Here is a 144179-nt window from a genome sequence, read left to right as displayed (position 1 = left end):
TTTCCTCCCTTATCTTGAGCAGTACCCTGGGGATAAGAGGTAGGGGGAGGAAAGGCATAGACTGATAGATTGACCCAGGGGAAGGATAGGTCATCCACTTTCCAGGTCATGCAGTGATGCTCCATGGTGCAGAATTTGATGAGCTAATGGTTGGTATGGGAAGCAAAGAGGTCGACCTTTGGGATTCCCCATTTCTGAGTTATTAGGGTGAAGGTACTTCTGCGGAGTTGCCACTCGTGTGGGTCCAGAAGGTTTCTGTTTAATTGGTCTGCCATAGAGTTGAGAGAGCCTGGTAGGAATTGTGCTTACAGGTGTAGTTGCATGGAAGAGGCTGTGAGCCAAAGGGTCATGACCAGCCTGCATACAGGGTAGGAGTGCATCCCTCCCTGCTTATCGATGTAACACATGACAGTGGTGTTGTCCGTTTTGATCAGGATAACCCCTGAAGAGAGAAGGGGTTTGAAAGCTATCAAGGCATTTTGTACAGCCAATCAACTCTTTTTCACTGATGTGCAGAGGGATTTGCTGTGGGCTCCATTGGCCCTGTATGCATATGCCATCCAGGTGTGCACCCCAAGTGTAATCTGATGCTTCTGTGGTGAGGGTCTGGGTGGCGGGGGGTGGGGAGAAGGGCAGTCCCTTGTTGTGGGAGCATGCTGTTGCCCACCAAATAAATTCCATTCTGAGGCAAGGAATTCTAGGTAGAAAAGTTTCCAGGTCTTGAGTGTGTTGACACCAAAGGCTCTTTAGGTACCACCGAAGTTTCCTCATATGCAGTCTGGCATATGGAATGAGCAGTATGCAAGATGCCATGAACCCCAGAGCTTGCAGGACCTTCCTTGCAGATAGCTGGGGCCTGGTGGCTAGTTGAGAGAAGTAGGCCATCAGGAAAATTTGTTTCTCTAATGTAAGGCATGCCATCTAGGATGCTGTGTCCAGACTTGCTCCCAGGAAGACTATTATGTTTGGATTTCTTTTCGTTGATTGTGCACCCCAGGGAAGTTAGTATGGTCTTTACAAAGGCCAGGTGCTTGAGCAGCTTTTCCTAGCTGTCTGGCTGAATAAGCCAGTCATTTAAGTATGGGTAAATTTGAATATTTCTTTGTCTGCAAAAGGCAATGGCCAGCGCCAGACATTTTGTGAAAACTCTGGGAGAAGTAGATAAGCCAAAGGGAAGCGTAGAGAACTGAAAATGTTGAGATCCTGCCCTGAAACGGAGATATTTCCTGCATGACTCCCTGATACGAATGTGGAGATAGGCCTCTTTTAGATCTAGGGTGGCTAGCCAAGCGTTCTTGGAGATCATGGGTAGCAGCTACTGGAGCGTGAGCATTTTGAATTTTGGGATCACCAGGAAAGTGCTTAGAATGGATAGATCGAGGATGGGTGCCAGGTGCCCTCTTTTCTGGGCACCAGAAAAAATCTGGAGTAGAAGCCTTGGCCTATCTGTTCTGCAGGAACGTGCTCTACTGCCCTCATAGAGAGGAGGGAAATTATTTACTTTTGAGCCTCTGCCCACTGATTTGGTGGTAGATCTCAGAACCCTTTTGGGGTTGGAAGGGTGTGCAATTAAAATTTGTATCCCTGAGACACAATGTTCAGAACCCATTTGTCCTTGGTAATGGTGGCCCAGAAGTTTGAACAAAAGGAGAGTTTTCCTCCTAGGGGTAAGTGAAGGTGGGCAGGGGGGGTGGAGGAGGCGAGTCATTGTGAGTTCTTACCATAAGGGGGTGGCTTAGAACTCCCTGGTTTTGAAGTGGAGGCAGTCCAGTGCTTAGATCTCTGCATTCCCTGGGGCTGTTGTCTGGGGGGGGGGCTGTTTCCATGGGGCCAAGGCTGGGTCGGTTTACTCGGAGCAGGAAAAGACCAGCGCTTGGTGGGACAAGGCCTGCTGAACCTAGGGGGCTGAACCTGCAAAAAATCCTTAACTGCATAGATTTTGCTTTTTCTTCCATCTTTTTTTAAGATCTCTTCTGCCTTAGTGCCAAATAGGTTAGCTTTGTGCAAGGGGGCATCCAACAATTTAGATTTGACATGGTCTGGAAGGTGTTGTTCCTTAAGCCATGCAAGTCTTCTAATAACAGATCCAGTGACTGCTGCCCTGCAAGAAGCTTCTAGGGCATCAAAACCACAGTGCAAAGTGTGTTTAGTTACTTGACTTGCAGAATGCATTGTCATGTAAATCTTTAGATTCTGCCCAAGTAGGAAAGGAAGACATTTTTTGTTTAAGGAGTGCCAAGGTATGTTGCTGAAATTTCAGTATATGGAACTGACAATTTAATGCCCTGGATATCAAGAGTAGCTGAGGTGTATACTTTTTTACCCCATCTGTCCAATGCTCAGGAATCCCTGCCTGAGGGGGTGAGATTCTTAGCAAAGGTTGCTTTAATCCCTTTTGGCCCATGAGAAATTACTTCTGGGTCAGCTGTTGGATTTTTAAAAATATATTTGTGTGAGTTAGGGACTCTATAGTACTTGTCTGGTTTTCTGGGAACAGGAGGTAGGGCATCAGGAGTCAAGCTGGATTCAAGGAAAACATCCTCCACAACGTCCAGGACTGGAGTGGATGGCCAAGGGTCTGTGTTGCTGAAGATCTAGGAATTCCCTGAGTCTCTTTTTAGACTGAGGGTCGTCCTGACTCTCCCACTGGAAATGCTCCCTTAATGTATGCAGAGTTTCCCCAAAGGAAAAATCCTCTGGGGGAGAGGCTGAAGAAATTGAGTAGTCTGCATCAGATTCCTCATAAGTGGAGAGTGGTTGCATATCTTCATTAGTCAGATGCATCAGATTATTCTGACTCTTGTTCAGACAAAACTACAGGGGACAGATATCTTTTCCTTTATGAGGAGGTAGCTTGATTTCCCCTGATCAGCATGACAATGTCTTCTGTCATTTTAAGCATTTGAGACTGAGGCAAGGTAGCAGGCGCCTGAGAGTGGGTCGTAGGTTTCTTGGGTGTGGGTTCAAACCCTGGGCCTAAGAAACTCTATCGTTTTTGAAAGAATGGTAGTTGCGAAAGACATCGGTTTGTGTCAAAATTTGGTAGTTTGAAGGACTTCCTCGGAAGCCAGCACCAGCTCAACAGTTCCAGACCCATCCACGGTAGAGACGACCACAGAATCCTTAGTCGAGGAGTTTTGCGACATACCAGACTCTGAAAAGGTCTCGGTAGCGCCCTGCGAATCAAATGAAGCGAGAATCAGGGGGTGTGAAAGCACCTCACCGAGTACTGATGACTTGCTTAAAGGAAGCGTCATTGGTAGGTTTGGACCTGTGCAGTCTGTTTCTACCTTTATGTTTTTTCAGAAGATCTGTAGTCGGATGGCTTACCGAAGCCATATCAGAATTCAAGGACTGTAAACGAAAATATCTGGCTACAAAATAAGGGCCCAAAGATGTATAGTTCTGGCGTCGAACAAAGCACAGAAGTGACAATGGGGACATTGTGGTCTGGGCCTAAACAAGTGACGCAGTAAGAGTGGAAGTTTCAGTGTGGTATTTGCTTTCCACAGGCTAGACAATTCACTTTTTCTGACATCAGTTAGTGCAAGAAAAACGGATCCCCAATGGGGTACTTAGCTTTAGAAGACTTCAACTTCAATTTGGAGACAAAAACTCAGGTAGCGGCCAACCAGCACTCGTGCAAACTGCTTCTGGTTTGGGCTCCACGGCAAGAAAGAAATGGCGTCGTCTGCCTTACTTTATGCTACTGATGACCTGACGTCAGTCCTCAAGTGACCGCAACCAATGCAGAAATACTCGGTCTCTGGTATTCAGGCCGGCGGCTACCCTGGCAGGGATAACCCAAATGTGATGACTGCAACAGTGAAACATGAAGAACATTCATAACCTCATCGCCAGACAACTGTTCTGCATCCAAAGTAGTTTTGCATCCACCGGGAAAGAATATCCTTATGTTTGTATGACATAAAATCATGAACTTTACAGAGCTTCCTACATAACCTGATTACTGGGATAAACTTTTATTAATTTTTGCCTGGTGATTTCTGCACAATTACTGAAATCTTCATATATGAGCTTCTTGCCTTTTTTTTCAAAAGATTAAGTTTGTAATGTGACTAACAGTGATCTATGGGTCATCCTAGCTTGTCCTAGATGGCAAATGTTTCATGTGCTCTTTCTAGAAACATTTCTTCTCACACTATAACCGCTCCTTAGGCAATTTACTTTTTTATCAGGTCTATACATTTACACTATTCTGCTTTTTTTGAAATGTTCATAAAGTGAAGTCCACAGTTTCAAGCTCACTTGAGTGCCAAGTTTTTCCTCCATTTCTTCCATGCTCTCTTTTTCTTTGTTTTTATGCAATATGATAAAGTTCCATTTAATTTCATGACCCGTTCAACATCCAATTGATTTTTGTTGCGTTGTGGCCATACTTTTTTTGTATCTTCATATTTTTTTTGCTCTTCTCTCTTCATTCCTGGCATGAGTATCCGCTTTCTACTCAACAAGGAATTTTCTTGGGTGTGTAGAAATCTTTTTACTTCCTACTTCTTGATTTAGACAGCCAGGATTTCAAAATGTTCTACAGCCACTGAAAATTGAACTGTTCTTTTAATGTGCTGTTTTTTTCTCTGTAAATTATTAGTAACTATGCAGGAGGGACATTTAGCATTTTAGCGCCATACAGGAAGTCTTCAAGCATTTAAAATTTTAGAATTTTTATGGATGTTTAAAAACAAGTGTTATGTATGTCCCATAAAGTACAGTTTTGTACCTACCATAAATGTAGATGTTCGAGTGTACATCCTGCTGCAGTCATCACACTTGGGTTATCCTGTCGTCAGGCAGTCCCACAGTCGGCCGGAATTCCAAAGTCTTGGTCCGGTGTCGGTTGCCGTCGCTTCTTCCCTGATGTCAGTGCGCCAGGGGTATATATAATGCATCCGACGCCATTTTCTTTAGATTTCTTGCCACAGATGTCAGGTGCCCCCAAAAAGGTGGTCAGTAATTAGTACCAATTTATGAAGTTTTAGCACAAACACAAAATCCCTCTAGCTATAAGCAAATACATCAGTAAGGTTTTGTAGAGATTTAGTCAGTTAGATCAGAGGGGATGGAGGGGGGGTAACCTGGACTGCAGCAGGGTGTACACTCGAACATCTACATTTATGGTAGGTACAAAACTGTACTATGTTCGTGTTACCCTGCTGCAGTCATCACACTTGGGTAGAATCCCAAAGCTAAGGATGGGTGGAAAATTCATACAGGGTTAGATGAGGTTAGAAGGCCCTGCAGAACTGCAGTGGCGAAGCCAGCTCTAGTCTTAGAGTAAAGTGGTAAGTGGTAGTGTTTGGTAAAGGTGTGTACTGAACTCCAAGTTGCAGCTTCCAAAATATCCTTGGTTGGACCCCCCTGAAGAAGGCTGTAGATGTAGCCGTTGCCCTGGTAGAGTGGGGCCTAATGGTAGCAGGAAAGTACAGTTGTGTACACTTACCATAAATGTAGATGTTCCAAGTGTCTTCACTGTTGCAGTCATGACTGTAGGGTTCTCCCCTGCCGGCAGGCAGTCCTCGGTCAGCCAGAATCCCAAAGTCGGGGTCCGGCGTCGGCTGCTCAACCATGCTCCCTGACGTCACAGCGGCAGGAGTACAAAGCTGACAGCAGACGCCATGTTCTCCAGTTTTTCTTGCCCCAGATGTCAGGTGTTCCAAAATGAGTAAGATCCCATACCCTTTGCAAATACACCTCAGAAGAAGGGTGAAGAAGGGAACCACACAAAAGAAAGAATAAGAGGGGACAGGAGGGAGGGTAACCCAGACTGTAACAGTGAAGACACTCGAACATCTACATTTATGTTAAGTGTACACAACTGTACTATGTCCATCGTGTTTCACTGCTGCAGTCATGACTGTAGGGTTGAATCCCAAAGCAGAATAAAAGGGAGGTGGTCATAAAGTAGAGGGGGTGGCTAAAAGGCCCTGCAAGACTGTAGAAGCAAAGCCTGCCCTAGACTTAGAGTAGAAAGGTAGATTGTAGTGCTTAGAAAAAGTATGCACTGAACTCCAAGTTGCAGCTTCCAAAATGTCTTTGGTAGGAACTCCCCTGAGGAAGGCAGCTGAAGTGGCAGCAGCTCTGGTAGAGTGAGTCCTTATGCTCCCTGGGATTTGCTTTCCATGGTGTGAATAGCAAAATCTGATTCCATGAGCAATCCATTTAGAAATGGTCTGTTTTGAAATGGCTTTACCTTGGGAACTTGAAGCATAAGAAAAGTACAGTTTTGTACCTACCATAAATGTAGATGTCTGATAGGAATGCATCTGCAGTCCTTACAAATGGGTTGTCCTGTCGTCAGGCAGCCCTTCGGTCGGCCGGATTCCAAAGTCTGGGTCTGGCCTCAGCTGGTGTCGCACTTCACCCGGCCATAGCTGCAGTTATTCGGTATAAAGGCATCAGCCGACGCCATTTTCCTCAGTGTTTCTTGCCCCAGATGCCAGGTGCCCTCTTGGAAGGCTAAATTTGGATAAATGCCAATGATTCCAAATAGTAGAGAGCAAACACAAAAATAAGCATGTATGTACATATATACAAACAAATACACCATAATAGATTCCCCAGCTAGCTATAAGATGGGCAAATACCCTAGGAGCACCACAGAGGGGAAGGCGGGTGGGTAATCCTGACTGCAGATGCATTCCTATCGGACATCTACATTTATGGTAGGTACAAAACTGTACTATGTCCTTCAAGGATGCATCTGCAGTCCTTACAAATGGGTAGAATACCATAGCCAAACTGGGGGAGGTGGACAAAAAGTTATGGTGTAGTTAGGATCCCTTGCAAAACAGCAATGGCAAAGCCTGCTCGGGATCTAGAGTATAAAGGTAAATTATAATGCTTGGCAAATGTATGCACGGAGCTCCAAGTAGCAGCTTCTAAAATGTCCTTGGTAGCCACTCCTCGTAAGAAGGCTGTGGTAGTGGCTGTTGCCCTTGTAGAGTGAGGCCTGATGTTCTCTGGAGTTTTTTTTCCATGGTAGGAGTAACAAAATCTAATGCAATTTCCTATCCACTTGGAGATTGTCCGTTTTGAAATTGCTTTTCCTTCCCTTCCTGTTGCATATGCTACCAGGAGCTGGTCAGTTTTCCTATTGCCCTTGGTCCTGTCCAGGTAATAGCGTAATTGTCTATGTACATCCAAGGTATGTAGCAGTCTTTCTCCCCTGTTCTGTGGGTTAGGGAAGAATGTAGGTAGGTGGATAGCCTGATTTAAAGAAACTCTGGAAACCACCTTAGGCATAAAGGAAGGATTTGTTCTCATGGACACTATCTTGATGGAAGATCAGAAAGGGTTGCACTGCCATTAATGCCTGAAGTTCAGATACCCTTCTTGCTGAAGTGATTGCCAGCAGGAAAGCAGTCTTCCATGATAAGTATTGCAATTCTGCTGTTGCTGCTGGTTCAAAGGAGGAAGTGTCAATTTTTCTAGCACAAAGTTCAAGTCCCATGCTGGTAATGGTGGCTTCCTAGGAGGCTTTACATTTTTAATTCCTCTCAGAAACTGTCTGAGCAGAGGATGTGAGAAGACAGGAGGATCCAAGTCGTATTCTGCTGAAATAGCTGATGCATGAATCTTGATGGAGGAATAGGACAGGCCTGTGTGGAAGAGCTCTGCCAAGTATTCCAGAATGTTGGCTATGTTTACCAGTGACACATCTTCTCCTTTTTCAGTACTCCAAATGAGATATCTTTTCCATTTTGCTTAATAATTTTTTCTTGTTGAGGGTCTGCGAGCCTCAAGGATAATGTCTTTAACCCTTTGGGATAAATTTGGGTTAACTGGTCTTATGCAATGTTCCAGGCAGTCAGCTGCAGAGTTTTCAGGTTTGGATGCAGATTGTTGTAGTTATTCTGTGTTAACAGCAAGGGAACCAGGGGTAGTGGCCATATTTGTTCCCGAGACATGCTCCTCAGTAATGGGTACCAATGTTGCCTTGGCCAGTCTGGAGCTATCAGAATGATCCTTGGACGGTCCTCTTTGATCTTCAATAGCACTTTGTGCATCAAAGGAAGTGGTGGAAATGCATATGCTGTCAGGTTTTTCCAACTGAAGGATAGGGAGTCCACCTTCCAAGAAAGTGGGTGGTACGTCCTTGTGCAGAATTTCTTTAGTTGGTGATTGCGTGGGGATGCAAATAAGTCTATTTCTGGGAGTCCCCATTTTCTTGTAATGGTTTTGAAGATGTCCGGATGCAGCATCCATTCGTGGGCATCCGTGGTAGTCCTGCTTAAAATGTCTGCTAGGATGTTTTCTTTTCCTGGTACAAAAATTGCTTTTAACTGTATGTTATAGCTCAGGGCCACATTCCAGAGATCCAGTGCCATCTGGCAAAGAGGATACGAGTGTGTGCCTCCCTGTTTGTTGATGTACCACATAACTGTGGTGTTGTCTGTCCTTATCAATAGACCTTGCTGAAGGAATGGTCTGAATGCCTGAATTGCCAGTTTTACTGCCAGCATTTCCTTTAGATTTATGTGTAGGTGCAGCTGGTTTTGAGACCATAAGCCTTGTATGCACTTGTCCAGCATGTGTGCCCCCCAACCGAGGTCTGAGGCGTCTGTCGTGATGGTTTGGCTTGGTTGAGTACTGTGAAAAGGCAATCCTGTGTTTGACAAGCCTGAGCCCACCATAGGAATTCTTGCTTCAGGCATGGAATAATGGGAATCTGGGTTTCCAAGCTGTGCTTGTGTTGAGACCATAAATTCCTTAGGTACAACTGTAGTTTTCTCATATGCAGTCTGGCATGAGGAACCAATATTATGCAGGATGCCATGAAGCCCAAGGCTTGCAGAACTTTTCTTGCTGTCAGATGGTTCTGTTTTGTTAAGGCCAAAAAGTAGAGAGGTAGCTGCTCCTGTTTTTCTACTGTTAGGAATGCCATTTGCCTTGATGTGTCCAACTCTGCACCCAAAAAGGTTATTCTCTGGGATGGTATCAGTCTTGACTTTTTTAAATTGACTGTGTATCCCAGGGCTTGTAGCAGATAAATGACCCTTTGTAAATCTTCTGCTAGCTTGCTTTCGTTGTCCGCTTGTATCAGGCAGTCGTCCAGGTATGGGTATATTTGGATTCCCTGAAGCCTGCAATGAGCAATTACTGATGCCAGGCATTTCGTGAACACTCTGGGCGCAGTAGATAAGCCAAAGGGCAATGCTGAGAATTGATAATGCTCTGATCCTGCAAGAAATCTGAGGTATCTTCTGCAGTTTGGTCGTATGGGGACGTGCAGGTATGCCTCCTTGAGATCTAGAGTCACCAGCCAAGACTCCTTGCCCAGCATGGGAAGAAGCTGCTGTAGGGTCAGCATTTTGAATTTTGGAACAATGAGGAATGTGTTTAAAGCGGACAAGTCGAGAATAGGTCTCCATTTGCCTTCTTTTCTTGGTACCAGGAAGAGTCTGGAGTAAAATCCTTCCCTTGCTCCATAGATGGTACCTTTTCTACAGCTCTCATCCTTAATAATTGGGATATTTGTTTTAGTGCTTCTGTCTTTTGATTTGGAGGTAGGTTTGGCATTCCTCTCTTCCCTGGTAGAGTATGGAAGTGAAACCTGTAACCTTGGTCTATTATCTGTAAAATCCACTTGTCTCTTGTGATGTAATGCCAGTTTATCGTAAATAAGGCTAGCTTCCGCCTAAGGGTGCTTGCAGTTGTTCCCTGGTAGGCGGTGCCAGAGCCAAGTCACTGTGATTGACCTGTAGTTGTGGTGGTGGCTGTGTCTGTGGCTGTGCCTCTGGTTGTTGCCCTGCCACTGACGCCCTCTGTAAGCACCCCTGGATTGGCTTCTGCCTCTTGAACGCCTATTCCTGCCTCTCTGAGTTCTGGAGGAGTCTGGAAAGGACCAATTCTTGGAGGGCCAATTCCTGCTAAACCTCGGAGGTTGGACCTGTAAGAAATCTTTTACTGTTTGGACAGATTTTGCCTTCTCTTCCATCTTCTTCAGTACTTGTTGTGCAGGAGAGCCAAACAAATTGATCTTATCCATAGGAGCATCTAATAGTTTTGATTTGACATGGTCTGGTAAGGCCTGTTCTTTTAGCCATGCATGCCTTCTGACGACTGTGCCAGTCATGGCTGATCTAAAGGAAGCCTTCAAGTGCATCATAACCGCATTTTAGGGAATGGTTACTGACTTGTTGAATGTTATGTACCATTTCCTGCACATATTTTTTGTCTACTGTTTCATCTGAGGACACTTTTTTGGTTAACTGATCTAGCAAAAATTCTTGATACTGCATCATGTGAAATTGACAGTTCAAGGCCCTAGCTGAAAGAGTAGCAGAAGTGTAAACTTTTTTACCCCATCTCTAAGGATCTCGATTCCCTATCAGAGGGAGGGTTTTGGCAGAGGTGGCTGCTACAGCCTTAGGTTCCTGGGAGATAGTCTCTGGATCTGCAAGGGGAGCCTTATACAAGTGGTAATGTGTGTCCGGGACCCTGTAGTATCTATCGGGCTTAACTGGGGCCGGAGGCAGAGAATCAGGAGCAGTACAAGCATCATTAAATGCATCATCTACAACAGAAAGAACTGGAGGTATGGCTAAAGGCCTATGTTGTGGTATATGCAGAAAAGTTCTAAGCCTTTTTCTGGAATCTGAAAAATCCTGGCCCTGCCACTGAAATTGTTCCCTCATAGCATGCAGGGTTTCCCCAAAGGAAAATTCCTCAGGCGGAGAGGCAGAAGGAATGGACTCTTCACCATCAGAGTCTTCATAAGGGGAGTATGGGGCCTCTGGAGGGTCTGTATCATTTGAGTCATCAGAGGAATCATCTGTAGACACTGGCTCAGGGGCTCTGCTCTAGGCCTCTTCTCTGGAGGCGGGTGAGAGGCCCTGTCTGGTTGAGGTTGGGATCCTCGGATTAAAGAAATGAGATCCTCTGCTAAACTTAGCATTTGTGAACTAGAGCTAGGCCTGTGAGAGGGGCTTAGCAGGCACAGATTTAGTAGTTTTAGCTGCTTTAGCCCTGGCAAAGGCCTTAATGGACATGGCTGCAGGTGGCCTAGCAGCTCCACGTGCAGGGGTTGAAATATCCAAGGGAATAGTGTCTGATAATTCCTGAGAAACTGTAACAGTAGGTGGGATATCAGAAGCCGATTCCACGAGGTTAGAAGAGGCCTCGCAGGAGGAAAGTTTTCGCTGAAGGAGGAACCGCTTGCTCGGTTTCAGCCGAAACCGAGACACTCGGTTGGCTTAATCGCGGTTTCGCCGAAACCGCGGACCGCGAGTGTCAGTCCTTTTCCTGCGCTTTTAGATATTTGCGGTCGGAGGATCCGACGGCATAATATAAGCAAAATCGGAGCCGAAAAACTCCTCAGCAAACTCCGACCGACGTTTAAGCGTCCGCCGGTTAAAAGAAGCACAGGCTAGACAAGCTGCGACGTCGTGGTCTGGGCCTAGACAAGGTAAGCAGTAAGAGTGGAAATCTTTATGAGGTATTTGTTTCCCACAAGTTAAACAGTTATTCACTTTTTCTGACATCGGCTGAGGCAAGAAAGAGTCCCCAACGGGGTACTTAGCTTTTTAAGAAGTCCTCGAAGTAGTTTTCGGTAGTAGTAATCTCTGGTTCTGACTGACCGGCACTTGCGAACAGCTTCTGCTTTGGGCGCCACGTGGCAAGAAAGACTGGGGAAAATGGCGTCGGCTGATGCCTTTATACCCGAATAACTGCAGCTATGACGTCGGGTGAAGTGCGACACCAGCCGAGGCCAGACCCAGACTTTGGAATCCGGCCGACCGAAGGGCTGCCTGACGACAGGACAACCCATTTGTAAGGACTGCAGATGCATCCTTGAAGGACATCAAACAATTGTTCTGATTTCCTGATGTCCTTGGTTCTGTCCAGGTAAAAACGTAGTTGTCTGTGTACATCCAAGGAATGCAAGATCCTTTCCCCCTTATTTTGAGGACTGGGGAAAAAAGTTGGCAAGTGAATAGTTTGATTTAAAGCCACTTTGGAAACCACCTTAGGCATGAAAGTAGGATTAGTCCTTAAAGACACCCTGTCTTGATGAAAAATAATATAAGGTTTTACAGCCATGAGAGCTTGCAACTCCAAAACTCTCCTGGCAGAGGTCAGAGCTAACAGGATGGCTGTCTTCCAAAATAAAAACTTGATGTCAGATGTGGCAGCAGGCTCAAAAGGAGGTAAGGTGAGTTTTTCCAAAACATAGTTGAGATCCCAAGCAGGAATGGGTGGAGAACTAGGGGGCCTTAAGTTCTTCGCTCCTCTGAGAAACTGTCTCATGAGCTGGTGGGAAAAGATTGGAGGATCTGCGTTATAATGAGCAGAAATAGCAGAGGCATGTATCTTTATGGAAGAGAAATAAAGACCTTTATGTAAGAGGTCTGTCAGGTAAAGTAAAATCAGAGGAATGTTAGGAATAAGAGGATTCAAATCCTGAGCCTGCATCCAGGAGAAAAATCTTTTCCATTTTCCTGCATAAGATTTTCTAGTGCTAGGACGTCTGGCTTCTAAAATGACATCCATAACCTGCTTGGGTAGGAGAGAATGAATCATAGATCCTGGATTAACCAGGCCGCCAGGCTGAGAGTTTTGGCATGGGAGTGCAGAACCTGACCCTGGTGTTGGGACAGAAGGTTCGGAGTCTGTGATAAAACCCAAGGGGGCTCCAGAGAAAGGTTTTTCAGTGTTGGGTACCAAAACTGTCGAGGCCAATTTAGGGCCAGCAAAATTATCATCTTGGGCTTGTCCTGTTTGATCTTTAATAACACCCGTGGAAGAAGAGGCAGAGGCGGGAAGGCATACCCCAAGAGGTTTCTCCAACTGAATAATAGTGCATCCACTTTCCAAGCTAGTTCGTGGAATGTCCTGGTGCAAAACATCTGTAGTTGATGACTGAGGTGGGATGCAAAGAGGTCTATGTGAGGACATCCCCAGACTGCTGTAATCATCTTGAATATTTCGGTGTCCAGCATCCATTCATGTGGATCCGACAGATTTCTGCTCAGACTGTCTGCCAGGAAGTTTTGCTTCCCTGGTAGAAACTGAGCTTGAAGGTCCAGTTTGTAAGCTAAAGCTGTGTGCCATAGATTCATGGCTAGTCTGCAAAGGGGATAGGAATGTGATCCCCTTGCTTGTTTATGTACCACATAACTGTGGTGTTGTCTGTCCGTATCAGTAGTTGTCCTGAATGTAGAAGATTCCTGAAGGCCAATAGAGCATTCTGAATGGCTAACATTTCCTTTAAATTGATATGCAGGTGCTTCCGATCCTTTGTCCAAAGGCCCTGCAGACAGTTGCCCTGCAAATGGGCTCCCCATGCATAGTCTGAGGCGTCCGTGGTTAGTATCTGACTGGCTGGAGGCAGACTGAAGGGTTTTCCTTTGTTTAGAGTACATGCCCTGGACCACCAAAGGAATTCCTTTTGAAGACAAGGCAGGACGGTGATCTGTATGTCTAAACTGTGGCAATGCTGAGACCATACACTTTTTAGGTACCACTGTATTTTCCTCATATGTAGTCTTGCATATGGTACGAGAAGGATGCAGGAGGCCATGTAACCCAAAGCCTGCAGGAATTTCCTTGCAGATAGCGGAGTTAATGTTGCCAAGGTTTTGAAAGTTGAAGCCAGCTGTAATTGTTTTTCGGATGTCAGAAATGCCATCTGGGTTGTTGAGTTTAGAAGAGCACCCAGAAAAGTTATCTGTTGTGAGGGTGTCAAATTTGACTTTTTTATGTTTACAGTGAATCCCAGGAACTTGAGAAGATTCTGAACAAATTCTAGATGCTGGAGTAAGACATCCTTGCTGTCTGCCTGAATAAGACAGTCATCCAGATAAGGGTAAATTTGAATTCCCTTGAGTCTGCAATAAGCTACTATTGGAGCCAAGCATTTGGTGAAGACCCTGGGCACAGTAAATGATCCAAAGGGCAGCACAGAGAATTGATAGTGCCTCGATCCAGCCTTGAACCTGAGGTATTTTGTGCATTCGTGCCTGATGGGAATATGTAATTATGCCTCCTTTAAATCCAAAGTTACCATCCATGCATTTTTGGTCAGCATTGGAAGTAGCTGCTGTAGAGTAAGCATCTTGAACTTTGGTATCTCGAGAAAAGTGTTCAAGACTGACAGATCCAGAATGGGTCTCCAAGAATTTTGCTTTCTGGGGACTAGAAAGAGCCTTGAGTAAAAACCTTGTCCCATTTCTGAAAGTGGAACCAGTTCTATGGCTTTCATAGCCAAGAGACCTTCCACCTGGTTTAAGGCCTCTAACCATTGATGTTTTGGAAGATCTGGCCATCCGCTTGGTCTTGGTAGGGTATGAAAATGGAATTTGTAACCTCTTGAAACCACATCCAGAACCCACTTGTCTTGGGTTATAAGAGTCCAATTTAGGTGAAAAAGAGTAAGTTTTCCTCCTAGAGGGGCTTCCAGGCAAGAAGTTCCTGCAGCCCAACAGAGGGAGTCATTGAGCCTATTTTTTATGAGTTTGCGACCTGTCCTCTCCTCCCCTAGGGGTGGAAGAAGTCCACTGTCTTGGTCTGTAAGAGGCTTGCGTTTGAGGCCTTCCTCGGGAGCATCTGTATCTACCCCTCTGAGGCCTGTCTGAATTGGGAAAGGACCAATTTTTTGTAGGCCAATTCCTACTAAATCTGGGTGGCTGTACTTGTAAGAAATCTTTAACCGTTTGCATGGATTTTGCCTTATCCTCCATCTTCATCACCTCTTCAGCCTTAGATCCAAACAAAACATTATGCTGAACAGGGCATCCAATAACTTAGCTTTTACTTGATCTGGCAAGTTTTGTTCCTTTAACCAAGCATGCCTTCTAATGACTGTGCCAGAGGCAGCAGCCCTACAGGAAGCTTCCAAGGCATCAAATCCACAGTGTAAACCATGCTTCCCAACTTGTTCAGTGGCATGCATTAAGTCATGTAATTCCTTATCATCTGCACAGGCGGAAATGGAAGTTAGCTTTTGTTTCAAAACAGACAGAAGAAATTGCTGGTATTTCAGCGTATGAAATTGACAGTTTAAAGCCCTAATAGATAAAGTAGCAGAAGTGTACACTTTTTTGCCCCATCTTTCTAAAGATCTGGAATCCTTCTCAGTGGGAATGGGGTTTTTAGCAGTAGTGGCCTTAACCCCCCTTAGGGCCCTGAGAAATGGTTTCAGGATCAGCAGTAGGATTCTTGTATAAAAAAAGGTGGGAATCAGGAACCCTATAATATCTGTCTGGCTTAACAGGAGCTGGAGGAAGAGAGTCAGGAGTTAAGTTAGCCTCCAAAAAAGCATCATTCACAATATCCAAAATAGGAGGGATAGCCAGGGGTCTATGTTGGGGAAGAAGAAGAAAATCCTTAAGTCTCTTCTTAGATTCCGAGTACTCCTGTCCTTCCCAGTGAAAATGTTCCCTCATATCATGTAGTTTCCCCAAAAGAGAAATCCTCAGGGGGAGAAGCTGAAGGAATGGATTCCTCAGCATCAGAATCCTCATAAGCAGGGAAAGAATATTCCTGGTCAGAAAAAGAAACTGAAGAAACAGAAGCCTGATCAGAGGAGTCATAATACACTTCCTGCCTTGGCCTTTTATCTGGAGGGGGATGTGTACCCCTGATCATAGTAAGTAAGTCCTCCGCCATCTTAAGTAACTGTTTCTGAGACTTGGGTGCTGGATCAGAAGAGGCCTGGGCCGTAGTCCTTGACTTGGAAGGAGTCTTTGGCATTGCCGTTATTAGAAGCTGAGTAGGCCTGAAAACCCCTTCGGAAGCCGGTACCTGCACAGCGGCTCCAGACCCATCCAAAGGAGCATTGTCTGAAGGTCCTGCAACAGAAATATTCAAAGGCCTAGTTGGCTCCTTGTCGGAGTCCGTTTTGGCAATCTGTTCCAAAATGGCCGACGACAGGGGCTGCAAAAGCGCCTCACTGACGACGGCCGAACCAGAAGCTGGCTCTGCTTGTACAATATTGTCTGATTTGGACCTCGGAGGCCTGTCTTTATCCTTGCATCGTTTGTGAACTCCGGTAGCCAGAACCGTGTCCGACGACATTTTGTAATTGAAACGCCTACCGAAGTAATGAAATGCAAAATCGTACCTTCATTTAATCGTACGTTGATTAAATCTAGCACAAAACCGACAACTAGCTACGTCGTGGTCAGGGCCTAAGCAAAGAATACAGTAAGAATGAAAATCCTTATGAGGTATTTGCTTCCCACATGAAATACAATTATTAACTTTTTCTGACATCGGACTGGAGCAAGAAAAAAGTTTCCCCAACGGGGTACTTAGCTTTGAGTAGGAGAAGAAAGTCTTCGGACTGAAGTACGTTTAGAAAAAATTGTCAGGAGTCAGCCGACCGGCACTTGTGAACTATTACTGCACGGCAAGAAAGACTGGAGAACATGGTGTCGGCCGTCAGCTTTGTACTCCTGACGCTCTGACGTCAGGGAGCATGGCTGAGCAGCCTACGCCGGACCCAGACTTTGGGATTCTGGCCGACCGAGGACTGCCTACCGGCAGGGGAGAACCCTACAGTCATGACTGCAACAGAGAAACACGATGAACATCTGGTTTTCCATGATTTTTATAGCAAAAACGAATGCAATGTCCTATCCATTTGGAAATGGCTTGTTTTGATATAGCCTTCCCTTGTGAAGCTGTAGCATAGGATACAAAGAGCTGGTCAGAGTTTCTGAAAACCTTAGTTTTATCCAAGTAGTAATGAAGTTGCCTGTGAATGTCCAAGGAATGCAGGAGTCTTTCTCCTTTGTTCTGGTGGGTAAGTGGATGGTTTGATTTAAAGCCACACTGGAAACCACCTTAGGCATGAAGGAAGGATTAGTTCGTAGAGAAACTCTGTCTTGATGGAAAATGAGGAAAGGTTCCACTGCCATTAGTGTCTGCAGCTCTGAGACTCTTCTAACTGAAGTTATTGCTAGCAGCAGGGCAGTCTTCCATGATAGAAACTGTAGATCTGCAGAGAAAGCTGGTCAAAGGGAGGTAGTGTGAGTTTTTCCAGAACAAAATTGAGGTCCCATGTTGGTGTAGGTGCTCTCCTGGGGGGTCTAATGTGTTTTGCCCCTCTGAGGAACTGCCTTAGAAGTGGATGTGAAAATAAGGGTGGATCCATGTTGTAGTGGGCTGAAATAGCTGATGCATGGATTTTAATGGAAGAAAAAGAAAGTCCTTTGTGCAACATCTCAGTTAAATACTGTAGAATCTGAGGCATTTGAGGCTGAAGTGTGTTTTGGCCTTTAGCTTAGTTCCAGGTGCAAAATCTTTTCCATTTGTCCGAGTAGGCCTTCCTGGTGCTGGGCCTCCTAGCTGCCAGAACAACATCCATAACTGCTTGCGAAAGAGGAGCTGGCTGGATGCTTAGTTGATTTGCCATGCAGCCAGATTTAAGGTTTTGAGCTGGCTGTGTAGAATCTGATTGTTTTGCTGTGTGAGCAAATGAGCAATTTGTGGCAAAATCCAAGGTGGGCCCTGGGCCATATTCCTTAATAGTGGGTGCCAGTGCTGGCGTGGCCAGTTTGGGGCTATGAGTATCAGTCATGGTCACTCCTTTCTGATTTTCAGAAGCACCTTTGTGAGGAGAGGCAATGGAGGGAAGGCATATACTGTCAGGTTTTTCCAACTGAGTGATAGTGCATCCACTTTCCAGGCTTGATGGTGAAGTGTCCTTGTAAAAAAATTTGTTAGCTGATAGTTTTGGGGGCTGGCAAACAGGTCTATGTCTGGAAGGCCCCATTTTTGAGTGATCATTGCAAATACTTGTGGATCCAGTTTCCACTCGTGGGGATCCGTGATGTTTCTGCTGAGGTCGTCTGCCAATGTGTTCTTTTTTCCTGGCAGGAATTGAGCTTGTAACTGAACTTGGTAAGCCAGTGTTGTGTTCCACAAGGTCATTGCTTGCCTGCATAGAGGGTAGGAGTGTGTACCCCCTTGTTTGTTTATGTACCACATTACTGTGGTGTTGTCCATCCTTATTGTAAGTTGTCCTGGATGTAATAGGTTCTTGAAGGCTGTCAGAGCATTCTGTACAGCTAGCATCTCTTTTTGATTGATGTGCAGATTTCCTTGATCTGCAGTCCATACGTCTTGAATGCACTGTCCTGCCATGTGTGCCCCCCAGGCATAGTCTGATGCATCTGTTGCATAGTTTGCCTGGCTGGGGGCAAGGTGAAAGGCTGACCCTTGTTGAGGTGACATGCCTGTGACCACTATAGAAACTCCTGTTGTAGGCAAGGAATGAGAGATGATATTGTGTCCAAGCTGTGGCTGTGTTGAGACCATACACTTTTTAGGTACCACTGTAATTTCCTCATATGCAGCTTTGCAAATGGTATTAGTAGTATGCAAGATGCCATGAAGCCCAAGGCCTGCAGAATTTTTCTTGCAGGGAGTAGGGTCTTTGTTGCCATTGTTTTGAAATATTGAGTCAGTTGTAGTTGTTTGTCTAGCATCAGATAAGTCTTCTGGGCCATTGTATTCAAGCTGGCACCCAGGAATGTCGTATTTTGTGAGGGTACTAGTTGTGATTTCTTTTCGTTTACTGTGTACCCCAGGCAACTTAGAAGATGTTTTACAAAAGCCAGATGTTGTAAGAGGATGTCCTTGCTTTCTGCTTGGATAAGGCAGTCGTCCAGGTATGGGTATATTTGAATTCCTATTTGAAGTATGTAATTACTGGCGCCAGGCATTTTGTGAAGACCCTGGGTGCAGTAGATAAGCCAAAGGGCAGTGCAGAGAATTGGTAATGGGTTGAACCTGCAGTGAAACGGAGGTATCTTCTGCAACTTTGCCTGATAGGGACATGCAGGTATGCCTCCTTGAGGTCCAACGTTACTAGCCATGCTTTCTTGCCCAACATGGGAAGAAGCTGCTTTAGTGTTAGCATCTTGAATTTGGGTACTCGTAAGAAGGTGTTTAGAATTTAATGGTCCAGAATTGGTCTCCAGGCATTGTCCTTTCTGGGGACTAGAAAGAGTCTTGAGTCAAATCATTGGCCTTGCTCTCGTGTAGGTACCAGCTGAATGGCTGTCATATCCATGAGAGCTGTAATTTGTTTTTGTGGCTCTGCCCATTGATTTTGTGGCAGGTTTGGCATTCCTCTTTTCATTGGCAAGGTGTGGAAATGGAATCTGTATCCTCGTGAAATTATGTCTAGGACCCATTTGTCCTTTGTGACAATGTGCCAGTTGTCTGAAAAAAGTGAGAGTTTTCCTCCCAAGGGAGCTGCCAAGAGAGTGTTGCTTGGCCAGATGAGGTGCAAGTCATTGAGTTTGCCTTCTGGTAGATTAGGGCCTGTCTTCTCCTCCCTTCTGTGTTGCAGTGCCCCATTGTCGAGGTTTGCATTGGGCTTGTGGTTGGCCTCTGTCTCTTGGACGTCTGTATTTACCCCTCTGTGGTCTGTCAGTAGCTGGAAAGGACCAATTTTTTGTTGGCCAATTTCTGCTGAAGTGAGGGGGCTGTAACTGTAGAAAATCTTTGACTGTCTGCATAGATTTTGCCTTATCCCCCATTTTCTTCAAGACTTCTTCTGCTTTAACTCCAAATAGAACATCCTGCTGTAAGGGAGCATCTAGAAGCTTTGCTTTAGCATGATCAGGCAGAGTTTGTTCCTTTAACCAAGCATGTCTACGTATAACAGACCCAGTGACAGCTGCTCTGCAGGAAGCCTCCAAAGAATCAAAACCACATTGTAAAGTATGTTTGCCCACCTGTTCAGCTGCATGCAACAGATCCTGCATTTCTTTCAATTCAAACTGTTGACGGAGTGTGCTCATTTTTTGTTTTACCCGAGACATAAGAAATTGCTGATATTTTAGCATGTGAAATTGGCAATTTAGTGCTCTCATAGCTAGAGTGGCTGAGGTGTAAACCTTTTTCTCCCACCTGTCTAGTGCTCTGGAGTCGCTTTCAGAAGGTACAGGATTTTTTGCCATAGAAGCCTTAGCCCCTTTGGGACCCTGGGAGATAGACTCTGGATCAGCAACAGGGCTTTTATAAAGGAATTTGTGGGAATCAGGCACTCTAGAGTATCTGTCTGGTTTGGCTGGAGCAGGAGGCAGAGAATCTGGGTTCAAACTAGATTCTAAGTAAACATAATCCACAATGTCTAAAACTGGGGGGATAGCTAGTGGTCTGTGCTGGGTGAGTAAAATAAACTCTCTGAGCCTTTTCTTCGAGTCAGAGTAGTCCTGACCTTCCCAGTGAAAATGTTCCCTCATAGTGTGTAAAGTTTCCCCAAAGGTGTAGTCTTCAGGAGGAGAAGCTGAGGAAATAGAATCCTTAGCATCAGAATCTTCATAAGGGGAGGAGGAGTAATCTTGATCCTCAGAGGAGCCTGAGGAAATAGACACTTGATCAGAGGAGGCATAATCTTCCTCTTGTCTAGGCCTTTTGTCGGGTGGGGGTTGGGACCCCATGATTAGAGAGATCAAATCTTCAGCCATTTTAAGCATCTGTTTCTTAGGCATGGGGCCTTGAACTGGAGACTGAAGTGCAGTCTTTTTAGGTTTAATAGGAGTCTTAAGTTTAGGATACATTTTTATGGTGAGCGCTGTCAGTCTGAAGACGCCTTCAGAAACCGAAGGTGTTTCTGCAGCACCATCTCTTTCTGCAGTCTCGTCGGTAGGGGCTGAACAAAATGGCTGCGTCGGCCTAGCACTCTCCGCCAAAGGCTCCGAAGCGGTCTCGGGTTCCAAATCTGCGGTAGTCAGGGGCTGCGTCGGAGCTTCACTGAAGACCGGTCTGGCCGAGGCCTCGGAGTCTGGCTTGGGCTTAGACTGCCTGTCCTTATCCTTGTGTTTTTTGTGCACGCCGGTAGTTGGTTGCTCCGACCGCATTGTGTAGTTAAATTTTCTACCGAAGTAGTGTCGTGCGAAATCAAAGAGTCTTTTTTATAGTACGCTAATTAAACCTAGCACAAAAACGACAACCAGTGATGTCGTGGTCTGGGCCTAGGCAAGGTATGCAGTAAGAGTGAAAATCCTTATGAGGTATTTGCTTCCCACAAGAAATACAATTGTTAACTTTTTCTGACATTGGTCTGAGGCAAGAAAAGTTTCCCCAACGGGGTACTTAGCTTTATTGAAGACTTCGGATCTCAAATTCAACTTCGAAAATCTCAGGAGTCGGCCGACCGACACTTGCGAACTGCTTCTGCTTTGGGCACCGCGCGGCAAGAAAGACTGGAGAAAATGGCGTCGGATGCATTATATATACCCCTGGCACAATGACGTCAGGGAAAAGCGACAGCAACCAACACCGGACCAAGAGTTTGGAATTCCGGCCGACTGCGGGACCGCCTGACGACAGGATAACCCAAGTGTGATGACTGCAGCAGGGTAACACGATGATCATCACTAGATCTGTGTTGTCTTCTCCTGTCTGCCTCAAGTATTGGTATATTGGATTCGACCAGATCAGAATACAGCAACTTATAGACTAAAGACTCAGGCTCCTCACCTCTAACCATAACCCCCCCCCCCAGACTTCACATTTCCTTAGGCCAAGTTTGTATAACCATACCAAAGACTTCAACTTATACTATATAAAAGGAAAAAGGTACCAGACATAACACAGTGTCAGACTGTAAATAACACAAGGTTCCAGACAAGTCCAATATGTTTAGTCTAGAATCACACATGAGAATTTGGTAGGGGGACAAAAGGAGGAAAGAATGAGATGGCTGGAAGAAGATAACATGGATCTAGCATTATGGTTAGATACATAACCTTTGTATCAGATGCCTTTTCCGTCCTGCTCAACTAATGGGTAAGAGTTCCTAGCTACTAAAAGCTCAGCTGGGGGGGGGGGGGGTTCTCAGAGGAGCTAAAGGAAGCGTGGGACCTAGACTGCATGTCAAGCTTATAATAGTAAACAAAGGTATGAAAAGTACACTAAGTAGCCGCACACAAATATGATATATGCGAACTGTTATAAAAGGCAGCAGATGAGTCCCTTCGTTTTGTACACAAAGGCAATACAACTGGACAACCACCTGGACAGGGTGACCTTGGAAACCACATCTTCTAATTTAACATTGGAAATGGAAAGAAAAGGTGATCAAGTTTTTCTGAAACTCTTGGTGCAAAATAAATAAAATCCCACCTGATTATGAACAGCTAAAAAATGTAAGGCATTGTCTCCTTTGTTCGAAAAGTTAGAGAAGAAAACTAGCAAATTAATGACATGATTCAGGGCAGATTCTGAGACCACCTTAGGAAGAAAATTAGGACTGGCTCATAGAGAAACCCTTTCCTTGTGGAAAATCAAATAAGCTGGTTTAGCTAACCAGCCACAAGGAAACATTTTCAAAGACAAATACAAGGTTCATAGGTGTTTACTAGGCTAACAACCACAAGGGTCTTTTTAAGCCTAGCCATGCATCCCAAATCTCTGACAAGTTTTGAGATCCCTTGATAAGTGTAAGCATGGGCCTGGGAGACCAACCGTTTACAGGTTACCTGTTTGCATCAGAGACATACGTGCTAAACCAGGGATGAATTTCTGTTTTCCCATCCAATTGTCCCAGTTGCACTTGAATTGGATTGGGGAGAAACTCTGCTTCACATGGATGGGGAACCTGTTCCATAGACGGGGTAGTCTCTAGGATACATACCTATCTGCTGAAGCTGCTGGTTTAAAGGAAGGTCTAAGTCAGGACTTGCAGCAAAACAGTAATATCTCAAAAGCAAGACATAGTCTCTTAACTAATGGTGGTCTAAAAAGAAATGTCCTCCATAAAAAAGACTTAATTTAAATGAAGCAACAGGACTCTATTCCCTCCTACATGAAAACTGGAAATAACTGCCAGCTAAACCCAACTTGCATCCTCTTGAAATCAAACTTACCCAAAAAATTGGAGGGTAACCGAGCTGAAAAATGGTCTGATGCTTGTAGGACCCCAGGTTGCAAACCTTTCCACTAACTTCTGTAGACTTTTCTGGAGGCTGTATTTTTTTTGGGGGGGTGGGGTGGGGATAATGGAACAAAAAAGAAGTAAGCCTACAATTTCTGACCATCACCAGAAATAGAGAAATCTAATGGTCAGCTTTAAGGTTTTGATGTCTGGGTTGAAAGGATGAGAACAGGTCTGGAAGAGATTTCAGCACCCAAGGAGGGTATTTTCAGATGAGGCCAAAGGAAAGCTAACCATATCTGACAAGGTTAAAAGGGAGCAATGAGGATCCCTCTTGCCTTGCACTAAACTACTTTCTAAAGAAACATTGATATAAGGAGAAATGGCAAGGTGGCTTGCAGGAAACCTAAGGGCCAAGTGCTGGTCAGAGAAGTTCTTGGTGATTTGCCTTCCTGGGGAATCACGGCAAAGCCAAGTGGTGCACAAGGGGTAGCAAAAAACACTAGAGCAAGGCTGGCCCCAGTGGCTGAATATCTTGGCAGGGTGAGAGAGGCATGCAAGACAGGAAAATGGACCTGCTTAGCTTGTTCACTGAAACACTGGACTTCAGCAGAATACGCACAGCCACAAGACAGTGTTAGAAAGACATTGCCCACTACCCCACCCTCAAGGCTTGTAGACACAATGGAAATGATCGAGTTTCCCTTGTTAGCTAAGGTACCAGAGCACCTGCATATTGTATGTCTAAATCAAAATCGCAGCCTGTATGAGGGACCAAAGTTATGGAAACTGTTTTTGAGCCCAAGTGCAAAAAATGGATTTTGCTGGGGGTGTTGGCAGAAAGAGTAACTTGGCTGCCTGTAGACAGGGGGAGGGGGCAAAGACTCTGGAATCTGGGATTTGGGCAATCTGAGACGTGCTATCAGGGTGGCATTCTATTAGCACTCTCATCTGGGCTGGAGTCAACAGATTTCTTCAAGTTTATTGTGATTCCCGAGTGGTGGCATAAATGGAGCAAGGACTCTCTGGTGTGAAAAAGCTGATCTTTTGTGGAAGCAATTATGAGCCAGTCCAAACATGCCAACACCCGGAAACCCTGCAGACAAAAATTAATGTCTGACACTTGCAATCTGGCATCTAGCATAACTTGTGCCACTGTACAAAAATTTGCATGGTAAAAAAGTGGTGCACAAACCAAAACAAAACCTGTGACAAATTTCACCAACTAAGGAAAGAAGCAGCCATAAAGAATGACTAAGTGATGGGTCACCTGGTAGTCTAACGGAGGCAGTAAAATTAAAATTTCAACCTCTACTGGTAAACCGATGAACTACGAGTTGTACGTCAGTAGAAGAAAAGTAAAATTGTGTACACTTACCATAAATGTAGATGTCCGAGTGTATTCACTGTTGCAGTCCTTACAAAATGGGTTATCCGGCTCCCGGTACCCCACAGTCTGCCAGAATACCAAAGTCCTAGGTATATGTCCATCGGGTGCCCTTGGATTAGGCCTGACGTCAAGTACAAAAGAAGGCATTTCTTCAGTTTTTCTTGCCTTAACTATCAGGAGCCCCCCCAAAAAGATTAGCCCAGGAAAAGAAAATCCAGTCTGTGCCCTAGGAAAAAAAAAGGGAGGGGGGAAAGTACAGTTGTGTACACTTACCATAAATGTAGATGTTCGAGTGTATTCACTGTTGCAGTCATTACATTCGGGTAATCCTGCTGGCAGGTTGCCCTCAGCCGGCCTGAATTCCAAAGTCTTGGGTCCTGCATTGGCTGCCGTCGCCCCTTCCCTGACGTCAGGTAGTCGGGGGTAAAAAAGCAGCAGCCGACGCCATTTTCTTCAGTTTTTCTTGCCCCAGATAACTTTATATATATATCTATATATATAGATATATATATATAGATATAGATATATATATATTCAGTAGTACACCAATATAAAATTTACCTTCATCTATAAGCAAATACACCACATTGGTAGTATAAATCAGAGAAGGAAAGATAAGATCCAAAAGAAAAAAGGGGGAAGGTGGGTAAGTAACCTGGACTGCAACAGTGAATACACTCGAACATCTACATTTATGGTAAGTGTACACAACTGTACTATGTTCTTTGTGTTTCACTGTTGCAGTCATTACATTTGGGTAGAGTCCCAAAGCTATGGTTGGGGAGGCTGGAACTAGACAGCAGTAGGAGCGGTTATGACGCCCTGCAGGACTGCAGTGGCAAAGCCTGCCCTGGATTTAGAGTAGAGTGGCAGATGATAAAGCTTTGTGAAGGTGTGCACTGAACTCCAAGTAGCCGCCTCTAAAATGTCTCTGGTTGGTACTCCCCTGAGAAAGGCTGCTGAGGTGGCTGCAGCTCTGTTGGAATAAGGCCTAATGCCCTTAGGCACTGGGTTGCCATGATGTAAGTAGCAGAAACAAATGCAGTGGCCTAACCACTTAGAAATAGTCTGCTTTGAGATGGGCTTCCCTTGTGATCCTGCAGCATATGCCACTAGTAATTGCTCTGTCTTCCTGAAAGCTTTGGTTCTGTCCAAGTGGAATCTAAGCTGTCTGTGTAAGTCCAAAGAATGCAGAATTCTCTCCCCCTTATTCTGTGAATTTGGATAAAAGGTTGGCAGATGGATGGCTTGGTTAAGAGCCACACTGGACACTACTTTAGGCATAAATGTTGGGTTTGTCCTCAGGGAGATCCTGTCTGGATGAAAAATGATGAAAGGTTCCACAGCCATGAGCGCCTGTAGCTCTGAAACTCATCTTGCAGAAGTAATCGCTAAGAGCAGAGCTGTTTTCCATGATTAAAACTTCATATCAGCAGTAGCAGCTGGCTCAAAAGGAGGCAGTGTGAGCATTTTCCAAGACACAGTTGATGTCCCATGCAGGTATTGGTAGTTTCCTTGGGGGTCTTAAATTTTTGGCTATTCTGAGGTACTGCCTTAATAAAGGGCGAGAAAAAAGTGGTGGTTCTGTATTGTAATGAGCCGAAATGGCAGAGGCATGAATTTTAATTGATGAAAAAGATAGGCCTATGTCCAGCATCTCTTAAGTATTGCAAAATCTGAGGAATAATTGCTACCGCTGTATCAATTCCTTGTGCCTGGTTCCAGCCACAGAATCTCTTCCATTTTCCAGCACAAGATTTTCTAGTACTAGGCCTTCTGACTTCCAGAATGACAACCATCACAGATTTGAGTGGTGTTTTTTGTATGATTACATTATCCGCCATGCTGCCAAGTTTAATGTCCTGAGTTGGCTGTGCATGATCTGATTGTTTTGCTGGGACAGTAGTCGAAGTATTTGAGGTAAGGTCCAAGTTGGGTATAGAGATACGTTCCTTAGTATTGGATACCAGTACTGGGGTGGCCAGTCTGGGGCAATCAGTATCATCTTTGGCTTCTCCTGTGTGACCTTTAGGAGCACCTTGGGGAGGAGAGGCAGTGGAGGAAAGGCATATACTGATAGTTTTTTCCAGCTGAAAGATAGGGTGTCCCCTTTCCATGCTTGTCTGTGATAAGTCCTTGTGCAGAATCATTTTAGTTGGTAATTGAGAGGGGAGGCAAATAGATCCATGTCCGGGCATCCCCATTTCCTTGTTATCATGCTGAAGACTTGTGGATCCAGCTTCCACTCGTGGGGATCCATGAGGTTTCTGCTTAGTTCTTCTGCCAGAGTATTTTCCTTTCCTGGCAGGAATTGTGCCTGCAGATGTACTTGGTAAGTCAAAGCTGTGTCCCACAAGGTCATGGCTAGTCTGCAAAGGGGGTAAGAATTTGTGGCCCCCTGCCTGTTTATATACCACACGACTGTGGTGTTGTCTGTCTATCAGTAGTTCCGGTTGAAGTAGGTTCTTGAAAGCTGTCAGTGCATTTTGAACAGCTAACATCTCTTTTTGATTGATATGTAGATGCATTTGGTTTGAGGACCATGTGACCTGAATGCACCTTCCTGCCATGTGGGCTCCCCAGGCATAGTCTGATGCATCCACTGTTAGTGTCTGCCTGGCTGGAAGTAATGGGAATGGCTGTTCCTTGTTCTGGCGACAAGCCTTTGCCCACCATCGAAACTCCTGTTGCAGGCAGGGAATGAGAGTAATGACCGTTTCCAGGCTGTGGCAATGTTGAGTCCAAACACTTTTTAGGCACCACTGACGTTTCCTCATATGCAGTCTTGCATATGGAATTAGTAGGATGCAGGAGGCCATGAAGTCCAAAGTCTGCAGAATTTGTCTTGCAGATAGCTGGGCCTTTGTTGCCAACATTTTGAAATAGGTAGTCAGTTGCGTTTGTTTGTCTGGTGTGAGATAAGCCATCTGGGCAGTTGTATTCAAGCTTGCACCCAGGAAATATTATCTCTTGTGAGGGTACTAGTTTTGATTTCTTTTTGTTGACTGTGTTCCCTAGGCATGTTAAAAGTCTTTTCACAAAAGCCAGATGTTGAAGAAGAATGTCCTTGTTCTCTGCTTGAATGAGAGTGTCATCCAAGTAAGGATATATTTGTATTCCTCTGTCTGCAGAATGCAATTACTGGTGCCAGGCACTTTGTAAAGATCCTGTGTGCAGTAGATAAGCCAAAGGGTAGTGCAGAGAATTGGTAATGCATTGAACCAGCCTTGAAACTTGGGTATCTTCTGCATGATTGTCTGATTGGAACATGCAGGTATGCCTCTTTTAGGTCTAAAGTCACAAGCCAAGCATTCTTGCCCAGCATGGGCAGAAGCTGCTGCAATGTCAACATTTTGAATTTTGGAATATCCAGGAAAGTGTTCAGAATAGATAGGTCCAGTATCGGCTTCCAGGCCTTGTCCTTTCTGGGTACCAAGAACAGTCTCGAGTAAAATCCTTGTCCCTGCTCTTGCTCTGGTACTTGTTGAATAGCCCCCATGTCCATGAGGGATGAGACTTGTTTTTGTGCCTCTGCCCATTGATTTTTTGGCAGATCTGGCCAGCTGCTTGCCTTTGGCAGAGTATGGAAATGGAACTTGTAGCCTTGTGACACTATATTTAGAACCCACTTGTCCTGGGTTATGATGTGCCAATTTTGAGCAAAAAGTGCTAATTTTCCCCCTAAGGGTGCCGCCAGAAGATAAGTGCTTGGTGCAGGCAGGGGGGAGTCATTGGGAATGTTTTCTGTATGTTTGTGATCTATCTTCTCCAGCTTTGGAGGTAGAAGCTCCCCATTGCTTGGGCCTATAAGAACCTTGCGCCTGGGATCTGCGCCCTAGGGCGTCTGGATCTGCCCCTTTGAGGTCTGTCTGACACAGGAAAGGACCAATTTTTTGTAGGCCAGTGTCTACTAAACCTAGGTGGCTGTACTTGTAAAATATCCGACAGTTTGCATAGATTTAGCTTTGTCCTCCATTTTCTTTAACACCTCTTCTGCCTCAACACCAAACAAAGTATCAAGGTGCATCTAGTAATTTTACTTTAACATGATCAGGCAGATTTCCTTTAACCAAGCATGCCTCCTAATTACAGAACCTGTAAGTGCGACCCTGCAGGAGGCCTCCAAAGAATCAAAACCACATTGCAAAGTATGTTTTCCAAAGAATCAAAACCACATTGCAAAGTATGTTTTCCAACTTGTTCTGCTGCATACAACAAATCCTACATTTCCTTGTTTTCTGCACATTCAGAATTTAACATTTTCTGTTTAAGCAATCCCATGACATGTTGCTGATATTTAAGCATATGAAATTGACAGTTTAAGGCCCTTATAACCAAAGTTGCAGATGTGCAAACCTTTTTTCCCCATCTATCCAGTGCCCTTGAATCTCTGTCAGAGGGGGTTGGGGTTTTTTGCAGTGGAAGCCTTAACTCTCTTTGGACCCTGTGAAATTGTTTCTGGATCAGCAGCAGGGTTTCTAAAAAGAAATTTGGGTGTGTCAGGAGCCCTGTAATATCAGTCAGGCTTAACAGGAGCTGGGGGGTAAGGAGTCAGAGGTCAGACTAGACTCTGAAAATACATCATCTACAATGTCTAACAGGTGGAATGGCTAGGGGCCTGTGCTGAGATAGTAAAAGAAAATCCCTGAGCCTCTTTTTAGATTCTGAAAAATCTTGGCTCTCCCAGCGGAAATGCTCCCTCATGGTATGCAAGGTTTCCCCAAAGGAATAGTCCTCAGGAGGAGATGCTGAAAGTATAGACTCTTCAGCATCAGAATCCTCATAGGGGGAAGAAAATATTCCTGATCAGAAGAGGAATCAGAAGAAATAGAAACCTGATCTGAAGACTCATAGTCAGTGTCTTGCCTAAGACTCTTATCGGGAGGGGGATGGGAACCCCTGATCAAGGTAATCAAGTTTGCGGCCATTTTGAGCATCTGTTTTTTGGGCATAGAGGCCTGTCCACATGGCTCTTGCATTTGTTTCCTTGCTTTAGAAGGTGCTTTAGTCTTTGCCTTTGAAGCTGAAATCGTTTTAATGTAACGATGTTTAGGTCTAAATACACCCTCAGTAGCCGGTACCTGCTCAGCGGCTCCGGACCCATCTGAGGGATTAGCGTCCGAGGCTCCAATACCTTGAGTTTCCAGCAGCATGGCCGACTCCACGTGGGAGTCAGTAGCAGCCTGCGACTCTAAAGTAACGGACGTCAAGAGCTGCGAAAGCGCCTCACTGAGAACCAGTGAACGGCTTAGGAGAAGCTTCGTCGTCGGTTTTGGGCCTCAGTTGTTTTTCTCTATCCTTTTCTTTGTGTTTTTTGTAAACTCTGGTAGTCGGATGGCTATCCGATGACATTATTTCAGGATAATTAAATCGGCGTCCAAAAAAGTTTAAACCAAAATCATACCGACGCTTAATAGTGCGTTGGTTAAATCTAGCACAAAACCGACAATCAGTAACGTTGTGATCAAGGCCTTGGGAATGAATACAGTAAGAATGAAAATCCTTACGAGGTATTTGCTTTCCACAGGAAATACAATTAACTTTTTCTGACATCGGTCTGGAGCAAGAAAAATGTTTCCCCAACAGGGTACTTAACTTTATTGAAGACATCAGATCTGAAACTAGAATACGAAAATCTCAGGAGTCGGCCGACTGGCACTTGCGAACTGCTTCTGCTACGGGCACTGTGCGGCAAGAAAGACTGAAGAAAATGGTGTTGGCTGCTGCTTTTATACCCGACGACCTGAAGTCAGGGAAGGGGCGACGGCAGCAGACGCAGGTCACAAGACTTTGGAATTTAAGCCGGCTGAGGGCAACCTGCCAGCAGGATTACCCGAATGTAATGACTGCAACAGTGAAACACGAAGAACATCCAGGACTGCAACAGTGAATACACTTGAACATCTACCTTTATGGTAAGTGTACACAACCGTACTATGTTTATTGTGTTTCACTGTTGCAGTCCATACAAAATGGGTTGATTCCCAAAGCCCAGGAAAAAAAACAAAAGGGAGGAGGAACACCCACTGTTTAAGGGTTGGTAAGGATGCCCTGCAACACTCCAGTATGTCCCTAGTAGGTACACCTCTTAAAAAAAGCTGTTGAGGTAGAGGCTGCCCTAGTAAAATGGGTCCTAATACTCTGAGGAGGAACCTTGCCATGCTGTATGCAACAAAAGTGAATACAATGAGCAATCCACTTAGAAATGGTCTGTTTTGAAATATCTTTGCCCTGAGCTCCAGGAGCAAAACTGACCAACTGATAGAACTTTCGAATATATTTAGTCCTGTCCAGGTAAAATCTACACTATCTATGCACATCCAGGGAATGCAGTAACCTTTCACCTTTATTCTGAGGATTAGGAAAGAAAGTGGGCAGGTGGATAGACTGGGTGAGTCAGACTAGAAACCACCTTAGGCACAAAGGAGAGATTAGTACGAAGAGAAACCCAATCCACATGGAAGATGATAAAAGGCTCTACTGACATTAAGGCCTGCAGCTCAGAAACTCTTCTAGCTGAAGTAATAGTGAAAAGAAAGGCAGTTTTCCAGGAGAGAAACTTCAGGTCTGCTGAAGCAGCTGGTTTAAAAGGAGGCAGAGTAAGTTTCTCAAGTACAAAATTGAGATCCCAAGAAGGAGTAGGTGCTCTTCTGGGAAGCTTTAAATTGCTTGCTCCCCTGAGGAAAGTACAGTTGTGTACACTTACCATAAATGTAGATGTTTGAGCGTATTCACTGTTGCAGTCATTACATTTGGGTTATCTGCTTGCAGGTAGCCCTCAGTCAGCTTGATTAACAAAGTCTTGGGTTTTGCGTTGAAGAAGTTAGGGGGCTGGAGGGAGGGTAACCAGGACTGCAACAGTGAATACACTTGAACATCTACATTTATGGTAAGTGTACACAACTCTACTTTGTTCTTCGTGTTTCACTGTTTCAGTCATTACATTTGGGAAGATTCCCAAAGCTATGGTTGGGAGGAGGAATTTAGATAGTATTAGGACCAGCTATAAGGCCCTGCAAGACTGAAGTGGCAAAGCCAGCTCTGGATTTAGAGAAAATTGGCAAATGATAATGCTTGGTGAAAGTACGCACAGAACTCCAAGTAGCAGCTTCTAGGATGTCCCTGATAGGGACACCTCTGAGAAAAGCTGTAGAGGTAGATGCAGCCCTGGTGGAGTGAGGTCTGAACCCCTAGAGGATAGGTTTTACATGGTGCTTATAGCAGAAATGAATGCAATGGCCTATCCATTTACAAATGGTTTGCTTTGAAATAGCCTTCCCCTCTGACCCTGCAGCAAATGCCACCAGCAGTTGTTCAGATTTCCTTTGAGATTTAGTCCTGTACAAGTAGAATCTAAGTTGTCTGTGCATATCTAAGGAATGCAGTATCCGTTCCCCTTTGTTCTGTGGATTGGGAAAGAAGGTTGGCAAATTAATGAACTGATCAAGAGCCACACTGGATACCACCTTGGGCATGAAGGATGGATTGGCTCTGAGGGACACCCTGTCCGCGTGAAAAATGATGAAAGGCTCCACTGCCATAAGGGCCTGTAATTCAGATACCCTTCTAGCTGAAGTGATTGCTAAAAGGAATGCAGTTTTCCAAGAAAGAAATTTTAAGTCTGCAGTAGCAACTGGCTCGAAAGGAGGTAGAATGAGTTTCTCCAAGGCAAAGTTAAGGTCCCAGGCTGGGGTTGGAGCTCTCATGGATGTTCTCACATTTCTGGCCACTCAGAGTAACTGCTTGAGCAGTGGAGGAGAGAAGAGGGGAGGTTCTATGTTATAATGAGCTGAAATGACTGAGGCGTGGATTTTAATGGAGGAAAAAAGACAGGCCCGTGTGAAGCAACTCAGTTAAGTATTGTAAAATCTGAGGTAAATTGGGCGCTGCTGTGCTCATCCCTTGAGACTGGTTCCAGGCACAGAATCTTTTCCATTTTTCAGCATAAGATTTTCTAGTACTAGGCCTCCTTGCCTCTAAAACAATATCCATCACAGGTTTACTGAGGGATGGTAAAGGAGAGATTATGTAATTAGCTGGGCTGCAAAGGTTCAGTGTTAGAAGCTGAGGTTGCAGAATCTGGTTCTCCTGCTGAGACAACAGGGAAGGAGTCTGAGGCAGGTGCCATGGAGATAACTGTGACACACTGCGCAGGAGGGGGTACCAGTGTTAGCGTGGCCAGTCTGGAGCAATCAAAATCATCCTTGGTTTGTCCTGTTTGATTTTTAGTAGTATTTTGGAGAGCAGAGGCAGAGGGGGGAAGGCATAGACTGATGGGTTTTCCAGCTGAAGGAAAGAGTATTCACTTTCCAGGCTTGTTTGTGGGGAGCCTTGTGCAAAATTTGTCCAATTGGTAGTTCTGGGGAGATGCAAAAAGGTCTATATATGGGCTCCCCCATTTGCTTGTCAACATGTTGAAAATCCTTGGTTCCAGCTTCCACTCGTGTGGGTCCATGGGGTTTCTGCTTAGTCCGTCTGCCAGTGTATTTAATTTTCCTGGCAGGAATTGAGCTTGTAGGTGCACCTAGTAGCTCAAGGCTGTGTTCCACAATGCCATGGCTAGTCTGCAAAGGGGGTAATAATGTGTACCCCCCCCTGCTTGTTTATATACCACATAACAGTGGTGTTTGTCTGTCTTTACCCTTAGTTGTCCTGGAAGAATGTGGTCCTTGAAGGCTATCATATTCTGTACAGCTAACATTTGATATGCGGGTGCATTTGACTTGGGGTCCATTTGCTCTGAATGTACTTCCCTGCCAGGTGAGCCCCCCATGCATAGCCTGATGCGTCTGTTACGGTTTGGGTGGCAGGGGGTGGTGTGAAAGGCAGTCCCTTGTTTTGGTGGCAGAACTCTAGATGTAGACAAGGTATGATAAGAATCATTGCTCCTAGATCCTGGAAATGTTGACACCATAGGCTTTTTAGATAACACTATAGTTTCCTCATATGTGGTCTTGCATATGGAATTAGAAGAATGCAGGAGGCCATGAACCCTAAGGCTTGCAGTATCGGCCTTGCAGATAGCATGGTTTTTGTGGCCACTTGTATGAAGTAGGTTGTCAAATGAATGTGTTTCTCTGGCGTGAGGTAAGCCATCTGGGAAGTTGTATTCAAGCTTGCTCCCAAGGAATATAATTTGTTGAAAGGGTACCAGGTGTGATTTTTTTCATTTATGGTGTACCCCAGACAAGTTAGAACCCTTTCAACAAAGGCCAGATGATTCAAAAGTATGTCATGGCTTTCTGCCTAAATTAGACAATCGTCCAGGTATGGGTATATTTGAATATTTCTTTGCCTGTAAAATGCAATAACTGGAGCTAGGCACTTTGTGAACACCCTGGGTACAGTAGATAAGCCAAAGGGCAGTGCAGAGAACTGGTAGTGCGGCGTGTAGCCTGCTTTGAAGCGTAGGTATCTTCTGCAAGATTCCCTGATTGGGATGTGCAGGTATGCTTCTTTTAAATCTAGTGTTGCCAACGAGGCATCTTTGCCTAGCATAGGAAGTAATCGGTGAAGAGTCAGCATCTTGAATTTTGGAATCTCCAAAAAGGTGTTTAGAGTAGACAGGTCCAGGACAGGGCGCCATGAACTGTCTTTTCTGGGTACCAGGAAAAGTCTAGAGTAGAAACCTGGTCCCTTTTCCTCTTCTGGTACCAGCTGAATAGCCCCCATGCTTAAGAGAGAAAGTACTTATTTTTGGGCCTCTGCCCACTGATTTGGGGGTAGGTCCGGCCACCCGCTTGGTGTTGGCAACGTGTGGAAGTGAAATCTGTATCCTTGGGACACTATATTTAAAACCCATTTGTCCTGGGTAACGAGTTCCCAATTCATTGCATGAAGAGCAATCCTTTCTCCCCAAAGGGGCAGTCAGTTGATAACTGCTTGGACATTTTAAAAGGAAGTCATTGGGACAGTTTACCATGGGGGGGGGGGGTCTTATTACTCCCAGATTTGGAAGTGGAAGCCCACCACTGCTTAGTCCCGTGTGTCCCCTGGGACTGAAACCTGGGGTTTTTTGCTGTGTCTGGGCTTGGCTTGAAAAGACCTGGAAGGGGCTGGAAAGGACCAATTCTCAGAAGGCCAGTGCCTACTAAATCTAGGAGGCTAAACTTGTAAGAAATCTTTAACAGTTTGCATAGATTTAGCTTTATCTTCCATCTTTTTAAGAACTTCCTCAGCCTTGTTGCCAAACAGGCGGTCCTGATTTAAGGGAGCATCCAAAAATTCAGCTTTAACATGATCAGGCAAAGACTGCTCCTTAAGCCAAGCATGCCTTCTGAGCACAGACCCAGTAACAGCAGCCCTGCAAGAGGCCTCTAATGAATCAAAACCACATTGTTTTCCAACTTGTTCAGCAGAATGCATTAAATTCTGCAATTCTCTATTTTCCACAGTCAGGAATCAACATCATTTTCTGTTTAAGCAGTCCAATAACATGCTGCTGATACTTTAACATATGAAACTGGCAGTTTAAAGCCCTAATGGGCAAGGTTACAGAAGGGTAAACCTTCTTACCCCATCTATCCATCGCCCTTGGAGCCTCTATCAGAAGGGGTAGGATTTTTAGCAGTAGAAGCCTTAATGCCCTTGGGCCCCTGTGAAATAGTCTCTGGATCTGCAATAGGATTTTTAAAAAGGAACTTGTGGGTCTCAGGGACTTTTTGGTATCGGTCAGGTTTTCTTGGAGCAGGAGGCAAGGAATCAGGGGCCAAACTAGATTCTGAAAAAAGCATCAAGAATGTCTAGTATAGGAGGAATAGCTAAAGGCCTATGCTGAGGTAGGAGAAGGAAATCCCTAAGCCTCTTTTTTGAATATGAAATATCCTGGCTTTCCCAGTAGAAATGCTCCCTTAGGGTATGTAAGGTTTCCCCAAAAGAAAAATCCTCGGGAGGGGAAGCAGAGGGAATGGAGTCCTCTGCATCAGAATCTTCATAAGTAGATAAGGGCAAATCCAGATCATCAGAAAAAACAGACTCTTGACCAGAAGATTCATAATCAACTTCAGTCCTAGGCCTCTTAGAGGGGGGGGGGGGGTTGGCTACCCCTGATTAGGGTTATTAGATCTTCAGCCATTCTTTTTTTTTAGGCATAGAGGCCTGAGCATGTGGTCTGGGTGTAATATTTTTAGGCAAGGTTCGGGATTTAGGCCCAAGTAAAGAAGGAGGCGTTGGTTTAATATGCAAGTCCGTAGGCCTGAATACACTCTCACAAGCCGGTGCCTGCACAGCAGCTCCAGACCTATCCAAGGTAGAGACATCCGCAGGTTCCATTCCATCTCGTGGCATACCAGACTCTGAATGGGTCTCAGTAGAGGCCTGCAAATAACAAGTAGCGGGTATCAGGGGCTGTGAAAGCGCCTCACTGAGTACCGGCGAACTGACTACTGGCTTATGAGAAGTGTCGTCGGCAGTTTTGAACCTCGGCAGCCTGTCTCTGCCTTTATCTTTGCATTTTTTTCGGAATCCCGGTAGTCGGATGGTTAACCGACGACATTTCTGGATAATTAAACCAAGAAACAGAATATTTAGAGGCAGAAATAAACAGACGACAGATAGTGCGCTGATTAAATTAAGCACAAAACCAACAGCAAGGTACGTCGTGGTCAGGGCCTTGGCAAGGAATATAGTACGAATGAAAATCTTTGAGGTATTTGCTTTCCACAAGTAATATAAATATTAACTTTTACTGACATCGGTAAGGAGCAAGAAAAAGTTTCCCCAATGGGGTACTTAGCTTTAGTTGAAGACTTTGGTTCTGAAACTCGAAAAAAGAAAATTTCAGGAGTCGGACGACCGGCACTTGCGAACTGCTTATGCTTCGGGCACCACACGGCAAAAAAGACTGGGGTAATGACGTCGGCTGCATGTTTTATACCCCTGACGTCATGGAAGAAGGGACAGCAACCGATGCAGGACCCAAGACTTGTTAATCAGGCCGACTGAGGGCTACCTGCAAGCAGATAACACAAATGTAATGACTGCAACAGTGAAACACGAAGAACATCTGCTTCATCAAGGGACGAGAGAAAATGGGATGCTCAAAGGAACAATGAGCAGAAGTAGCTGAAGCATGGAATTTGATAGAAGAAAAGGAAAGTCCACCATTAAGCAAGCCTGCCAGATAGTCAAGAATAAGAGGAAGAGTAGGTTGAGAAGGGTCTTCCCCTCTAGTCTGCATCCAAATGGAGAAGCTTTTCCACTTATCTGCGTAAGATTTCCTAGTGCTAGGCCTCCTGGCCTCACGAAGGACCTCAACCACTTGTTGGAAAGGTTTAACTTATGAGCCAAGCTGCCAAATGCAGAGTCTGAAGATGAGGATGCAGTCCACCCCCGAACCAAGAGATCTGGTATCAGAGGAAGATGCCAAGGCCGAGACTGGGAGAGACTACGAAGTAGTGGATAGCAATGCTGTCTGGGCCAGTCTGGAGCTATTACGACGGTCCTTGTTTTTCATCCCTTATCTTTAAGAAGAGGCAGAGGAGGGAATGCATAGATCGAGAGCTGCGTCCAGGAGAAAGACAGAGCATCCATTTTCCAAGCTTTGTTGTGATGATCCCTGGTGCAAAAGGTTGGAAGAAGGTGGTTGGTTGAAGAGGAGAAGAGATCCACCTGGGGAGTGCCCCTACACTGAATGTGATCTTGTTTAGTTGCCACTCGTGAGGATCCACGATCTGCCTGCTCAACCGGTCTGCCAAGGTGTTGAGCCTTCCTGGAAGAAACTGAGCTATCAGATGAATGCCCATGGAAGCTGCTATGGACCATAGTATCATGCACTGCCTGCACAGGGGATAAGAGTGCGCCCCACCCTGCTTGTTGATGTACCATATGATGATTGTGGTGTCGTATGTCCTGACCAGAAGAGTATCAGGAGAGAGAGAAGATGTTTGAAAACCATTAAGACCTGCTCGACTGCCATCAATTCCTTCAGATTTATGTGCAAATGAACCTGTTGAGAATCCAAAGTCCCCTGCCCGCTAGATGTGCTCCCCAAGTGTAGTCCGAGGCATCTGTGGTAAGAGTCTGGCAGGAGGTGGACAGAAAGTCAGGCCTTTGTTCTGTGCACAGGCCGTTGCCTACCAAAGGAACTCAGTCTGCAGGCAGGGAATCAGAGGAAGTATCAAGTCTAACTCCTGAGTGTGTTAACACCAAAGTTTTTTGAGGTACCATTGTATTTTCCTCATATGCGGTCTGGCATATGGAATCATCAGAATACATGAAACCATGAATCCCAGGGCTTGCAGAGAGCTGGGTCATGCTTGCCAAATTTTTGAAATAATTCGAAAGATCCATTTGTTTCTCTTGAGGGAGGAATACCATCTGGGCGGCTGTGTTCAGGCTCGCTCCCAGGAACACAATCTCCCTGGTGCGTACCAATTTCGACTTCTTTTCATTAATGGTGTAGCCCAAAGAGGTGAGAAGGTTCTTTACAAAGTCCAAATCGTTTAGAAGTTGCTCTGAAGAGTTTGCCTGAATAAGACAATCGTCCAAGTAAGGGTAAATTTGAATGTTTCTTTGCCTGCAAAAAGCAATGACTGGAGCCAGGCATTTGGTAAAAACTCTGGGAGCAGTAGATAAGCCAAAGGGAAGTGCAGAGAACTGGAAATGCCTGTTCCCCACCCTGAAGCGAAGGAACTGCCTGCAGCTTTCCCTTATTGGGATGTGCAGATAAGCTTTTTTGAGATCCAAAGTCACCAGCCAGGAATCCTTGGCCAGCACTGGCAGCAACTGCTGAAGAGTGAGCATTTTGAATATGGGAATAACCAGAAAAGTGCTTGGAATGGACAAATCCAGAATAAGGTGCCAGGTGCCCCCTTTTTTGGGAACCAGGAAAAGCCTCAAGTAGAAACCCTGGCCTATCTGAAGTGCAGGAACTGGCTCTATTGCTCCCAGGTTTAGTAAAGAAGAAACTTGCTTTTCTGCTTCTGCCCTTTGATTTGCGGGGATATCTGGGTATCCTTTGTGGACAGAGAAGGTGTGAAAGGAGAACTTGTAGCCTTGGGATACTATTTTGAGCACCCATTTGTCGTCTGACATGGCGAACCAGACATTTCCAAACATGGCTAACCTTCCCCCCAAAGGAAACTCTGGGCCCGCAGAGTCAGGCAGTGTAAGGCCGAAGTGATTGGGAATGCTTACTTTGGGAAGTTAGCTTAGAACTCCCTGATTTTGAAGAGGAAGCCTGCCAGTGCTTAGCCTTTTGAGGGGTGGAAGTCTGTCCCCTAGAAGACCTGTAACCCCTAGACCTAGTGCGACTCTGTTTACTAGGGTCAGGAAAAGTCCAATTCTTAGAAGGTATACTTTCTACTAAAACGCAGAGGCTGAACTTGCAGAAAGTCCTTAACAGTTTGCATAGATCTGGCTTTATCCTCAAACTTTTTCAACACCTCTTCTGCTTTGCTACCAAAAGGATTGTCCTTGTGCAAAGGCACATCCAATAATTTAGACTTGACAGGTTCAGAAAGGGGCTGTTCCCTGGGCCAAGCATGTCATCTAATGACAGAACCAGTGGCTGCTGCCATGCAAGAAGCCTCCAAAGTGTTGAAACTACAATGTAGAGAATGTTTAGTGACAAGAGAGGCAGAAGTCAATAAATCACGCATGTCCTTAATCTCCCCATCAGGGAAGGAACACCAGCAATTTTAGCCTTAATAGCCTCCAAAGTATGCTGCTGATACTTAAGCATATGAAAAAGACAATTAACAGACCTAATAGCCAGGGTGGAAGAAGTATAAACCTTTTTACCCGATCTATCCAGGGCCCTAGATTCCCTATCAGAAGGAACAGGATATTTAGCAACCGTGGCTTTAACGCCCTTAGGGTCCTGAGAAATAATCACTGAATCAGGAACACTATAACATCTGTCAGGCTTTCTGGGAGCAGGAGGAACAGAATTAGGAGTCAAAGAACTCTCTATGAAAACATCAACAACTTCCAAAACTGGAGGGACAGCCAAAGGCTTATGTTGTGGCAAATCCAAGAATTCCCTAATCCGTTTCTTAGACTGAGGATAGTCCTGACTTTCCCATTTGAAATGCTTCCTAAGAGTATTCAGAGTATCTCCAAAAGAAAAATCTTCTGGAGAGAGGCAGAAGGGATGGAGTCTTCTGCATCAGAATCCTCAAAAACCAGAAAAAAGTGGAGAGTTTCCCTCTTCATCAGCAGAGTAAGAGGTCATTGTTCCCCTCTACTAGACACTCAAACCCATTATAGAGTACAATGCCCCTTTTGGAATGTACCTCACGACATCTGCAGCAGCTGGAAAGGCCACAGATGTACCTCACAAAGAGGATTACTGGCCTCAAACAAATGCCCTACACTGACCGCCTCAAAAAACTCCAGCTTTACTCCGTAGCATATCGCCTACTCTGAGGTGATCTCTGCCTAACATATAAAGCTATGTCAAACCCAGAGCTGTTGGACATGCGATACCTAAAGAAATCCCAATCCCTCTAAGCTACATGTTCGAGGGACCTAAACCTTGTCACCACAATAAACAGGACATGCTGGAGGGATAGATTACTGTCCCAGAGAGTTCCCATACTCTAGAACAGGCTACCCATCTACGTCAAGCAAAGTTCTTCATTAGCACTCTTCAAGAAAAACCTTGAGTGGATGGGAAATAGGAAAGTACAGTTTTGCACCTACCATAAATGTAGATGTTCGAGTGTACACCCTGCTGCAGTCATCTCACTTGGGTTATCCTGCCGTCAGGCAGTCCCGCAGTCGGCCGGAATTCCAAAGTCTTGGTCCGGCGTCGGTTGCTGTTGCTTCTTCCCTGACGTCAGTGCGCCAGGGGTATATATAATGCATCCAACGCCATTTTCTTCAGTTTTTCTTGCCCCAGATGTCAGGTGCCCCCAAAAAGGTGGTCAGTAATTAGTACCAATTTACGAAGATTTAGCACAAACACAAAATCCCTCTAGCTATAAGCAAATACATCAGGAAGGTTTTGTAATGATTTAGTCAGATCAGAAGGGATGGAGGGGGGGTAACCTGGACTGCAGCAGGGTGTACACTCGAACATCTACATTTATGGTAGGTACAAAACTGTACTATGTTCATCGTGTTACCCTGCTGCAGTCATCACACTTGGGTAGAATCCCAAAGCTACGGATGGGTGGAGGATTCATAGAGGGTAAGAGGAGGCTAGAAGGCCCTGCAGAACAACAGTGGCGAAGCCAGCTCTAGTCTTAAGAGTAAAGTGGTAAGTGGTAGTGTTTGGTAAAGGTGTGTACTGAACTCCAAGTTGCAGCTTCCAAAATCACCTTGGTTGGAACCCCCCTGAGGAAGGCTGTAGATGTAGCTGTTGCCCTGGTAGAGTGGGGCCTAATGGTAGCAGGAACTGGTTTTCCATGATGGGTACAGAAAAAACGAATGCAATGTCCTATCCATTTGGAAATGGTTTGTTTTGATGTAGCCTTCCCCTGTGAAGCTGTAGCATAGGATACAAAGAGCTGGTTAGATTTTCTAAAAACCTTAGTTTTATCCAAGTAGTAACGAAGTTGCCTGTGAATGTCCAAGGAATGCAGGAGTCTTTCTCCTTTGTTCTGTGGATTTGCGAAAAAGGTTAAGTGGGTGGTTTGATTTAAAGCCACACCGGAAACCGCCTTAGGCATGAAGGAAGGATTAGTACGTAGAGAAACTCTGTCTTGATGGAAAATGAGGAAAGGTTCCACTGCCATTAGTGCCTGCAGCTCTGAGACTCTTCTAGCTGAAATCATTGCTAGCAGCAGGGCAGTCTTCCATGATAGAAACTGTAGATCTGCAGAGAAAGCTGGTTCAAAAAGAGGTAGCGTAAGTTTTTCCAGAACAAAACTGAGGTCCCATGTTGGTGTAGGTGCTCTCCTGGAGGGTCTAATGTTTTTGCCCCTCTGAGGAACTGCCTTAGAAGTGGATGTGAAAATAAGGGTGGATCCGTGTTGTAGTGAGCTGAAATAGCTGATGCATGGATTTTAATGGAAGAAAAAAAGTCCTTTGTGCAACATCTCAGTTAAATACTGTAGAATCTGAGGCATGTGAGGCTGAAGTGTGTTTTGGCCTTTAGCTTGGTTCCAGGCGCAAAATCTTTTTCATTTGTCCGAGTAGGCCTTCTTGGTGCTGGGCCTCCTAGCTTCCAGAAGAGCCTCCATAAAGTACAGTTTTGTACCTACCATAAATGTAGATGTCCGATAGGTATGCAACTGCAGTCCTAACATATGGGTTGTCCTGCCTCAGGCAGCCCTTCGGTCGGCCGGATTCCAAAGTCTGGGTCCGGTGTCGGCTGATGTCGCCCTTTCCCCGACGTCAGAGCGCCTGGGGTATAAAAGTGTCAGCCGACGCCATCTTCTTCAGTGTTTCTTGCCCCAGATGCCAGGTGCCCTCTAAGGAAAGCTAAATTTTGAAAATAAAGAAAAAATTCCAGACAAGTACAACAACATAAAAACAAATACACTATAAAAGATTACCCCAGGTAGCTAAAATGAGGGGTAGAACCCAAAAGAAGACCACAGAGGGGTAGGTGGGAGGGAAAACCTGACTGCAGTTGCATACCTATTGGACATCTACATTTATGGTAGGTACAAAACTGTACTATGTCCTTCAAGGATGCAACTGCAGTCCTAACATATGGGTTGAATACCATGGCCAACCTGGTGGTGGTAGGCACTAAAACAAAGATGGTGTAGCTAAAATGCCCTGCAGGACTGCAGAAGCAAACCCTGCTCTGGATCTGGAATATAAAGGCAGGTTGTAATGTTTGGAAAATGTATGCACGGAGCTCCATGTAGCGGCTTCTAAAATGTCCTTTGTTGCCACTCCTCTTAAAAAGGCTGTGGAGGTGGCTGCAGCTCTGGTGGAATGTGGCCTGATGTAAGCTGGCACAGTTTTCCCATGAAAAGAGTAACAGAATCGAATGCAATTTCCAATCCATTTAGAAATTGTCTGTTTGGAAATTGCTTTTCCCTGCAATCCAGCAGCGCAAGCTACAAAAAGCTGGTCAGATTTTCTGAAAGACTTTGTTCTGTCCAAGTAATAGCGCAACTGTCTGTGTATGTCCAAAGTGTGCAGAAGTCTCTCTCCTTTATTTTGAGGATTGGGAAGGAAGGTAGGCAGGTGAATAGCTTGATTCAGGGACACCCTGGATACCACCTTTGGCATGAATGACGGATTAGTTCTCAGAGAAACTCTGTCCTGATGAAAAATGAGAAATGGTTGTATTGCCATAAGGGCCTGTAGCTCAGAGACTCTTCTTGCTGAGGTTACTGCCAGTAGGAAAGCTGTCTTCCAAGACAGAAATTTCAAGTCTGAAGATGCTGCTGGTTCAAAGGGAGGAAGAGTTAATTTTTCCAGCATGAAGTTGAGGTCCCATGCAGGCACTGGTGGTTTCCTTGGAGGGTTGATGTTCTTTATACCTCTTAGAAACTGTCTTAGCAATGGGTGAGAAAATACAGGTGGATCAGTGTTATATTTGGCAGATATTGCTGAAGCATGTATTTTTATGGAAGAATATGAAAGGCCATTGTGGAGCATTTCAGCCAAATATTCTAGGATCTGTGGAATGCTCATCACTGATGGGTCTTGACCCTTTTTGCTGTTCCAGATAAGAAATCTCTTCCATTTTGCTGAGTATGTTTTTCTAGTGGAAGGTCTGCGCGCCTCCAGGATGATATCTTTTACCCTTTGGGAAAGTGTATCCTGAGGAGTAGTCATGGAATCTTCCAAGCTGTCAGCTTCAATGTTTTCAAGCTGGGGTGTAGTGTCCTGTAATTGTGCTGTGTCAGAAGAAGTGGCCATTGAGGAAGGAGCCACGGATTGGCGTGTGTCAAGCTCCGTAGCAGTGGGTACCAGTGTTGTCTTGGCCAGTCTGGAGCTATCAGTATGACTTTCGGCTGCTCTGTCTTGATCTTTAATAACACCTTGGTCATCAAAGGAAGAGGTGGGAAGGCATATAGTGTTAGAGAGTTCCAAATGAAGGAGAGAGCGTCCACCTTCCATGCTTGAGGATGGTATGTCCTTGTGCAAAACTTTTTCAGATGATGGTTGAGGTGGGAGGCAAAAAGATCTATGTCAGGCCTTCCCCATGCTTGACTTATTTGTAAGAAAATGTCTGGATGCAACATCCATTCGTGTGGATCCATGATGTTTCTGCTTAGGCTGTCCACCAGAACATTGTCCTTCCCTGGTACAAACTGGGATTGTAGCTCTATTTTCAATTGAAGGGAAATATCCCAGAGATTCATTGCCAGTCTGCAAAGAGGGTAGGAATGGGTACCTCCTTGCTTGTTTATGTACCACATAACTGTGGTATTGTCTGTCTTTATTAGTAGATGGCCCTGATGCATGAACTTTTCGAAGGTTTGATTGCATGTATCACTGCCAGCATTTCTTTTTGGTTGATGTGCAGGTGCTTTTCTTTTTGTTTCCATTGTCCTTGAATGCATCTGCCCTCCATGTGCGCCCCCCCATCCATGGTCTGAGGAGTCTGTTGTTATGGTTTGACTTGTATGAGGCTTGCTGAAAGGCAGACCTTTGTTTACCTGGCTTGCTTGGGCCCACCACAGAAATTCCTTTTGAAGGCATGGAATGAGTGGGATCAAAGCTTCCAGGCTGTGGCTATGTCGAGACCATAGACTTTTTAGATACCATTGCAGTTTCCTCATATGCAACCTTGCATGTGGAATCAGAAGAATGCAAGATGCCATGAAACCCAGGGCCTGCAGGATTTTCCTTGCAGTCATCTGGGTATGTGTTGCTCATTTTCTGAAGTATTCTGGGTAATTGTTTTTGTTTTTCTTTTGTCAGAAATGCCATCTGGGTGTTTGTGTCCAGTGTGGCACCCAGGAAAGGTATTTGTTGGGAAGGTACGAGACTTGATTTCTGAATATTGACTGTGAATCCCAAGGCCTGCAGTAGGTGAATGACATAGTCCAAGTTTTTTTAACAAGGCTTGTTGGCTGTCCGCTTGTATAAGGCAGTCGTCCAGGTAAGGGTATATTTGTATCCCCTGAAGTCTGCAATGTGCAATTACTGATGCCAGGCATTTCGTGAACACTCTGGGTGCAGTAGATAAGCCAAAGGGCAATGCTGAGAATTGATAATGCTCTGAGCCTGCAAGAAATCTGAGGTATCTTCTGCAACTTTGTCTGATTGGGACATGCAGGTATGCCTCCTTGAGGTCCAGAGTTACCAGCCAAGACCCCTTGCCCAGCATGGGAAGGAGTAGCTGTAAAGTCAGCATTTTGAATTTTGGCACAATAAGGTAAGTATTCAGTGCGGACAAGTCCAGAATGGGTCTCCATTGGTTTTCTTTTCTTGGAACAAGGAACAGTCTTGAATAAAATCCTTGGCCTTGCTCTGCAGAAGGAACCTTTTCTATTGCTCTTATTTGAAGTAGGTTGGTTACTTGTTTGAGTGCCTCTGCCCTTTGATTTGGTGGCAGGTTTGGTCTGCCATGTCTTGTTGGTAGTGTATGAAAAATGGAATCTGTATCCTTTGTCTATTATGTCCAGTATCCATTTGTCCTTTGTAATATTGTGCCAATTTTGTGAGAATAAAGATAATTTTCCACCCAAAGGTGCTTCAAATTGAGCCCTGGATGGCGGAGTCAAAGTCAAGTCATTGAGATTGTCCCTGTGGAGCAGTGGAAGGTCCTGCCCCACCTCTCTGGTTTGGAGGCTGCCATTGACGTCCTCTGTAGGAGCCTCGAGTTTGCCCTCTACCTCTGCCACGTCTGTTTTTGCCTCTTTGAAATTTGTCTGTGTCTGGAAAGGACCAATGCTTGGAAGGCCAATTCCTGCTGAATCTTGGAGGCTGTACCTGGAGGAAATCTTTGACTGTTTGCACTGATTTTGCCTTTTCCTCTATTTTCTTTAAAACCTCTTGTGCAGTAGCACCAAACAGCTTATGTTTCTCTAGTGGTGCATCCAAAAGCTTAATTTTCACATGGTCTGGCAATGTTTGTTCCTTTAACCAAGCATGTCTGCGTATGACCGCACCTGTCATTGCTGTTCTACATGAAGCTTCCAATGCATCATATCCACACTGAAGGAAATGGTTGCTAACCTGCTGAGTCTTATAAACCAATTCCTGTAACCCCTTTCTATCTAGTGGTTCAGGGGAAGCCAATTTCTTTTGCAAGTCCTCCAACATGTATTCCTGATACTGAATCATATGAAATTGACAATTTAATGCTCACATAGAAAGGGTGAAAGATGTATATACTTTCTTGCCCCACCTTTCTAAAGCCCTAGAATCTCTTTCTGAAGGAAGTGGATTCTTAGCAGTAGTGGAGGAAACCCCTTTAGGCCCCTGAGAAATCATTTCAGGGTCAGCAGTATGGCCCTTGTACAGAAATTGATGTGTGTATGGGACCCTGTAGTACCTGTCTGGCTTGACAGGAGCAGGGGGGAGGGAGTCAGGGGAAACACTAGAATCTAAGTACACATCATCTAAAACATTTAAAACTGGAGGAATAGCTAAGGGTCTATGCTGAGGTAGCTTTAAAAATTCCCTTAACCTTTTCCTAGAATCTGAGTATTCTTGGCCTTGCCATTTGAAGTGTTCCCTCATGGAATGAAGTGTTTCCCCAAAGGAAAACTCCTCAGGAGGAGAAGCAGAGGGAATGGATTCCTCCGCATCAGAATCCTCGTAGGCCGGGAAGGCCTCCTCCTGGTAGTCTGAATGTGCAGAATCACCTGAGGCCTCATCAGAGGACTGGGGATCCACCTGCTCAACCCTAGGCCTCTTGACAAAAGGCAGCGGAGAGCCTCTATCTGGATGTGGCTGAGAACCCCTAATTAAAGAAATAAGGTCCTTGGCTAAACTTATAATTTGAGAACCAGAAGTGGATCCCAGAGAAACACATCTTGGAGGGAGAGACTTAGCCTGTTTGGCAGCCTTAGCACGTGTGTAGACCTTAATGGACATAGACACTGGAGGCCCGGCAGCCCCGCGTGCTGGAGTAGTCTTATCCACTGAAATGGTGTTAGAAGTATCCTGGGCTTCGGTCTCAGAGGGGAGAACAGAAACCGGCACAGAGCTGGCCTCCGGTACTGAAGTAACCGGTGGGGCAGTGTCGTCGGTCTGTAGCGGTTGTGAAACCGGCTCAGAAGAGACAGAGACACTCGCGGTAGGCCTAAGCGTGGTGTCGGTCGAGACCGCGGGCGTCAGTCCTTATCCTTCCGTTTTTTAGGTAAATGTGCTGTCAGAAGCTCCGACAGCATGATATAACTGAAATCTTCCCCAAAATAATCCTGTGCAAACTCTGTCCGACGCCTAAGAGTGCGTCCATTGAAAGAAGCACAAGCTGTACAGGCAGAGACGTTGTGTTCTGGGCCTAGGTAGGGTAAGCAGTAAGAGTGGAAATCCTTATGAGGTATTTGTTTCCCACAAGTTAAACAATTATTAACTTTATTCCCAAACTCCCAAAGCTGTAGAGTGTAGTCTCTGGTCTGAAGAAGCTGACACCTGGTGGTGGCGGAGAGGAGCCAGTCGTCCAAATAAGGAAACACCTGGAATCCTTGACGTCTCAGATGAGCTGTGACCACTGCCATGCATTTGGTGAACACTCTGGGGGCTGAAGTGAGGCCAAAGGGCAGGGCTCTGAATTGGTAATGACTGGTCCCTAGCCAAAAGCGGAGAAACCTTCTGGAGCGCCTGTGAATCTTTATGTGATAGTACGCGTCCTGAAGGTCTATAGAGCACATCCAGTTGTCCTTGCCCAGAAAGGGCAGAATGGACTGAAGCGTGACCATCCGGAATCTTGCCTTCTTGACAAATCTGTTTAGACTGCTCAGGTCTAATATTGGTCTCCAATCTCCCGTCCTTTTGGGGACCAAAAAGAATCTCGAGTAGACGCCGGATCCTACCTGGTCTGCCGGCACAGTCTGGACGGCTCTTTTTTCTAGGAGCTTTGAAACCTCCTGTTCTGCCAAATCCCTTTGACCGGGTGAGATGTCTGGAAGGGATAGTTGAGGTACGGGATACCTTTCAAAGGGGATTTTGTAACCCTCTGATATGATCGACTGTACCCACATATCTTGTGATAGGGATTGCCAGGCTACTGGGTACAGCGAAATCCTTCCCCCGACTGCCTCCAAGGGTGGACAGTCGGGCAACACCTCAGGGATGCTGAAAGGGCTTCTCAGGAAGAGGCTCCCTGTTGCCCTGGTTCTGAGGACCCCCCCCTGCCTCTAGGGCGGCGTCTATTGTTGTTACCCCCTCTGCCTCTGGGGGTAAACTGACCACGTGTGTCCAGTGTAGCTCCTTGGGCTTTGCGGAACCACATCTTCCCCCCCTTCTGACCCTTGGGATATGGTCTAGAAGGAGTGGAAAAATGGACTCCAACGGCAGAAAGAGTTTTACCGTCCTGCTCACACCTGGTCAAGGTATCCTTCACCTGAGGTCCGAACAAAGCCGAACCATCAAAGGGGGTATTGGTGAAGGACGCCTTAAAGGGGTCCGCAAAATTACAAAGTCGCATCCAGGCTTGGCGTCTAAGAGCAACTCCTGTGCCTGCGGCCCTGCTCGCTCCATCGGCCGCATAGGATATGAGCCGCATGGAGGAGTTGGATAGGGAATTCAGGATTGCTAGCTGTGAAGCAATCTTTTCTTGAGCCCCAGCAGCAGAAGGATCCTGGACCACTTCACCCAGTTCCTTGAGAATATCTCTTTGAAGCCTGGTGAAGTGACAAAGGTAGTTCAGCGAATGCATAGCAAAGGTCGCTGAAGAAAACATCTGCTTTCCATACCTGTCCATGGTCCTAGAATTCTTGTTAGGAGGATGGACAGGTACTGAAGGATCCGCCAGTTCCTTCTTAGTGGCCGCCGCCACCACCATAGCATCCACAGAGATGCCCTTGGAAAGAAACTGTTTGTCCGTAGGGGCAGTGATAAATTTGGATGGTCTCCTGGGGACAGGTTCCACAGAATCTGGAGCCGCCCTTCGAGCCACTACCTGCATAAGTGGGTCGAAGGCTGAGACACCCAGGAGGTGGAGGGTCGGGATCCAAAAGCCTCCAGGTATACAGACTCATCCTCGGAGGGATCAATGGATGGCCAATTCCCCCTCTGTTTGAGGAGCTCAAGGATGTCTGAAAAGGAGACATCCTCAGAGGGGGATCGTGGGGAACCCTCAGACTCATCTAAGTCGGTATCTGATGTAGTAGACTCGGGGGAGTCTGTGTGTTTCCTCTTACACGTCCTCTTCCGAGGGGGTTCACCTGCTGGATCAGGAGAAACTTCGGAAGAGGAGGAAATTCCCAATGGGGAAACCTGGGGCGATGGATCGCTGGGCCTGAGAGCAAGAGGCTGGCAAGAGGCGTCTACAGGCACTGAAGAGGGAGGAGCTAGAGGGATGGACAGTTGACCTGGCTCAGAGGCCAGGACACTCCTCATCACCTCAAAGGCTCCCCTCCCCGGGAGGCCGGAATATCCCCGCTCCGAGGATACAGGAATTCCCGGCTCCACTGAGAGGGAAGGCTCCGAGGCCGATGTCGGCGCCGAGCTTACCAAAGCCGAAGCCCCGAGAGGGAGAGCGGGGTCGGACAAGGGTCCGATGCCACTAGACCCTCGGAGCCAAGGGAAACCCGACGTCCGGATCCCTCCAAGGAAAACCTCAAGGAGGAGATTGGAGCAGAGGACGACAGAGCCGAAGGTTGTATCGGCTCCGGCGCCGAAACAGTCGCTGTCCCGAGAAGCTCCGGCTCCGAACTCTGGTGTGGAGTCGGAGGAGGAAGTTCAAGGGGTGAGGCAATAGCCGAAGTCTGTTGAGACGGGCTATGGAGCATTTGGGCCAGTGCCTGCGACTTCAACAGCCTGCTTACCACCCTCTCTAAGTCGTGGTCAGACAGCCTGGAAGATCTCGAAGATCGGCTCCGATGGCTCCGCTCCGACAAAAGAGGAGACCCGGGCCGAGTGGATACTCTGCAAAGGGGACCAAGATCTCTTCGGGACAAAGTCATCGGAGCGAAGTCCCTGAATTCCAGATGGAGCCGAAGGTTTCGCTCGATGCTGGATAATGTCGGCTCCAGCCGAGCCGACAAGGCCACAGTAGACAAGGTGTCGGAACCAGTCGGTGCCGAACCCACTACTTTGAAGTAGATAGATCGGTTCCAGCGGAGCATCTGGCTCCGACGGAGCGGAGCCACCGGAGGAGGCTTGGATACTGAAGCCTGAGCCGGTGGCTTAGAAGGTTTCCCAGACCCTGCTTTAGAGGGAGAACCTTCTGGCTTAAGTAAGCCACGGAGGATAAGCTTATTCCTCTGTTCCTGCAGGACTCTCTGGCTAAAAGAGTGACACAAAGCACAGGAGTCCTGCAGGTGCAAAGGCCCCAGGCAGTAAACACAAGAAGTGTGACCGTCTGTCAGAGACATTTTCTGACAGCACGAGTCACACTTCTTGAAGCCTGAGACCTTGCCTTCCTTAGACATAATCCTAGGAGGAAGTCACACACAAACCCCAACAAACACACAAAATTAATCCCCTAACACACAACACACAGGAAGGGATTAACCAATGGGGTTTAGGCCTAACTAAACTTTTACACTAAAGGAAATACAAAGTTTTGAAATATAAGGGAATAGGGTGGGCTGTAACACACTACAGACTATAAAAATGGATACAAGGGGGAAATAAAACCCTAACTAAGCTTTTCTCTTTTGACAAGAAAATTACTTACCTCAGCTGGCAAAGGAGACCTCTTTCGCTAAGCGGCAAACGAGATCTGAGGTAGTTCCGCCTTGCATCATGGGATATAGGGTTGCCTCGAGCTGGTAAAAGGAGTTCTCAAGCTAAAGCAAGTGCCGAGTTGGAGCCGAACCCATCCAGCAAGAATGAAGGCGAGATTGACAACTTAACATCAATTATTAACTTTTACAGTTTTATCTGACATCGGCTGAGGCAAGAAAAGGTCCCCAACGGGGTACTTAGCTTTTTTGAAGACTTCAGTAGCTGAAAACACAGGAGCTGGTCGACTGGCACTTGCGAACTGCTTCTGCTTCGGGCGCCGCGCGGCAAGAAAGACTGGAGAAGATGGCGTCGGCTGACGCTTTTATACCCCAGGTGCTCTGACGTCGGGGAAAGGGCGACATCAGCCGACGCCGGACCCAGACTTTGGAATCCGGTCGACCGAAGGGCTGCCTGAGGCAGGACAACCCATATGTTGGGACTGCAGTTGCATCCTTGAAGGACATCTGCTTGTGAAAGAGGAGCTGGCTGGATGCTTAGTTGATTTGCCATGCAGCCAGATTTAAGGTTTTGAGCTGGCTGTATAGAATATGATTGTTTTGCTGTGTGAGCAAATGAGCAATTTGTGGCAAAATCCAAGGTGGGCCTTGGGCCATATTCCTTAAGTGGGTACCAGTGCTGACGTGGCCAGTCTGGGGCTATGAGTATCTGTCGTGGTCTCTCCTTTCCGATTTTCAGTAGCACCTTTGTGAGGAGAGGCAATGGAGGAAAGGCATATACTGTCAGGTTTTTCCAACTGAATGAGAGTGCGTCCACTTCCCAAGCTTGATGGTGAAGTGTCCTTGTACAAAATTTTGTTAGTTGATAGTTTTGGGGGCTGGCAAACAGGTCTATGTCTGGAAGGCCCCATTTTTGAGTTATCATTGCAAATACTTGTGGATCCAGCTTCCACTCGTGGGGATCCATGATGTTTCCGCTGAGGTCTGCCAATGTGTTCTTTTTTCCTGGCAGGAACTGAGCTTGTAACTGAACTTGGTAAGCCAGTGATGTGTTCCACAAGGTCACTGCTTGTCTGCATAGGGGGTAGGAGTGTGTACCTCCTTGTTTGTTTACGTACCACATTACTGTGGTGTTGTCCGTCCTTACTGTAAGTTGTCCTGGATGTAATAGGTTCTTGAAGGCTGTCAGAGCATTCTGTACAGCTAGCATCTCTTTTTGATTGATGTGCAGATTTCTTTGATCTGCAGTCCATACGCTTTGAACGCACTGTCCTGCCATGTGTGCCCCCCAGGCGTAGTTGATGCATCTGTTGTCATAGTTTGCCTGGCTGGGGGCAAGATGAAAGGCTGACCCTTGTTGAGGTGACATGCCTGTGACCACCACAGAAACTCCTGCTGTAGGCACGGAATGAGATATCACTGTGTCCAAGCTGTGGCTGTGTTAAGACCATACACTTTTTAGGTACCACTATAATTTCCTCATATGCAGCTTTGCCAATGGTATTAGTAGTATGCAAGATGCCATGAAGCCCAAGGCCTGCAGAATTTTTCTTTGCAGGGAGTAGGGTCTTTGTTGCCATTGTTTTGAAATATTGAGTCCGTTGTAGTTGTCTGGCATCAGATACGCCTTCTGGACCGTTGTATTCAAGCTGGCACCCAGGAATGTCATATTTTGTGAGGGTACTTGTTTTGATTTCTTTTCGTTTACTGTGCACCCCAGGCAACTTAGAAGATGTTTTACAAAAGCCAGATGTTGAAAGAGGATGTCCTTGCTTTCTGCTTGAATGAGGCAGTCGTCCAGGTATGGGTAAATTTGAATTCCTCTGTCTGCAGTATGCAATTACTAGTGCCAGGCATTTTGTGAAGACCCTGGGTGTAGTAGATAAGCCAAAGGGCAGTGCAGAGAATTGGTAATGGGTTGAACCTGCAATGAAACGGAGGTATCTTCTGCAACTTTGTCTGATAGGGACATGCAGGTATGCCTCCTTGAGGTCCAACTTTACTAGCCATGCTTTCTTGCCCAACATGGGAAGAAGCTGCTGTAGTGCTAGCATCTTGAATTTGGGTACTTGTAAGAAGGTGTTTAGAACTGAAAGGTCCAGAATTGGTCTCCAGGCATTGTCCTTTCTGGGGACTAGAAAGAGTCTTGAGTAAAATCCTTGGCCTTGCTTTCGTGTAGGTACCAGTTGAATGGCTCTCATATCCACGAGAGCTGTAATTTGTTTTTTTTGCCTCTGCCCATTGATTTTGTGGCAGGTTTGGCATTCCTCTTTTCATTGGCAAGGTGTGGAAATGGAATCTGTATCCTCGTGAAATTATGTCTCGGACCCATTTGTCCTTTGTTACAATGTGCCAGTTGTCTGAAAAAAGTGCGAGTTTTCCTCCCAAGGGAGCTGCCAAGAGACTGTTGCTTGGCCAGATGAGGTGCAAGTCACTGAGTTTGCCTTCTGGTGGATTGGGGCCTGTCTTCTCCTCCCTTCTGTGTTGCAGTGCCCCATTGTCGAGGTTTGTATTGGGCTTGTGGTTGTCCACTGCCTCTTGGACGTCTGTATTTACCCCTCTGTGGTCTGTCAGTAGCTGGAAAGGACCAATTTTTAGTTGGCCAATTTCTGCTGAAGCGAGGGGGCTGTACCTGTAGAAAATCTTTGACTGTCTGCATAGATTTTGCCTTATCCTCCATTTTCTTTAAGACTTCTTCTGCCTTAACTCCAAATAGAACATCCTGCTGTAAGGGAGCATCTAGAAGCTTTGCTTTAACATGATCAGGCAGAGTTTGTTCCTTTAACAAAGCATGTCTATGTATAACAGACCCAGTGACAGCTGCTCTTCAGGAAGCCTCCAAAGAATCAAAACCACATTGTAAATTATGTTTGCCCACCTGTTCAGCTGCATGCAACAGATCCTGCATTTCTTTCAATTCAGACTGTTGAGGGAGTATGCTCATTTTTTGTTTTAGCTGAGACATGAGAAAATTGCTGATATTTTAGCATGTGAAATTGGCAATTTAGTGCTCTCATGGCTAGAGTGGCTGAAGTGTAAACCTTTTTCCCCCACCTGTCTAGTGCTCTGGAGTCCCTTTCAGAAGGTACAGGATTTTTTGCCATAGAAGCTTTAGCCCCTTTAGGACCCTGGGAGATGGTCTCTGGATCAGCAACAGGACTTTTATACAGGAATCTGTGTGAATCAGGCACTCTATAGTATCTGTCTGGTTTGACTGGAGCAGGAAGAATGAATCTGGGTTCAAACTAGATTCTAAGTAAACATCATCTACAATGTCTAAAACGGGGGGGGGGATGGCAAGTGGTCTGTGCTGGGGGAATAAAAGAAACTTTCTGAGCCTTTTCTTTGAGTCAGAGTAGTCCTGACCTTCCCAGTGAAAATGTTCCCTCATAGTGTGTAAAGTTTCCCCAAAGGAGTAGTCTTCAGGAGGAGAAGCTGAGGGAATAGAATCCTCAGCATCAGAGTCTTCATAAGGGTAGGAGGAGTAATCTTGGTCCTCAGAGGAGCCTGAGGAAATCACTTGATCAGAGGAGGCATAATCTTCCTCTTGTCTAGGCCTTTTGTCAGGTGGGGGTTGGGAACCCCTGGTTAGAGAGATCAAATATTCAGCCATTTTAAGCATCTGTTTCTTAGGCATGGGGCCTTGAACTGGAGACTGAAGTGCAGTCTTTTTAGGTTTACTGGGAGTCTTAAGCTTAGGATAAGTTTTTATGGTGAGCATAGTCAGTCTGAAGACACATTCAGAAACCGAAGATGTTTCTGCAGCATCGACATCTCTTTCTGCAGAGTCGTCGGTAGGGGCTGAACAAAATGGCTGCGTCGGCCTAGCGCTCTCCGCCAAAGGCTCCAAAGCTGTCTCGGGTTCCAAATCTGCGGTACTCAGGGGCTGCGTCGGAGCCTCACTGAAGACCAGTGAACCAGAGACTGGTCCAGCGAGGCCTCGGAGTCTGGCTTGGGCCTAGGCTGCCTGTCCTTATCCTTGTTTTTTTGTGCACGCCGGTAGTCGGTTGCTCCGACGGCATTGTGTAGTTAAATTTTCTACCGAAATAGTGTCGTGCGAAATCAAAGCGTCTTTTTATAGTACGCTTATTAAACCTAGCACAAAAATAACAACCAGTGACTTTGAGGTCTGGGCCTAGGCAAGGTATGCAGTAAGAGTGAAAATCCTTATGAGGTATTTGGTTCCCACAAGAAATACAATTAACTTTTTCTGACATCGGTCTGAGGCAAGAAAAGTTTCCCCAACAGGGTACTTAGCTTTATTGAAGACTTCGGATCTGAAATTCGACTTCAAAAATCTCAGGAGTCAGCCGACCGGCACTTGCGAACTGCTTCTGCTTCGGGCACCGCACGGCAAGAAAGACTGAAGAAAATGGCGTCGAATGCATTACATATACCCCTGGCGCACTGACGTCAGGGAAGAAGCGACAGCAACCGACGCCAGACCAAGACTTTGGAATTCCGGCCGACTGCGGGACTGCCTGACGGCAGGATAACCCAAGTGTGATGACTACAGCAGGGTAACACGATGAACATCTACACCACAGGGATCACTTCTGTGTCTCTGCTCGACAGTGGTACAGGAAACTAACTTTCTTGGGTGGCGTAAGCCAGGGAACCTTGTTGGCTAGGCTTACGTAAGCCCTTGGGCCGATAGCCTAGTACCTACCTATGAACCTCAGAGTCTGAGGCAGAGAAAGCTTCTGGGGACAATTCCCTAATCCTTTTAGGAGGTGGTGGCTAAGAGCCCTTTATAAGGGTCAACAGATCACTAGCCATTTTAACTATCTGAGCCCGAGGCATTTGAGGGGAGGCCGATGCCTGCTTAGGAGTAGATTTTCGGCAGGATGGCCTGCGAGAAAGCCGGAGGGACTCGAGAGGCCTAGCCACAGCAGGTCTAAACCAAAGTAGTCGGTCTGGATCTGGTCTCCAGGCGGAGAAAAGTGGCCTCAGAAGCTGGCACCTGCTTAGCGGCTCCGGATCCATCAGAGGCAGCGACTGGCAGAAGGTGAGAAGATGAAGTGGAAGCCTGCGGTATGGAGGACTCAGAAAAGGTCTCCGCAGACGCCTGCTGTTGAACATCTGCGGACTGCAGGGGCAAAGAAAGCGTCTTTCTGACTGCATCTGGGATGACAACCAACTTAAAAGGGATGTCACCGGCTAATTTGACCCTAAGCCTGTTGGGGTCCTTATCCTTGCGCTTCTTAGGAACATCTGTAGTCAGTAGACCAGAAGACACCATACTGATAAAACTTAGGCCAAACTCTGAAATGCTTCAATAAAATCCTAGCTCTATGGCGTATGGTACGCGGGTTGAAAGAAGCACAGAGAACACAATTAGGGACGTCGTGCTCAAGGCCCAAACAAGTAATACAATAGGAGTGAAAATCACAGTGCGGAATCTGTTTTCCACAGGCAAGACAATTATTAACTTTTTCTGACATTCATTAAAGCAAGAAAAGAGGGTCCTCAACGGGGTACTTATCTGAGGATGTGTTCAACTAAGCAGTCAGAATACAAAAAGAAGGTACTCGGCCGACCGGCACTCGCGCAAAATGCTTCTGCTTCGGGCTCCGCGGCAAGAAAGACTGAGGAAATGGTGTCGGCTGCCTTCTTTTGTACTTGACGTCCTGACATCAGGCCTAATCCGAGGGCAGCCGACGTCATATACCAAGGACTTTGATATTCTGGCCGATTGTGGGCTACCGTTAGCCGGATAACTCATTTTGTAAGGACTGCAACAGTGAAACACGATGAACATCACTTTCAGTGGAAAAGAATGTATAGTTCTTTGTCACTATTTTTGTAGCGCTATTCAGGTAGTAATTGTAGACGCATGCTTCTCATCATGCGTCACTGATAACTACTTGCTGGTGGCTGTTACTAATTCCACAAAACCAATTTGAGAACAGTATACACCTTGAGATCAAAAGGATGAAATAGTTCATTTGGTCCAGCAAATTCGTCAAGTTTTATAGCCAGCAGTGAAGAATTAGACTTAAGAGGCTTCACCTCTTTTGCTGAAAACAATTAAAACTACCATTACAAGTTACTTTTAACTATACAGCTTTTGAGTGCCTGGCAATTTAATCCTCCTAACATTCTTTCAGAGGTGATACCTTTTTATGCAATACTAGGGCATGAGAATGACTGCAGGAGGGGGAAGACTGTTTTTCTTGCATCTATTTCCAGTTTCTGAAGGGTTTTTTAAGAACCAACAAGTTTCAAAAATCTTACCATTTTGTACACCATCTTTTGTATGTATACTTTTCATGCTGTTTGCATGTAATAACCACCATCCTCAACTATAATAAATGTACCACATAAGCCACCATTATCAGCGAGTCCCTTAAATACATTAACACAAGCTAGCCATGCAGGTAATGGAAGAGTTCTTTTTTCTGCAATCCTCTGTCACTACAGAAAGCACCTTTACAACCATGCTAGGACAAGACAGATGAAACAGCAGTATCATAGTAAAGCTAATCCAAAATTACAAGACCTAACTTCTGGTACAAACCTCAAAGTTATGCCAAAAGCTGCCTATTCCATCTACAGACACCATCCAAGTGCTGTGACAGCAAAGAAAGTTACCATTCGGAATGTCATATAGTGGATATGCTTACTGAAGCTGAAGTCCAAATGGGAAGGAAGTATTTTGTTCTATTTAGCAAAGAAGAGGTGGAAACAGGGCCTTTCTACACTCCCCAGAGGAGGAATAGGATCTATTGCCTATGATGATTAGAAACCTGGCCTGATTCAGTAACACTGCTGAGATCACCAAACAATTCTAAGATATGGTCACCTGAAACCACAGGTGCTTAGTAAATGGATTTTAAGTTGGAGCAAACATGACTAACCAACTTCTGTGAGCAGTCCTTTGGGGGCAGATAGGACAGACATGGTTACACCTAAAGAAACCTGCTGCCTAGGTGACTCTGAAGGTGAATACTGCTGGTTGGGAAGAACAGTACCAGCTGACAGTTGTGCCCTCAACTTAAAAAAAAAGCTTCTTGGGGGGAAAAGGGTAGCAAGCGATCAAAGAAACCCTCCACAGCTATACAATGCCCATATCCTTTTTGCTAGCTTTCCATCTAGGTCATGTGAAGCCTATCATGAGTATCCCACTCAAAAATGGCATCCAGAATGACCTGCATCAACTTGTCTTTAAAGGAAGAGAGGATGAGCCATGCCACCCAGCACATTCTTGACACCACTGAGCAGGCCACTACATAACCATAGTTAAGACTACAGCAGGTTTTGTGAAAGCCCACTGAAGAAGTGGTCACAAATCTCTTTTTCCAGAGGCTTCCTAAACCTACAATCAGGGAACTCTACCAGCTTTCCTGAAGCTGATCCATAAGGGAACAGGACGACTGGAAATGGGACAAGAAAGACAGTTAAGGGACCAGAATTCCTAAGATGATGAAAAGAAAGAATTATTGCCCAGTTTGTACAAGGCTAAAGCCTCCTTATCAAGCAAAGTAGAAAACTGCAGGGATCTCATAGACCTGTGCAGGAAACATCTACGAATCTGTCCTAGGATACTTTATATGAATACATCAGGGACTTGCAGAAGACATCAGCCTTCTTATGAGCAGATTGAATAAAATCCAGATGCTTTCAAAACAAATAAATGACATCCTTCACACAATTTCAGACTTAAGATGTCTCCTTCTCCAAATATTGGTTCAGCATTTTTGAGGAAGATGACAAAGGAACTGTGCATATCAGTCCAGAGAGCACCTTATGACCCTGAATCCATAGGGGGTCATAGGAAAGAGGAGTATCAGAAGCATGAAATGCAGTATCCTCAGAATTTTCATGAAGTGTGTGCATGCGTGCGTACACATGTTCACAGGGCAGAACACTTCCCTGATCCTAGTCCCAGGAAACAGCAGCCTGCAGCTGCATTCACCGAACTACATGAAGTCATGACAACAGGCAGGTATTGGGTGTCAAGTGATGAGGCCACAGCACTGGGGGTGGCACCCGAATGTCAAATGTCTATGTGGGGCCATATGTGGGTTTCAACCCACATCCCCCAAGTATGTGTTCTAGTCCCAATAAAATATTCCACTAAATGCCAATACTTCATACGGTTCCCTAACTGTGCCAAACTGTGGAAGAAATACCTACAATTCTGACTGGTGAATATTCTCTAACCTAGGGGAGATGAGAAAATTGGACTCCTTCAGTCAGAGTTCTACGGGCAGCAGTATAATTGCTCAGTAGTAAAATCTCTGCCTCCCAGCTCAAGGGTATGGAGCTCAAGAATGACAATTGCTCAGTCAAGAAGACTGCACACTTATTCCTGTATCTGTGTTGATTTTCTACAGATATTCCAGTTTCCTCTTGAATCCCAGAAACGAGCTATTTCACTGGCTAAATGACTGCACTAAGCTGTCCTTACATATTTTCTTTCTGTTAGCTTTGCATTTAACTGAGCTGCCTCTGGAGAAGTTCAGTGGCCAAACCATGCAATATGATCAGTTGCAGTAATGTTGCAGAAACTTAAACATGGGAAAGAAGAGATGTGACACTTGTTGGACTCTGCCTTAAAGATGAATGCTGCAAGGACATCTCTCTTTCTCTCCATCAGCCAAGAACAAGCAAAAGCTTGACCCCCTCCTCAGGAGTGGCATATCAATAGTCAAAAGGATATAGCAGCAACAGTTATAAATTCCTTACCTTTTCCTATCGCTTTAACCATGGAACAAGAGGAATACCCTACTTATCATGCAGGCCGCCCCAAAAGTATACCATCCTGTATGAGACTATGTAAGCATTTATCAAACTTTGCATTCCTTCTTTTTTTTTGGTGGCTATGGTGAAGCACAGATGACCGCAGACCATTATATCACACATCTCTCCTAAAGGCACAAGATAAGGTCATGACCAGGGGTTTAATAACCACTGGAATAAATTAGCATGTTTTAGCATTTTAGTCACTGAATACAGGATCTTTCTGAATACACATGTACTGGCTGAGATCCAACCAAGTAAAAGGAAGAACAGAAATGGAGATAACAGGGTCTTGGTATTTCTTCCTAGTTCAGTGTCCTATGTCATGATATTCACCAGCAGGTCGTCAAGTTCATCTTACTGTGTCAGCTGAAGCTCTTTCAAAATGTGAGGAGCTAAAAACATAGGAGAAAATCCAAAATGTTGCATAAAATAGAGGCTTTTAAAATTAGACAAAGGGCATATTACTTTTGTAGAAAGGCAGTGAGGATCAGAGAATTGGCCACAAATCACAAAACAAATCCAGAAGCAGCATTCCATCCAGTAAATGACTTACAAGCTTAGAGCGATATCTTTCAATTAATAAAAGATCAGCGGGAGAAAATCTAATTTAAACGATGCACTGGTCCACATTAGCAGATCTAAAAATGAATCCGTAATGATGCACAGGCACTGGGGACTGACAGAATTTTCACAATATAGCTGTAGGAAAACACATAGGTTCCATGAATATAAGGCAAAGCAAAAAGTACAGTTTTGTACCTACCATAAATGTAGATGTTCCCAGAGTAAACACTGCTGCAGTCATTACACTTGGGCTATCCTGACATCAGGCGGTTCCCCAGTCGGCCTGAGTTCCAAAGTCTTGGTCCGGCGTCGGTTGCTGTTGCCTCCTCCCTGATGTCAGTGCAACAGGGGTATATAAGATGCAGCAGACGCCATTTTCTTCAGTTTTTCTTGCCCCAGATGTCAGGTGCCCCCAAATAGGTAGGCAATTCAAATTGCTAGTAAAATACAAATACTCCCCATGGGTAGTAAAGGGTAGATGACCTAAGTACGTACCAGAAAGCAAGAGGGGAAGGAGGGAGGGTAACCTGGACTGCAGCAGTGTTTACACTCTAACATCTACATTTATGATAGGTACAAAACTGTACTATGTTCATCGGGTTACACTACTGCAGTCATTACACTTGGGTGGAATCCCAAAGCTGAGGTAGGGAGGCTGGATCTATAAGGCATTAAGGGTGGCTAGAAGGCCCTGCAGCACAGCAGTGGCGAAGCCAGCTCTGGATTTGGAGTATAAAGGAAAATGGTAATGCTTGGTGAAGGTATGCACAGAACTCCATGTTGCGGCTTCCAAAATATCCTTGGTAGGTACTCCTCTGAAGTAAGCAGTTGAAGTGGCTGCTGCCCTGGTGGAGTGAGATCTAATGCTGCTAGGTACAGGTTTCCCATGGTGAGTACAGCAGAAATGTATACAATGTCCTATCCATTTTGAAACAGTCTGTTTTGAAATGGCTTTTCCCTGTGCTCCTGCAGCATATGCTACCAATAACTGCTCAGCTTTTCTGAAAGCTTTGGTTTTGTCCAAGTAGAAGCGTAACTGCCTGTGAATGTCCAAAGAATGTAGTAGTCTCTCCCCTTTGTTCTGTGGTTTTGGATAAAAAGTTGGCAAGTGAATAGTTTGGTTTAGAGCCACACTTGATACCACCTTTGGCATAAACGTAGGGTTAGTACTTAAAGACACCCTGTCCTGGTGGAAGATGAGGAAAGGTTCCACTGCCATTAGTGCCTGTAATTCTGAAACTCTTCATGCTGATGTTATTGCCAGTAGCAGAGCAGTTTTCCACGAGATGTATTTTAATTCTGCTTTGTTAGCTGGCTCAAAAGTAGGTAAAGTTAATTTTTCCAAAACAAAGTTGAGGTCCCAAGTTGGTGTAGGTGCTCTACGGGGTGGTCTTATGTTTTTAGCCCCTCTGAGGTACTGTTTGAGCAAAGGATTAGAAAAAATTGGTGGATCCGTGTTGTAATGAGCAGAAATGGCTGAGGCTTGGATCTTGATGGATGAGAAGGAGAGGCCCTTGTCCAGTATCTCAGTTAAGTATTGAAGTATCTGAGGAATGTTTGGGACAACAGGGTCAAGGCTGTGCTCTTGGTTCCAGGCACAAAATCTCTTCCATTTATCCGAGTAGGCTTTCCTGGTGCTAGGCCTTCTGGCCTCCAGAATGACATCCATAACAGCTTTGGAGAGAGGCATTGCTTGCTTGACTAAGGAATTTTCCATGCAGCCAGGTTTAAGGTCTTTAGCTGGCTGTGAAGTATCTGACTGCTGTGCTGTGTCAGCAACTGTGTGATTTGAGGCAAAATCCAGGGTGGTTCTTGTACTAAGTTCTTTAAGATTGGGTACCAGTGCTGGCGTGGCCAGTTTGGTGCAATCAGGATCATCTTTGGCTCTTCTTGCCTGGCTTTTATGAAAACCTTTGGAAGGAGAGGTAAAGGAGGGAGAGAGTATACTTGTGGGTTTTTCCAGCTGAATGAGAGGGCATCCACTTTCCATGCTTGTGGATGGTACCTCCTTGTGCAGAATTTCTGTAACTGGCAGTTCATTGGGGATGCAAACAGATCTATGTCCGGGCTCCACCATTTTTGTGTTATCATTCCGAATATTTGTGGGTTCAATTCCCATTCGTGGGGGTCCATGATGTTTCTGCTTAGGTCGTCTGCCAGTGTGTTTTTCTCTCCTGGCAGGAATTGTACTTGCAGATGAACTTGGTAGTCTACAGCTGTGTTCCACAAGGTCATGGCTTGTCTGCAGAGGGGGTAGGAGTGTGTGTCCCCTTGCTTATGTACCACATAACTGTGGTGTTGTTTGTCTTTAGTAGTAGTTGTCCTGGATGCAGCAGGTCCTTGAAAGCTATAATTGCATTTTGTACAGCTAGCATCTCTTTGATTGATGTGGAGATGTCTTTGCTCTGTGGGCCACACGCCCTGAATACATTTTCCTGCCATGTGTGCTCCCCAGGCGTAATCCGATGCATCTGTTGTCAGTGTTTGCCTGGCTGTGGGTTGAGTAAAAGGGTGTCCCTTGTTGAGGTGACAAGCTTGAGCCCACCATCGAAACTCCTGTTGAAGGCAAGGAATTAGTGGTATAACTGTTTCCAAACTTTGACAGTGTTGAGACCATACACTCTTTAGGTACCATTGTAGTTTCTTCATATGCAGTCTGGCATATGGAATTAGTAGTATGCAAGATGCCATGTAGCCCAAGGCCTGCAGAATTTTTCTTGCAGGGAGTTGGGTCTTTGTTGCCATCAAATGAAAGTATTGAGTCAGTTGTCCTTGCTTGTCTGGTGTGAGATAAGCCATCTGGGCCGTTGTGTTCAAGCTGGCACCCAGGAATATTATCTGTTGTGAGGGCACTAGTTTTGATTTCTTTTCGTTTACGGTGTACCCCAGGCAACTTAGTAAACTTTTTTACGTACGTCAGATGCTTTAGAAGAATGTCCTTGCTCTCTGCTTGAATCAGGCAGTCGTCTAGGTACGGATAAATTTGAATTCCTTTTTGCCTGCAAAATGCAATTACTGGTGCCAGGCACTTTGTGAAGAGTCTTGGCGCAGTAGATAAGCCAAAGGGCAGTGCAGAGAATTGATAGTGCATTGAACCAGCTAGAAATCTGAGGTATCTTCTGCAGTTTTGTCTGATAGGGACATGCAGGTATGCCTCCTTGAGGTCCAAAGTCACGAGCCAAGCTTTCTTGCCCAGCATGGGAAGAAGCTGCTATAGTGTCAACAATTTGAATTTCGGAACATCCAGGTAAGTGTTTAGAGAAGAAAGGTCCAGAATGGGTCTCCAGACTTTATCCTTTCTGGGAACCAGAAAGAGTCTTGAGTAAAATCCTTGTCCTTGCTCCTGTGGTGGTACCTTTTGAATAGCTCTCATGTCCATGAGTGCTGTAATTTGCTTTTGAGCCTCTGCCCATGGATTTGGTGGCAGATTTGGCATTCCTTTTAACCTTGGCAGAGTGTGAAAGTGGAACCTGTAACCTTGAGATGCAATGTTGAGAACCCATTTGTCTTTGGTGATGCAATGCCAATTGTGATAGAAAAGTGCCAGTTTTCCTCCTAAGGCTGCTGCCAAGACAGAGACGTTTGGCAGCTGTAGTGGGAAGTCATTGAGGCTGCTTTTTATAAGGTTGAGGCTTGTCTTCCCCTCCTTTCTGGCCTGGTGTACCCCATTGTCGAGGCCTGTAAGGGCCTTGTGCCTGACATCTACCTCTTGGACGTCTATATCTGCCCCTTTGAGGTCTGTCTGTGACTGGAAAGGACCAATTCTTTGTTGGCCAATTTCTGCTAAAACGAGGAGGCTGAACCTGTAAGAAATCTTTTACCGTTTGCATAGCTTTTGCCTTATCCTCCATCTTCTTTAATACCTCCTCTGCCTTAACTCCAAACAACACATCCCGCTGCAAAGATGCATCCAATAATTTGGCCTTAACATGATCTGGTAACTTATGTTCTTTTAACCAAGCGTGCCTTGTAATGACAGAGCCTGTAACTGCTGCTCTACAGGAGGCCTCTAAGGAATCAAACCCACATTGCAAAGTATGTTTTCCCACTTGTTCAGCTGCATGCAATAAATCCTGCATTTCTTTAAAATTAGGAGGATCTGAATCTGGAAGCATCTTTTGTTTCAACTGAGACATCAAAAATTGCTGATATTTTAGCATGTGAAACTGGCAGTTCAAGGCTCTCATTGCTAGAGTTGCAGACGTATATACTTTCTTTCCCCATCTGTCTAATGCTCTGGAATCTCTGTCAGAGGGAACTGGGTTTTTTGCTGATGAGGCCTTAATCCCTTTGGGTCCCTGAGAAATAGTTTCAGGGTCAGCAACAGGGCTTTTGTACAGAAATTTGTGAGAGTCAGGGACTCTGTAGTATCTATCCGGTTTAACTGGGGTTGGGGGTAAGGAGTCAGGGTTTAAGCTGGATTCAGTGTACACGTCATCCACAATATCCTACACTGGCAGAACAGCAAGGGGGTCTGTGTTGAGGCAAGAAAAGGAAGTCTCTGAGCCTTTTCTTGGATTCTGAGTAATCCTGGCCTTCCCAATGGAAATACTCCCTCATGGTATGTAAGGTCCCCCCCAAAGGAGTAGTCCTCAGGCGGACAGGCTGATGGAATTGAATCCTCAGGATCAGAATCCTCATAAGGGGTAAAGAATATCCTAGGTCTGGGGATGAATCTGAGGAAATGGACAGCTGGTCGGAAGATTCATAGTCTGCATCCTGTCTGGGCCTTTTATCAGGAGGGGGATGGGATCCCCTGATCAGGGTGATTAGGTCTTCGGCCATTTTTTTGCATTTGTTTCTTAGGCATGGAAGCCTGTCCTGGAGAATGCTGTGTCTGTTTCTTTGTTTTTAAGGGGGGCTTAGACTTAGCAGAGGGTTTAATGGTTAACTGGGTAGGTCTGAAAACACCCTCTGAAGCTGGGGATTGCTCAGCTACTTCGGTTCCCTCTGAAGAGTTAGTTTCGGTAAGCTGAAAACCTAGAGCGTCCAAAGGCCCAGCCAGCTCCACGTGGGAGTCGGAGGCAGTCTGTGGTTCTGTGGAAGCGGTCGTCAGGGGCTGCGTAGGCACCTCACTGAAAACTGGAGAACCGGTGACCAGCCTAGAACAGGCCCCGTCAGTTTTGGGCCTCGTATGCCTGTCCTTGTGCTTTTTATGTATTCCGGTCGTCGGAAGTTCCGACGGCATGCTGTAATTGAATTTTCTGCCAAAATAACATTGGGCAAAATCAAACCGACGTTTAATAGTGTGCTTGTTAAACCTAGTGCAAAACCGACAACCAGTGACGTCGTGGTCTGGGCCTAGGCATGGAATACAATAGGAGTGGAAATCCTTATGAGGTATTTGCTTCCCACAAGAAATACAGTTATTAACTTTTACTGACATCGGTCTGAGGCAAGAAAAAGTTTCCCCAACAGGGTACTTAGCTTTGTAGAAGACCTCCGTTCTGGATTCGGAAAGAAAATCTCACGAGTAGGCCGACTGGCACTCGCGAACTGCTTCTGCTTCAGGCACTGCGCGGCAAGAAAGACTGAAGAAAATGGCGTCGGCTGCATCTTGTATACCCGTCACACTGATGTCAGGGAGGAGGTGACAGCAACAGACACCGGACCAAGACTTTGGAACTCAGGCCGACTGGGGAACCGCCTGATGGTAGGATAACCCAAGTGTAATGACTGCAGCAGTGTAACACGATGAACATCTATGCAGCAGCAATTTCATTCTACATTCTATATGCAGTAATGAACATATTTGGCCATGGTATTGCTCATTTTACCAACATGATGCATTTAAAAATGCTGGAGGACTTCATTTTGATAGATGTCTAGGCTACTGAACAAAATTAACAGTCTTTAAAATCAAATCTTACCCTCTGGTAGTTCCCTATACAAAACCACTAAAATGCGAGTAAACTTCAACAAAGCATACACAAACTATACATAACCTCTCAGAACTTTATTAGGTGGCATAAGGGTTAAAAAGAAATTAAATTTCTAAAACATGTACCATACTCACTGCAGGGCATTAGGAATAGAGCATATTTTCCTCAAACACAGTCTATTCAAGTTTATAAAGGGCAGAGGTGAAGATCATTGCTCTAGTTGAGTCTGATAGTATTGGAAAAGAATCTGTCTTCTGTTTGAAGGGAGAGGGAGGTTAAGAATTAATGCCAATTATTTCATTTACATAACTTCTACAACATGTTGAGGTTCTGCATTTAAGAAATAAATATTTCTTCAAAATATCAATACTTTCTGTAATGGCTCTGAAATTAAAACAAAATGCTAAAAATAAGACGGTGACTGCTTATGAACACACAAATCAGTTTTCAGTGTCCATCACATTTTTCTTAAATTTGTTAAATAAAAATATATATATATATATGGACTCTATGATGATATAAAACTCAAGTTCTGATGTGAATGAAAAAGGGTAAAAGCGTTTACAAGACAACCCAATTTCTTTTTCCCCGTTTTGCTGGATCTTTCACAGTCTTAACTAGGAAAAACAAAACAAAAAAAAACAGATCAAAATGAAACAGAAATCTGCATTAAATAAAGAAGACCCCAACTTCTAACTGCACAGATAAAAAGTTCATAGAGCTTGAAGAAAACTATACACTGCTGCAGAGGAAGTTTGGGTTGGTAGGTTATTTTTTTTTCCTACAAAGGAAAAAAGGCTGCAAAAATGCAGAAACCACATAGAGGCTCTACTATTACATGTACAAATACATACATAAATATATTACATATAACAGCAAATCAAAGAAGCGGGCAATAGTCATCACATCTGAGGACGTGTTTGAAGGTCTCTGTCTCCCCCCAGCAGAGACATTTGGCTGTGCCCATTTGCTTTTTCATCATCTGTTAATAAAGGTGGGTCCTAAAAACTGGACACCTGCATTCAGTTCTTTTCATCTAAACTTTAATTTGCCCAGTATGGAGAGTTTCCATAGTTGGTTTTGTTAGCCTGAGTCTTCTGCTGCATACTGTTTTGCTGGCTGCGCTGACCAGATCCACCCTAAAAAAAACAAAAAAAACAGGAAAAATGTTATCAGAGAAATAAAAAGCTATTAAGCATGCATTCACAGTACTAGTCCACATCTGAAGTTCCCTCAGTCCCTAACTGCAATGTGTGCCATGTATTATTTTAGGAAATAATTACACACCACAGCCAGTTCTATAAGACAAGCTCAGTTAGGTCTTTTTTTTTTTTTTTAACAGGAATGAAAAACAGACAACATAATGACAAAGAAAGCTACAACACTGCATAAAGTACAGTTGTGTACACTTACCATAAATGTAGATGTTAGAGTGTATTCACTGTTGCAGTCATTATATTTGGGTTATTTGCTTGCAGGGAGCCCTCAGTCGGCCTGAATAACAAAGTCTTGGGTCCTGCGTCGGTTGCTATCCCTTCTTCCATGAAGTCAGGTCGTCAGGGGTATAAAACATGCAGCCCATGCCATTACATCAGTTTTTCTTGCTCCAGATGTCAGTTGCCCCCCTAATGGGAAGCAATTAAACATAAAAGTACAAAGATATACCTCCAACAAAAAAGCAAATACACCAAAAAGGCTTTTAAGCATAGTAAAGGAAAGTAGAGGTATAGCCAAAAGAAGTTAGGGGGCTGGAGTGCAACAGAGAATACACTTGAACATCTACATTTATGGTAAGTGTACACAACTGTACTATGTTTTTGTGTTTCATTGTTGCAGTCATTGTATTTGGGTAGATTCCGAAAGCTATGGTTGGGAGGAGAAATTTAGAAAGCATTAGGGCCAGCTATAAAGCCCTGTAAGACTGCAATGGCAAAGCCAACTTTAGATTTCGAGAAAATTGGACAATGACAATGCTTGAACTCCAGGTATCAGCTTCTAGAATGTCCCTGGTATGTCTCTGAGAAGGGCTGTAGAGGCAAGATGTAGCCCTGGTGGAGTGAGGTCTGATCCCCTGGGAGATAGGTTTTCCATGGTGCTTATAGCAGAAATGAATGCAATGACTTTATCCATTTACAAATGGTTTGCTTTGAAACAGCCATCCCCTCTGCCCCACCAGCAGTTGTTCAGATTTCCTTTGCGGTTTAGTCCTTTCCAAGTAGAATCTAAGTTGTCTGTGCACATCTACGGAATGCAGTATCCGTTCCCCTTTATTCTGTGGATTGGGAAAGAAGGCTGGTAAATGAATGGACTGATTAAGAGCCACACTGGATACCAGCTTGGGCATGTAGGATGGATTGGTACTGAGGGCCACCCTGTCCGCATGAAAGATGATGAAAGGCCCCACTGCCATAAGGGCCTGTAATTCAGATAACCTTCTAGCTGAAGTGATTGCTAAAAGGAAAGCTGTTTTCCAAGAAAGAAATTTTAAGTCTGCAGTAGCAGCTGGCTCGAAAGGAGGTAGAGTGAGTTTCTCCAAGACAAAGTTAAGGTGCCAGGCTGGGGGTGGAGCTCTCCTGGGTGGTCTCAAATTTTTGGCCCCTCTGAGGAACTGCTTGAGCAGTGGATGAGAGAAGAGGGGAGGCTCTGTATTATAATGAGCTGAAATGGCTGAGGCGTGGATTTTAATGGAGGAAAAAGACAGGCCTTTGTGAAGCATCTCAGTTAAGTATTGTAAAATCTAAGGTAAATTGGGCGCTGCTGTGCTCATCCCTTGAGATTGGTTCCAGGCACAGAATCTTTTCCATTTTTCAGCATAAGATTTTCTAGTACTTGGCCTCCTTGCCTCTAAAATTGATATCTATCCACAGGTTTGCTGAGGGATGGAAAAGGAGAGATTAAGTAATTAGCCAGGCTGCAAGGTTGGTTCAGTGTTAGAAGCTGAGGGTGCAGAATCTGGCTCTCCTGCTGAGACAACAGGGAAGGAGTCTGAGGCAGGTGCCATGGAGATAACCATGACACACTGCGCATGAGGGGGTACCAGTGTTGGCGTGGCCAGTCTGGAGCAATCAAAACCATCCTTGGTTTGTCCTGTTTGATTTTTAGTAGTACTTTGGAGAGCAGAGGGGGGGGGGGGAGGATGTGTACCCCCTTGCTTGTTTATGTAGCACATAACAGTGGTGTTGTCCATCTTTACCATTAGCTGTCCTGGAAGAATGTGGTCCTTGAAGGCTGTCAGGGCATTCTGTACAGCTAACATTTCTTTTTGATTGATATGCAGGTGCATCTGACTTGGGTTCCATTTGCCCTGAATGTACTTCCCTGCCAGGTGAGCCCCCCATGCATAGTCTGATGCGTCTGTTAGGGTTTGGGCGGCAGGGGGTGATGTGACAGGTAGTCCCTTGTTTTGGTGGCAGGCCTCTGCCCACCAAAGGAACTCTAGGCGTAGGCAAGATATGATAGGAATCATTGTTTCTAGGTCCTAAGAATGATGACACCACATGCTTTTTAGATACCACTGTAGTTTCCTCATATGGGGTCTTGCATATGGAATTAGAAGAATGCAGGAGGCCATGAACCCCAAGGCTTGCAGTATTTGTCTTGCAGATAGCAGGGTTTTTGTGGCCACTTGTTTGAAGTAGGTTGTCAAATTAATTTGTTTCTCTGGCATGAGGCAAGCCATCAGGGAAATTGTATTCAAGCTTGCTCCCAGGAATATAATTTGTTGACAGGGTACCAGGTGTGGTTTCGTTTCATTTATGGTGTACCCCAGACAAGTTAGAACCCTCTGTACAAAGGCCAGATGATTCAAAAGTATGTCTGCTTTTTGCCTGAATTAGACAATCGTCCAGGTATGGGTATATTTGAATATTTCTTTGCCTGCAAAATGCAATAACTGGAGCTAGGCACTTTGTGAATACCCTGGGAGTAGTAGATAAGCCAAAGGGCAGTGCAGAGAACTGATAGTTTGTGTAGCCTGCTTTGAAGTGTAGGCATCTTCTGCAAGATTCCCTGAGTGGGATGTGCAGGTATGCTTTTTTAAATCTAGTGTTGCCAACCAGGCATCTTTACCTAGCATAGGAAATAATTGGTGAAGAGTCAGCATCTTGAATTCTGGAATCTCCAAAAAGGTGTTTAGAGTAGACAGGTCCAGGACAGGATGCCATGAACTGTCCTATCTGGGTACCAGGAAAAGTCCCGAGTAGAAACCTTGTCCCTTTTCCTCTTCTGGTACCAGATGAATAGACCCATGCTTAAGAGAGAAAGTACTTGTTTTTGGGCCTCTGTCCACTGATTTGGGGGTAGATCCAGCCACCCGCTTGGTGTTGGCAATGTGTGGAAGTGAAATCTGTACCCCTGGGACACTATTTAAAACCCATTTGTCCTGGGTAATGAGTTCCCAATTCTTTGCATGAAGAGCAATCTTTCCCCCCCAAAGGGGCAGTCAGTTGATAAGTGCTTGGAAATTTTAAAAGGAAGTCACTGAGACAGTTTACCATAGGGGGCAGTCTTATTATTCCCAGATTTGGAAGTGGAGGCCGCCCACTGCTTAGTCCTGTGTCCCCTGGGACTGAAACCTGGGGATTTTGCTGTGTCTAGGTTTGGCTTCAGAAGATCTGGAAAGGGCTGGAAAAGACCAATTCTTAGAGGGCCAGTGCCTAACTAAATCTAGGAGGCTGAACTTGTAAAAAATATTTAACAGTTTGCATATATTTAGCTTTATCTTCCATCTTTTTAAGAACTTCCTCAGCCTTGTTGCCAAACATGCAGTCCTGATTTAAGGGAGCATCCAACAATTTAGCTTTAACATGATCAGGCAAAGATTGCTGCTTACGCCAAGCATGCCTTCTGAGCACAGACCCAATAACAGCAGCCCTGCAAGAGGCCTCTAATGAATCAAAACCACATTGCAAAGTATGTTTTCCAACTTGTTCAGCAGAATGCATTAAATCCTGTAATTCTTTATTTTCCAGAGAGTCAGGAATCAACATCATTTTCTATTTAAGCAGTCCAATAACATGTTGCTGATACTTTAACATATGGAACTGGCAGTTTAAAGCCCTAATGGCCAAGGTTGCAGAAGTGTAAACCTTCTTACCACATCTATCCAGCGCCCTGGAGTCTCTATCAGAAGGGGTAGGATTTTTAGCAGTAGAAGTCTTGATGCCCTTGGGCCCCTGTGAAATAGCCTCTGGATCTGCAATAGGATTTTTAAAAAGGAACTTGTGGGACTCGGGGACCCTGTACTATCTGTCAGGTTTTCTGGGAGCAGGAGGCAGGGAATCAGGGGCCAAACTAGATTCTGAAAAAGGATCATTAACAATGTCTAGTACAGGAGGAATAGCTAAAGGCCTTTGTTAAGGTAGAAGGAAATCCCTAAGCCTCTTTTTTGAATCAGAAAAATCCTGGCTTTCCCAGTGGAAATACTCCCTTAGAGTATGCAATTTTCCCGAAAAGAAAAATCCTCAGGAGGGGCAGCAGAAGGAATGGAGTCCTCTGCATCAGAATCTTCTTAAGTAGATAAGGACAACTCCAGATCAGAAGGAACAGGAACAAAAAAAACAGAATCCTGATCAGAAGATTCATAGTCAATCAACTTCAGTCCTAGGCCTCTTAGAAGGGGGGGGGGGGTTGGCTAACCCTGATTAGAGTTATTAGATCTTCAGCCATTATTTGTTTTTTAGGCACAGAGGCCTGAGCATGTGGCCTGGGCATCGTTTTTTTAGGCATGGATCGAGATTTAGGCCAAAGTAAAGGTAGAGGCGTCGGTTTAATATGCAAGTCTGTAGGCCTGAATGCACCCTCAGAAGCCGGGGCCTGCACAGCGGCACCAGACACATCCAAGGTAGACACATCCGTGGGTTCCATAGCTGAAGCACCTCGCTGTATACCGGACTCCGAATGGGTCTCAGTAGAGGCCTGTGAATCAGAAGTAGCAGGTATCAGGGGCTGCGAAAGTGCCTCACTGAGTACCGGAGAACTGGCGACTGGCTTAGGGGAAGCATAGTCGGCAGTTTTGGACCTCGGCGGCCTGTCTCTGTCTTTATCTTAGCGTTTTTTCAGAATCCCAGTATTCGGATGGCTAACCGACGGCATTTCTGGATAATTAAACAGAGAACCGAAATATTTAGAGGTGAAAATATACAGACGGATAGTGCGCTGATTAAATAAAGCACAAAACCGACAGCAAGGTACATTGTGTTCAGGGCCTAGGCAAGGAATACATTACGAATGAAAATCTTTATGAGGTATTTGCTTTCCACAAGTAATGCAATTAACGTTTACTGACATCAGTAAGGAGCAAGAAAATGTTTCCCCAATGGGGTACTTAGCTTTAGTTGAAGACTTTCACTCTGAAACTCGAAAACGAAAATTTCAGGAGTCGGCCGACTGGCACTTGTGAACTGCTTCTGCTTCAGGCACCACACAGCAAGAAAGACTGATGTAATGGTGTCGGCTGCATGTTTTATACCCCTGGCGACCTGACGTCATGGAAGAAGAGACAGCAACCATTGCAGGACCCAAGACTTTATTAATCAGGCCAACTGAGGGCTACCTGCAAGCAGATAACACAAATATAATGACTGCAACAGTGAAACACAAAGAACATCTGATAAACAGAACTCCTACTTATAACCTGCTTGGATGAGGCCAAGAAGAATGGACTTTGGATTACACATTCCCTTTCCTACCAGGGACTGATAAGATATAAGCAAAAAAAAAGTGAGAGGCATATGCTCAATGACAGATCAACTCTGGGAGAGTTTTTAACTGAACCTACATTAGAAGTTACTATTAAAAAATGGAATATTCGTATGGCACATAAAATATTGTACAGTTATAAAAAATCATTCAGAACAGGCTAGAAAATATTGGGAAGAGAGAATAGAAAGGCATGTTTCAAAAGAATAGTGAAATTACATCTGTATGGTTCCCCAGGTGTGCAACAAAGGCCAAAGATTTTAGGCTTTTTGCTTTTAAGTATCTGCATATATATTTTATACCGAAATCAGACAATTTCTCCACAGGTAGAAAACACATGCTGGAGACGCAATGGGAAAGAAAGATAATTGCAAACATGTTCTACACAATGTAACGAGTTGGCAGACTAACACTTCCCTACAGAATACTTTGTCAGAAATGTCGGGAGAACAAATTTGTCTCTTCAGCTGAGACAGAGGATCTGAACTGCCCAGACATAGAAAGGCCTTGCTTGGCTGCCAAATACACAATTAATAGAAATGGAAATCAAAATCTAAACCAATTATAATTAAAACATGTTTACTATGGTTTGTTCTCTTTTTCTATTAATACGTGTACCTATGTCATTGTTTAAAATAAAAATTTAATAAAGGTGCTCCAAACACGGCCTCCCTTACTACGAGTCCAACAACCAATGTCTTCAATGCGAAACGTATCAGAAAGTGAGATCCCAAGTAAGTTTAGGTGATGTATGCTAACCAATCCAGGTCTCATTGACCACAGAAGAAGGTCTGAAGCATATAGTGGCTTTGCTGCCACAAACTCCATATAGTCTGCAGCAATATCCACGACTTCAAACATGTGGCTGCACAAGAAAGTGGTTGCATTTTGTTCAAAAGAATGAAAGTATGTCTCAGCTCAAATCCAGAGACGCATACTCCCTTCAGGCTGTCATAGTCAAGAGACTGGGGCACTCTCAAATGGCAGACAACCATGAAGCAGAAAGTACAGTTTTGTACCTACTATAAATGTAGATGTCCGATAGGCATGCATCTGCAGTCCTTACAAATGGGTTGTCCTGTCGTCAGGCAGCCCTTCGGTCGGCCGGATTCCAAAGTCTGGGTCTGGCCTCGGCTGGTGTCGCACTTCACCCGACGTCATAGCTGCAGTTCTTCGGGTATAAAGGCATCAAACGACGCCATTTTCCTCAGTGTTTCTTGCCCCAGATGCCAGGTGCCCTCTAGGAAGGCTAAATTTGGATAAATGCAAATGGTTCCAAATAGTAGAGAGCAAACAAAAATAAGCATGTATGTACATATATACAAACAAATACACCATAATAGATTCCCCCAGCTAGCTACAAGATGGGCAAATACCCTAGGAGTACCACAGAGGGGAAGGAGGGTGGGTAATCCTGACTGCAGATGCATGCCTATCGGACATCTACATTTATGGTAGGTACAAAACTGTACTATGTCCTTCAAGGATGCATCTGCAGTCCTTACAAATGGGTAGAATACCATAGCCAAACGGGGGAGGAGGAGAAATAAGATTATGGTGTAGTTAAGATCCCTTGCAAAACAGCAGTGGCAAAACCTGCTCGGGATCTGGAGTATAAAGGTAAATTATAATGCTTGGCAAATGTATGCACGGAGCTCCAAGTAGCAGCCTCTAAAATGTCTTTGGTAGCCACTCCTCGTAAGAAAGTTGTGGTAGTGCCTGTAGCCCTTGTAGAGTGAGGCCTGATGTTTTCTGGAGTTTTCTTCCCATGGTAGGAGTAACAAAATCTAATGCAATTTCCTATCCACTTAGAGATTGTCTGTTTTGAAATTGCTTTTCCTTCCATTCCTGTTGCATATGCTACCAGTAGCTGGTCAGTTTTTCTGTTGCTCTTGGTCCTGTCCAGGTAGTAACGTAATTGTCTATGTACATCCAAGGTATGCAACAGTCTTTCTCCCCTGTTCTGTGGGTTGGGGAAGAATGTAGGTAGGTGGATAGCTTGATTTAAAGATACCCTGGAGACCACCTTTGGCATAAAAGTAGGATTAGTTCTCATGGACACTCTATCTTGATGGAAGATCAGGAAGGGCTGTACTGCCATTAATGCCTGTAGCTCAGATACCCTTCTTGCTGAAGTGATTGCAAGCAGGAAAGCAGTTTTCCATGATAAGTATTGTAATTCTGCTGTTGCTGCTGGTTCGAAAGGAGGTAGTGTCAATTTTTCTAGCACAAAGTTCAAGTCCCATGCTGGCAATGGTGGCTTCCTAGGTGGTTTTACATTTTAATTCCTCTCAGAAACTGCCTGAGCAGAGGATGTGAGAAGACTGGAGGATCCAAGTTGTATTCTGCTGAAATGGCTGATGCATGAATCTTAATGGAAGAATAGGACAGGCCGTTGTGGAAGAGCTCTGCCAAGTATTCCAGGATGTTAGCTATGTTTACCAGTGACACATTCTCTCCTTTTGCTGTACTCCAAATGAGATATCTTTTCCATTTTGCTGAATAATTTTTTCTTGTTGAGGGTCTGCGAGCCTCCAAGATAATGTCTTTAACCCTTTGAGATAAATCTGGGTTATTTGGTCTTATGCAATGTTCCAGGCAGCCAGCTGCAGTGTTTTCAGGTTTGAATGCAGGGTTTTGAAGTTGTTCTGTGTTAACAGCAAGGGAACTAGGGGCAGAGGCCATATTTGTTCCCGAGACATACTCCTCAGTAATGGGTACCAATGTTGCCTTGGCCAGTCTGAGCTATCAGGATGATCCTTGGACGGTCTTCTTTGATCTTCAATAGCACCTTGTGCATCAAAGGAAGAGGTGGGAATGCATATGCTGTCAGGTTTTTCCAACTGAAAGATAGGGAGTCCACTTTCCAAGCAAGTGGGTGGTACGTCCTTGTGCAGAATTTTTTCAGTTGGTGACTATGTGGGGATGCAAATAAGTCTATTTCTGGTAGTCCCCATTTCCTTGTAATGGTTTTGAAGATGTCCGGATGCAGCATCCATTCGTGGGCATCCGTGACAGTTCTGCTCAGGATGTTTGCTAGTATATTTTCTTTTCCTGGCACAATAATTGCTTGTAACTGAATGTTGAGGCTCAGTGCCACATTCCAGAGGTCCATTGCCATCCGGCATAGAGAGTATGAATGTGTGCCTCCCTGCTTGTTGATGTACCACATAACTGTGGTGTTGTCCGTCCTTATCAGCAGTTGACCCTGTCGAAGAAATGGTCTGAATGCCTGAATTGCCAGTTTTACTGCCAGCATTTCCTTTTGATTTATGTGTAGGTGCAGCTGGTCTTGAGTCCATAAGCCTTGTAATGCACTTGTCCAGCATGTGTGCCCCCCAACCGAGGTCTGAAGCGTCTGTTGTGATGGTCTGGCTTGGTTGAGTGCTGTGGAAGGGCAGTCCCTTGTTTGTTTGACAGGCCTGAGCCTACCATTGGAATTCTTGCTTCAGGCATGGAATTATTGGAATTTGGGTTTCTAGGCTGTGCTTGTGCTGAGACCATAAATTCCTTAGGTACCACTGTAACTTTCTCATATGTAGTCTGGCATGTGGAATCAATATTATGCAGGATGCCATGTAACCGAGAGCTTGCAGGACTTTTCTTGCTGTTAGCTGGTTCTGCTTTGTTAATGCCATGAAGTAGAAAGGAGTTGCTCCTGTTTTTCTACTGTCAGGAATGCCATTTGTTTTGATGTGTCCAGATCTGCACCCAAGAAGGTTATCCTTTGGGATGGTATCAGCCTTGACTTTTTATATTGACTGTGTATCCCAGGGCTTGTAGTAGATGAATGACCCTTTGCAAATCTTTTGTTAATTTGTTTTGTTGTCCGCTTGTAACAGGCAGTCGTCCAGGTAAGGGTAAATTTGAATTCCTGAAGCCTGCAATGAGCAATTACTGATGCCAGGCATTTCGTGAATACTCTGGGCGCAGTAGATAAGCCAAAGGGCAATGCTGAGAATTGATAATGCTCTGATCCTGCAAGAAATCTGAGGTATCTTCTGCAATTTGGTCATATGGGGACGTGCAGGTATGCCTCCTTGAGATCTAGAGTTACCAGCCAAGACTCCTTGCCCAGCATGGGAAGAAGCTGCTGTAGGGTCAGCATTTTGAATTTTGGAACAATGAGGTATGTGTTTAAAGCGGACAGGTCGAGAATAGGCCTCCATTGGTTTTCTTTTCTTGGTACCAGGAAAAGTCTGGAGTAAAATCCTTGCCCTTGTTCCATAGATGGTACCCTTTCTACAGCTCTCATCCTTAGTAAGTGAGCTATTTGTTCTAGAGCTTCTGTCTTCTGATTTGGAGGTAGGTTTGGCATTCCTCTCTTCCTTGGTAGAGTATGGAAGTGAAACCTGTAACCTTGGTCTATTGTCTGTAAAATCCATTTGTCTCCTGTGATGTAATGCCAGTTTACTGAAAATAAGGCTAGCTTCCGCCTAAGGGTGCCTCTAGTTGTTCCCTGGTAGGCGGTACCAGAGCCAAGTCACTGTGATTGTCCTGTGGAAGTGGTGGTGGTGGCTGGATCTGTGGCTGTACCTCGCTGGTTGTTAGCCTGCCACTGACGTCCCCTGTAGGCACCTCTGGATTGACCCCTGCCTCTTGAGTGTCTATTCCTGCCTCTCGGAGCTCTGGAGGTGTCTGGAAAGGACCAATTCTTGGAAGGCCAGTTCCTGCTAAACCTTGGAGGCTGGACCTGCAAGAAATCCTTGACTGTCTGGACAGATTTTGCTTTCTCTTCCACCTTCTTCAGCACCTGCTGTGCAGGGGAGCCAAACAAATTGAGCTTATCCATGGGAGCATCCAGGAGCTTTGATTTAACATGGTCTGGTAAGGACTGTTCTTTTAACCATGCATGTCTTCTGATCACTGTGCCAGTCATGGCTGATCTAAAGGAAGCCTCCAGTGCATCATAGCCGCATTTTAAGGAATGATTACTGACCTGCTGAATGTTATGTACCATTTCCTGTACAGATTTTTGTCTAATGGTTCATCCGAGGACAGGTTTTTAGTTAACTGGTCTAACATAAATTCCTGATACTGAATCATGTGGAATTGACAGTTCAAGGCCCTAGCTGAAAGAGTAGCAGAAGTGTAAACTTTTTTACCCCATCTCTAAGGCCCTAGATTCCCTTTCAGAGGGGAGGGGGTTTTTGGTAGAGGTAGCTGCTACAGCCTTGGGTCCCTGGGAGATAGTTTCAGATCTGCAAAAGGGGCCTTATACAAATGATAATGTGTGTCCGAACCCTGTAGTACCTATCGGGCTTAGCAGGGGCCGGAGGAAGAGAATCAGGAGCAGTACAAGCATCATTAAAAGCATAATCCACAACAGTAAGTACTGGAGGAATGGCTAAAGGCCTATGCTGTGGCAAATGTAAAAAGGTTCTAAGCCTTTTCCTAGAGTCTGAAAAATCCTGGCCCTGCCATTGAAATTGTTCCCTCATAGCATGCAAGGTTTCCCCAAAAGAAAATTCCTCAGGCGGAGAGGCAGAAGGAATGGACTCTTCTGCATCAGAGTCTTCATAAGGAGAAAAAGGGGCCTCTGGAGGGTCTGAATTATCTGATTCATCAGAGGAGCCATCTGAAGAAACTGGCTCAGAGGGCTCTACTCTAGTCCTCTTCTCTGGAGGTGGGTGAGAGGCCCTGTCTGGATGTGGTTGGGATCCCCGGATCAAAGAAATGAGATCCTCTGCTAGACTAAGCATTTGTGAACTAGAACTGGGCCTGTGAGAGGGGGTCTTAGCAGGCACAGTTTTGGTAGTTTTTGCTGCTTTAGCCCTGGCAAAGGCCTTAATCGACATGGATGCAGGAGGCCTAGCAGCTCCACGTGCAGGGGTAGAAATATCCAAAGGGATAGTATCTGATAAATCCTGTGAACCTGCAGGAGCAGGTGGGATTTCAGTAGCAGATTCAGCCAAGCTGGATGAGGCCTCGGTAAGTGGCAAGCTTTTGGCCGAAGGAAGAACCGTGGACTTGGTTTCAGCCGAAACCGAGACACTCGCGGTTGGCTTAACCGCGGTTTCGGCCGAAACCGCGGACCGCGAGTGTCGGTCCTTTTCCTTGCGTTTTTTAGAAATTTGCGTAGTCGGAGTATCCGATGGCATAATGTAAGCAAAAGCGGAGCCGAAAAACTCTTCAGCAAATTCAGACCGACGTCTAAGCGTTCGTCAGTTGAAAGAAGCACAGGCTACACAAGCTGCTACGTCGTGGTCTGGGCCTAAAGCAAGGTAAGCAGTAAGAGTGGAAATCTTTATGAGGTATTTGTTTCCCACAATTTAAACAGTTATTCACTTTTTCTGACATCGGCTGAGGCAAGAAAGAGTCCCCAATGGGGTACTTAGCTTTTTAGAAGTCTTCGGTACTTGTAGTAGTAATCTCTGGTTCTGACCGACCAGCACTTGCGAACAGCTTCTGCTTCGGGCGCCACGCGGCAAGAAAGACTGAGGAAAATGGCGTTGGCTGATGCCTTTATACCCGAAGAACTGCAGCTATGATGTCGGGTGAAGTGCGACACCAGCCGAGGCCAGACCCAGACTTTGGAATCCGGCCGACCGAAGGGCTGCCTGACGACAGGACAACCCATTTGTAAGGACTGCAGATGCATCCTTGAAGGACATCAGCATAGCTCTCTGTCTGAAAAAGGTAACTAAGCATGTGCCAGGAAGTGCATCTGCAAATTTAAAGTGAGCTCCGGAAGACTGGAAGGGGTGACTTCTATGAGGAAGGTGCCATCCCTGGAAATCCCCTGGCAAAGTAACCAAGAGCCAATCACTCTAGAAGGAAGCAAAGGTTCACTTCTCTCAGGCTGCAGCTTCATTTACTAACACCTAGGAAACTTTTGGACTCTAAGAGAACCTCAAAGGGGAACACTTTTTTAGAAGCAAAGTCCATCCAGAACCACCTGTGGAAACTACAGAAAAGAACCATAATAAAAAAGATGTAAAAGCATTCCAAGGACTTAATATGTCACAAAAACATCCATTCTGCAAAAGAAGGGGATAAAAACCCAACAATCTGCTCAAAACAGCTGGGAAGCTAATACCTAGAAGTAGACAAAAGTACAAGCTCTTCGCAATGGGGTGGGCCCTTTTGAGTTCCAATGCAGAGGAACAACCAACAGGGGAAAACAAGACAGGAAGATCACAAGGTAACAGGGAGGAGTAAAAGCAACAAAGCACCAGACTTAAATGCTCCACATTGTTTTTTCCAGCTGATGTCAACAGAGAAATCGCATTCCCCACCAAGCCAAACATAGATCACAGCTAGGATGAAAACAAGTGGCCAGTATACAGACAGCCCTAGGTTTCCAAACTGTTACACAAAGATTTTTTTTTTTTGGGGGGGGGGGGGGGGTTCTTCTATAAAGTCTCCTCTGCCTTTTAGGATTTGGACAGTGGACTGGAAAAATGGGAAACTGTTCCTTCACACAGGGGGTGACCTGCTTTCTTTCCATGAGGCCATCCACCAGAATCTGGCAAGTGTGGCCAAAGAGCACTCTCTCCTTGAAGTGGGAGTTGACAGCACTCCAAATGAGCCAATTCTCGAGGGTGAACAACCTCAGCTAACCAACTATTTTTTAATGATATGCCAGAGTCTATGGCCCTAGCCACAGTGTCTTTCAAATACAATTTACAAGAGGACTTCCTGGATGTCTGACTTGGCTTTAGAAAAGGATGAGAGAAGGTATTCCTTGAGCCCAGACTGCTGGATGTCCTCAATCTTGATCAGTGCCAAGTCCACCAAGATGAAATACAGAGCGATACAATGTAGAACTGAGGTACCTAAGAAGCAGTGTGGCAGAAGAGTGCGGCAATCTAATTACACTTGGCCAGCTCTAGTTTCCTTGCTAGACAGCACAGGGAAAAAGGTTGCAGCCCTCTGTCTCATTCTTTATGTACAGATACCATGGTGGACTTAACCCTAGGGTGCTTAAAAGGCAACTCAATCCAATTAGATGGGGACTTGCACCATTAACTAGCCTTCTCGGGGGTCACAGAACCACAATGAGGTTGCTTCCACTGTTCCACGATAGCATTCCTGGAGACCTGCCTCCAGGTAGGATGTTTAGAGGATCTTATGGTTCTTCCCTGGGTATGCAACTAGGGGAAATGATAGGAATATGGAGGCCAAAACATGGTACACTTCTGGAGCCATAAGGTCTTCCCAAAATTCAAGCCATCTAAAGAAAGATGCAAGGGGCTGAATATCTTTGCTCGTTTTAGAAACAAGGGTCTCAACAGCCTGACATCATCTTAGGAAACCCAAGGGGGTAAGGAGATGTGAATTCGAATAGCCTCAAATAAGGGCTTTCATACAGGCTTCCTGTAAATGCAAGCATGTAACGGTACATCCCACATGTCAAGCAGAAGAGATCTGTACACATCATCATCAGCAGCAAAAGATGGGGAGAGCCTAGCACTGGCATTAAATCAAAGTCTAAGTATACAATATTGAAGATGTGATTCAGGTTCTTAACAAGCATCATGTAAACATTCAATACTTTGCACTAAGGCCACAGACCTTACAGTAGAGGGTCTCCCAATGGCCGCCTCCTTAATTGACATGCAGCAAACCTGCTGGGTGTACGAGATGGGGATGGGGTCCCAGGAGACTGAATAGAGGCCTTGGCCCTCTCCCCAAGTTCCACCAATATATAACTGGTTGACTCAAGGAGCTGCTGCCCAAGATTAAGTTGAAGAGCCCTAAACAAATGACTAGTGCATTGATACTGCCCAGAATACACCCCAAATGTAGGAGCAGCAAGCATGCCACTCTAGCTTACCTGGTTTGCTGCCATGGTGGAAAAACAGTCCCAAGATCTTGATGGTGAGTAGTGATCCCTTTCCTCTAAACAGTAATGCAGTGCAAAAAAATGGACTTGCCTCTAGTAGGGCTGGGCCTACATCAATCTTTCATAATAAAGAACAGTGAACCCACTGGCAAGTGATGATACATAATCATGGTGGCAAGGTTACATCTGCAAAGGTGACTATTCCTTGACAGCCTTATAAATACGCATGGCCAAGTGTTACTCAAACAGGTAGGCAGATAAAGATCATATTACATAGAATGAGAGGTAGATGTGCCAACAGTCAGATGAACAGTATAGTTATGTAAATGGACATGAACAGTAGATGTTCAAATAGATCACTTCTGCATTAGCCTAAGCTATACTGAATGCATCCTGCCTATGATACAACAGCTGGCCAGCTTCCAAAGCTTAAGGTACCTTCCACGTGCCCAAACCATTGCAAGTATGAGCACAGCAAGGAGAAAAACATCTCCCTCTTGAAATGTCAACAGTTGAACACAGACTGCAGACACCTGGAAAAAAGACACTGAAAATGCAGGACAGCGAATTGTGAACTTTTTCTCCTTTAAACTTCTTTTTTTTTTTGCAGGGGACAAGCCCCCTCCTCCCAACTCCCTGAACTTGTACATACCAACTCCGAGACAGCCATACCCTGGAGAAAAGGGAATATTCTATGAAATGGCCACCTCAGACTTTGTATATGCAAGTCCATTTTTTTTCAGCCATTCAATCTTAAGCGTTTTGGGAATCTTCCTAGTGTTCCCAACATTTCAAATGGTTAGAGAGAAAAAACAGAGGTCTGGACACCAAGCCCCTCACAGCTATCATGCCAACTGAAGAAGGGAGGTTAGTGGCCTGAAGCAGGTCAGTGCTACGTATATAAAATCAATGTCCTCATTTTGGCAAAGGAAACTGCAGCAGTGATCATTGCAGCAGTGATCTATTTAAACAGCTACTGTTATGGAAGGTTTAGTTACATAACCACCATGTTTATCATTAGGACACTGTTGCAGTAGCCTAAGCTATATGGGTAGAATATCAAAGCTTAGGAAATTTGGGAGGATGTGGGTCCAGGTGTCCCTGGAAAATGGCTTTAGTGAAGACTGTAGTGCTCTGTGAAAGTATGTACAGAGAACCAAGCTGCTGCCTCTAGAATGCTTCTAGAAGCTACTCCTTTCCAAGAAGGCATCAAGGTCCTAGCAGAATGTGCCTTAACCTTGCCCAAAACTGACCTGTTATGGTGGAAACAACAAAAGGAAATTGCATGGGACAACCATTTGGAAATGGTCTTTCTTTGACACTAACTGCCCCTTTTTTTTCCCTTACCTTTGTAATAAATTAAAAACTGATCAATATTTCTGAAGGTTTTACTGCTGTCATGATAATATCAGAGTTGTCTATGGACAGAGTATGAAGAATCCTTTCTCCCTCATTTATAGGTTCTGGAAAGAAGACAGGGGACATGGACAGCTTGACTCGAAGTAAACTCGGAAACAGTTTTATGCATGAAAGAATCATTCACAAAGAAACCCCATCCTCTGCGGAAAATGAAATAAGGATGACTCACCATGAGAGCTTGCAACTCGGTCACTCTTCTTGCAAAAGTGAGAGCAATCAGCTTTCTTTGTTAAGAACATTAAATCAGCCTGATGAGCTGGTTCAAATGGCCCAAGTGCTAATTTTCTTTTCACAACAAAATTAAGATAAGGGGAAGTCACCTATTTTCTAGGTGGACAGGTAAGAAAAGCCTCTTTCAAAAATAGCTTAACATGAGAGGGCACTGAAAGAAGGGGATCCATAGGCATTCATGCTGAAAGGTGAAATCTGATAGAGGAATAAGAAAGGCCAGAGGACAGCAACTCAGACAAATGCTGCAGCACCAGAGAAATGTTAGTCTTAAAAGGGTCTTAGCTCTTAATATACAACCAACTAATAAATCTCTTCCATTTGCTAATATACTATTTCCAAGTAGAAGGCTTCTTTGCCTCCTTTAGATAGGTGCTTAAAAAGTACTGAAATTCTACCAGGAAGGCAGTGAGCTGAAGTTGTTTCAAGAAGGGTTGTATGAAACAACCTGTTTAATGTCAGTAGGGGTAAGTGTGTGAGGAAGCTTGTGGTATCATCCCTGGTTTGGCACTTGTCTCTAATGGACACCGGTAACCTGTAAATGTATCCTCTTCCAGCCCCATGGTTACACTTATCAAGGGTATCAGAACTTGTCAGAGATTTGGGATGCATGACTAGGCTTAAAAGGGCCCTTGTGGTCATTATAGGTTCATAGGTTAGTACTACGCTAACTGCCCTTGCGAGCCATTTTAAGTCTAGCCAATTATCCCTTGTGAGACTCAAACCATGAGCCTTGTGTTTGTAAGGCAAACACCTTAACCATTAGGCCACCCATCCCAACCCCCCTAGTAAACACCTTGGCTATTTAGAAAAGAACGAACCAAAGTTGTCTGGGTGAGAAAGGAGTCACCAATAACAACATGACCTTCAAAGAGGCCTTCTGAATCTTCAGAATGACCCTGAATATCAATCAAAGACATACAGGAACATTCTCCAGGCCTGCTTACATGGAGCTCTGGAGCAGAATACAGTGAACTGATCTGAGGTGTTCTCTACAGCTGGACCTAATCCTGCAACACCCCCTAGTTCAATTTCCATTTATTAGGGTCCATCCTGGTCCCACACAGCTTTCTGCCTCAAAATGTTGCTCTGACAGAATACAAGAAGCCTGTTCAGTGAGCTTGTGTTAAACTTCTATAACCCAGGCTAATGTGCAGAAGGGATAAGATCTGGAAAACCACTGATTTATGCACAGTATCACTGTGGTGGTGTTTGGGATCATAGCCAACTGAATGTGTTAAGTGCATTTACTACTGCCAACATCTCTGACAGTTGTGTTTTGGCTTGTCTTTTTTCTTCCAAAGATTCTGCATTATTACCCTCAAGGAGAGAGTACACCCCGCCCCAAAAGCAGTTTGAGGCATATGTTGTTAAAGACTGTAGTGGATCTGGAAGAGAGAGTGGGAAAACTGGATTCAAATAAAACTGGTCTCGCCATTAAAGCAGTTCCCTTTTTACAAACCCTAAAACTGAAATTTGAAAAGTCACGAGGTACTGATGTTGGGACCAACCAGATTTTAGGAATGACCGAATCTTTCTCATGTGGGATATGGCTAAAAAAACATTAGTATCATAGATGCCACAAATCCTAAAATCCTGAGAAATTTCCTTGCTGTAGTCCTTAAATGAGTGGGAAAAAACTAAAGATTTTTAAATCTACTTTTTTCTTGTCAGAGGTAAGCTCTTTGAACGGACATCTCCAGTTGATATCCCAGAAATACTATTCTGTGAGATGGAATTAACCAAGATTTGTGAATGTTTTCATGGAAATCCATTCTGCAAAGGAGACGACTTACCCAAATAAGAGATTTCTGATGCTTCGAAAAAAGACTTGGCAAAGAAAAAGGGGTCTAAATTAGGAAAATGTGAACACCTCACAGTCTGCAAAAGGCTATTAGTGGACTAAGACACTTTGTGAATACCCCTGGAGCAGTGGATAACCCAAAGGGTAATGCAGAGAACTGCAAGTGTAATCCAAACACAGAACACCTTAAGAAATGTTTGAGAAGTGTGACTACTGGATTGTGATTTTTTTTAAATCTAGAGCTACTAAAAAAAATGGAAAGGGGAGGGGGCAGTAACTGCTTTTGAAGGGATAGCATTCTGAACTTTGGAACTTTCACAAATTGGTTTCGGAAAAAAAAAAAGCTCTACGACTAGTCTGCATGAAGCTTCTTTCTTTGGTGCCAGGAGCATCCCTGAATAAAAACCTTTCCTTTGAAGGGAGAGAGGGACAATTTCTATTACCCTTTGATCCAGCTGAATGGCAGGAAGAAAATTAAGTTTGATCTGGTGGATGAGGAAGAATACACTGAAAAGGTGGTAGGGACTCTCACTGACACCTGTATCCCCAATGGATAACTCTCTGAACCCATTTGTCTGAGACAGTCTCTAACCAGAGACAGAAATAAAGAACCAGACTTTGGGGAAAAATTAAAAGGTTGGCAGGGTGTGTGTGTGTGTGTGTGTGTGTGTGGGGGTACATTTTCTAGACAGTAATCTCAACTTGTTGGATTATCCTTATTTCTGTGAAGCTTCCCTTTCTTTTAAAGGCTCCTTTCCATTGTTTTTTTTTTAATGTCTACTTGCCTAATGTTTGCAGAGACTGCTTATATTGATTTTTATAAAAGGATCCTGAATTAGGAATGAAAGTTTTAATAAACTTGGAGAAGGAAGCCTACAAAATCAGTCACTCCTTGAATTAATTTTTCCTCTCATCACATTTTTCAGGACCTCAGCAGCAAATGGCTCAAATACAATCTCCATATCAAGAGAAGATTCCAAATGTTCAACTCTGACATCTTCAAAATTTTGAGAACATAACCATGCAAATCTTCTTATGACAGACTCATTCAGCTGCTGCTCTGGAAGAAGGATCACCTGAGTCACAAGAACACTTCAAAGAACAGTTACTTGAGAAACAACCAATAAAAGCATTTACAGAAAAGTTACCCTCAGATGAAGGAAAATTGCAGTTGTAGTCCTCTTATTCTTAAAGGAAGCAAGCAAAACCTTTAACATGTCAGCTTGACAATTAAAAATTCTAAAACGATCTAAAAATAAGAGCGGCAGAAGAAAACTCTCTTCCCAAATCTATCAAAAGCTTTCCCATCTTTTATCAGAGGAAGAGGGATCAGCATTTGCAAAATGTTCAGTCAGATATGGGATTAGAAAAAGTACTTTTATATGATGGAGGAACCTTATACAGTCTATCTGCCTTCTTGGGGGCTGCAGGCTGGCTGTCAGGCATGTTGCAGGCAGTAACACAAACATCCTCCAAAGATAGAACAGCAGTAAGCTGAGGAAATTTCAGTTGTAATGAAAGAAAAAAAAAATTAAAAGTTATGCACTTATTACCGCAACATTCCATCTGTGTTGCTCATTTTCATTCTTCAACTGCTGGGTTTGGATCCAATCCTCAGATCTAACTTGGCCGTTACTTTAGCTCATGGCCACCAAAAAACTTTTGAGCTCCACCCCTTACCCATAATGCACCAACCCCTAACATACTCCAGATCTTGTTTGCTATTTTATCTACAGTAGGTCATATTAATATATTTCCTACAGAAGAAACTATATCTGGAGCTCAACATGAGGGACAGTGGTGTCCTTATATCCTCTTGTTCTTCCAGTAATCATATGTGAAAAAGGGTGGGGGTTGGTGGGTGGAAAGCTGAATGAAAATGGACAACACAGATGGAAAGTTGTAGTAAGTGCACAACCTTTTTCTCTGATGATGTCAATTTCATTCTATCCTCAACTGTTGGGACAGTCTCTCCAGGTGCCTAAATTCCCAGGTGGACTCCAGGGAAGGATATTCCTGAGCACAGTTGAGCCAAAGGCTGCTCTTCCCCTTTGAGACCAGATCCAGTTTCTAATAAGTAATAAAGGTATGAGGACTGGCCCAAGTTGCAGCTGCATATGTCATCCGCGGATGCTCTGGAGAAACAGTAGTAGTTGCTATGGACCTACTTGAATGGGCTCTTAAAGATCTTGGTAAGGATAGGCCCCATTTGTTGCAGATAAATGATATGCAAACTGTCAGCCATCGAGCTAAAATCACCTTTGCAAGTGATTTGCCCAATTTAGAATCTGCAAAGAAAACAAATAATTGATCTGTCTTCCTAATTTCTTTTGTTGTATGCAAGTAAAAACGTACAGTCTGCGGACATCCAATAAATGCAACATATATTCACCTTTGTTCATAAATTTAGGAAAGAACACTGGCAGATTAATGGACTGGTTAATACTGGATTCTGACACCACCTCAGGAAGGAAAGGAGGGCTGGTACGTAATGATACTCTATCCTTAAGAAAAATCAAGTAGGGAGGTTTAGAGGATAATGCTTGAAATTCTTCTAGCAGAGGTAATGGCCACTAGAAACTTTTTTTCAGGTCAGGAATTTAAGATCACATTTTACGGCTGGTTCAAAGGGAGCATGAGTTAATGCCTGCAGTGCCAGATTTAAATCCTATGATGGAGTAGGATCTTTACAGGGAAGTCGCAGTAGGAGAGTGCCTCTCAAAAAAGCATTACAAAGCTTAGATGAAGCCAAAGAATTGTCAAACCCAATACGAAAGTTGGCAATTGCTGCTAACTGAACTCTTAACTGTTGAGGCACTAGCTCATTCATTAAAAAGCGTTGCTAAAAACTCAAGAACACTTTGTATGGGAGCTGAGAAGGGGTTAATGCCTTTCTGATGTGCCCAAAAAACAAACCTTTTCCATTTACGTCTGTAAAGTTTTCTTGTAGAAGCCTTCTGGGAAGATAAAAGCATATGACTGATGGGGAAATACAGCCTCAGTTGTCTGGCTAACAGAACTGCAGAAAGCACACTGTTAGCTTGAGGTTTGAGATCTCCGGATGAGTCATGCCTGTTGGGTGTAACAGGTCTGGAATCTGATCTAGAATCCAAGGTGGGTAAAGGGATGAAGCCAAAGGAAGGGGAACCAAATCTGTCAGGGCTAGTAGGGTGCGATGAGGATGACTCTGCACTTCAAATGGTCAGCTTTTTGCAGAAATATTGGAATTACGGAAGTTTGTGGGTAAGCACAGAAGAGACCTGGGGGTCGATCGTGGAGTAGAACATCCCTCGGTGATTCCCCCGGTGTGGGGATCAGGGCAAAGCTGCTGCTGCACTTGTTTAGGGGAGAAGCAAAAAGATTGCAGCAAGGCTGGTCCCACTGATGGAAAATCATTTGTTACTTTCATTTTGAGAGGCAACTCATGACACAGTGGAATGGACCTGCTCAATTTGTCTATCCCATTGTACTTCCCTGGAATGTGCACTAACAGAAAGTGGTTAGAAGAGATTGCCCACTGCCACACTCTGAGGGCTTCTCTACACAAGGGGTAAGGTTTAGCTCCCCCTTGCTTAGGTACCAGACTACGGACATGGTGTCAGTCTGTAAGGCAATCATCTTAAAAAGGAGAGAGTCTTAAAAGGCCTGCAATGCTAAGAGCACCACTCTCATTTCCAGGACACTGATATGCACATTGGCCTCTTCGGGGGACCAAGTACCTTGGACTGTATTCGCCAGGAAAAACTCCCCTCCCAATCTTGGAAGCATCCGTGGTCACTACAGCCTTGGGCTGAGGGAAAATGAAAGGGTTGCCTTGTAGACCTCAATATGATCGAATTCACCACCAAGGGTATCTCTTGCATGGCTCAGTGATTCTTATTTGAGTTGACATGTGTTGATAAAGAATCGACCATCATGTTGCTAACATCCATTGAAGAATTTTCATATGAAATCTTCCTAGAATAGCTAAAATTATGGCCAGTGACACTGACCCAAATGCTTGAAGAATCGAATGTACTGAAACTGTGGTACTGTGAATTTTTCTTCTGATCTGGAATCCGATAGTTTGCACTCGAGACAGGAAGAGAAGCTGTTAATGAATTCTATGAATTCCAATGTTTGACACAGTTGCAACTGAGACTTGTAATTTATGGTTATCCCCAGCTGACAGCAAGGCTGGATTAGCTGATTTCTTGCTCTTATTAGTAGATGCTTGGTCGGGGTGGTAATGACCCAGTCATCCAAGTATGGAAACACTCAATCCCTGCAGTTTCAAGTGAGCTGCTACCAGTGCCACCGATCTGAACACCCTGGGGGCTGAGGTGAGGTCAAAGGACAGTGTTCTGAACTGGTAGTGACTGGCTCCCAGTAAGAAACATAAATACCTTCTGGATAGTCTGTTAATTTTTATGTGACAGTACGCATCCTCAAGGTCCATCAAACACATCCAGTTGTCCTTGCTTAAAAAAGTCAGAACAGACTGAACCATGACCACCTGAAACTTTGTGTCTATCTGTTTTGGTCAAGTCACCAAGATCCAAAATTGATCTCCAGTCTCATTTTCTTTGGCACCAAAAAGAATCTGGAGTAAGTTCTGGTTTCTATCTGGTCTGGTGGGACCTCTTGGATGACTCTCTCTTCTAGCTGCTTTGGTATTTCCAGAGCTTCTATTTTCCTCTGACTGGGCGAAGATCTGGAATTTTGCATATAGGTGTTGTTAGTAGGGAAAAGGGAACTATATAACCTCTGGAAATAATCCTCTGCACTCATGTATCTTTTTATTTCTAGGCAGGCTCTCTGGTGTAGTGATAAATAACCATGACTGCCTCCAGATGTGAACAATCGGGCATCCTTTTAGGACCGCTGGTAGGGTTTATTGGAGAATGAAACTCTGGACCCCTGATTCTGCGGGTCTCCTCTGCTGCATGGGCATTGTCCTTTTCAGTCCGCCTCCCCCCCTGCCCCTTGCGGAACTATCTCCATGTGGATCTTGGAAAGGCCTTCAGGACTTATTGAACCACATTTTTTGACCTCCTTGTTGATTCCTATAGAAGGAAGAGAGTGTCTAACTTTAGGGCCAAACAAAAAACTGCAGTCAAAGGGAGCGAGGATTTGAAGGGCTCCGCAAAACCACACAAGCACATTCATGCATGCCTTTTAATGAAAATGCCTGAACCCGACGCCCTTGAGGCACCTTCAGCTGCATGCAAGACAAGCCTCATGAATGAATAAGCAACCAACTGAGAGGCCACAGAAATCTCAGTCTTGGCAGTATTGGTCCCAGAAAGGGATTCTGAGAGTTTCTTTATCAAATCACTTTGCAGTCTCAAAGTGTGCCAGATAGTTTAGCAACCTAAGGGCAAAAGTCGATGAATCATACACATGCTTTCCAAATCTGCCCTATGTCCTAGACTCCCTGTTAGGGGGATGGACAGAGGAACTTTACTCAAAGTTCCTTTGTGGTCACTGCCACGACCATAACATATATGGGCATGCCTTTGCTCCAGTATTCCCTATGTACAGCTGGAGCCAGAATTTAATTTGGTGTTTTGGGGATTGGATCAACTGAGTCAGGCTCCTTCCATGCCCTCAATGAGCTCACTGGTGGATGGAGTAACCCAAGAGTTAGGTTGGCCAGCTCCAAAGGCTTCCAGAAATACTGATTCCACTGGGAAAGGGTCATCGGAGGACCAACCACACCTCTGCTTAATGATCTCAAGAATGTCCTCAAATGAGACATCTTCAGACAGTGATCTTGGGGACCCTTCTCCAATGAAATCAGTATCCTCTGTGACTAACTCCAGAGTAGAGTCTAAGTGCCTCCTCTTGCTCTTCCTCGGTGGGATGCTCCCGTGAAGTATCAGAAGACAAGCAAAACAGTGAACAGACCTCCGGTAAATACAAGTTGATTTTACCAAACAGCAATTAAAAGAAAATACACAAGTCACCGGAACCATGACAATTAACATTTATTCCCAAGTAGCCAGATAAAAATGCAGTAGTCAAATAAAAACGCAAGTTTAAAACTTTCGCCCTAGAGGCTTCTTCAGGCGTTAGACATTAAAAGATTGAACTGCAGCACAACATATACTGGCCTAGAATCACATAACATATTAATCAAGTAATTGATCTCATACATAATTATGTTTATTTTTCAATAAAGGTTTTAAAGAAGCAACACTATTTAGACTTGCCAAGATGTGGGCTTTAAGCCGAAGTATCCATCTCAATTCTGCAAGTTCTGTTTTTAATAAAATAACTTCCCCTTCTTATATTTGGAGTACAAACTTCTAAAATAGCCAATTTGAATATGTGACTTTCACCTCTATCTAATATATACTTATAAAGTACATCTGTGCATTTCTTTACATTTCTAAACAGTGTAAGAAACTTCTCTGTGTGGAAGATTTTCAGTTTATACATCTCTAATTAATCAATGTATATTAATCAGATCAGACAAAAGTGGTAGAAGTAGTGAACTTAAACTTGACAAGTAAAAAAAAATAAAAAAAATAACATAAAAATAAATAAATAAACAAAAAATACACAATTGTACAGAATTACTTCGTATTTGAAAGTAATCCAAGCAAGGCAGGTAGTCTGTTTCCAGTCGAAAATCCTTTATTAAGTACATAGACAAGCGATCCAAGTAAAATAAAAATAGAGTAAATGTTTCCTCACAGGCTAAATATATATATATATATATATATGTATATATATGTGTATATATATATATATATATATATATATATATATATATATATACACTTTTTATCAGGCAGCTACACATTATTTTGAATAAAGTAGTAAAAAGAGAATCAGAAAAAGAAAAAAAGAAAAAATGCATGATGATGGAAACAAAATAAACACTTAAATTACAACTGATTTAAAATGGTATTTAAAACCAACTAGTAAAATAAAATAAAATAAAATTAGCCATGTAAACAATGTGGCAATTTTCTAATTTCCAGTGCACTTTTAACTGAACAGGAGTAGTTTAGTACAGGCTTCCTAAAAGAGTTCAGCTTTAATTGCCACATGAGTTCATGTTTCTCCAGAATATTCGGGATGTCTCCCTCAAGACCACCCATGTTTATGCGATCCAGGATCTGGAACTTAAAACCTGTGTGTCTTTTATGAAGAGAAAGGTGTTTGGCTAGTGTATTATTTTTTACATACAGAGTGGACTCCTGACATATGACATGAAATCATACGCTTGAGTTTATTTATAGTCTTGCCCACACAGAATGCATCACATTCATTGCACTGTGCCCTGTAAATTACTTTTGTAGTGTTACAGTCACCTCCTGCACTGGTCTTAGTTTTTATTGCCCTTATTTAAAGAAAATCATTATCACCTTGCTGTACAAATATACACAATGCACAATTAGTTTCACATCTTTTAGTGTTTCTCTCATATAGTCTAGGTTTAAATTCAACAAAACCTACTGTTCCTGGCTTTCACTTAAGATGTTAATCAGAAAAGTGTTTCCTGTGACAATGCCCCAGTTTTCTTCAATAACATTTTTGATACTGTGATAATTCAAAGTGTATGTCAGGATGCAGCTATTTTTGCATTTGTTATTCTCTGTGGAATTTCTTAACATTTTCCTACTGGGGAGGGTGAGTGAAGGTGCTTCAGTCCTTTTCAGTTCTATAATGGGTTCCAGGATGTTTTTTTTTAACATCTGACTTTCATAGCCTCTCACTAGAAAATCATTCAATAAGTTGTTCAGGTTTCTCAAAAAAAGGTTCCATCTCTGTGGTAATTCTTGCTAATCTATAGCCTTGGGACTTCACTACATTATACTTGTCTTTTGTAGGATATAGACTTACTGTGGAGTAATAAGTTAACCCTCGTTGGTTTTCTGAATAGATCAGTGGTGAGTCTGTTATTGTTGGTGTCCTTGGAAATCTGGATATTCTGTTACTGTTGGTGTCCTTGGAAATTTTGTTACTGTCCTTTTTGCATTTGTTATTCTATGTGAAATTTCTTAACATTCTCCTACTGGGGAGGTTGAGTGAAGGTGCTTCAGTCCTTTTCAGTTCTATAATGGTTCCAGAATGTTTTTTTTAAGTGAGAGGCCATTTATGGAACTGGTACCAATGAAAGGAAAAACAGAGGATGATACATTTGTAAGTCTGGTAGATGCGCTAGATAAAACAGGTATAGACTGGACAAAAACAGACAGTCTGGCTACAGATGGAGCACCTCAAATGGTTGGTAGAAAAGCTGGTGTGGCAACAAAGGTAAAGGAAAAACTACTACCTATGAACTCAGACCATCGAATTCACAGTGTTCATTGCATAATTCAGAGAAGTGCTTTGCAGTAAAACATTAAAGATGGATCATGTCATCGATGTTAAGGCAATGAACTTCATATGCACACGAGGTCTGAACCACAGACAGTTCAACAGCTTATTTTTTTCCACCAAAAACTTCTTTATTAAATTATGTATGATACAGGCAAACTTACATTTATATAAATGAAAAACAAACACTGACACCACTTTAGTTGCAAACATTATACATCAGACACCACTGAAACAACTATAATTGCAAGCATTATACATCACATAATCTATAAAGTTGTCAGTTAAGCATTATATGGCTCATTCAAATCCTGCCTTTTAAACCCTGTTCCTTTTCTACATATACTGTTCCCACAATTTACTCTATTCCTTTTCTAAAGATCCCAATTCCAGTTGTTTTATTTATGTCACTATATTCACTACTTCTAGTAAAGTTGGTGCAGACTTTGATTTCCATTTTCTAGTAAATTGCTCTTTTGGCAGCCACCATAACGGTCTCAGCAAAGCTTTACTAATCTAGGCAATTCCGATTCTTTATTATAGCTAAAAAAAAAAATCATCTCCCCAGTCAGTTCAATCCACTCACCCAGCATTTCTGACAGAGTGGCTCGCAGGGAGTCCCTAAAGTCTGCCAGCTCATTACATTCTCAAAAACATATGTTCTCAGCCACATCTTTCTTGCTCGTCACACCTCCAACATTTGCTATCCACCTGAGGAAAAATTCTTTGCAGCCTATTTTGGGTATAAAAATACCTATATAAACACTTCCAGGAAAATATCTTAGATGATCTAGACTTTGTTGCATACTTGTGTTTAGAATTCTGCAGAAAGTGCAAAGGGCTGTCACCAAGCTTGGGGAGCCTTTAACAAGGAAAATAACAGATCCTGTAGAAGATCCATATTTTTATATGCTCCACTAATTAATTATTCCTTTTTTAATGGCAGCTTCTGTTCTAGATTCTAGTAAAAACACTACCAGTCTTGGTCTTTCATTTAGGACACCCCTATTTCTTTCTCTTTGTATTTACACTGATATCAGCCCTTGATAGGGAAGGCAATCTCTAACCTGCAGCCCAAATAAATTCTGGGCCCCTTCCCATTCTATTACCATTCCCTTTCTTGTTATTTGCTCCCAATCAAACCTCTCAACTTGGAAACATCAAAAATCTGGACAAGGCCCATGAAAAATAGGTAAAAATCTGTACGCTGATTAACAAATTTTGCATACATAAATACGTAACCTCGCCCACTCCAATGGAATTGTTGGATACCAACTTTCAAACGCAAACCGAAGAACAGACAACCAAAATATGACACCAGAGTCCCCCTGCAGCCATTCCCAATGTCCCTTTACCTGTCTATTTCCCCCACCTATCATAAACACCAATGTGTGCATACTGCTTTACTTCTACAATGATTATTTGGATTTTACTTTTACATTTTATAGCACAATGCACAAACATTAATAGAGGTCTGCTAAACAAAGCAATATTGTCTCACAATGAAAATGGACATAGCATTATAACGTCTCTGCCCTTGAAATTCACATTCATTGAAACCCACACCACATCCCAAGAAAATGCATCTGGCCAGTGGTGGATAAAGATTACCTCTGGGCTGTTTTCAAATCATTGGCCCCTTGCACCACAAAACAAGAAACATACATGTGTTCTTTGATACACCTTCCTGACTTTATTAAATTATACCCTTGTATAATACAGCACACTTGTTAAACAGATTGCATTTCAAATTTATTGTTTAAACATTTTTCCAGTAGGCAATGAAACAAAATGCATGAACCAATAATGACAAAACTCCCCAACTCAGAACATGTCCATCATAAAAGTCTATTTCCATACCCACACAATATCATACATACATATATATATATATATATATATATATATATATATATATACACACACACACATATATATATATATATATATATATATATATATACATACTTAGACTAAAGGGACTCAAAACATTTTAATTGCTTGTGTTTTAGTATCCATATACCAAAGCTACCAGCTTCTCAATTTTTGTATTATCTTCTGTTTAGTCCCATCCCACATATCCTTAGCTGCCACAACAGTGTCATTTCTAATCCATACGACTAAATACTTAATTTTATCATGTATCCATAAATATGGATATTGATGGACCAATTATCGTGTGGGTACATAATTTATTGCTATTGTCTTTGTTTTAGCTTCATTAATTTTGTATCCCGAGAAAATATGAAACGGTCTTAAAATGTTCCACAACACTGTAATGTCCCTTTCTGGTTTTGTTATGCATAAAATAATATCATCTGCAAATAAAGGCAGCTTTTCCTGACTACCATACCAATTACATCCTTGAATTTCTGAGTCCCATATTGTCTTTGCCAATGGTTCTAAATATATTGCAAACAAAGGGGAAAGCAGACAACCCTGCCTGGTTCCTCCACTCAAGCAGATGTTATCAGAGAGGACCCCACCCACTTTAATTTTCACCTCTGATCCCTCATATACACTCCTAATTAACCTTATAAATGTATCAGGGAAAGCAAATGCTGCCATTGCCCTGCTCATGAAGTCCCAAGTCTACTCTGTCAAGTGGTTTCTCTGCATCAAAACCCACCAATAACAGTGGTATTTTCTTACATTCTGCTTCCCTCTGGATCATCGATGTTCTGTTAACATTGTCAAATGTTTGCCTCCCCGCCACAAAACCACACTGATCCATATCAATTTTGGCATCACTTTTAACATTCTTTTAGCCATTACACACAAATGTTATCATGGTTTAGAAATGAAATGGGCCTGTATGAAGCTGGAGCCAAAGGACTTTTACCCTCTTTGGGTATGACCGTTACCACCACCTTCTTCCAGGATGCCGGTACTTCTCATCCTCCTAAAATACCTTTAAACAAAACCTTCCAGATCTTTATCAGTTTTTCCCTCCTAGCTTCCAAACTTCCATAGGAAAACCATCTATTCCAGGGGACTTTCCAGTAGCTTGGTTATACATAGCCATTTTTTATCTCATCTCTTCCTATCCCAACTGTTAGCAATTGGGCCTCATCTACCTCTAACCTTGGCATACTTAATTTTTCCATATTTCTCTGCTTTATACAAACTTTCGTAAAATTTTCAAAATATTTCTAATACTTCTACTGGATCTGTTATCTTCCTTGTTAAAGGCTCCCTAAGCTTGGTGACAGCCCTTTCCACTTTCTGTTGACTGAGTCATGCTAACAGCTTTTGTGCTCTAGAATTATCATCAAAAACAGTTGCTTAACAGCAATCTTTCTAAACTTGTGCATATTACCAAGGTAATCTCTTATTTGCTCCTTTTCTTGTTCTGAGAGATTTCCCCTATTTTGCAACACATTGAACATTTACCAGTCCCTCTAAATAATTCTTGTTACTTCTTAGGCATGTCTCCCTTGCCTTTATTTTCACCCTAGTTTTAAACTCCACTTCAATTTTATCCCACTCCATAGCTATATTTTCAGAAGAAATTTCTTTCTTCTCTAGTAGCTCCTGAATTAATTCCAAAACCCATTCCTTAAATTCCTCTCTTTTCAGTCAATAGCTGGGAAAGGGCCAGCATCTTATTTTTATTTCATTACCTTGCAGTTCATTTTAGTTATTACTGGCGCATGATCTGAAATACTTAATTGGGTGCATTTCAAGACCTTCAATAAAATGCACATGTTCCTGTGAGATACCAATTCTATCTAGCCTAGCTCAGTTTTTGCATCTTAAAGAATAATATATAAATTCACACTGGACTCCTACTACTGAACTTACATCTTCCACGCCAAACTTTTTCATAAAATTCTTCAAAATCTACCCTCCTTGGTTATACTGTCCCTTCTAGGGCCCCCAGACACATCTTCACTGTTGCGAACCAAATTCCAGTCTCCACCTATAAGCATTATTCCTTGCTGAAAGCTGATAATTTCTCCCAGAATTTTCTTAAGCTCAATTATAGCAGTTTTAGGTGGAATGTAAATGCTTGCCAATTTAATCCTCCTCCCTTGCCAGTAGCCCCTTAGTACTATGCATCTTCTATTATCATCTTTTTTCCCCTCTTCTATCACTACTGGAGCTCCTCTTGCAATTAATATACATACTTATCTTTTCCTTTGCCTCAGACATTCTACTGAACAACCATTCTAAAAACTTTTATCAAATTCACATGTTCAGTTCTTTCCAAGTGTGTCTCCTGTAGCATAGCTATTTGCGCTCTACATTTTTAAATATAGTTCACTACCCTTTCTTTTTTATATTTACCTGTAAGAGCATTCAGACTGAAAGACATTACAGAATGCATCACTTTCTTATGCAGTTATTACCACCTTTTATGAGCACTTTTTTGTTAAATGTCTAGTTCCAATTTTTATGTTGCATGCATATACTTGTTCAGCAGGTTGGTCTTTTACACAGTTGTTTCTCTTCATATCTATTTGAGCCCATGCCACATCTTACATAACCTTTTGTTTTTGAAAGCCCTCAAACAGAACAGACAGACCCTCCCAAAAAACTATTAACTTTATAACACACAAATCTATGTACATCTTCAAATACTGAAGTTTTTGCTTCCTAATAACAAAAGTGCCAAGTTAATAGCCACACAAACAGGCTAGGGTTAACCAAAATGAAAGGTCAGTCATGCTAACATGCATGGTACAGCCTGTGCTATTAGTAAGTGCTACTTGATTTTGTCTATCTTTATAGCTCTCCCAGCAGAGAAAACATGAATGCTTTCAGTCAACACCTTCTCCAAGCCATTTCTCTTTATCAAACCGTCTTCTAGTGACAAGCAAACCAGTCACAAAACTGAAAAGGTACCTTGTTTACCAGAAAAAAGCCTTATAATATTCAATATTCTTTTTCATTTACATGTTCTGTAATAAACTTGTTACTGGATAACGCCTAGGGTCTTAACCCAGTCATCTCCCTATACAAGCATGGGAAAAAGCACATTGATTTTTCTTTTGTCATACTCTCTTAACTACACATTTCCTGTCTCACCCACTTCCCACACACCCACTTTTTTTTTTCACATCGCAGTGCCTACATTTCTTAAAACTGAACAAAGAAAATGAAAGAAGGGAGAAAGAAAAAAAAATCAAAAGCACATGTTTATATTAGTATCCCCAACTGCAAGCTCTTCCAGTTGGGAAAGCAAGAACATTATGTCCTTGACAATTCTCTCGGCTCCTTTTTTCCCCCCTTTTCCCTCGGCCAACCCCTTTGTACCAGACTGTCTCCAATTTCTCTTTAGCAGATAGTCTCCATGGAGACACGAGAACCAGAGAGACAGTTTCTCTTTGTTGGACTGTCTCCATGGAAACATGACGACCAGCTGCAGAACTGCTACTAAGTGCACATGCATTTGCTAGAAAAAAAATTAGTGTTCAATATTTTTTCATTTACTTGCTATCTTTTAAAATGAATCAATTTAAGGTTCCCAATACAGCCATTTCCCCATACATGAATGAAAAACGATCAATTTTAACTGTCATGTCTTTTTACCCAGTTTTTTTTTTTTTTTGTATATTGCATTACCTATATTTCTCAAAACTGCTCAAGAAGAGAGAGAGAGAAGAGGGAAGAAAGAAAAACAGCATCTGTTTAGAATCTCCATTACACTTAAAAATAGCATGCAAATAAAACCATACACCACAAATACAGTACTATTAAGAAAATGTTTTCTTTACTTAGCATTCTCTTCTCTCTTCCCTTCCCCAAAGCATTTTTCTAACATTAATGACATGAAATAGGGCATATATTTTACACTTCCCCCACAAATCCGAGAAATTATGAAAGTCCAATATTTCCAGATTTTCTTGTTCTATCATATTTCTCAAATATAATTATTGCATTGTAATCCCACATTGACTGTTGGTTGATTAACTGATTGTTTAATGAAATCTTGGAAAGTGAGAGGATACTTGGAGTGGAGAAGTGTTTTGGTACCACTTTTTAAGAATAATGCAGAGGTCTTTTCAGGCTTGTTGGCTGTTGGTGAAACACCCACCAAGAGGAGAAAACGCTGAGAGAAGAAAGGAGCCACTTTTGAGATTTTAAGTATTTTTTCTCTGTTTATTTGATAAGTTTTTCTGCATAGCTGCCTAGTTTGAGCATTTTCTGGCTTGTTAAACTTGATTTCTGCATTAGTAGCTGTATTTAGAGCACAACCAAAAGCTGTTTACTGAATTTCCTGTTTGCACTTAATTTTAAAATCGCTTTTTTCTCAAAACTTGCATATTTTCTGTCTTTGGCCCAGCACTCTTGTGTGGGGTCATTTACTGCACTGTTATAACTTGATATTACTTGTGAACCTCTGCTATCTTTGAAAAAACAAAAACAAAAAAAAATCTTGCTTTTTTCCCACTTTTCTGAGATTTAAAAAAGTTCAAGTTACAGGCTTGCTGTTCTTGAACTGTTTTGTAAGTTTCTGTGAGGCCATTTTTGCTTGGGCTAAAGGAAAGTCTCTCTGTTGATCAGTGGCAGTGATAAACATTGAGCTGCTTCCCTGCCCCCCGTGGGAGTGGTTACTGACTTGAAACTGTAGTTTTATTGGCCAAAAGGGGTCATTTCCAAAACTCCTTCATCTTCCTCTCTTAAAACCTAGTTGCCTCGTGGTTTTGGTGTCTTTTCAGGTTGGTGAAGCACCCACCAAGAGGAGAAAACGCTGAGAGAAGAAAGAAGCCACTTTTGAGATTTTAAGTATTTTTCCTCTGTTTATTTGATAAGTTTTTCTGCATAGCTGCCTAGTTTGAGCATTTTCTGGCTTGTTAAACTTGATTTCTGCATTAGTAGCTGTATTTAGAGCACAACCAAAAGCTGTATACTGAATTTCCTGTTTGCACTTAATTTTAAAATCGTTTTTTTCTCAAAACTTGCATATTTTCTCTTTGGCCCAGCACTCTTGTGTGGGGTCATTTACTGCACTGTTATAACTTGATATTACTTGTGAACCTCTGCTATCTCTGAAAAAACAAACAAAAACTCTTGCTTTTTTCCCCACTTTTCTGAGATTTAAAAAAGTTCAAGTTACAGGCTTGCTGTTCTTGAACTGTTTTGTAAGTTTCTGTGAGGCCATTTTTGCTTGGGCTAAAGGAAAGTCTCTCTGTTGATCAGTGGCAGTGAATAACATTGAGCTGCTTCCCAGCCCCCCGTGGGAGTGGTTACTGACTTGAAACTGTAGTTTTATTGGCCGCTTTGGGTCAATTCCTGGCTCTTTCCAGCCCCTATCAAGCACGCTTTAGAGTGCTTTAGCGTGATTTAGCGTGGAGTTGCCAGTAGAGCAGCATCAGGCAGCGCTGGTTTAACAAGGTTAAACTTTTTCTGGCTCCATAAAGTCTGTTTTTCATTTTTTCCCTTAGAACTGCTCTACTAGTAATCTAAACAGTATATCCTTTATCTAAAAAGTGCAGCACTTGTTCCTAAAAGCTTTTTTTTTTTTTTTTTTTTTTTTTTTTTAATTCTCACAAAAAAAAAAAAAAAAAAGCTCAGCACTTGTCTTAAAAGCATCTTCTTTTCAGGTTTAGCACTTCTGTATCATACAAAGTCCCTCACTAGCAACCCCCCCCAGGAGTACCCACTTCCTTACTAAGTCCTCTCTTATTCAGTTACACCCCTAACTTCTAAATTTCTCTAGCATGTCAAAGGGCCAGATGCTGGCGTCCTCTCCTGTCTAGTTGGTAAATTTGGGAATATTGAGGCAATGTTACAATTGCCTCATGTACACTGACAACCCTCTCCTCCTCCCACATAACACAAATACTTGCGAGAGATGCAGCTATTTAGCCAAACTGGAGGCTGAGCTCTCTCAACTCAGGACTGGCAAGACCAGACAGGAGGAGGCAACTACACACACCACAAAACCAGTCTCACATAATGCTATCACAACAATGAATCAAACACAAACACACAAAGTCATACTCGGAGGCTCTGAGCAAAAATTTACCTAAACAGCAGAGGCCTCCAAAGCAGACACCCAAGCAACTGCCACCTCATGACACACCACAGGCAACACATAAACCACAAAATCAGTGTGCAAAGCAGTCACAGCCCTTAAGGCCAAATACAACACCAAACATACTTGTCATAGGTGACTCCATAGTCAGACACACTGATGTCCCACTCACCAGGCTGAACAAGGAGAGGGTCACAGTAAGCTGCCTATCGGGCGCTAGAATCCGCCACATAACACAAGCACTCTGGTCACTCCACAGCAAGTACAAATATGACACAGTCATTATCCATGCTGGTGTGAACGACCTGAGACGTACCTCCCTGGACTACATGAAAAGAGACATAGAGGAGCTCTCTGATTATGTAGCCCAGGCAGGTATGACCCTGACCCTGAGCAGTATCCTTCCTTCACCAAGAATGATGCCACAACATAGAGACAAGATGATCAGCTTTAACAATTGGCTTAATTTCTGGTGTCATTCAAAGGGGATCCAGTGTCTGTCTGCCTGGGATGACATGCTTGACAAGCCACGCTGCTTCGCAAGGGACGGCTTGCACCTGTCACCCCTGGGATTCAGGATATTGGCTAAGGCTCTTGCCACCCCCATAGTGCCTTTTTAGGCAATGCTCAAATTCTAAACCTACCACCCTAGAAAACAAAAATGGGAAGAAACTAAGGGTAATGCTGCTCAATGCCAGAAGTCAATCTCAAAATGCACGCACTCGAGGCCCTTCTCAGTATGGAGAACATCGATGTCTGTGCTGTGACTGAAACCTGGTTCAAGGCTCCTGAGAGCACCCCGGCACTATCAGGTTTTACCTCATATCATGCGTTCCAGCCCCAAAACCCAGACCACACCACAAAAGGAGGGGGTGTATCCATATTCATCAAGGATACCCACACCTCCAGGTTGGTGGCAACGCACGAAGCATCGGAAACCATCCAGGTGAAATTAACCATAGGCAAAACTGCTCTACAATTTGTAGCATGCTACAGGCCACCCTCTCAAACTCAGGAACCCCACACAGCCTTCCTGAAGACACTGGAGGGTATAAATGTATCTCCAAACACCATTATATTGGGTTCAACTACCCGAATATAGACTGGGAACATTACTCAAGCCCCAACTTTCTAGCCCAAAGGTTCCTGGAGTTCATAAATTCAAATGCCATGGAACAACTTGTCACCATTCCCACAAGAGGGGAAAATATACTAGATCTCATCATCACAAACATGGGGACAAAATGCTCCACACCGGAAGTATATCCCTCATTGGTGAGATCAGATCACAAACTAATCTCACTGGAAATCCACATCCCACCCCCACCCCAAACAAAAAAGACCACAGTGAAGAACTTCTCTAAAGCAAACTTTACACTACTCAAGAATGGTGTGGTATCCTTCAAGGCCCCCGAGCCAGTGGAAACCACAACCCAAGCTGCGGAAGCCCTTACAAATGCCTTCTACGAACACCTCCAGGACTGCATGGATCAGGCAATCCCTAATAAAACCAAGACTCTTTCCACCAAGGGCAAACGTCCAGTCTGGTGGACCCCAGCCATAAACAAACTTTACAATAAGAGGAGAAAGCTGTTACATGATAGAGCAAAATCCATAAAAGAGAAGACACCCTTGATCATTATTAGCAAAAAAATACGAGCACTCATAAAATCATCCAAGGTCAACTTTGAGAGAAAAATTGCCATAGATTCAAAAGACAATCATAAGGCCTTCTTCAGCTGTGTTAGAAACCTGGGTGGAAACTCCCAGATATACTCAGAATTAGTCCAAAATGATACAAAAATCACTGAACCCACAGACATTGCCAACATACTGGCAGACAGGTTAAGTGCAAACTTCACCCCCCCCCCCCCAAAAGGAGAGATAACTATCCCAGCGGAGTCTAGCCTCCCAGACATCTCAAATGCGCAGGTGAAAGCTGCTCTCTCTAAAGCTAAAAACACAGCATCAATGGGACCGGATGGTGTCCCCGACTGTGTGCTACACGAACTCAATGAGGAACTAAACCCGCATATAAGGCAGCTGTTTAATCTTAGCCTTGCCACAGGATACGTGCCCAAGGAGTGGCGTACGGCAACTGTGGTCCCACTCCACAAAGGCGGTGCCTCTACGGACCCTGGTAATTACCGCCCCATAAGCTTAACAAGCCTGGTCTGCAAAGCTATGGAGAGGATCATAATGGAACTCATAAACAAAGACATAGGGGACTTGCAGACATTGGACCCGACCCAGTTTGGCTTTGTCAAGGGCAGATCATGCCTTCTGAACTTGGTTGACTTCTTCGAAACAGTCACCAAGGCCATTCATGAGGGAAAGGCAGTCCATAAAGCCTACCTTGACCTTGCAAAAGCTTTCGACACAATACCCCACTCGGGTATTATAGAGAAACTTACCAGCTTAAATGTAAACCCATATGTCACAAGATAGGTTGCAAACTGGCTTAAGGACAGAACCCACAGGGTTAGAGTTGCTGGCGCCATGTCAGACTCCAAGCCGGTCACAAGTGGTATCCCACAGGGCTCAGTCCTGGGCCCCCTGTTGTTCGGCATCTACTTCTCAGAAGTACAGGCAAACATAGGAGGACTATGGCTGACAAAGTTTGCAGATGACTGCAAACTGGGCACCATAGTGGAAAGCACATCAAACACAGATATCCTTCAGAGGGGTCTCACGGAAACTGATAGCTGGTGCCAGAGCCATGGCCTGAAGTTAAATGCCAAAAAATGTATAGTCATACCCTTCGGGAAAAACAAGGTAACCCCAAGCTACCATACAGGTGGCAATCCATTAAGCACAGAAGAGGTTATCAGGGACCTGGGGACCCAGGTTGACAGTGGCCTTTCTTTTGACACTCACATTGCTAAAGTGGTTAGAAAGACCTTCTACATTGCCCACCTGATCATGAAGGGATTCACATCCAGATCAAGTGAGGTCATTGTTCCCCTGTACTCTTCACTTATCAGACCAATGATCGAGTACAATGCCCCATTCGGGATGTATCTCACCCGACACCTGCAGCAATTGGAGAGACCCCAAAAGTTCCTCACCAAAAGGATAAAGGGACTCCAAAATCTGTCATATGTTGCCAGACTGAAGAAACTCCAGCTCTATTCAGTCGCATACCGCCTGCTCAGAAGTGACCTGTGCCTGACATACAAGGCCATGTCCAACCCGGAATTAATGGACATGCTCCACCTCAAAAAATCCAAATCTACCAGATCCACTAGAGCAAGCGACTTAAACCTTAGCACGGATATAAATAGGACATGCTAGAGGGATAGATTTGTCACCCAGAGACTCCCTATGCTGTGGAATAAAATCCCAGTCCATGTGAGGCAGAGCACCTCGCTGGCTCTGTTCAAGAGAAATCTTGACCGGTGGATGGGAGATCGTAGGTTTACCCCGGGAATCATCTCTGTGTCACTGCTGGACAGAGGCACAACAAACTAATGGGCACAGTATTTTTTAACATAAGGGGTGGTGTAAGCCACAAAACTTTGGGCTAGGCTTATAAATGCCTTAGGGCAGATAGCCTAGTACAAACCTATGAACCTATGTAGTAACTACAGAGGGATAAAACTGATCAGTCACAGCATGAAGATATGGGAAATAGTAGTGGAAGCTAGGGTAAGAAGGGAGGTGATTAGTGAGCAGCAGTATGGTTTCATGTCTGGAAAGAGCACCACAGATGCGATGTTTGCTCTGAGGTTGTTGATGGAGACGTATAGAGAAGGTCAGGAGGAGTTGCACTGTGTCTTTGTGGTCTTAGAGAAAGCATATGACAGGGTGCCTAAAGAAGAGTTGTGGTACTGTATGAGGAAGTCAGGAGTGGCAGACAAGTATGTAAGAGTGGTACAAGATATGTATGACGTTAGTGTGATAGTAGTGAGATCTGCAGTATGAGTGACAGATGCATTTAAGGTGGAGGTGGGATTACATCAAGGATCAGCTCTGTGCCCTTTCTTATTTGAAATGGTGATGGACAGGGTTGACAGATGAGATCAGACAGTAGTCCCAATGGACTATGATGTTTGCCGATGACATTGTGATCTGTAGTGAGAGTAGGGAACAGATTGAGGAGACCCTGGAGAGGTGGAGAAATGCTCTAGAGAGGAGAGGAAGGAAGGTAAGCAGGACTAAGAATATGTGCGTGTGAATGAGAGGGAGGAATGGTGAGGATGCAGGGAGTAGTGTAAGCAAAGGTGGATGAATTTAAATACTTGGATCAACAGTTCAGAGTAATGGTGAGAGCAGATGGGGGTGAAGAAGAGTACAGGCAGGTAGAGTGGGTGGAGGAGAGTGTCAGCAGTGATTTGTGACAGACAGGTATCAGTAAGAGTGAAAGGTAAGGCCTACAAAGAGGGTAGTGAGACCTGCTACATTATATGGGTTGGAAACAGTGCCAGTGACAAAAAGGCAGGAGTCAGAGCTGGAGGTAGCAGAGGTAAAGATGTTAAGATTTGCATTGGGTGTGACAAGGATGGACAGGATTAGGAATCAATATATTACAGGGTCAGCTCAGGTTGGACCGCTTGGAGACAAAGTCAGAGAGGCAATTCTATGCACGTCTTTCTGTTCATCTTGCTGTTAAAGCTGCATTTACATGCATACATACCACAATTCATTTAACTATTTATTATAAGCAACTAGTCTTATTACTGTATTGTACTGAGTACAATAAATACAAGAAGATATCTGTTTCAGTTGTTATGCTTTACTTTCACATTTTCTTTTCAGATCTATAAGCATGCAACACAAATACTGTCAACTCTCTATGGCAAATATCCAAAGCTTGTTTATGCACAGTTACATTTATACCAGGTCTGGTATGTTTAGTCTGATGTAATACAGTTTTTTCTTTGTATAACAGTTTTCCTTTGTTCCCTTGTCCTTGGTTCTTTGTAGTTTGATGATCCATGGAAACTCAGTCTTGCATTATCTGAAACGTGGTGTTCCAGCACTATCTGAAACTTGATGTTACGTCCCCTTACTTTGCTGATGTCTTTCCAACTGCCATCTGCGCAGTTAATTTTTACAGACCGTTTCTCAATAACATACTCCTTTACATGGATGCCAAATTTTAACTATGCTATGCCAGCACACTTACTACTTTATTTTTCAGCATTTTACACTATTTCTAAATTAACCCTTTATATTTCATATTATTCTTGCAACTTTTATTCAAGCTAATAATCATGCTAGAAGTAGTTTGAAAAGACAGTGTATAGAACAGAGTATTCTTTCAGCATTGTTTTGGACATGTGCTGAGGAGGGATGCTGGGTATATTGGGAAAAGGATGCCAAGTATGGATCTGCCAGGTAAGAGGAGAAGAAGGCCTAAGATAAGGTTTATGGATGTAGAGAAAGAGGACATGCAGGTGGTTGGTGTGACAGAGCAAGATGCAGGGGTCAGCATGAAATGGAAACAGATGATCTGCTGTGGCAACCCCTAAAGGGAACAGCCGAAAGAAGAATTGTAATCCCACACTGAATTACTGGTTTTATTACTGTTTACCCTTGCCCAAATCCTGGCTCTGCTTTATTTCCAATGTACTCTCGATTCTTCTAGTCAACTCTCATTCTCCCTTCCCCTCTCTCCAACATTTTCTGTTGAAATATTGGAAAAGGTTTTACAGGTACAGTCTCTGTGGTCTTTCTTGTCAGAACAACAACCAGCAGAATATCCTTCTGTTTCACATCTCATATGTTGGACAAACTTTTGTATTTTCTCCTTAGCATACACTTCAAAAAAATGATTTTGTCCCTCCAGGGAAAAATACTTTAAAGACAGCTGGATACAGCAATTTAAATCTCACACCTGCGTCTTGACATTCCCTGAATAATGGAATTAATTTACTCCTCTTCTGCCTGGTTTATAGTGAGTAATCATTCTCCACACTCTGCTGTCTCCTACTTTTAGTATTCTTTTTTTTTTTTGTCAGAATCAACTCCTTCTGTCAGCAGGATTGCATCTTTACTGTTAAAGGTCTAGGTTGCTTTCTTATAGCTAGGTATGCAGCACACATACAATATGCCCTTTTAACTAAACTCCTGCTGTGGAATACCAAACTCATTGCTTATTTGTGCTTTCATAAAATTAATACAGTCTGTTCCTTCCAGCTTCTCTGGTGGAGCTGAAAATCTCAGGTTTTCCCTATGTGCTCTGTCCTCTACTAATTCTATTACTTTTTGAAACATCTCTTCCTGAGCAGTCTCATTCAGCCAGCCTTATTTTTTCATTTCAACCTCAGACTTTTTGCAGCTTTAACATCTTATCTGAATACCTGTTTAAAACTTCAATTTTCCAACCTTTTGTTGTGTGTTGATATACTCCATCAGTGTTTTGTTTAGTTTAACCAGGTCTGTATACAGTTTCTTGTATCTTCCTGTATGTTACTGGAAGTCATGCCTGACGGTTGTGTTGCTTTTTGCCGAACAGCTGCAGAACTTAACCCAGTCAATGTTTCTTCCTCACTTTGTGTAGCTGATTTTTTCCAGGTCTTCTGTATTTCTTTATGCCTGGCACCAGGGCAGTGCACTTACTAGCCAGTTACTGAAATTTACCAATAAACACAAGTCTACTGGCCTTCTCTGCAGAGTTTCTGTTTTCACACTGGGAGAGCTAAAAACAAGCCGAAACTCAGTGTGCAGCCATCTTGGAAGACCACAGTTCAACATCTTATTGGAGGAAATTCACACTCACAGTTTGCTACATCATACTGATATTCATTGGTTAAGTCGAGGAGTCATGCTGAAGTGTTTTTATGAATTAAGAAGTGAAATGCAGAGGTTTATGCATGAGAAAGGAAGGGCTGTGCAAAAGACAATGAATGGGTTCAAGATCTAGGTTTCATGGTAGATATGACAGAACACTTGCATTACCTTAACCCAAGGCTGCAAAGGTGCAATAAACGGGTGACAGATTTACATGCCTACATTCGGGACTGAGTTGAAGCTTCGTTTTGAACACCAACAGCCAGCAAGTAATACCACACACTTTGCAACTCTGAAATCCCTACAAGATGCACCCATGTTTCATGATGATATCAACACTGAAAAGTATTGCCACAATATTTCCAAGTTAGTGAGTGAGTTTGGAGAACAATTTGCAGACTTTAAAAACCTAGAGTATGATTTTTTTTCTATTTTCTGCAACCCTTTCTCTGTTAGTGCTGGTGAGGAACCAAAACAGTTTCAGTTAGAGCTAACTGATCTCCAGTGTAATTCTGTGTTGAAGGGTAAGTTTTCAAGTGCTGACATTGGCACATTTTATCAGTATGTTGGGCCAACATATCCTTGAATTAAACGTTTGGCCTCAAAGATTACGTCAGTGTTCTGCGGTACCTATGTCTGTGAAACACTCTGATGAACCTGTAAAATCCTCAACTCTGGTCTCAACTTATTGACGAACATCTCCACTCGACACTGAAGGTAGCCACGGCTCAGTCCTTAGTGCCAAACAGTGATGCACTTGGAAAGCCCAAGATGTGCCAAATTTCTGGGAATAGTAGTACCAGGAATTAAGGTAAATAGCTTGACTTCTTTGCTCACTTGTTTTTAGGTTACACGCGAACATGAGTGTAGACTAAATCCACCTTTATCATTATTATTATTACATTCCTCCCCTAATGAGTGGTCTTGATCTGCAGAAACTGTGCCTGCAAAGATTCAGTGTGAAGTCTGCCAAGGCAGCCCCCTCAAATACCTTGCCTAAAAGGGCTCTCCTACCTGAAGGATGTTATCCTGCAGAAACTGTGCCTACAAACATTTAATCTGAAGTCAGACCACTACAAACTGCCAAGGTAGCCCCCCTCAAATACCTTACCTAAAAGGGCTCTCCTACCTGAAGGACGCTATCCTGCAGAAACTGTTCCTGCAAACATTTAATCTGAAGTCAAACCACTACAAACTGCCTAGGTTAATAACTTAAAACTGTAATCCTTTTAATTGTACACTGCTGACCTGGGTCTAAAGCACCTATAGTCTGTTCCCCCATAACAACTTGGCTTCCTCTTTCTTCTAATTAAAAGTAGTTTACCCCCCGAAAAATATACCACCACTGTTTCTCACCTTAAAACCCTGAAAATTATATTCTAAAGCTAGCAAATACCCTAAAAGTAGTTTAAAAGACAGCTATTAAACTAAGACTTTAAATACTTACCATACGGCTCCAGGAAGCCTCAGAAAACACTTGAAGTCAGTATTTTTAACTGACCTGTGTTACTTAATGATGACCTACTCTCGGGATTTTCTTTAATCCTGGAACTTCTATAACTTGCTTAGGTATGTAACCTCTGTAAATATTGTATCTTAAACAAGTGCTTGTTTAGGTATGTTAACTACTGTAAATACTGTATTTTTAATCTAATATCTGAGCTTTTCTCCCCGGGCCTCTGCTGAAAATGGGCATGTACCCAGTCGGACTATCCCAGTCAACAAATGTAAAATAAAATAAAAATAAAAAAATGATTTTGCCTGCGTACTGTATACTCTGATGAAATATGGCCTGCTGGAGTAAGTTTACAGGTGACAACGTGTCAAAGAGGGAAAAAACAAGACCATCAGGAATGGACATGAAGAAATTTTACTGGATGGAGGCTGAGCAGAGATGAGAGGTTCTAACTGTCAGGACCCTACAGCAGAAGTGTTTTCAAAGTAAAATATATCAGTTTCTGTTGGTGCATACTAGTTGTTTCAGTGACATGGGCAAAATCACATGGTATACAGCTGGTAGGTCTAAAAAACATCAAAATCAGTGATAAGTAATACTTGATTGCAGAGCACTACAATAAATATTGGGCTGCAGTGCATAAGCAAATAGATGCAAATTCAGTCACAACTGCTCTCACACAATACATACAATATTACTTGGCCTTTAGGGAAATGCTCATTGTAACCAACTGTCTTGCTCAATACTTTCCCTTGGCTGTTAAGGCTGGTAAAACGATGTGAATGCTTTGCTAAGTACACCCCTGCTAGGAAGGAAAAATAACTGCACAGATGGAAAATGAGACTTCATCAGGAGTACAAGTGACCATGCACAGCTTGACTTTAAAAAAAAAAAAAAGGCCAACAGTGATAACCACTTAAATTCCAGTACAGTCAAACATTGCAATTCCACTATCTTTGTCTGCTTGATAACCCCCTGCTAACCAGTAATGCTGAGAGGCCAAGCCATATAGAAAATTAGTAATAAGCAAGATTCCAGAATAAAAAGGTTTACTCTAAACTAGAGAGTCATGAAAGGCTACACACTGATTCTGAGCAAACTGAAAGATAAAGAATTTATGCTCTGTTACTTTCATAATGAATAGTCACCATACTCTAATAAAGTAACCTCAAGCAGCTGTTCAGTTGTTTTACCTGCCCATCTTGCTGGAGGTGGTGATGCAGCATCTGGGATTGAGGTTGCTGATGCGCTGGTAGGATATGAAGGAAAGGTGCTGGAGCATAGCCAGGAGCACCACCAGGATTTAAGGGTCCAGTAGATCCAAGTGCTGAAGGGAGACTGAAAGGAGGTGGTGTGCCAGCATGGAATCCCTGCTTATCAAAAGTCTTTGTGTGATGAAAGTTTGACAACAGTACACACACATACAAAAACAAAACAAAAAGCAAAAAATTACATTGTGAAGACCTACACAAAAATGCAGCAACAGGAAGTTTACAACTTCTAAAAAACATTAATCAAGATACCACTGGACAAACTTTTCTGATCTGCTGGCAATCTGTTGACAAACATCTGGCAGTGCACTGGCTTCAGCGGAAAAAAAAATCTACTTTCAAACGATTTCTGGGATATTGTCTTGCACAAAGAGCATGTTCTACAAAGGGGGTGGCAGACTAACTAGGCTTGAAAGAAAAAAGCAATTTGTTTCCTTATGCAAATTAACCATCATGATGAAGTTATTAACATGTTCAAAGTTATATAAAACAAAAGCTGACTTCACAGCCAGGGCTTCTACGTGCAGGTCAGTTTACTTAACCACTTTGATATACTGCCTACTTGCATCACTGTAAGAACTACATGTAATCTAAACAGCTTCTTGAATTTTGACTCTGTTCACAAATATTTTAGGTTATGAAACTCTGGACTTTATAAAATGGATGACTCCTCTGAATAAACGTTTCAACATCACAAGCATATCTGTAATAAATCCAGTAGGTGGCATTTAAATATTAATTAAAAGTTGAGCACTGTACCTGAGCTTTATTATACACTGAGCCACTGATATCTGGTACTCCTGCACTGCTTGAAGCCACTGAAACTCCTGTCAAAAAAAGAAGACAAATTAACTGTACTAATGCTTCTACAGCATATGCCTTACACAGCACATCCACCTATAAGTGCCACAGTCATTGGCTAAAAGTGCAGGAACTCTGAAATAAGAAATCAATTAGTAAATAGAATACAGAAAGTCAGATTTTTATCCTGTAGGACAACTTTAAGAAAATTATTTGCTTAAATAAATAAGAAATGAAAAAAATAAATCAATAAAATGCATACTGACAAACTTTATCCCGTAGAACAGCTTTGTGAATGCAGTTATTTGTAATCAGTTTCTAAGTGCAGAAATGGAGTTGTGCTGGGTGCTTCCATAACATCAAAAGTTGTCATGCTACAAAGTATAACTGGTCATTAGGTGGGGACACTGGCACATTATTTTCAAGGTGTTACTACAATAATGTCACTAGTCAGCATGCAGATTCATGAGGATAAAACCCTTGTCACTCAAAGACAGGGTGGCTATTCTCTTTCTCCCCACCCTCAAAAAGCTTTGGCAACAATGATTACATGAAGAAAAAAAATACGTAGACTACTATGAAAAAGAAATTATGTACCCACCATAATGTTCCATCTGAGTAGTTGTACTTCCATTTGTCTTCAACCTGTGGGTTCCAGATCCGTATCGGATCCGACACAGCCGCATATCCACCATCTGGTCTGAGCTCCAAGCTCCTCCCCTTTCTCATAATGCCTCCCCCTGTCTCCTTCCTCCCTTCAGATCGAGTTTGCTGCCCAACACACAACACATACCCGACCAAGACTAACACTACTGGCAACCAGACTTTCCTGAGCCAAAGCATGACAAAAGACTTCCCCTGAGATTTCCAGCTTCCATAAATATAGCCAGGACAATAGTGACAAGATACGGGGAAGGAAGGGGATGGTTGAAGACAAATGAAGTACAACTACTCAGATGGAATGTTATGGTGAGTAGATAACTTCTTTATGTGAAGTAGTTGACGTCATTTGATCTTCAACCTGTGGGACAGAGTCCCCAGCAACTATACTCCTGGGAGGCCATCATGGAAGGATATTCCAGAGCACAGTGGAGCCAAAAGATGCCCTGTTCCTAGATCATCATCTTCTTTCAGCTTTTCCCGGTTAGGGGTCGCCACAGTGGATCATCTGTCCGCTCATGATTGGCAGTGGAGTTTTATGGTGTCAAGTTGCCAGCCCGGCGCCCAACCTTCCACAGAAGGCACACACACACGCACTCGCACCTAGGGCCAATTTAGAGTACCCAATCCACCTACTGCATGTCTATGGGATGTGAGAGGAAACCAGAGCACCCGGAGGAAACCCACGCGACCACAGGGAGGACATGCAGACTCTGCACAGAAGGCACCCCAGATGAAAATCGAACCAGAGAACCTCTTGCTGTGAGGCAGCAACGTTAACCGCTGCACCACCGTGGCCGCCTGCCCTGTTCCTAGATATGATGTCCAATTTATGAGAAATGAAGGTATGAGATGAGGACCAAGTAGCTCCAGAACAGATATCATCCAGGGACAACCTGGATCATAAAGCTGTTAAAGTAGCCATAGACCTGGTAGAATGTGCTTTTACCTGATGGGGAAATTCTCCTGACAGAGTACGCCTGAATAACACACTGGGAAATCTAACGGGCAATCATAACCTTGGAGATTGGTTTCCGTAAAAAGGGTTTTGAGTAAGAAATGAACAGCTGGTCAGATTTACAAAAAGCTTTTGTCCTGTGCAAGTAAAACTGTAATTGTCTATGCACATCCAGTAAATGAAAAGGACCATTGATGGTCTGATTAATATTGGCTTCTGACGCTACATTGGGAAGAAAAGACAGGTTAGTACACAAAGACACTCTATTCTTAATGAAAAATCATATAAGGAACCTTGACCGATAGTGCTTGAAGTTCTGACACTCTCCTAGCAGACGTAATGGCAACTAAAAGGCAGTCTTCCAAGATAGATACTGCAAATCAACAGAAACTGCAGGTTCAAATTGGGGAGAGACTAAAGCCTGAAGCACTAATGTAAGGTCTCATGAAGGAGTAGGATCCTTCACTGGGGTCTCGGAAGAAAGGTACCCTTAAAGAAAGTCTTGCAAAGTTTAGAACAGGCCAACTAAGTCATGTTTTCCCCCACATGAAAATTGGAGATTGCGGCCAGTTGGACTTTAACAGCGGGGGGAAACTGGCACCTTGCTGAAAAATCCCTGCCAAAAACTCCAATATCGCAGACACTGGAGCAGTAAAGAGATCTAATGCACACGGTGAGGCCCATATGGAAAAACTTTTCCACTTGCTACTGTATACCCTTCTGGTGGAAGACTTGAGCCACCACCAAAATGGTTTTAATGGGAGAAGATAAACCAGGAGTCCTAATGATCACGGGAACTGGGCCAGCCAAGCTGTGAGCTTCAAATTGTCCCGGTCTGGGTGAGGAATTCCCGACAGATGAGAAATGAGATCCGGAAATGGATCCAACGTCCATGGTGGAACTACTAGATGAGACCATAGAGAGGGAACCAGACTTGGCGAGGCCAGAATGGGGCAATGAGGATCACAAAGCTCCCCAGCCTGCAAGCTTTCTGAAGAAACTTTGATATCAAGGATAGAGAAGGATAAGCATAAAGAAGACCGGGAGGCAAAGCATGAATCACATCATCTCTGGGGGATTCCCCCTGAGAGGGGTTCAGAGCAAAGTACGTGCTGCATTTCATGTTAGAAGGAGATAATAGATTGCAGCAAGGCCGACCCCACTTTAGAAAGATCTGCTGAAGGCTTCAGAGTCCACTATTAAGGCATCAGGATAGATCTGCCGAGCATGTCCGTTAGAATGTCAGACCGTCCCAGAATGTGTTGCCACCAGAAAACGGCCGGTGGAGATTGCCCATTCCCCCAATCTCACGGCTTTGCAACAAAGGGGGTAAGATCTGGTTCCCCCCCGTTTGTTGATGTACCAGACCACTGACATGTCTGTCTGGATAGCAACCTTCCCTAGCGGAAGTTGGGCATGAAGGGCCTGCAATGCAAGAAGCACTGCCCTCAAATCCAGGATATTCAAATGCAAACTGGTCTCAGATGGGGACCACATGCCTTGAAGTGTCCTTCCCGAGCAATGCCTCCCCAACCTAGCTGGGAGGCATCCATGGTCACCGTGACCTTGGGAAAAGATGGGAGAAAGGGATGTCCTTTGACTAGGTCTGGGGAATGAAGTTACCACCGAAGACCATCCCTGCACACTCAGGAGAGTCGTACGGGATGAGACAATAGCAGAGCTAAGAGAGACCACTGAACATCAAGAATCCACTGAAGAATCCATATGTGAAAGTGCGCTAAGGGTAGCAGGTTGATAGTGGCCGCCACAGACCCCAACACCCTCAGTACTGTTTCTGCTGTCGGAGATTGGGTTTGAAGGATGCACAGAACGTGTACCTTCTGGATGTGCATCCTCTGTCTAGGGTAAGGAAAATTTTCATCTGGACAGTGTCCAACTGAGCCCCAATGAAGTCTAAGATCTGAACAGTGGCCAGCGACGGCTTGTTGAGACTGATGGTGATGCCCAGTCTCCGTACTAAGTAAGAGGAAGTAATCCCTGGCTTGGCAAAGTTGATGCTCAGAAGAGGCAGCAAAGAGCCAATCGTACAGGTAAGGGAAGACCTGAGTGAAGCCTCAGGTGAGCCACTATTATTGTCATCACCTTGGTGAACACCCTGGGGCCCTGTGATGAGACCAAAGGGAAGTGCTCTGAACTGACAATGATTGGCTCCTAGCTGGAAGTGGAGAAACCTCAGAGTGCACCTGTCCATCTTGATATGATAGTATGCATCCTAGAGGTCGACTGAGCACATCCAGTCGTACACTTGCAGGTAGGGCAGGATGGACTTGAGCGTGACTACTCAGAATTTTGCATTGGCCACTGACAGATTAAAGGTGGATAGATCCAAAATGGGTCTTAGGTCCCCCATTTTTACTGGCATTAAAAAGAACCTGGAATAAGTGCCCGATATCCAGAATGGTCAAGGGGGGCAGGTTGGATGACTTGTTTTACTAGCAGCTTTTTTATTTCTAGTGCTGCTTCCTCCCTTTGTGTGGGTGAGACATCCGGGGGGTGTTTGGGTGGCTCGAGGAAGGGGAATGAATAGCCTCTGGATATGATCTGCAACACCCAACGATCTGTTATGGACTCCCATTCACCTGGGTGTAGCGATAACTAGCCCCCGACTGCCTCCAGTGAAGAGCAGTCGGGCAAACCTTCAGGGCTGCTGTGCGGGTCTGTCTGAGAATGATTCTGGAGATCTGTAATTTCTTGGACCCCCTCTGCCTGTAGGGCAACGTCTATCAAAACCCCCAATGCCTCTGGGGGATGGTGAGTACCGCGTGTCCTGGGAAAATGCCCGAGACGTCTGGAACCACATCTTCTTAGCCCCTTGCTGATTCCTAGAAAAGGATCCTTGGGGGGGAGGAGAAGCGGATCCCGACGAGTGTCTTCCCAGCCTTCCCACTCTGGCCAAAGTCTCGCATACCGACTTCCCAAACAGGGAGGAACCATCGTACAGGGCACTGGTGAACGACGCCTTGAAGGGTTCTGAGAACTGACAGCCAGAACCAGGCGTGTCACCTGATGGCAACGCCTGTATCAGCTGCCCTAGTGGCTCCATCAGCATGGGAGAGTAGATGCATGGAGGTGTTAGCGACTGACTTCAGAGTGGCCATACGACCAGAAAACATCTTCTTGTCTCCAGTCGACATGGACTCATGAGTCAAATCAGCACTCTCCTTAACTAGGTCTCGCTGCAGCCGAATCACGTGTGCCATGTAATTCCATGCTCTTACTGAGAAGGTGGCTGAAGCATAAACCCGCTTACAAAATCAATCCAACGGCCTTGACTCCTGGTCAGGAAGATGAACTGAAGAGCTCTCCTGAGCAAGCTCTTTCTTACTGGCAGCTGCCACCACCATAACATCAATCGGGGACCCTTTACTCCAACATGTCCTGTCCGAAGTGGAGCTAAGAACTTTATCAGGGTGCTTAGGGATAGGCTCCACCATGTCCGACTCCTTCCACGCCCGAGATGTTATAAGGTCCACTAAGGGATCAGCGGGAGGGGACACCCAGGAAATAGATGGATCTGTGCCGAATGCCTCGAGGAACACTGATTTGTCCGAGGTTGCTTTCTGGGCAGACCACCCCCCCTCTTGTGTAGGAGTTCCATGATGTCTCCAAAGGAGACATTCTTGGGGGGTAATATGGGAAACCTTCTCCTTCCTCCAAATCAGCATCTTCGGTGAGGGACTCTGGTGGGGAGTCCAAGTGCCTCCTTTTACACGTCCATTTGCGAGGGATCTCCTCTGTGGGAATTTCTGGGGAGGACTCGCCAACTTCCTGCTGCTTCCTCACGGGAGCAGAGGCAAAATGGGAACAGGCTGTCCCTGAGATAAGATGGTCTGGACCGTACCCAAAACAAAGGGAGTTGGGACGGAGTCTGAGATGGTCAAGAGTCTTGATGACACTGAGAGAACCCTCTCCACCACATCAAAGACTGAAGGAGAACAGACATCCTGAGAAGTGCCAGACAGAGCTATTCCCCTCTGACCCTAATGGGGAGTCAGAGCAGAGACTCCAGGAGCCGAGCTATCGAGAGTACTGCCCTCTGACACACACTGAGTTGACGGCACCCCCTTGGATCCAAACTCAAGGCTACAGCTCAGACAGCTCGGATCAGACACACAAGGCAATGACCGGAGTCTACGTACAAGGTACCACAGGCGCCAACCCCTCAATCTCGAGGGTCCTGGGATCCAGGGGCTCCTAAACCAAAAACCGGATCGGAGAAGAAGTGATCGGCGTAAAGAAAGACTGCAATCCCTCCACTCCAGAGGGAGAGGGGGCAGGCAAGACCCCCATCTGAATTTGGGTGCAGATAAACCAATGCATCATCTTATCCATCTTCGTTTCATTGAGGCTCCGGGTGGAGCAGGAGGATGAAGCCACTGACACTAGTCTGGAGTGCCGGTGAGGGGAAGCCCGAACAGGTGACAGGATCCGGAATTCCTCTGGCTCTGGGGAGAACCTAGGAGAATGAAGCTGGGGAGATCCAGGTCTGGTTTCTGGCCTAACCTTCAAGGGGGAGCGTGCCAGAGCTGAGCAGTCGGGAGACCACTTCCTCGGTCTATCCTTCCTAGACTTCGCCCCTTCCCCGGACCTCATGGCAGGAGTTTTTGAGTCCCAGAGACTGGGGAAGAGTAGAAGTTGAAGCTGCAACTGATGTGGGGGTTACGGTCCCCAAAGAGGGAATTAGGCCCTTGAGGATGAGTTTGGCCCTCCTGTCCTTCAGTACCCTCGGATTAAACCTGACATAGATACGACAGGAGGTTTGTAGGTAGGCTGCCCCCAGACACCACATACAGTGTGGCGATCGGCTGGGGGGAGTTTATGGTCACACTCTGTGCACTTTCTGAAACCTAGTTTAGAGGTTTCAGTCATGTCCTTAAAAAGGCCCAGAACACACACACACACACACACATGCCCTAAAGAAAGAAAAGAACAGACTGAAAAAGGGAGCCAAGTTTTTTTTTGTTTTGTTTTCCGACGACTGCGCGAGGAGGATAGATAGTAAAGCTAGGAAAAAGTTAAGGAGGGAAGCAAAAAGTGCAAAAATACACTCACTCACTAATCCAAAATGACTAGCTGAGAACTTGGACCACAATGCTTGCTTTTCCAATGGCAAACGAAACTGGGGAGGAAGGAGACAGATGGTATTATGGGTAAGGGGAGGAGCTTGGAGCTCGGATCAGATGATGGATATGGGGCCTTGTCGGATCCAATACGGATCTGTAACCCACAGGTTAGATCAAATGAAGTCAACTACTTCAGATCAAACAAAATGTGGAGATGTATGCATATCACTCCCAAAGAGATGGGATGGGTGAGAATAACTACTGGCCCTTTGAATGTGGTAGCACAGTACAGCAATGCAAGTGCACTCACCACAACAGATGTTAGAATAACAGATTGCAGCTGCACAAATCATACTAAAATGGTTAGCTGCTAGCTCTCTTTAGCAGTGGAATACCCATGATGTACGAAATTATGCAGTCTTGGGTCATTCATGGCTATTATGGGATAAGCCCAGTTATAAAGAAAGTTTATTATACGTTTTTTTTTTTCCTTGCAACCCCCACAAGAGATGGTCATATCAGTGTACTGCACTAACAAAAGTTCTCGGAATTCACAGGACAAAATAACCCAAATTAAACAAAGAACACAATAAAAGTCCTAAAAGACTGTGATAACGCTAAAAACAGTGAAACCTAAAAATGTGAAATAGAACAATCTCTGTGAAATAATACATACAATGGATAAACACAACTGAAAAATGTATGTAAAGTAAATATAGCACTACCTTCAAACTTCAGCACCTTTACAGTTATCACAGTACACAGAGATGTATTAAGTCATGTGGTCTGTTTATTCACTGTAAGATTAAATCTGAAAAATAGTCAAAAATCTGGCAACTTCACATCAGAAGTGAGATGCCCAATCCTACGTGTTTTTATTTTCTGAAAAATTTATGCTCCAATGCAAAAAGTACAGTTTTGTACCTACCATAAATGTAGATGCTCGAGTGTTCACCCTGCTGCAGTCATCACACTTGGGTTGAATCCCAAAGCTAAAGATGGGAGGTGGCGTCACACAGGGTTAGAAGAAGCTAGTAAGCCCTGCAAAACTGCAGTGGAAAAACAGCTCTAGTCTGAAGAGTACAGAGGTAAGTGATAGTGTTTGGTGAAGGTGTGCACTGAACTCCAAGTAGCAGCTTCCAGAATATCCTTGGTTGGCACTCCCCTGAGAAAGGCTGCTGATGTAGCTGTAGCCCTGGTGGAGTGGGACCTAATGTTAGCAGGTACTGGTTTCCCATGATGTGTGTAACAGAAACGTATGCAATGCCCTATCCATTTTGAAATGGTCTGTTTTGAGATAGCTTTTCCTTGTGATCCTGTAGCATAGGCTACAAAAAGCTGGTCAGTTTTTCTGAAAGCCTTAGTTTATCCAAGCAGTAACGTAATTGCCTGTGAATGTCCAAAGAGTGCAGGAGTCTTTCTCCTTTGTTCTGGGGATTTGGGAAGAAGGTGGGCAAGTGAATGGTTTGGTTTAGGGCCACAATGGATACAGCCTTTGGCATAAAGGAAGGATTTGTTCGTAGAGAGACTCCGTCTTGATGAAAAATGATGAAAGGTTCCACTGCCATTAGTGCCTGTAGCGCTGAAACTCTTCTAGCGGAGGTTATTGCTAGTAGTAGGGCAGTTTTCTATGAAAGAAATTTTAAATCAGTAGAAAAAGCTGGTTCAAAGGGCGGTAGTGTAAGCTTTTCCAGAACAAAGTTGAGATCCCAAGTAGGTGTTGGAGCTCTCCTTGACGGTCTTAAGTTCTTAGCCCCTCTGAGGAACTCTCTCAGGAGTGGATGTGAGAATAGAGGAGGATCCGTGCTGTAATGCGCTGAAATTGCTAAGGCGTGGATCTTAATAGATGAAAAGGAAAGTCCTTTGTGTAATATCTCAATTAAATATTGTAGAATCTGAGGGATGTTTGGATCAAGGGGGTTTAGGTTCAAGGCGCAGAATCTTTTCCATTTGTCTGAATAGGTTTTCCTGGTGCTGGGTCTCATGGCCTCCAGAATGACATCCATAACAGCTTTGGATAAAGGTGTTGGCTGGTTGTTTAGGTAATTTGCCATGCAGCCAGGTTTAAAGTCTTGAGCTGGCTGTGTAGAATCTGATGATCTCGCTGGGTGAGCAGGTGAGGAATTTGTGGCAAAATCCATGGTGGGCCTTAGGCCATGTTCATTAAAATTGGGTACCAATGCTGGCGTGGCCAGTCTGGTGCAACGAGTATCATTTGTGGTCTCTCTAATCTGACTTTCAGCAGTACCTTTGCTAGAAGAGGTAGTGGAGGGAAGGCATACACTGTTAATGTTTTCCAACTGAATGAGAGGGTGTCCACTTTCCAAGCTAGTGGATGGAAGATCCTTGTGCAAAATATTTGAAGTTGGTGGTTGTGGGGGCTTGCAAACAGATCTATGTCTGGGCATCCCCATTTTTGAGCTATCATTGCAAATACTTGTGGATCTAGTTTCCATTTGTGTGGATCCATGATGCTTCTGCTTAGGTCGTCTGCCAATGTATTTTTTCTGTCCTGGCAGGAATTGTGTTTGTAATTGAACCTGGTAAGACAGTGCAGTGTTCCACAAGGTCATTGCTTGCCTGCATAGAGGGTAGTGTGCCCCCTCGCTTATGTACCACATGACTGTGGTATTGTCCATCTTTATTAGTAGTTGTCCTGGGTGTAGAAGGTCCTTGAAAGCTGTTAGGGCATTCTGTACTGCTAGCATTTCTTTTTGATTGATATGCAGATGCCTCTGATCTGTAGTCCATTTGTCTTGAATGCACTGCCCTGCCATGTGTGCTCCCCGGCATAGTCCGATGCATCTGTTGTCATAGTTTGCCTGGCTGTGGGTAAGGTGAAAGGCTGACCCTTGTTGAGGTGACATGCCTGTGCCCACCATAGAAACTCCTGTTGAAGGCAGGGAATGAGTGGTATCATTGTTTCCAAGCTGTGGTTGTGATGAGTCCATACACTTTTCAGGTACCATTGTAATTTCCTCATATGCAGTTTTGCAAATGGTATTAGTAGTATGCAAGATGCCATGAATTCCAAAGCCTGCAGAATTTTTCTTGCAGGGAGTTGGGTCTTTGTTGCCATTATTTTGAAACATTGAAACAGCTGTCGTTGCTTGTCTGGCGTGAGATAAGCCATCTGGGCCGTTGTATTCAAGCTGGCACCTAGGAATATTATGTTTTGTGAGGGCACTAGTTTTGATTTCTTTTCGTTTACTGTGTACCCTAGGCAACTTGGAAGGTGTTTGACAAATGACAGATGTTTTAAAAGAATGTCTTTGTTTTCTGCCTGAATAAGGCAGTCCAGGTATGGGTATATTTAAATTCCTGTTTGTCTGCAGTATGCAATTACTGGTGCCAGGCATTTTGTGAAGACCCTGGGTGCAATAGATAAGCCAAAGGGCAGTGCAGAGAATTGATAATGCTTTGAACCTGCAATGAAGCGGAGGTATCTTCTGCAATTTTGTCTGATAGGGACATGCAGGTATGCCTCCTTGAGGTCCAAAGTGACTAGCCAAGCATTCTTGCCCAGCATGGGAAGAAGCTGCTGTAGTGTTAAGCATCTTGAATTTTGGTACTTGCAGATAGGTGTTCAGAATTGAAAGATCCAGAATGGGTCTCCATGCTTTGTCCTTTCTTGGGACTAGGAAGAGTCTTGAGTAAAATCCTTGTCCTTGCTCCTGTGTAGGTACCTGTTGAATGGCTCTCATGTTCATTGTTTTTGTGCCTCTGCCCATTGATTTGGTGGCAGGTTTGGCATTCCTTTGTTCCTTGGTAAGGTATGAAAGTGGAATCTGTATCCTTGAGACACAATGTTTAGAACCCATTTGTCTTTTGTGATGATGTGCCAGTTGTCTGCAAAAAAATGCTAGTTTTCCCCACAATGGAGTTGCCAGGAGAGATTTGCTTGGTAGTTTGAGGATAGAGTCATTGTGTTTGTCTTCTGCTAGCTTGGGGCCTGTCTTCTCCTCCTTTCTGGGTAGCAGAACCCCATTGGCGAGGTTTGTAAGGGCCCTGTGACTGACCTCTGCCCCTTGGGCGTCTGTAGTTACCCCTCTGTGATCTGTCTGAAGCTGGAAAGGACCAGTTTTTGTTGGCCAATTTCTGCTGAATCTAGGGGGTTGTACCTGCAAAAAATCCTTGACAGTTTGCATAGACTTTGCCTTATCCTCCATTTTCTTTAAAACCTCTTCTGCTGTGACACCAAATACATCCTGTTGTAAAGGTGCATCCAATAATTTTGCTTTAACATGGTCAGGGAGGGTTTGTTCTTTTAACCAAGCATGCCTACGTATGACAGAGCCAGTAACAGCTGCTCTACAAGAAGCTTCCAATGAGTCAAATCCGCATTGTAAAGTATGTTTGCCCATCTGTTCAGCTGCATGCAACAGATCCTGCATTTATTTGAATTCAGCCAGTTCTGAATGTGTGCTCATTTTTTGTTTTAACTGAGACATTAGAAATTGTTGATATTTCAACATGTGAAACTGGCAATTTAATGCTCTCATAGCCAGAGTAGCTGGGGTGTATATTTTCTTGCCCCATCTATCTAGGGCTCTGGAATCCCTTTCAGAGGGCACAGGATTTTTAGCCATAGAAGTTTTAGCTCCCTTAGGACCCTGGGAAATGATTTCTGGGTCAGCTACAGGGCTTTTATAAAGGAATTTGTGTGAGTCAGGTACTCTGTAATATCTGTCTGGATTTAAACTAGACTCCAAGTAAACATCATCCACAATATCCAGAACAGGAGGGATAGCAAGAGGTCTGTGCTGGGGTAGCAAAAGGAACTCTCGGAGCCTTTTCTTAGAATCTGAGTAATCCTGGCCTTCCTAGTGGAAATGTTCCCTCATGGTATGTAAAGTTTCCCCAAAGGAGTAATCTTCAGGGGGAGATGCTGAGGGAATAGAGTCTTCAGCATCAGAATCTTCATAAGGTAGAAAAGTGTAATCCTGTTCCTCAGAAGAATCTGAGGAGAGAGAAACCTGGTCAGAGGATGCATAATCCTCCTCTTGTCTTGGTCTTTTATCAGGAGGGGGATGGGCACCCCTGATAAGGGTAATCAAATCTTCAGCCATTTTAAGCATGTGTTTCTTAGGCTTGGGGCCTTGAACTGTAGACTGATGTACAGTTTTCTTTGGTTTTAAAGGAGTTTTAAGTTTAGCATAAGATTTAATGGTGAGTGTAGTCGGTCTGAAGACACCTTCATAAACTGAAGGTGTTTCCGTTGCACCGGTGTCTAGTTCTGCTCCGGTGTCGGTAGAAGGCTGCATTGGCCTAGTAGACTCCGCATGGGAATCCACAGCTGTCTGGGGTTCCAGCTCTGCGGTCGTCAGGGGCTGCGTAGGCACCTCACTGAAAACCGAAGAACCGGTGACAGGCCCAGCTGAGGCCTCGGTGTCTGGCTTATTCCTAGGCTGCCTGTCCTTATCCTTGCGTTTTTTATGAGTAGCGGTTGTCGGCTGCTCCGACGGCATGATATAATTAAATTTCCTACCAAAGTAATGCCGTGCGAAGTCAAAACGGCGTTTGATAGTTCGTTTATTAAACCTAGCACAAAACCGACAACCTGTGACGTCGTGGTCTGAATGGAAGTCCTTATGAGGTATTTGCTTCTCACAAGAAATGCAATTGTTAACTTTTTCTGACATCGGACTGAGGCAAGAAAATGTTCCCCAACGGGGTACTTAGCTTTATTGAAGACTTCGGACTGAAATTCAAATCGAAAATCTCAGGTGTCGGCCAATCGGCACTTGCGAACTGTTTCTGCTTCGGGCACCGCACGGCAAGAAAGACTGAAGAAAATGGCGTTGGATGCCTCACTGACATCAGGGAAGAAGCGACAGCAACAGACGCCGGACCAAGACTTTGGAATTCGGGCAGACTGCGGGACCACCTGACGGCAGGATAACCCAAGTGTGATGACTGCAGCAGGATAACACGATGAACATCCAATGAATTTTACTTAATTCTGAAACTCAATGTTAAACCTTTAAAATGTTTTGTACAAGGAGGTTGTGCCAGTCTGCATCTCCAGATGCAAGAGAATATGCCATACACATACCTTCTATTTAGATGCTAACACCAAAACTACTGTACCTCAGGGAATAGTCCAATAAGATTAACTCACTAAGCATACATTCACATTTTCAGTTCAGAACCAAAATGTTACAAGGCGTCTGAAGGTCTAAAATAAAGCAGGATTAGTCTTCACTTCAGTCTGAGACATGATGCAGCTACACGCTCTAAAAATCTCTGTCTAAAAGGCAATTTGTCGGGGGGGCTGTTGCCCCAAATGCTCAATTTGTTCCTTACTGTGAGCACAACAATGGAAAACCTATGAGGTCAGGTTGTCACTTCACTAGTGACTCATCTAAAGCCAAGGTTTATACCATCAGGCATAGGTCATATTTCTGCATGCTAAAGAGAAGAAATTATTGAAGCACATAATATCTATATTTTGAAATGGAAAGAAAGACTTCATAACCATGAAATAAGAAATTCAAAATTACTGTAAGGTGAAAAAATCTGGTACATATGAATTGTACTTCACACGGTTCTATGGAAAATACAGACTGCATAATTTATGGAATTAAAAAGACTTCAGTTTGGGGAGTTACATGATACATTGGTATGAAAAAATTGTATGTGGTACACAAAAATCAGTCATCTGAGTAGACACTGTATGAAGCAGATCAAATGTTTAAATAAAGCAACATGTGCACACACAATACATTAAATTATTTCCAATACAGAACGTAAGGGTTCGAATTTGTAAAACTGCACATACAAGTAAGGAAAAATGACTTGGCAAGAAGTGTGTGAATGAGAACCATGAAAAATGTGCTGTGACTATGTTTTGCACAGGATCTATTTATAAAAATGTAAAATCGACCTTCTAGGATCAAAGGTAAAGATCTTAAAGTAAACAAACATGATAAAAAGAAATGTCCTGCACTGGGTTAGTTAAACAAGAGTTGTAGACATTTTTTTTAAGTGTATAAGAGTGAGAAATGACTCTGAAAAATAAAACCATGAACATGTCTTATTTGTGGTCAACAGTAGGAAAGAGAGAATTCATCTGAGCAAGAGGAATCAAGAACTCTGTAGAAAAGCCCAAAATAATCTGCAGTATAATAATGGGATATAGACTAACACAATGTCTATACTCAAACAAAAATCACTTGTATATCACTAAAGCCAATAACTCTGCTAGTGAAGCACTATTCTCTTGCACCACAGCCAAATTATGGAACTCCCTCCCACCCACAATTACCTCCGTACCATCATGCACCCACTTCAAGACTTTACTAAAAGCACACCTAAAAACATGCTGGCTATGCCCTTGCAACTCCCACTCTAATATCACCCACCCCATCCAACCACTACCTTTCTTTCCACCCCACTAACTACCTTGATTATAGCAAGCTCAGATGCTCATAAGCCTAGAACTTATTATACAGCAGGAACTTCTTATTGTAACATTTCTTAATGTCTGTTATGTACTTCGCAGAAAAAGATTTTAGTTGTCTACTGAAGTACTATGTTCTTCATCTGTAAATATGTTTGTAATTAATTGCTATGTTAATCAAATTGTTAATCGCTATGTAATCCATTGTATATACTGTCTACTTTAACTGTGGAGCTTTACTCCCCGGGCCTCCGGTGAAAATGGACCTACGTCCAGTCGGACACTCCCAGTCAACAAATATAAATAAATAAAAATAATAAATAAATAGTGCTTGTATTAAATGGGTTATATGGCTTGCCAGAAGTTTTGCATGGTGAAAAATTATAATGCATATGTAAAGAGTTAATGACTTGCTTCTTAACTGTGAAGAATTACTTAATGGTGCAGGAGGTTTGGCAGTTATGTGACAAATTCAAGCAGATCCTTCAAAATTAACCCAGTCATGTATGCTCCAAAAAGTTGCAGTATCACTAAAAGGAAGCTGGAGAACAGAAAAGAAGAATATGTAATTATGGAACAAACTAAGCCAACTGACTAGGTGAACAGAATGTTACTGTACTAAGCCTTGACATGTTCGGTGTATGCAAAGATCCACAAGACCTGAGTAAAGCGAAGAAAAGTAGCAGAATGCTTCTACAGACAATGTTAATAGCATGCCAAATGCAAATTCATTCCTCTATTTGCCAGTGAGATTCTGGTAAACCAAGTCAGATGAAGACCGTTTCATATGTGCACACTTAGTATGTCTAAAGGAAGACACAAATTTCTTACGCTTCCATTTAGTTTTTCAGTAACACCTTAAGTGCTTTAGAGTTATTTCTACACATGAGTAGACAGCATGATGTTAGACAGTCTTTCTGAGAAGACTCCAGACCAGCAAAAATTACAAACACTTTTGCTGACTGCCTGCTAGATGAGGAAAATCTACATTTTTTTGTCTGGGAGTTGATTAAACTGATAAGAGATGCTTTATCTTTTACCTGCTCCATTTTGTTTTCTGTTTTAAGAAATCTTCTAGACCTGGTGTTTTTGTTCTATGTGGCAGATAGACACAAATTACCTAGGTAGCACATTTCATGTTTTTTTTTCCCCACTGGTTAATTTCTTGAGTGATATTTAAATAGAGAATTTCGTTTTTTTTTGTCCTTTCAGATAAGACAAGACCGGCAAACTACAAGCATTACTGGTGACTCCCCACTAAGTGAGAAAAAATAATTCTATATTTTTTGCCCGTGAGTTTCTTAAGCGAATAGAGCTGCTTCCTGTTTTACGTGTTCCATTTTTTCTGTTAAGAAATCTGCTTGGCCTGGTGTTTTTGTTCTATGTGGCAAATAGGCACTCAAATTACCTAGGCTGCACATTTCATGTTTACACTGGTCAATTTGTTTCTTGAGTGATAATTAAATACACAGGGAATTTCTGGTTCTTTGTCTCAAGACCTGCAAAAACTACAAGCACTGTTGATGACTCCCTTGCTAGTTTTTTACCACTCAGCCTGCTTTTTAAACTTGGTGATTTTAAGCTCCCCACCCTTACTGTAAATTCAGCTTTATAAGCTCCTCTCTTTCCTCTCTTTCTACACTGCTGTTTTTATCTTTATTTGCCTTACTTTTGCTTATTTTCAAAAAAGTGCATATTAACTCTCTGTTCTACTGATTCACTTGCTCTGAATTCATTATCTAGCTAGCCATTGAATAAAGTACTGTATTTTTACACTCTAGTAAGCACTTTTCTGTGTTTTTACATCAAGAAGACAGTGGATTTCCGATCTAGTGGCAGTAGGTGGCAGACTGGTCCATATAGGCTGGGGATTGGGAAGCACACTAGAGATTCCTGCAAGTAGTGGTTTCAGTGGCTAGAGGTCTTACCATCTAACCTTGTTTTAGTGCCTTTATAAATCGGTCCCAAGCCTGGATAAATGGGGAGGGTTGCGTCAGGAAGGGCATCTGGCGTAAAACTTCGCCAATTTTTTTCATGCAGACACCAGTAAATATTTCCATACCGGATCGGTGAAGGCCCGGGTTAACAACGACCGCCACCAGTACTGTTAGCCAACAGGGTGCTGGCAGACATTGGGCTACTGTTGGCTGAAGGAGGAGAAGAGGCGAAAGGCATGGCCGAAGGCAGGAAGAGAGGAGAAAGGCTAGGACTGTGGTAGTGAGGGTCGGAACTTTGAATATTGGCAGTATGACTGGTATAGGGAAAGAGCTAGCTGATACGATGGACAGAAGGAAGGTTAGTATATTGTGTGTGCAAGAGACCAGATGGAAGGGGAGTAAGAATAGGTGCATCGGAGGTGGGTTCAAATTGTTTTATCATGGTGTGGATGGGAGGAGAAATGGCGTAGGAGTTATTCGGAAGGAACAATATGCTAAGTGTGTTTTGGAGGTGAAATGAGTGTCGGATAGAGTGATGTTTATGAAGCTGGAAATTGATGGTGTAATGATGAATGCTGTTAGTGCATATGCTCCACAAGCTGGGTTTGCAATGGATGAGAAAGAAAAATTTTGGAGTGAATTGGATGAAGTGGTGATGACTGTACCCAAGGATGAGAGAGTGGTGATTAGAGCAGATTTCAATGGGCATGTTGGTGAAGGGAACAGAAGGGATGAGGAAGTGATGGGTAGGTATGGCGTTAAACAAAGGAATGCAGAAGGTTAGATGGTAGTGTATTTTGCGAAAGGATTGACATAGCTGTGGTGAATACATATTTTAACAAGAGGGAGGAGCATAGGGTGACATACAAGAGTGGAGGAAGACGCACACAGATGGATTATATCTTATGTAGGAGGGCCAGTTTGAAGGAGACTGCAGACTGTAAAGTGGTGACCGGAGAAAGTGTAGTTAGGCAGCATAGGATGGTTTGCAGGATGACGTTGGTGATCAAGAAGAGGAGGAGGAGTGTGAGGGCAGCACCAAGGATCAAATGGTGGAAACTGAAAAAGGGTAATTGTGAGGTGGAGTTCAGGGATGAGTTAAGACAGGCACTGGGTGGCAGTGAAGAGTTACCAAATAGCTGGGTAACTACAGCAGAGCTAGCAAGGGAGACGGCTAGAAAGGTGCTTGGTATCACATCTGGACAGAGGAAGGACGACAAGGAGACATGGTGGTGGAATGACGAAGTACAGGAGAGTATACAAACAGAGTTTGGCAAAGAAGAAGTGGGATTGTCAGAGAGATGAAGAAAGTAGACAGGAGTATAAGGAGATGAGGTGCATGGCAAAGAGAGAGGTGGCGAAGGCTAAGGATAAGGCACATGAAGAGTTGTGTGAAAGGTTGGATACCAAGGAGGGAGATAAGGACCTGTACCGATTGGCTAGACAGAGGGACTAAGCTAGGAAAAATGTGCAGCAGGTAAAGATGATAAAGGATAATGAGGGAAACATACTCACAAGTGAGGAGTGTGTGTTGAGGAGATGGAAAGAGTACTTTGAGCGGTTGATGAATGAAGAGAATGAGGGAGAAAATGTTGCATGATGTAGGGATAGTGAATCATGAAGTACAATGGATTAGCAAGGAGGAAGTAAGGATAGCTATGAAAAGAATGAAGAATGGAAAGGCTATTGGCCCAGATGACATACCTGTGGAAGCATGGAGGTGTTTAGGTGAAATGGCAGTGGAGTTTTTAACCAGATTGTTTAATGAAATCTTGGAAAGTGACAGGATGCCTGAGGAATGGAGAAAAAGTGTTTTGGTACCAATTTTTAAGAATAAGGGTGATGTGCAGAGCTGTAATAACTAACTACAAAGGGATTAAATTGATCAGTCACAGCATGAAGATATGGAAAAGAGTAGTGGAAGCTAGGTTAAGAAGGGACGTGATGATTAGTGATCAGCAGTATGGTATCGTGCCGGGAAAGAGCACTACAGATGCGATGTTTGCTCTGAGAGTGTTGATGGAGAAGTACAGAGAATGTCAGAAGGAGTTGCATTGTGTTTTTGTAGACTTAGAGAAAGCATATGACAGGGTGCCTAGAGAGTTGTGGTATTGTATGAGGAAGTAAGGAGTCTCAGAAGTATGTAAGAGTGGTACAGGATATGTACGAGGGTAGTGTGTCGGCGGTGAGGTCTGCAGTGGGAGTGACGGATGCGTTTAAGGTGGAGGTGGGGTTACATCAAGGATCAGCTCTGAGCCCTTTCTTATTTGCAATGGTGATGGACAGGTTGACAGACGAGATCAGACAGGAGTCCCCGTGGACTATGATGTTTGCAGATGACATTGTGATCTGTAGTGAGAGTATGGAACAGGTGGAGGAGACCCTGGAGAGATGGAGATATGCTCTAGAGAGAAGAGGAATGAAGGTTAGCAGGACTAAGACAGAATATATGTGTGTGAATGAGAGGGAGGATAGAGGAATGGTGAGGATGCAAGGAGTTGAGGTTGCAAAGGTGGATGAGTTTAAATACTTGGGGTCAATATTTCAGAGTAACGGTGAGTGTGGAAGAGAGGTGAAGAAGAGAGTACAGGCAAGATGGAGTGGGTGGAGAAGAGTATCAGGAGTGATTTATGACAGACGAATACCTGTAAGAGTGAAAGGGAAGGTCTACAAGAGGGTAGTGAGACCAGCTATGTTATATGGGTTGGAGACGATGGCAATGACAAAAAGGCAGGAGTTTGAGCTGGATGTGGCAGAGTTAAAGATGTTAAGATTTTCACTGGGTGCGACGAGGGTGGACAGGATTAGGAATAAGTATATTAGAGGGTCAGCCCAAGTTGGAAGGTTTGAAGACAAAGCCAGAGAGGCAAGATTACGTTGGTTTGGACATGTGCTGAGGAGGGATGCTGAGTATATTGGGAAAAAGATGCTAACGTAACAGGAAAAGAGGAAGGCCTAAGATAAGGTTTATGGATGTGGTGAGAGAGGACATGCAGGTGGTTGGTGTGACAGAGCAAGATGCAGAGGACAGGAAGAAATGGAAACAGGTGATCCCGTTAGTGGTCGCCACAGCGGAAAAGCCGAAAGATGATAAATCCTACACAACTGAGCGGCTCTTGGCTCATTTCTATAAAGTGAAGTACTTTTACTGAATAATCCCACTTTTATAAGCAGTTTAAAGTACACTACTGTATCTGTATCTTTAAGTTTGTTTGTGGTAGCATTTCACACCAGACACACTCTACTGTGCTTTTACATTAGGAGGTCTGGGATTATTCATCTAGTGGTAGTAGGTGTTTACCTGGTCTAAGTTGGGAAGCAATCAAAAGGGCTCCAAGTGTAGCTGTTTTACTGGTCAGAAGTCTGAGTAGTCAGTTGTTTATATTTCCAGTGCAAGTATAAATTCTGCATACTTGCATGGAGGTGTCCCAGTGCCCTTGTACAGATGGAAACATCTGGAAACAATGTTCATTTTCAATATACTTCAAAGGTTTGCTGTGCTAGCTACCTTATTATGGCACCCAGGACTATGGCTGCTCAAAGAGCATCTGATTTAGCCCTGGGCAACATCGCTGGTTAGGTTAGCTGAAGATTACACAAAGCAAGAACCCTTCCCTCATCCAGTTACAAATGCACTCCACTGCTACCCTTTCAAGAACACATTATGACCTACACCAATGGATGGGCACTTTCCTGCTATCTCTGCATCCAACTTGGTGGACATGGATATCCTGAGGCAATGCAACAATCGCCTTATGCACAGACAACCACTTAATTCTCAAAAAGAAATACAGTATGTGAGAGATGTAGGTACACACCGACACTGGAGGCTAGACTCTCACATACAGACACAAAGCAACAAAAAGTACAGTTTTGTACCTACCATAAATGTAGATGTTCGAAGATCCACATTGCTGCAGTCCTTACATATGGGTAGTCCGCTGTCCTCGGTCGGCCCGAATACCAAAGTATAAGGCTGACGTCGGTCAAGGCGCTTAACACTGACATCAGGACGTCAGGGTACAAAAGCGCATGACCGACGTCATTTCCTCAGTCTTTTCTTGCCCCAGATGTCAGAAGGAACTAACAAGAAAGGCCAAAGCCAAAAACCAGCAAAAACTAAACAACCACCACTGCACTAACCATATTTACATTATGTACAACACAAACTACACCACCACCTTCAACAACAGAGGGAAGGAGGGAGGTTGGACTGCAGCAATGTGGATCTTGAACATCTACATTTATGGTAGGTACAAAACTGTACTATGTTCTTCATCTCACATTGCTGCAGTCCTTACATATGGGTAGAATCCCAAAGCAGAGGTAAGGGAGGATGGCAAAACTATAAAGCATTAGTGGCTGCCAAAATGCCCTGTAAAATAGCAGTGGCAAATCCAGCCCTAGATTTAGAGTAAAGTGGAAGGTGGTAATGCTTAGAGAAAGTATGCACTGAACTCCAAGTAGCTGCTTCCAAAATATCTCTAGTAGCCACCCCCCTTAGAAAAGCTGTAGAAGTGGCAGTAGCCCTAGTGGAATGAGGCCTAATCCCAGCTGGAACCTCCTTACCATGATGGGAATAACAGAAAGAAATACAAAACCCAATCCACTTAGAAATAGTTTGTTTTGAAACAGGTTTGCCCTGAGAACCCAAAGCAAAAGAAACAAACAACTGCTGAGACTGCCTGAACCCTTTAGTTCTGCTCAAATAATATCGCAACTGTCTATGTATATCCAAAGTGTGCAAAATCCTTTCCCCTTTATTTTGGGGTTTGCATAAAAGTAGGCAAATGAATAGTTTGGTTTAAAGCCACACTAGAAACCACTTTAGGCATAAAAGAAGGGTTAGTACGAAAGACACCCTGTCCTTGTGGAAAATTAAGAAAGGCTCAACTGCCATAAGGGCCTGTAATTCAGAAACCCTTCGCAGAGGTAATGGCCAACAAAAAAGCAGTCTTCCATGATAAATATTTCAACTCTGCTGATGCTGCAGGCTCAAAAGGCTGTAGAGTGAGTTTCTCCAACACAAAATTGAGATCCCAAGCAGGAGTAGGAGCTCTACGTGGGGGTCTTATATTCTTTGCCCCTCTAAGGAATTGCTTAAACAAAGGCTGAGAAAATAATGGTGGGTCACAGTCATAGTGAGCAGAAATTGCTGCAGCATGAACCTTTACAGAGGAGAAGGACAAACCTTTGTCCAAGAACTCAGTAAGGTATTGAAGTGCAACACTTAAATTAGGTTTAGAAACATCAAAGTCCTTTGCTGTACTCCAAAATAAAAATCTCCTCCATTTATCTCGTAAACTTTCCTTGTACTAGGCCTTCTGGCCTCCAAAATAACATTCAAAACTTGTTGTGGAAGCTTAGACCCTCCAGGGTTCAAAACAGAATATGCCAGGCTGTCAGATGTAGAGAATGAAGTTTGACATTGAGTAAGTGACTGTTCTCCTGAGACAGCAGGTGAGGAATCAAGGCAAAGGCCATGGAGGCTCCTGCACCAGACTTCTCAGTAATGGGTACCAGTGCTGTCGAGGCCAATCTGGAGCTATTAAAATCATGTTTGGCTTGTCCTGTCTGACCTTCAGGAGTACCTTTGGGAGGAGAGGCAGAGGTGGAAAGGCATACACGTGAAGATTGCTCCAATTGAATGAGAGAGCATCCACTTTCCAAGCTGTGGGATGAAACCTTTTTGTGCAAAACTTTGGCAGCTGGTAATTTAGTGGAGAAGCGAACAGATCTATGTCTGGAGTTCCCATAACACTGTCAATCTCTGAAATACATGAGGATCCAATTTCCACTCGTGGGGATCCATAATTTGTCTGCTCAACACATCTGCTAAGGAGTTCTGTGCTCCTGGTAGAAACCTTGCCTGAAGATTTAGCTGTAAACTGAGAGCAGTCTCCCACAAAATCATTGCTTGTCTGCACAGAGGAAAAGAATGTTCCCCTTGCTTGTTGATGTACCACATGACAGTTGTGTTGTCTGCTTGAATCAACACCTGCCCTGGAAGAAGTAAATTCTTGAAAGCTATCAATGCAAATTGGACTGCTAACATCTCCTTCAAGTTGATATGTAGATGTTGAAGTCTGGCAGGCCACGTGTCTTGTACCCATTTTCCGTTTAGATGAGCTCCCCAAGCTTTGTCTGAGGCATCTGTCGTTAAAATCTGACTCGCCTCTGGCCGGGTCACAGAGAGTCCCTTGTTTAGGTGACATTCCTGAGCCCACCACAAAACTCCTTTTGAATGCAAGGTATTATCTGAATGACAGTGTCCAAATCTTGGCAGTGCTGTGTCCATACATTCTTGAGATACCATTGTAGCTTCCTCATATGCAGTTTGGCATTGGGAAGTACCAGAATACAAGATGCCATGAACCCCAAGGCTTGAAGGACTGTCCTTGCAGTCAGCCTGGACTGACGAGACAATTAGTGGAAGTAAAGAGAAAGATCCTTTTGTTTGTCCGGGGTCAAAAGGCCATCTGGGATGCTGTATTCAGTCTCACACCCAGAAAGCACATGTCCTGAGAGGGTACTAGACTGGACTTTATTTCGTTCACAGAATACCCCAGGCATCTTAACACTGCCATCACATACTGTAGATGATGAAGAAGTTCGTCCTTTTCTTGGGCCAGAATCAGGCAGTCGTCCAAATAAGGATAGATTTGTATTCCTCTTAGCCTGAAGAAAGCTACCACTGGAGCCAGAACCTTCGTGAATACTCTGGGCGCAGTAGATAAGCCAAAGGGCAATGCAGAGAACTGATAATGTGAAGTCCCAGCCAAAACGCAGATACTTCCTGCAACTGGGCCTGATAGGAACATGAAGGTAAGCCTCCTTGAGATCCAGAGTCACCATCCAGTGATCTTTGCCCAGCAGAGGTAAAAGCTGTTGTAACTCCAACGTTTTGACCTTGGGAATGTCCAGATATGTGTTGAGGATAGATAAATCCAAAATTGGTCTCCACGTGTTTCCTTTCTTTGGTACTAGAAACAGGCGAGAATAAAATCCTAGGCCCACTTCTGGCAGAGGGACCGGTTGTATGGCCCCTATTTGAAGTAGCAGAGAAATTTGTTTGTGAGCCTCTAGTCTTTGCTGAGGAGGAACGTCCGGCATGTCTTTGAAAGGAGGCAAGGTATGGAAATAAAACTTGTAACCCTGGCGTATGATATCCAATACCCATTTGTCCTGGGTAATCAACCTCCAATTTTCCTTGAAGACTGCTAACCTTCCTCCCAAAGGTGCTGCCAGGCAAGAAGGATCTGGCAGCTGAAAAGGTAGGTCATTGGGCCTGTTTACGAAAGGACTGGCCCCTGCCCTCATCCGAAGATTGTGCAGGTGAACTCCCTGTTCTAGGCCTGAAAGAACTCTGAGCTCTCCCCCTACCACGTCTAGATCTACCCCTAGACTGAGAATCATAAGAAGGATACGTCCACTCCTTAGCAGGCCAATTCCTACTAAACTTCGGAGGCTGAACTTGCAAAAAATCTTTAACAGCCTGCATAGACTTAGCCTTGTCTTCCATTTTCTTCAAGACTGACTCCACAGGTGAACCAAACAACACATCAGACTGCAAAGGAGCATCCAAAATCCTTGTCTTAACATGATCAGATAAATTCTGATCCTTCAGCCAGGCGTGCCTGCGAAGAACTGAGCCAGTGGCAGCCACCCTAGACGAGGCCTACACAGCATCAAAACCACACTGTAATGTATGCTTACCCACCTGTTCAGAGACATGCACCAAATCTTGTAATTCTTTACATTCAATGCCTTCCAGAGCATCCACCTTAGACTTCAATTGAGAAAGAAGAAAGTTTTGATATTTCAACATATGAAACTGGCAATTCAAGGCCGTCATAGCTAAGGTAGAAGATGTATAGACCTTTTTTCCCCATCTATCCAAAGCTCTGGCTTCTTTATCCAGAGGAACCGGATTTTTACAACAGAGGCCTTGACACCCTTAGGTCCCTGACTAATAGTTTCTGGGTCCGCCCTAGGACTCTTATAAAGATATTTATGAGCCTCAGGCACCCTGTAATACCTATCCGGTTTAACAGGAGCAGGAGGCAGAGAATCAGGATTAAGTGAAGCCTCTGCAAACACATCTTCCACAACATCCAGAACAGGAGGTGAAATGGCAGTGGAGTTTTTAACCAGATTGTTTAATGAAATCTTGGAAAGTGACAGGATGCCTGAGGAATGGAGAAAAAGTGTTTTGGTACCAATTTTTAAGAATAAGGGTGATGTGCAGAGCTGTAGTAACTAACTACAAAGGGATTAAATTGATCAGTCACAGCATGAAGATATGGAAAAGAGTAGTGGAAGCTAGGTTAAGAAGGGACGTGATGATTAGTGATCAGAAGTATGGTTTCGTGCCGGGAAAGAGCACTACAGATGCGATGTTTGCTCTGAGAGTGTTGATGGAGAAGTACAGAGAATGTCAGAAGGAGTTGCATTGTGTTTTTGTAGACTTAGAGAAAGCATATGACAGGGTGCCTAGAGAGTTGTGGTATTGTATGACGAAGTCAGGAGTCTCAGAAGTATGTAAGAGTGGTACAGGATATGTACGAGGGTAGTGTGTCGGCGGTGAGGTCTGCGGTGGGAGTGACGGATGCGTTTAAGGTGGAGGTGGGGTTACATCAAGGATCAGCTCTGAGCCCTTTCTTATTTGCAATGGTGATGGACAGGTTGACAGACGAGATCAGACAGGAGTCCCCGTGGACTATGATGTTTGCAGATGACATTGTGATCTGTAGTGAGAGTATGGAACAGGTGGAGGAGACCCTGGAGAGATGGAGATATGCTCTAGAGGGAAGAGGAATGAAGGTTAGCAGGACTAAGACAGAATATATGTGTGTGAATGAGAGGGAGGATAGAGGAATGGTGAGGATGCAAGGAGTTGAGGTTGCAAAGGTGGATGAGTTTAAATACTTGGGGTCAATAGTTCAGAGTAACGGTGAGTGTGGAAGAGAGGTGAAGAGAGTACAGGCAGGATGGAGTGGGTGGAGAAGAGTATCAGGAGTGATTTATGACAGACGAGTACCTGTAAGAGTGAAAGGGAAGGTCTACAAGAGGGTAGTGAGACCAGCTATGTTATATGGGTTGGAGACGGTGGCAATGACAAAAAGGCACGAGTTTGAGCTGGATGTGGCAGAGTTAAAGATGTTAAGATTTTCACTGGGTGCGACGAGGGTGGACAGGATTAGGAATAAGTATATTAGAGGGTCAGCCCAAGTTGGAAGGTTTGAAGACAAAGCCAGAGAGGCAAGATTACGTTGGTTTGGACATGTGCTGAGGAGGGATGCTGAGTATATTGGGAAAAAGATGCTAACCTAACAGGAAAAGAGGAAGGCCTAAGATAAGGTTTATGGATGTGGTGAGAGAGGACATGCAGGTGGTTGGTGGGACAGAGCAAGATGCAGAGGACAGGAAGAAATGGAAACAGGTGATCCCGTTAGTGGTCGCCACAGCGGAAAAGCCGAAAGATGATAAATCCTACACAACTGAGCGGCTCTTGGCTCATTTCTATAAAGTGAAGTACTTTTACTGAATAATCCCAATTTTATAAGCAGTTTAAAGTACACTACTGTATCTGTATCTTTAAGTTTGTTTGTGGTAGCATTTCACACCAGACACACTCTACTGTGCTTTTACATTAGGAGGTCTGGGATTATTCATCTAGTGGTAGTAGGTGTTTACCTGGTCTAAGTTGGGAAGCAATCAAAAGGGATCCAAGTGTAGCTGTTTTACTGGTCAGAAGTCTGAGTAGTCAGTTGTTTATATTTCCAGTGCAAGTATAAATTCTGCATACTTGCATGGAGGTGTCCCAGTGCCCTTGTACAGATGGAAACATCTGGAAACAATGTTCATTTTCAATATACTTCGAAGGTTTGCTGTGCTACCTCATTATGGCACCCAGGACTATGGCTGCTCAAAGAGCATGTGATTTAGCCCTGGGCAACATCGCTGGTTAGGTTAGCTGAAGATTACACAAAGCAAGAACCCTTCCCTCATCCAGTTACAAATGCACTCCACTGCTACCCTTTCAAGAACACATTATGACCTACACCAATGGATGGGCACTTTCCTGCTATCTCTGCATCCAACTTGGTGGACATGGATATCCTGAGGCAATGCAACAATCGCCTTATGCACAGACAACCACTTAATTCTCAAAAAAAATACAGTATGTGAGAGATGTAGGTACACACTGACACTGGAGGCTAGACTCTCACATACAGACACAAAGCAACAAAACGGGTTGTTAGTGACTTTCAAACGTCGCTCACAGCAGCCACAAAGGACCAGTTGCACAGACCCACACATCCTGAGGTACTCACATATAACTTACCCAAACCTCAAAGGCCTCAACTGTGCAGTCCTCAGAAACTCTGCATATACACAAACAAGACAATTGCCATCACAACACACACAGCCACATCTCACTGTGCCTCAACTACCAAGCCCAGAAGGCAAAACAGTCAACAACCCAATATTCTGGTCATAACAGACGTCATTGTTTGTGAGACACACTGATGTCCCTCTTACCAAGTTGGATACAGGGACGGTTACGGGTACTTACCTCTAAGTTATGACTCATAGTCCATGTGGGCATGAATGGCCAGAGACATACCGCCTTGGATTATATGAAGAGACACATGATTGAGCTCTCAGAATGTGTGTCACAGGCAGGTATTAGCCTAGCATTGAGCAGCATTCTACCATCTCCTAGGATGATGCCACAATACCAGCAGAAAAAGACTAGCAATTGGCTTAGCTACTGGTACCACTATAAAGGGGTCCAATACTTGCCAGGGAGAACATGGTTAACAGATGGTTTTCTGTCTCTGCTAGGCTTTTAGATATTGGCCAAAACATTACCCACCCATACAGTACCTTTTTTAGGCACTGCCAGACAGACAAACCTTCCAACATAACAAAAGCTACTCAGGACAAGTAAAGGTGTTACTGCTCAATGCTGGGAGCCACAAGAAACTGCACTCTCTGGAAGATCTCCTCATCCTGGAGAATGTTGACGTGTCTCCAGTTACCGAAACATGGCTTCAGTATCAATCATCAAATTAGGCAGAAGTAGAAAAGTAAAAAAAGAAGCTAAAATCCATGTACCAGAGAACTAAGCAACATTATATTGCTTTACAATGCAGATTACTCTGGAAAGTTAAAACTATTTTCTTACTTCAATAAAAAAATCCACCAATAAATGTACACAAAGCATGTAGCTTTTCACTCATCAGGACCGCAAAACAATTTCTTTCACATCTCCTACAACACTTTTCTCCCACAGTACACCATCTACTCCCGTTCTCAATCTCCAAACGCGTCCCAAACAATTCACAGGTGGTTTCTAGGCTAGCAGCCCTAGAGCCTTTACAAACCTAGTCATGTTAATCTCGATTTGTTCTTTTTGGGTAGTTTGCAGAACACACTTATGAAGAGAGCAGGTCTGTGATCAACACCAGCTACCCCTGTTCATGAGGGACATGGGGTGCCACCCAAAGGGGCAAATGTGTGGTCTCCCATCCAATTATCTAGGTTGGATCTGAATAGGGTCTGTGAGAAATGTTTCATGTGAATAGGAAGTCTATTCCAGAGATGTGGCAGTCTCTAGGAGACACATCAGTCTCTCCAGCATGTTCTGTTAATGTCACAAGCTAGGCTGAGATCCCTACAGCAAGTGACTCTCTATGCCATTAGACTTGCGGATGTGCTGCATTTCCATTAGGGCGTGGTTGCAGATTACCCTACAGGCCGGGCACAAGTCACCTCTCAGAAGCCTATTAAGACAGAGTAAAGTGACAGGGCTTTCAGCCTGCTGATGTAGGTCATTGTTTGCAATCCCTGTATTTTCTTAGTGAGAAACCTCTGAAGTCTCTCCACGTGCTGCAGGTGTCTGGTGAGGTACATGCAAAAGGATGCATTAAATTCTATTAGTGGTCTGTTGAGTACAGTGGAGTTATACCATCCCTTGACCTGGATACTATGCCCTTGCTTATGAAGTGTGCTACATAGGCAGCTTTCCTTACCACTGTGAAAACTTGATGGTCAAAGTACAGATTGCTATCAACCTGTGTTCCCAAGTCTTGCACCACTGGGTTTGAACTCAGAGGGGGTGCTGTCAATATTGTAATTTGTAGGGAATTCTGTTTTGCCAAAGGGAATAATAATGCATTTTTTTGTTTAGTTTTAGACCAAGGCTTTGGCACCAATTATTTGTTTGTTTTAGTCCTTCTTGAACTATGTTGTTGCTCCCAGTTTGCAATCATTACCAAACATGGTGAGCCAAAGGCTATCTACTTTGGCCTGGACTTCTGAGAAACAGATGCCAGACAGTAAGAGGCCCAGCACAGACCCCTGTGGAACTCCACTGCTGATGGGTGTACAGGTGGAGGTGGAGACACCTATTACCACTTTTGACAGGGTGTTCTTTCGGTGAGCCAACTGGCTACCCAACTAGTAACGTAAAGGTCAATCCCTATCTGGGAGAGTTTCTCAACAATGCCAGAGTGGGAGATTGTGTCAAAAGCCTTGGCAAGGTTGAGACAGGCTGCGTGCACTCTTACCTTTGTCCATGGCTTTGGTGCCATTCTCAAAGTAGTCCACCAGGTTTAAGCATGAGCTACCCTTAAAGCCAAACTGGATTGGGTCCAGCATTTGGAGGTCACCTATGTCCTTGTTGATAAGGTCCATGATAATTCTTTCCATGGCCCTGCAGATGAGGCTGGTTACAATTCTGGGTCTGTAGTTCCCAGGGTCAGTTGATGGCTCCCCCTTTGCGCAGGACGATTACTATTCCGTTTTTTCATTCTGCAGGAACATACTCCAGTTCTCAAGCTATGTCTAAAGAGAACATCAAGTGGGTCTGCTAGATCTTGTTTTAGACTATTTAATAAACAACCTGGGATACCATCCGGTCCCACTGAGGCCATGTTGGTGAGTGCAGAGATGACCTGCTCTCTAGAGATACTAGGCAGAAGGCTGGTGTCAGGAATACTTTACATGGTAGGTGGGGATAGGGGGTGAAGTTTCTGCTGAATCTGTTGGCAATACTTTCCAGTGTAAAATCAGTGATCCCATCTACAAATAGTTTGTCACATAGCTGGGCATTCCCTTTTAGACTTCGGACACAGTTATTATCCTTGGCTAGAGATGTGATTTTAGTTTTGTGATTTGCTTTAGAAGACTTTATAAGATTTCTGATATTCTTGTTTCGGCTTAGGAGGCAAATCTTCCACTGCACAGTGATATCCCTCTTGCTTTTGAACAAGTTTCTTCCTCTTGTTATATAATCTGTTTACACTCGAAACCCATCACTGTGGCTTTTTACAGGAAGACCTGGTTTTGGTCAGATACAGCAGAGTTTGTGCAGTTGTTTAAGTGTTTGTACAGGGAATTTGCTTACATTTCCACATAGTGATCAATGATGTCTGTGACTCTGGGTGATATGAAGCTTTTTGGACCATCGCTTAGTACTCTACAGATAGCTTTGGTAAAGATTTTTGTTCTTGCGAGGTGTCACGGGTGATGCAGACTATCTGCTCCAGAGCATTTGTATTAAAGTCTAGGAACCTCTTTGCGAGCATGTTTTTGCTCATGTATGTTCCCGAGTCTACGGAAGGATAGCTGAAATCTCACATGACTAAGGTGTTGGGCTGTATGGCAAGGGATTCCAGTAAATCGAAACAGGCGGTGTGTTTATTCTGGTTCATGGTGGAGAATCTAGCTAGCAATGATGTGGTATGGTACTTTCCCAAGAAACCAAGTCAAAGGTGCAGGAAAAAACTAATAACCAAACCAAGAACGATGAACCAGGAACCAATTTTGAATTTGAACCAGGACTTTATTAAATCGAAGCACTCGAAGGACAAGAAAAACGTAGCACTAAGCATAGAACTCCACCACACATTAACGCTATTCAACAACGCGTTGCTCAATCAGCTGGACTTCATCAGATAATTCTGTTACAACAAATTATTCCCCTTTTATATGTGTCTCAATAAATTAATTAATCAATTTATACATTTAAAACATTTTTTTAAAAAGATATATTCCATTTTAATTTCATATGTATAAATTCATCATCTATTTCTCAATTTAATAAATTACATAAAGCAATGAAATAAAAAGATTATTTAAAACTGTATGTAATCTGATTACATCTCCAAATGATGTATGTGTATAGGTATGTTTAAAAAGTGTATGAGGTGTCAGAAAGGATTATTTTATTTAAACAACTAAATCACTTGTCCTATAATGCCATCTAGTGGCCATTTCTTTTATTACAACTAAATAAAAAAACATTCCAGGAAAAAAACTCTCTCTTTCTGAAGGTAAAATAAAAATGGTTTTTGGAAAATACCAAAACCTAATTATTACCATAGACCTCCTAACTTAAACATCAATTATATAAACTTATAACAAAGTTTAAAAACTTGTTCTAAATATTATTTAAAAAAGCCTTGATGTGACTGTATAGATGGAAATTAAAATGGAATATATCTTTTTAAAAAAATTTTTTTAATGTATAAATTGATTAATTAATTTATTGAGACACATATAAAAGGGGAATAATTTGTTGTAACAGAATTATCTGATGAAGTCCAGCTGATTGAGACGAAAACGCAGTGTTGTTGAATAGCGTTAATGTGTGGTGGAGTTCTATGCTTGGTGCTACGTTTTTCTTGTCCTTCGAGTGCTTCGATTTAATAAAGTCCTGGTTCAAATTCAAAATTGGTTCCTGGTTCATCGTCCTTGGTTTGGTACTTTCCCAAGAGTTATTTGGACATGGAGTAGTTTGACAGAGTCATGCTGTTTGACCAGTCCTAAAATATATTTGGTTTTAATGAAGATGGATACACCTCCACCTTTGGTTCCTTCACAATCATTTTGAGGTCTGAACATGTGGAAGGCATTGTAGCCTTGCATGGCTGGGGTGCTCTCAGCAGCCTTGAACCATGTCTTGGTAATTGCACAGACGTCAGCATCCTTTAAGGTGAGGAATGCTTCCAGGGACTACAGTTTCATGTTTAAACTCCTAGCATTAAGCAGCATGATCCTGAGTTTGTCTGTATTAGACTTTGTTGCATTGGAAATTTTGTTTTGACATTGCCTAAAAAAGGCACTATGAGGGGAAGCAAGGGCCTTTCCCAGTACCCGAAAGACTTGGGGGGGGGGGGGGCAGTGCAGACCATCACTAGCAAAGCATCAAGGTCGGTCTACCAAATCCTTCCAAGCTGACAGATAGTGGATCACCCTGGATTGGCACCAGGAGCGGAGTCAATTGCTGAAGTCAATCATTTTTTGTTTATATTGTAGCACCATCTTACATGAGGGTAGGATACTGTTATGTCTAGGACACAAGAGAGTTCCTTTAGGTCTCTCTTCATATAGTCCAGAGAGGTACGTCTGAAGTCATTCACTCCAACATGGACTATGACAGAATTATAATGGTACTTGAGTGACTTGAGAGCATGCATGACTTGTCCTATCCTGGCATCTGATAGGCTGCTGACCGTGACATTCTTGTCCAGTCTGGTGAGGGGGACATTTGTGTGTCTCACTATGGAGCTGCCTATGACCAAGATATTTGATGTGTTCTGCCTTAGGAGCTTATCTGTTGAGACACAGGTGTTTGTGTGTATGTGAAGTGCTTTTTTTTTTTTTTTTGCTTAGTGGCGAGTGTGGGTGGTGTGCGTTCGTACATCTTTAATCAAAATCCCCTTCATTTTGCTTCCACACACTATCTTACAATTCTTAAAAACTTGCGAAAACTAACAGATGACCTCTCTATCCAAATCTATGAGACGCACTCCACCTTTCAATGAGCTCAGGAACAGCCTCTCCTTAATTTAAGTCTCCTTTAATTATCCCCATTCCAAGCATACCCCCCCCCCCCGCCATAGCAGTTTTACAGCCATACTATGATCAATGACAAAAATATCTGAAATTACAATTTACTATCATCACATCAGCAAATGTGGCATTTTAGCCAATGCACAGCATGGTCCGAGCAGAACACAACCAGCAATTTTTACATTTCAGTGAAAAAGGGTTAACTTACTGGAAGTATATTTACTGATGTCAGCAAACTATTCAAAATTGCTGACTAATGCATAGTTTTACAAAATCAAAACCTTTTAGGATGTAGCTCAAATACATTAAAACAGGTCTGGAACCACCTTAATCAAGGAACTTTCAAAGAGTATACAAGGTTAATTTCAGATGAAGGCATCCTCTCAAAATGCATATCTGAGTTGTCTATGTACATCCAAGAAGTGAAGGATCCTTTCAGCAGGGTTTTCAGGTGAAGGGTAGAAGGTAGGAAGGTTGATAGCCTGATTCAGGGAAAGTTCATTGACCACTGTGGGCATGAAGGATGGGTTAATACGTAAACAAACCCTGCCCATGTGGAAAACTGTAAAAGGACAAAAGGCCATGAGGGCTTGCAGTTCAGAAACCCTTCTGGCTGAAGTAATGGCCACCAAGAGGATAGTTTTCCATGCGCAGTGCTGGACAGAACAGTCCTTGGCTTCTCTAAAGGTGGTAGGGTTAACTTTTCCAGAACACCATTAGGTCCCCCAAGGGGGGGGGGGTAGGCTTCCCTGGAGGTATAAGGTGTAGCACCCCCTTCAGAAATACCTTTGCTTCCAGTCTAGAAGCTAGAGAGGGGATGAGAAAAAGGCATGCAGAGTTGGAAGACAAGTGTGTCTTTTTTGCCTAGGCATTCTATTACTCTGCTCTCCTTATCAGAAAGGAGACCGGTGGAGAGAAGTTTGGAGGCTTTGTCTGCAGACACAAATGGTGGCAGGGTCTGCAGAAGGGGCCTTGAAGAGAAATCTTTCATCTTCAGGGACTTTGTAAAACCTGTCTGGGCGCTTAAGTGCAGGTGGTTGTGAATCTGGATTTTTCTGGAGGCAGCCAGGAAGGCATCCAAAAAGGCAGGATGCACAGGAGGGACAGCAGACTGGTTAGGAGACTCCATTTGCATGAGGTCATACCACCTCTTGATTCTCAGTAACCTGGCTGCAGTCCCGCTTAAAGTCTTTCACCTACACAATAATTTCTCAAAGGTAATGTCTTCCCCTGGGGAATCTGTACCATTTGACTCATCCTCTGGGGAATCTGTACCATTTGACTCATCCTCTAGAAAAGAATACCCCAAGGGGAAGCAATTTGGGAAGTGTAAGTAAGGGATTCATCTCCTAAAGAATCCTCTTCTTCAGAAGATAAGTCAGTAACTAATTTACCCTTAAGGGTAGAAGCTGAGGGCGCCTGGGCAGGAGTAGAGGCCTGGAGTAATGCAAGGAAGGCATTAAGCAGACCTTGAGTGAAGGCCTGCCAGTCAGGTGCCTGTTCAGATGGTACGGACGGTCAGGGACGGAACAACATGCTTTGTCTTTTGCTTCTTCTTTTTATGGGACTCAGACACAGATGTGTCTGTGATGCAATGCAGGGATGGAGGGCCAGATGGCACTCCACAATGCCCGAGATAACATCTTTGTGGACAATAACTTGGGAAACCC

At 43.8% G+C, this 144179-nt stretch overlaps 1 protein-coding gene across 1 annotated transcript; it reads right to left on the bottom strand.

Annotated features, from left to right (window-relative positions):
• Positions 1-65162: 65162 nt before the first annotated feature.
• Positions 65163-137239, bottom strand: LOC122815046 (ubiquitin-associated protein 2-like). Its single transcript, XM_044087297.1, has 4 exons — positions 137222-137239; positions 110560-110697; positions 109723-109914; positions 65163-66242 (listed from the first exon to the last, which is right to left on the bottom strand). Exons 1-4 carry the CDS (start codon positions 137237-137239, stop codon positions 66147-66149), a joined length of 444 nt encoding a protein of 147 aa, XP_043943232.1. The 3' UTR covers positions 65163-66146.
• Between the last annotated feature and the right edge of the window lie 6940 nt (positions 137240-144179).

The sequence above is a fragment of the Protopterus annectens genome, chromosome 1.part1, assembly GCF_019279795.1.
Source record: "Protopterus annectens isolate FY-2018-M chromosome 1.part1, PAN1.0, whole genome shotgun sequence".
NCBI classification, from domain to species: Eukaryota; Metazoa; Chordata; order Ceratodontiformes; family Protopteridae; genus Protopterus; species Protopterus annectens.
This window is presented reverse-complemented; position numbering and strand designations above follow the sequence as displayed.

Coding starts and splice junctions, on each gene's coding strand:
- LOC122815046 (XM_044087297.1), bottom strand. Junction 109,915..110,559: donor CAGTGTATAATAAAGCTCAG/GTACAGTGCTCA, acceptor CATCACACAAAG/ACTTTTGATAAGCAGGGATT. Junction 66,243..109,722: donor ACCTCCAGCAAGATGGGCAG/GTAAAACAACTG, acceptor TGTTTTTTTTAG/GGTGGATCTGGTCAGCGCAG.